This window comes from Diceros bicornis, chromosome 29, assembly GCF_020826845.1.
Source record: "Diceros bicornis minor isolate mBicDic1 chromosome 29, mDicBic1.mat.cur, whole genome shotgun sequence".
Lineage (NCBI taxonomy): Eukaryota > Metazoa > Chordata > Mammalia > Perissodactyla > Rhinocerotidae > Diceros > Diceros bicornis.
This window is the reverse complement of record NC_080768.1, coordinates 9459126-9603304: the sequence shown is the minus strand read 5'-3', so window position 1 is coordinate 9603304 and position 144179 is coordinate 9459126. Positions and strand designations below refer to the sequence as shown.

The window sequence follows — 144179 nt, the reverse complement described above, 5'->3', positions numbered from 1 at the left end:
ATAGAAGAACCAGAAGGTGGGCCGGCCCGTGGCTTAGCGGTTAAGCGCGCACACTCCGCTACTGGCGGCCTGGGTTCGGATCCCCGGCGCGCACCGACACACCGCTTCTCTAGCCTCTGCCAGCCGCGTCCCACACACAGCAACTAGAAGGATGTGCAACTATGACATACAACTATCTACTGGGGCTTTGGGGGAAAAAAAGAAAAAGGAGGAGGATTGGCAATAGATGTTAGCTCAGAGCTGGTCTTCCTCAGCAAAAAGAGGAGGATTAGCATGGATGCTAGCTCAGGGATGATCTTCCTCACAAAAAAATAATAAATTAAAAAATAAATAAATAAAGAAGAACCAGAAGGACCTACAACTAGAATATACAACTATATATTCTAGTTGGTGGGCAGCAGGGGAAGAGAGGAAGATTGGTAAGAGATGTCAGCTCAGAGCAAATCTTTCCCAGCAAAGAAAAAAATAGCTTTAGATTTTACCATAAAGAAAAAAAAACGTGTAAGACTTCAGAAGTATAATGGTTTCATTCAAATGCAAAATCCATGGTGTGGTCCTAAGAGAGAAGGATGGGAGCTGAAGAGAGATGAAATAAGTTTCATTTGAAGAGACCAAGGAACTGAAAATTAGAATGTAGTTGCTTATTTACATAAAGATTGGGATCATATAGCTAATTCAGAGTCACAGTGAAAGATGAAACTGTAAATCGGGCATGCGACATCATTAATTAATGGGGACCTCCTTAAGAAATAGTATATGGCAGTGAGAAAAAGAAATATTGCTAGATGGTGTGGGATTTACCACTGGGCAGGAGAATAATGATCTAGAACTGTGCTGTCCATTATGGTAGCCACTAGCTTCACATGGCTACTAAATACTTGAAATGTAGCTAGTCCGAATTGAGATGTGCCGTGACTGTAAAATACACATCAGCTGTTGAAGACTTTGTACAACAAAAAGGTTATAAAATGAGCATCCAGTTAATAATTTTATATTGCTTTCAGGTTGAAATGAAAATATTTTGGATATATTGGGTAAAATAAAACATATCGTTAAAATTAATTTTACCTGTTTCTTTTACTTTTTTATAAGATGGCTAAGAGAAAATCTAAAATTATCTTTGTGGCTCACATTTGTGGCTTACATTACATTTCTATGGATAAGGCTGGTCTAGGAGTTTAAGCTATTTCAGATCATCACTCTCTCCTTTCGTCCTACTGACACATGAGAAAGCCAGGGATAGTGTATTTTCATGGTTTTGATGTGGAGTCTTACTGATATAGCAAGAAACATGGAGTTATTAAAAGTCAATGAGTGCTGGCTAGGACAGAATATTGGGGATAAGCTTCAGTCTCTCTCTTTCGTAGATTCTGGGTTTGGATTGGTGTGGGATTATAAAATCAGATAGTGTAACTACAATTAACACTTTTCCACTGAACCTCGGTCTTGCTTCTCTGTCCCCAAGTAAGTTTCTACTTTAATTCTTTCTAACCTGGGAAAAGGATGTCAAGCTGGTTCATGGATCATGTTACAGATAATTTTAAATATCAATTTGAAATTCTAAATAAAAAAATAAAATTTAAATAATATATAATACTAAGTATACAGCCCACAATTAATCTGATGTAATAGAATTCATGTGCCAGATTTGGGACGTCAGCTGATTTTAAGCTGCAGCCTCCAATAAACCAGTCTTGTAAGACGACTTCCACAACTATTCATCGTGGCTCACATTCACAAAAGATAGAGCAGTGCTCCCTTTTTAATCACACAAGCTTGTTTTTTCTTTACATGTCCTTTTCCATATTAAAAACAAAAGTATGATTTCTAAAAATAATAATTTCCTAGAATATTTTTTGAAGCAGCCATCTGTTTCTTTGTGGTGACACAATTAATCTTTAGAGATAAATATTGATGAAATAAGGCATGTTAAAAATCTAAAGTGATACATAGCATCAGTCCGAGAGCAGGCCAAGGAGGAAGAGGAGCCAAAGAGAAAACAATGGTAGTGAAACAATACGAAGCTAAGGCAAAGCCTGGCCAATAACACATAATTTATTTCATCGTTGCCAGTGGTCGGCCAAATACTTGGCAATGAACTTTGTAGCAGACAGAGAAAAGAGAGAAACACAATCTGATGAAATATGCATAGTGACCGTGAGATGAGAATAAACCAGTTACTTTGGCAAACTGCGTGTTTTTGTAGTAGCGAGTCTGAAGAGAAATTCCTGCTGTGGCTCTTTAAAAAGAACATACTATGTGATATGGTTTATTGAGTCCAAAAAGGAATTTACTTTTAAAAAGTCTGTAATGGAATAGCTATATCTATGTACACACACACACACACACATTTATAGTTCCCTTAATCAACCTTTTCCTTACCCTTACCTGGCCCCACAAATAATTCTCTGATTGTCCAGTTTTCTCTATTACATATTAAAGTTGGGTCAGTCTTATCACACCTTTTCCCATTAAAAATTAACTTTCTAAACTAACTTTTCAGCACCCTGAGCTCTCTAAGTAACTAATCTGATAAAGTGACTATTTCCCGGAAGCAATAAGTGATAATGGGTTAATGTGTTACCTCTCCTGAGAACTGTACGTACCTAATGGTTTCTAGTTATATGCCAAGCCAGAGATTTTTAACTCGTTCTTTTATTTAGCAGAAACTGTTTTTCCCCCCCAAGAAAGTGTAAGTGGATCTCAAATGGACACAAAAGGAGCTGCCCAGGATGAAGGGCTGGAGAGCTGGAGTCCAGCCTGCCTTGGCTGCGCCTTTGACCTGCCACGGGGCTGCTGAGGGCTCTCAGTGGCACTAGCACTCTACAGAGTGCAATTCAACACCAGGGCCTTAAACAAAAGGGATGCCAAACCCTGTTGTAGTATCGGGGGCGTTTAAGGGCTTATCAACCCCTCAATTCTCTCCACCTAGAGAGCAGCTACTCTGCCTTTCACAAGAAGCACCCCTAACTCCCATGTTGTATAAAGTGTCTGAAAAATATAAAGTAAATGTGATCACTAGGAGATTCCATGTTGGGTAGGGGACTTAAGGATTACTGAGGGAAAGGATTGCTGCTGTATAATAGAGGCAGGGAACTCGACATCAAGGACTCGAATGATTCTCTAGACACAGTGTTTAAGAAAACAGTTAACACGGTATGAACCACCTGGCGAATCTGGTTAAAATGCGGATTCAGATCCAGTGGGTCTGGGGTGGGGTATTGGATCCCGAATTTCTAACAAGCTCCTAGGTAATGCTCAGGCTGTTGGTTGGAGGACCACCCTTTGAATAACGAGGCTCCAGAGCACCTCCTAGTAATACCTTATCTGGTGGTAAGAAGTCCATTGAAACATACTCTTACCAAAAGATCCAGCAATCATGCTCCTTGGTATTTACCCAAAGGAGCTGAAAACTTACGTCCACATAAAAACCTGCACGCCGATGTTTATAGCAGCTTTATTCATAATTGCCAAACTGGGCAGCAACTAAGATGTCTTTCAGTAGATGAATAGATAAAATAAACTTTGGTAAATCCAGACAATGGAATATTATTCAGTGCTGAAAAGAAATGAGCTATCAAGCCATGAAAAGACATGGAGGAAACTTACTAAGTAAAAGAAGCCAGTCTGAGAAGCCTACACACTGTATGATTCCAACTATATGACATTCTGGAAAAAGCAAAACTATGGAGACAACAAGAAGATCAGTGGTTACCAGGGTTTGGGGAGAGGGGGAGGATGAATAGGCAGAGCACAGAGGATTTTTAGGGCAGTGAAAATACTCTGTGTGATTTCATAATTATGGACATATGTCATTATACATTTGTCTAAACAATAAAATGTTCAACACCAGAGTGAACCTTATTGTAAACTATGGACTATGGGTGATATGATGTGTCAATGTAGGTTCATGTTGGTAAACAATGTACCATTCTGATGAGTGATGTTGATAATGGGGGAGGCTATACATGTGTGGGGGCAGCGGGAATACGGGAAATCGCTGTACCTTCCTCTCAGTTGCATTGTAAGCCTAAAAGTGCTCTAAAAAATAAAGTCTTTTTTTTAAAAAAAGAAAGTTCATTGAATACTACTGCAATCCCACACAGGCAGGGCCAAAAAGTGCTCAGATTTTGCAGGACTGAAAGTTTAGGTTATACCATCTGGTAACAAACCCTGACCAGCTGTGGTGCCACCTGAGGGCAAAGCAAACGTGAAATGAGAAGAGAAGGAGGAAGTCATAAATAATAATCATGCCTCAGAATGTGTTGCAGAAATAATGACCCATTAATTTTTTCTTGTTCTGTTATATGCCGATTTATTTTTTGACTCTATCTTGTGATTTACTATTTTTTAAGGAGGGTTATTGGTAGGTAACTTTACAACTTAGTCCTTAGTTATAAGGTATCAAGTAGTGACTGTGGCTGAAGTATAAGACGAACAATTAGAAATCAAAACCATACAACAAACTCTTAAATTTTGCAAATCGGAATTATAGATTCAATTTGACATCATCTTTAATAGAATTATACACTGGGCAGCAATCATTATAAATTGTGAGGAACAAGAAAGTCAGTGTCATCTAGTTCCCTTTTATAATAGAATGACGCACCCAGAGGGCTTGAGCAATAGTAATAAATTTAATAATTCTTGACATAACCATTCACAATAGTTATATGTCTGTGCCATACATTAATCTCTGTAAAATGGAAAAAATGTAATAAAAACTGTTTACTCCAGAACTTTCCCAAGGGTCAGATTAACTTTATGAAATATTGGGTGAAGCATTGGTAGATTTGTATATGATGTATATGCAGTCTATTCTGGAATATCTCAACGTAATAGTTTTGGATAGTTAATCCTTCGATTATTATTTTGTTTTTTGTTGTTGTTAATGCTGAGATTTTTACCTCAAGTCACTAGCAACAAAGCAGCTTTCTGAAACAAAACAGAAAAATACCTAGACCCACAGAAGGAATTCAGGGGAAAAAGGCCATAAATGTTCCCTTGTATTGATTTTGAAAATACCTTTCTCATGATCCTATTACTGAATGGTGTTAAAAAGAAAAGTCTGAGATGGTCACTGTTTATATGTTCTCTTACCTTTTAATTATTGAAAGTATCATATACATACAAAGCAAACAGAACAACATAATGACGCTCCACCGACCATTACTGTACTCAGTTTCAATAATTATAAACATTATGCCATTCTTATATCTGTACCTTGATTGATTTCCCACTTCCCACTCAATAATATTAACAATAATAATGATAATGACAATCACTTTATGGGTAAGAATAATGACTATTACTATTATTTTATAGGTCTATTTGGGATGAAAGTTACATCCATGAAAAGGCATTGAAATGGTAGCAGTAAAATTCTGACAAATGGATACAGCTCTGTAATCCAAGCCCATTAGGATATAGAACATTTCCATCTCCCCAGAAAATGTCCTGTTCCCCTTCTCAGTTACAACTCTCCCATCCCTAGGCCACTGTTCTGATTTTTCTCTATTCTATGTTGAGATTTTTTAGTTTTGCCTGGTCTAGAATTTCATATAAATGGAATCATAGACTTTATTTCTTCAAAATTATTTTACACTAGCTTCTTTCATTCAAAGAATGCCTAAGACAATCGTTCATGTTGTTCTACGTATCAGTAGTTCATTTTTAATGCTAAGTAGAATTCCATTGTATGAGTATATTACAATTTATCTATTCTCCTAATGAAAAATAATTTCCTAATTACTCCTTTAATTTCCTCTTTGACCCATGAACTATTCTGAAATGTACTTTTTTAAACTTCCAAATATTTTGGACTTTCCTACTTTTTTAGCAATCGATTGTTAATAATTTCTAATCTAATTCCATCATGGTCAAAGAACATACTCTATAAGATTTCAATCTTTGAAATTTATGTATTGAGACACTTTTTAGGCCTCAGCATATGGTCTATCTTGGTGAATCTTCCATGTTTATTTGAAAATAATTTCCATTCTGCAATTGTTGGAAATATTGGTGTGTGTGCATATACATACATACATACATATATGTGTATATATATATACACACACACATATATATATATGTATATACACACACACACACATATATATATATACATATATATATGTATGGATCTGTAGAAAGGAAGGAAAATCACCAGAATGTAGACATGTGGCCAAATATTAAAAAATAAAAAAAATGTAAACACACACATATGTATAATTTATTTTCTTAATTTCTTTCACAGACCAAGCAATAATTGAAACATATTGAGGGATTTGTAATGTGAAGAGTTGTAGCATATTTAACAAAAATAGCACAAAGAACAAATGTAAATATAACTATACCATAACAAGATTCCTTTATTTTTTGTGAAATAGTACAATATTAACACTCAGTAGATTGTGTTCATTTAAAAATACATGCCGTATACTCTAGAGCAACCACTATATATATATATATATATATATACATATATATATATATATATATATATATAGGCCAACATGATTAGTAGTGTCAATCAGGCCAAAAAGATTAGTGGTGTCATTTGCATGTTGTATATCAATAGTGACTATTTTTGTCTACTTGCTGTACCGAAAAGGTGGTGTTGGAGTCTCCAACAATAACTGTGGATTTGTCTATTTTTATTTCATCTTGTCAGTTTTTCCTTTGAATATTTTGAAGCTCTGTCATTAGGATCATATATCTTTATACCTTTTATGTTTTCCTGATGCACTGACACTTTTATCATTTTCAATGTCCCTCTTTACCTTTGGTAAAACTTGTTGTCTAGAAGTCAATTTTCCCCAATCATATAATATAGCCACTCCAGTTTTCTTATTATTAGAGTCTGCATGGCATATCTTTTTTCAATTCTAACTTTCAACCTCTTTGTGTCTTTGTAACTAAAGTACGTCTCTTATAGACAACATATAGTTGGATCTTGCTTCTTTAATCAGTCTGAAAATCTCTGCCTTCTAATTGGAGTGTTTAGTCATTTATATTTAAGTTAATTATTAATATGATTTGATTTAGGTCTGCCATTTTACTATTTATTTTCTTTTGGTTTTGGCTTTATCTGTTTTTTTTTTTTTTTTTTTGCTCCTTTGTTCTTCATTTTCTGGTTTCTTTTGGAATAATTCAATTCTTTTTTTAGTATTTCATTTTTATTTCTTTATTAGTATTTCAGTGCTCCTTTGAATTATTTTTCAAGTGGTTGCTCTAGAGTATACGGCATGTATTTTTAAATGAACACAATCTACTGAGTGTTAATATTGTACTATTTCACAAAAAATAAAGGAATCTTGTTATGGTATAGTTATATTTACATTTGTTCTTTGTGCTATTTTTGTTAAATATGCTACAACTCTTCACATTACAAATCCCTCAATATGTTTCAATTATTGCTTGGTCTGTGAAAGAAATTAAGAAAATAAATTATACATATGTGTGTTTACATTTTTTTTATTTTTTAATATTTGGCCACATGTCTACATTCTGGTGATTTTCCTTCCTTTCTACAGATCCAAGTTACTATCTGCTGTGTAATTCCCTTGCGGCCTGCCAAGCTTCTATTAGCGTTTCTTGTAGTGTAGGCCTGTTTCAGTTTGTCTTGCAAGAGTAGAGACTCCCCCAGTTTCTGTCTGATTTTGGCAACTCTCTCAGTGACTTCAAATAGTTGGAGGTTTTGAGGGAGTTAGGGAAGGGGACAAATTTTATAATCGTTATCTGCAGCTGGCTTAGTCTGACCAAGCCACTCCACCATTCTCCGAAGCTGAGATCTCCACTGTTTATATTTTAACTACTAAATGGTAGTCCTATTTATTCATTAAAGAAACACTTATTATGACTTAAAAATGTGCTAGACATTAACAAACGCGAAGCTTATTCAAGGAATTCCAAGTGATTTAATATCTTTAGAAGATAGAGCATGCTGGGGAGAGTGGAGAGCAGTCTATGGAGAAAATAGCCACGCAAACATGCATGTATTTTATCACGTAGGTGATAAGGAGCCGTTGACAGCATGTAGGCAAAAGAGGAACATAAGCAGATATGGGTTTTTGAAAGGCCAATGGTATGGATGAAGAAATTTATAGAGTAGAGCCTATGAGTAGAAAGATGGAATTCTGGAATACTCGCAGAATTCACGTGGGTTTGGAGAGGAGGAGAGGAAATCGGAGAGGCAGGAGGTAGAATTTGGGGACTGATTTGGTTATCGAAAGTAAAAGTGATTTGATGGAAGGTATTGCTCCCAAGTTTGATCATTAAAAAAAATTAACTTAAGTTCTGAGTATTTGTTTCTTCTAAGCTTTACTGATAACAACTGTCTGAACATACTAGTGCACTTCCCTGACACATATAACAAGAGCTCCTGGCATCTGCTGTGTGCAGAAGATATCAAGCGAGTAGAGACTCAGACATCTCATAAGGTCAGAAGTCCAGTATCTCTGACTTTAGGAATTATTTCCTGGAGTAGCAGTTCTTAATCATGGCTGTACATAAAGCCACTCCACCATTATCCGAGGCTGAAATCTCCACTGTTTATATTTTAACTACTAAATGGTAGTCCTATTTATTCATTAAAGAAACACTTATTGGGACTTAAAACACCTAGGGAGTTTTAAAAAATACTGATATCCAAGTCCCACCCTAGTGATTCTAATTGTTCTGGGGTTCAGTTTGGGTATTGGGGTTTTTTAAGAAGTTGTTCTCAAACCTTACTGTGCATCTGAATCACCTGGTTGGCTTGTTAAAACAAAGATTGCTGGGCCCTACTCCCAGAGTTCTGATTTAGCAGGCTTAGAGCAGGGCCTGAGAATTTGTATTGCCAATAAGTTGGGACCTGGGGACCACACTTTAAGAACTAATGTACTAGAAAGACTTGAAAGTCCCAATAGGCAGCTAAAATTAAATAATGCCATAGGTGCCATAATATTATTATTATTTATTTATTTTTAATTAATATTTTTATTGAGGTAACATTGGTTTATAACATTATACAAATTTCAGGTGTACATCATTATATTTCTATTTCTGTGTAGATTACATCATGTTCACCACCCAAAGACTAATTACAATCCATCACCGTACACATGTGTATATATATACACACACATAAAGGAATAATACTCAGGCATAAAAAAGACAAAATCATGCCATTTGTGACAACATGGAGGGACCTTGAGGGTGTTATGCTAAGTGAAATAAATCATAGAAAGACAAACACCATATGATTTCACTCATATGGGGAAGACAAACACACACATGGACAAAGAGAACACATTAGTGGTTACCAGAGGGGAAGGGCCTTGGAGGGTGCTCAAAAGGGGTAAAGAGGCATATATGTGTGGTGATGGATAAAATCTAGACTATTGGTGGTGAACACGATGCAGTCTATACAGAAACTGAAATATAATAATGTACACCTGAAATTTACACAATGTTATAAGCCAATATGACCTCAATAAAATAATTTAAAAAAAATAAAGGCCCAATAAAGATATAGAAGGATCAGCTAAATAATAATAAATTCAAGAGACCATAATGAAGAAAAAATTGAGTATAACCTCTCCAGGTGATTAAGAGAGAGTTGAGCAAACTATCTTTAAAAGAATGATACTCTAAAGGTGCTCTGACCTTCTACAGAGGGTAATTCAAAGTGAAATTTATTTTGAGATGTTGATGAATGATTAAGAAAAATGTAAGAAATAATTCTTCTCAAGGATGGTGATTAAATAAAGCTTACCAAGGTTGCTTCCGAGGGAGGGTATTTCTAGATCTTAATTCTAGAATGATTTGCATGTAGACTTTCCCCAGAATTTGCGCATATGACACCTGCATTTTCTACTTGAACTTCTGCCCATTGCTTGCTCTTTTGTTCCATCTAAATGAATGTGGGACATCAGATTATATAGGGAAAAGGAGTGAGAAGGCACAAGTTAAAAAAATAACTCAAAATTACGAAAGTCATGCCATATTTTTCTGCCAATCAATAACTTTAATGGGATTTTTTTATTCACCAGCTTGACTTTCATTTAAACTACTTTACAGACATTCAGAATTATTGCTAGTGCCTTCTTGGATTCAATCATCATTTTTAAATACTACACCAGTCTGTGAATTTCTTTCAAAATAAATGATATTTCAATAAACAATAGATTACCGTAGAAAAAATACAAGATATACTGTTATCATTCATGTACACTGTCAACTCTAAAGGACCTATTCAACACAAATAGCAAGTGATGTCATCTATAGTGTTTTATGGTGTTCTTTCAGAAGAGGCATTTCCTGTTAATTCTTTTGCAGCTTATCTCTATCCTAAAACATAATAACTATGGATTGAATCACTCTAATTTAAAAACAACTACGTATTCATACGTATGTCATTTTGTTATAATGAAATTCCTATAAACGTCTTATTGTTTTCTTTAAAACTAAAACTCTATCCATTAAAACACGGATGATTGAATGTATTCTGTCATGAACTTAAGGTTGTATTTAAAAACGAATAACCATTGGACTGACTACAAATAACTATCATTGATAAAGTAATTCATGCAGCTATAGGTGACATTTATTTCACATACTTTTTAACTCTTCTTCCTTAGTCATACCTCATCTTATTTTCCTGAGATTATTTTCTTAGTAATTGATTTTAATTTATATACTGTTAACATATTGTAAACTGATACAAATTCTCTTGGAAGAAAGTGAGAAAAACAGATGATAGACGGATAGAGGGATATCTGTCCAGATGGATGATCTGGATACAAGTAGATAAGAGAGGATGAGTTATATAAGAGACAAGGAGGAAGCAAGGAAAGAGAATGGAGAGAAGGAAAGAAGAAGAGTAGGAAGGATGAGAGGGAGGGAAAGAAGGAAAGAGGGAGGGAGAGCACAGGAAGGATGGAAGGAAAGAAGGAATTTCCATCAATAATTTTGGGTAATAAAATCTTTGGATTGGATTCAAGAAATGCCACTGAAAAATTACTGAGTTGTGTTCATAATACCTTAGTTTTTTGTTGCAAAAAATAAACAAACAACCTTGAGCAAGAACCAAAAGTAATGTATTCTTTTATGTATTATACTGCCCCTTCAATTTCAACAGATCCAAAACTTAACTTATTTTCCCTCCTTCCCTATGTTTTCCTCTGGTTCTTCTGTCTTCACTGTATCCCATATGATGTGGGGAGGAGAATAAGAAATATTTTGGAGGCAATCATATGAATTTTGAAGAACAGTGTGAACACAGGCAAATTAATATTTCTCATCCTATTCCTCATCCATAGAAAAGGGGATAAAAACCCCTCCCCTCATTGGACTGCTAGGATAAATTAAGACAATATTTATTAAAGCTCTATTTCTCTGCCTTTCATATAGTAGATGTTCAACAAATAAAAGTACTTACTCTTTTACTCATTTACTTCTCTCGTCATCAGCATATTGTTTGTTTTTTTTTTTTTTAGCATATTGTTTTTTAAGTTCAAAATTACATGATCCATTTGGTTTTGTGTCTTGCTCCCTGTCCCCTAGGCTTCTGGGAAAGAAAAAATTTATCCTCTTTCTCTACCTTCAATCTCAGTTTCTCTATCTCTCAACAGACCTTTATTCTAGCTTGAATAATGATAAAAATTCATTCTCCCAAAACACTCTTCTTATTATATCACTTCTCTGCTTAAAACCTATCAGTGAGTGATCATTGCAATCAAGGTAATAATCAAATTTACATCCAACCTCAAGTGTCTTTTCCATTTCAGCTAACTCTAATGTGCTCCCCTGATTCTGCAATTTCACCTTACATTCCTTCCATATGTATCTCCACATTTCCACGCAAATCTACCATATTTAATACTGTCCTTGTCTCTTCTCACACTGCCTCCACTCTTCAACACCTTTCCCCAGAACACGTAGAATGAAGGCTCTTCTTTCATCCTCTTGCTCTTTTAATTCTCTGCTGGTCCTTCAAGGCCTAGCTTTTGCTCCCTCCATGATCATTTCCTTTCTGGTTTCTTCCGATGTTAATTGTTACCTGTAAAATTACTAGTTTTCACTGTGCTATTGCTCATTCAGGAATTTACATAAAACTTTTTCTTTAATGAGTGTTACTACATGTTAGTGACATTACATAAACATATTATCTCAGGGAAAAAAGAGTATTTTTTATAAACAGTATATACTAATTGTAAAAAACTGTGAAATACACAAAGAACAATGCAAAAAATAAATCATTCTCCACCCTACTACCAAGAAACATTATTAACATCTTGTATTTCCTTAGTCATTTTTTCTTTGCTTGCATAGTTAACAGTTAGAATAATATTGATATAGGTATATATGAGTATGTTCTTATTTTATTTCTCATTTTATCCTGAATATTTGTCCATGAAATTCCATATTCTTTGAAAACACAATTTTAATACATACATGATATTTAGTTAGAGATGAATGTATCAAAATCTGCACTCAGTTCCCACTCTAACTACTCCTCAATTCTCTCTTCTCCTTTCTATCCACATTTTCCAAAAGCATTTTCTATATTCACTGTGTCTATTTCCTTGTTTGCCCTTCTCTTCTCAACCTACTGAAATATTACTTATACTTCGAATATTACACCAAAATATTTTAGTCAAGTCAGCAGAGTGTTCCAGTGAGTGTTCCTCAGAACTCATCTTACTTTCTTGGAAAGATATGACCTGCCAGTGGACAATTTATTTTAATACGCTCTCTTCCCTTGACCTCTGTGACAGCCGAGTCTCCTAGCCTTCCTTCTAATTCATAGGCCACTCCATATGCTCTTTTAGTCTTCCAATCCACATGCATGGTATGTCTTTCCATTTCTTTATGTCATCATGGATTTCTTTCAATAATGTCTTGTAGTTCTCATTGTACAGGTCACTCACCTCCTTGGTAAGATTTATTCCTAGGTATTTTATTCTTTTTGATGCAATTGTAAATGGTATTATCTTTTTAAGCTCTCTTTCTGTTAGTTTATTATTAGCATACAGAAATGCAACTGATTTTTGTAGATTGATTTTGTACCCTGCAACTTTGCTGCAGTTGTTGATTATTTCTAACAGTTTTCCAACAGATCCTTTAGGGTTTTCTATATATAAAATCATGTCATCTGTAAATAATGAGAGTTTCACTTCTTCGTTACCTATTTGGATTCCTTTTATTCCTTTTTCTTGCCTAATTGCTCTGGCCAAAACCTCCAGTACTATGTTGAACAGGAGTGGTGAGAGTGGGCAGCCCTGCCTCGTTCCTGTTCTCAGAGGAATGGCTTTCAGTCTTTCCCCATTGAGTACGATGTTGGCTGTGGGTTTGTCATAAATAGCCTTTATTATGTTGAGGTACTTTCCTTCTATTCCCATTTTGTTGAGAGTTTTTATCACAAATGGATGTTGTATCTTGTCAAATGCCTTATCTGCGTCTATTGAGATGACCATGTGGTTTTTATTCTTTGTTTTGTTGATGTGCTATATCACGTTGATTGATTTGCAGATGTTGAACTATCCCTGCATCCCTGGTATAAATCCCACTTGATCATGGTGTGTGATCTTTTTAATGTATTGCTGTATTCGGTTTGCCAATATTTTGTTGAGGATTTTTGCATCTATGTTCATCAGCGATATTGGCCTGTAATTTTCTTTCCTTGTATTGTCTTTGTCTGGCTTTGGTATCAGGGTGACGTTGGCCTCATAGAATGATTTAAGAAGTGTTCCATCTTCCTCTATTTTTTGGAATAGTTTGAGAAGGATCCATATGCTCTTTTATAAGCTCATCCTCCTCTTCTTGACGTTTATGATAGCATTCACCAAGGCTTGGTGCCAGACTTTTCCTTTCTCACTTAATATTTTCTCTAGAGATTATCACTTTCACTCTGAGAGCTCTAATTAGCATGCATCAATGACGCAAATTTGTACCTCCAGCCCAGGCTTCTCTTCTGGCTCTAGTCTTGTACATCAACTAAGTATTCAACATTTCCAAGTGGATGACTCACTAGTGACTGAAACTTCACAAGCCTAACATGGAACTTACAATCATCCTGCATACACCTGGTCCTATTCAGTTTTCATATTTTGCTGAATGGCACCATCATCAACCCAATGGTGAAAGCCAAAATCTGAGATTTAGCCCTAAAACTTTCTTCTTGTTCATTCCTTGCCCCATAAAACACAAAGTTCTGTAAACTTTAACTCTCTTGAATTGATCCACCTGTTTCCATTTCTACTGCCACTATCCTAGTTAAACTCACGGTCCTTTCTTGTCCAAACTATCACTACTGTATCCTGACTGTCATTTGCTCATAAACTCCTCCGTTCCATTTTCAGCACTGTAGTAAGGACATTATTTTACAAATAGAAGTCAGATGATATTATTACATTATCATGAAGTCTTATAGGGCATTAGGTGATTGGCTGAGAAATAAGTCATAAGCCATCAGATGGAAAGGTAATGAATACATGCAGCTGAAGCAAACTGAGGGTGTAATACCCCAAGTGATATGAGGGGTTCCAAAGAACCACAGTAGCCAAAGAGAGTTAGCTTCTGACATCTGCCAAGCTCAGAGAATACTGAAGGTAGACCATCAGGCCAGTAAAAGTCAAGAAATAATTTTCCTCCTTCTATCTCCTTACCCCTCTACTTTCTTTCTTTCCCTTCCCTCATACAGATTTCAAAGCATCAAAAACTATAGCTGGCAAGAAGGAGGCTGAGAAGCAGCAATGTGAAGCACCTATAATCACCCCTGCCTGCTATAGGCAGTGGGAAGGCAACAAGAACAGCAGGGAGTGGGAGAAAGCTGCAATTACTAACAAAGACAGGAATCCTTTTACAGATATCATCGCGAAACTGATTTAGAGTAATAAATCACTAAATTCAGGCTGTTTCTACATCTAGAAGGAACTGAAAGACTTTCTATTATCTAAAAATGATCAGAAAACTCATTGGGCCTGTCTTAATTTTCATGCAACTGGAGGAGGTAAGTTTAAGCATGTAGTAGTGAAAAAATAGAGTTGTTTTCTAATTACACACTATGAAGCTTTCTTGTTCAATGTACCAGTCTGAGGAAGTAACATATACAGAACTTTGTGACTGAGCAGCATGCGAGACATCAAGGACTGTGAATGTGAAGCGTGAAGTTCTAGCATCGATCTTGTGAACAATGGGGCAACCTGGAGATAGAAGCCTTGAGACGGATAGCAAAGCAGAAAGATAGATGGACTCTGTGGCCTTGATGAAAGTAAAGCCACTACATCAGCCTTGTACTTCTCACTCACAGACTCATATTACATTAAAAAAATAGATCTTTGCCATTTTTTAAGTAGACTGAATATATGTACCGGTATTCCTAGGACAATCTAGGTTTACATCTGTTGTTCAAGTGTAATTATTATTAGAGATCCCTTTACTCTCAAAAGTGTCTCTTTTTTGATAATATATAGTACACATAATAGAGATTAAAGATACATGAAACAAACACTGATACAACTACAAGAAGAAAAGGACAAATCCAGTTGGAGGTATCAATGCCCTTCTCTCAATAATTGATAAAAATGGAGACAGAAAATCAAAACGAATATAGAAGGATTGAATAACACTATGAATCAACCTGACCTAACTGACATTTACAGACAATTCCACCCCACCCTAGAAGAATATACATTCTTTTCAAGTGCATATGGAACATTTACCAAGATAAATCATATTCAGAGCCAGAAAACAAGGAGTAATAAATTTAAAAAGATTCAAGCCATACAAACTATGTTCTCTGATCACAATGTAGATTAGAAATAACAGAAAGATCTCTGGAATATCCGCAAATATTTGGAACTTACATGACACAATTATAAATAACTAATAAGTCAAAAAAGAAATCAAAAGGCAAATTAGAAAGTATTTTTCACTGAACGAAAACGAAAGCACAATGTACCAAAATCTGTGGTATGCTGCTAAAGTAGTACTTAGAAATTTATAGCACTAAAACTGTATATTATAAATGACAGAAGGTCCTAAATCAATGACATCTTGTATCTTAGGAAATTGTTAAAAAATACTTTAAATCCAAACTAAACAAAAGAAAATAATGAAGAGTAGAATCAATGAAATAAAAAACAAAAATTGAGAAAAATCAATGAAATAAAAGTTGATTCTTTGAGGAGATCAATGAAATTGATGAGCCTCTAGCCAGACTGATCAGCAAAGAGAGAGAGAGAGAGGACACAAGCTACTAACATCAGGAATGAGAGAAGTGACATTATGATAGATTCTACAAATATAAAAAGGAATAATATGAAAAATTTTATGCCAATAAATGCAACAACTTAAATGAAACGAAAGAAATCCTTGGAAGGTACAAACTACTAAACTCATTCCAGAAGAAATCAATAATCTGAATAAGCCTCTATCTATTAAAGAAACTGAACTTACAGTTAAAAATCTTACCATAAAGAAAACTTGAGATCCAAATGGCTTCAATCGTGAATTCTACCAAACATTTAAGAAAGAAATAATATCAATTCTCTATGAACTCTTGGGGTTGTTCTAGCAACAAAATGTTGGTTTAACATTCAAAAGTCAACCAATGTAATTCACTATAATAAGCAGCTAAAAAAGAAAAACCATATGATCATTTCATAAAAACTTTTGTCCTTTTGTCATATAAAGATCTTCATATAAATGTTCATATAAACTTTATAATAGCCAAAAACTAGAACAATACACATGTTTGCCAATAGGTGAATGGATAAACAAATTATGGTATATCTGTCTATACAATGGAATATTAATCAGCAACAAAAAAGAATGGACTTTACATGTACTCAATGACATGGATGAATCTCAAAATAATTATGCTGCTGAATAAAAGAGGTCAGAGCCAAAAGAGTACATACTGCATGGTTTCACTAAAATGAAATTCTAGAAAATGCAAACTTATCTATATGACAGAACACAAATGGTTGCCTGGAGATGGGGAAGCAGAGCGGAGTGACATAAGGAAACCTTGGAGGGTGATGGATATGTTCACCATTTTGATCATGGTGATTATTTCATGGATGTTATATATGTCAAAATTTATCAAATTGCATATTTTACAGATGTGCAGTTTATTGTATGTCAGTTATATCTCAAAAAAGCTGTTAAAATAATGAATGAATAAATAAATAAATAAAATTTTTTTTCAAATTCCTTGCTCACTTTTAATTAAATTTAACAAACTACTGTGCTAGATGTTACAAGGAAGACAATGATATTGAGTGAGATCTAGTCCCTATATACAGGACGGCTGGAGTTAAACATGGGGGCTATGGCAGAGGAAAACATAATTTTTATCAGACTATGATTTGGAGAGGGGATGGAGAGAGAGGATGGGAAGGAGTAGGAGGAGGAAAAGCAAAGAAAGAGAATGAGAATAACAAGAAGAAACAATGGTGCTTTGGTTAACCAGAGAAACAAGAAATTCACTCATTGATCAAACATTTACTAAGTATTTATAATATTCCAAGCACTATGCTCATCATTGAGAAAATACCCTTAAGAAGTAAGTGTACAATGAGATAACACATATTTAGATCATGAAATACACAAAAATAAAAAAGATTTATGTTATAGTGGCACAAAGGAGGAAAGAATTCATTCTTATGGATTAGAAGAGAATATTTGACTATGACCTTAAAAAAAAAGTATCTCAAGGATCATCAAGACTGGAAAGGATTGTTCCTCCTATGGAAAGAGCATGAAGAATGCCCAGAGGTGAGATAGTTTATCTGGTGTGACCAGTGAAGGAAAATGCCTCTATCAGCAGGCTGGCAAACAGGACACATGAAAGGAAAGTAATGGGAAATTAAGCTAGAAAGGTGGGGTTGGGATGATATTGTGAAAGAAACTGCAAACCACAGTAAGCAGTTTGGAATCAATTCTATAAGCACACGGATATTTAAAAACATTAGCATGATCACCAATTGTTCTAATCAATTATGAGATGGGTCACAAGTAATTTGTTAATTATAATAATTATACCACTCATGTCTGCAAATGATACACTTTAAAAAGTCAATCAAGATTTTCCCAGTAATAATATCATACTTATTAACTGGCTTTTCAATATTCTTTCTTCAGTGTGAGGGTTGGATGTACAATCACAATTGGCGAGTGATGGAATTTCAACAATCCTTGCAATCATCACAGGAAAGTGTTAAAAAAGTGAATTGTATAACGTGTATTATATCAGGAAAATTATATATGTATATATACATAGACAGAATGAGAAAAATCATTGATATAAACAATGAGATGTAAGTTCAAAATCAGGTGAAAAATTCTAGAAGGCGCTAGGAAAGAATGAATATAAGAGAGAATGAATACAACAAAAGTTAACACATGAAAATAAAGGTAAAATGTCGATATCTGTATACAAGAAGTTCTAGAAAAATACAAGGGGGAAAATAGTTTGTGTATATTATTTGAAGACATGTGACCTATAATTTCACAGAAATTACACATACAAGCATACATGAATAAATTTACAAATAAATCACTATGGACATATAATAAAATTTAATAACATCAAAGACAAAGGGAACGTTCTAAAATTTTCCAACAAGAAATGGCAGATCATCTAACAAGGAAAAGCATCATATCAACATTCTTAAGGAGACAGTAGGGGGCAGTGCTTAATCTCCTGGAAGCTGGAGCCAGACTGCTTTGAATCTAGGGTCCATCCAACACTAGCTCTAGCATTAAACAAGATATTTAACTTCTCCATAGCTCAATTTCCTCGTTTATACAATATAGATCATAATAACTTCTACGTCATAAGATTGTTTGGAGTACTAAATACATTAGACTATGAAAAAGCCATAAAAATACAGACATATAATAGACACTATACGCCTGTAAACTATTATTGTGCTCACATTTCTTAGCAGCGATATTTGTTGGAGGAATACAACGGAATAACATTTTCAAAATGCTTAAGAAAAGACAGTTGACGTTAGAATTTTATATCTATTTGAATCATCATTTAAATACAAGGGTGAAAAAACAGAAAAAATATAATAAATCTAAGGAAGAAACAAAGATTAATATATCAGACATGATATTAATAACATACAATTATATATTTATTCGTAATTATTATTCATGCTCTAGCCAAAATCTGAGACTATTAAATGTCAAGTACTATTTTAAGTTCTTTACATACATTAACTAATTTAGTAATCACACAAGCCCCATATGGCAATGAGAGGTTCACCAAAGGTCACTCAGGGTAGATCTGATAGGCAATCAGGAGTTACCTCCATAGTAAGCCTTATTTGCAAGGTCTGTAAAGGTGAGACAGATCTTAAATACAAACCATCTGTTCCTTGTTCCCTTTCTGAGTCTTTCCTCCACGAAAGCTTGTTTACAGATGTTATCTCTGAGAAGTGGTCCTCGAGTGTGGTTTCAGTGGAGGCAGAAACCTTTCTTTCTGAGGAGTTTCAATTTTGGTTACCTGTCCTGTTACGTTCTCTTCCACATAAAAAGCCAATTCGTGATTGAGTCCAACTATGGATGAAACCAAATATCTCAAAACAAAAGATTGGCACCAGCTGGTTGGCACATCTAGGGAAATGTGTGCAAAACACAGAGCTTTACTGTTTTTTTTTGGACAAATCATGCACACGTTTCTCCCAGTATTTAGGTCATAGCAAAGAATGACTAAAGATAGAGAAAGCAGTGTTCAAATTAGAGACCTTGACTTTTCACTGGTTAAGAAATAACAATCGTTGGTTAACTACCCAGAACATTAAGCCTACAATCATGAAAGAATATACCTAAGGAGAAAAAAAAAAAAAATACAGATTCAAGCAAGGCCACAGTCACCTAATTCTATTTCTATAGGTCTTGGTTGGAAGCTGGCCTTCTCCTGCAGTTGCCATCTTGACACAAAGCTTGGTGGTGGAAACTCCCTCCATCCAAAGACCATCTGCTTCTAAAGAATTCTTAAGAATTCCTAATTTTAAATCTCCTAAAGGAATGTCCATCCTGTTGTCAGTGGGTTAAACCTTGTGTCTTTAGCTGGGACACATGAATCTAGGAATTTACTTTCTCGAGTTTAACTGCTGTACTAGTGGCCAAAAGTATCAGAGAGTTCCCTTCCAATGTGGGTTCTAAGCATTTTCTTCTTTCTTTTTTTTTTTTTCCAGATGACAAAGTCTCTGCTTTTTAGATCATGTAGAGGCTACTTGGGAGAATATGAAGGAAATGCAACTCATACCCACGAGTACCCACACTCATGGTGATAAGACTGATTATATTGCATGAGTCCCTCACAGTGATTTGCCACATCTGCCCATAGCAAGGTAGAGCTCAAACTGGGGGAGAAAGATGCAACCTTAAAGGGAGACCTGTGACATGTTCTTATGGTGAGAGTCAATGAGCGCTCCCTTGAGTTTAAAAATACAATTGACTTTCTCTGCTTTTCATGAGGATGGAGAGTGATGGGGACAATAAAATTTCTGAGTAAACAGCAAGGCTTTGCAAAGTTTTCTAGTAACTATCCCAGCACAATGAGTGTCTCTTTTCCTGGAGAGATAGGTTGGAATTCCCCAGGTTGAAAACACAACGTCAAGAAACTTCTTTGCTACTGTCAGAGCTATACCTTTTCAGTAAACAAAAGTTTTGTTCCACCTTGAAAATTAGCAAATATTGACTAGGATATTCCAACTCCATAGCAAAGCATAATTGTATGAGCCCATTAGTAAGTGTTCAAAGGTACCCTTAGACTTGGGTTTTTGCCCATGCCCCATCCTTGCAGTTTTACCAGGATTAATCTGGTACAGATGAGACACGCAACCAGAGACATCCTCAGCAACCCTAATAAAATTTTCTCACCAACGTTGATAAAGAAAGTGATCCATTTGTCTTCCTCGGCATGGGTAATTTCATGTGAAACATTTGCAAGTTTCCAAGTGAAGGCTTCTGGTAACACCAAGCAGCCATTCTGAAGGTAACAGCGTTTATCCTCACGCAATGATCTTCAGTAACTCTTTTCATCCTCCAAAACAGGTGTGTGTCACAAAGAATCTTCTTCAGTAAGAATCTTTGGGAGTTTAAGGGCAAATGGGAAATTGAGTGCTTGATACTTGATTGGAGCAGCTTCATTGATTTCCCATTTCCTTTTTCCTCCTTTAGATTTGCTCATCGAGGGTTTAGAGGTCTGGCAACAGGACTATTTTCCATTCCAGTTTTTGCTTGTATATTAAATCCCCTATTTCTGACTTAAGGCCATTCAGAGAAAATGAGGAATGAGCTGTGTGGTCTTATCTGCTCCAAGATCTACACCTGAATGTTTCCTAAACGTGTTCAAGGATCTATCCCTAAAGTCGCCAACCTCTTCATCTTTTTGTTTGTTTGTTTTGGGGCATGGTCCCCCAAAATGTTGTCTAATATTTACAGTTTTTTAAAATTTCTCTGGTTTTATTTTGGGATTTGAGTTCTCAAGTCATACTCAAGGTATTCACAATGCCTTTTCCATTCAATTTTATTGCGTATGAGTTTCCCAATAACGTATAAACCAACATATAGATCTGGGAACTCTGAATTTCATGTTCCTAGAACTACTGCACATGGCTCTCTAAATTTCTGCCTACCATGCATAGCCTTTGGAAAGTATTTGAAAACCACTCTCAGCTCAGATCACGAGCAGGGCTTAAATTCCACCATAAGGGGTTTGTTGTGATCTGGTTAACTTTCAGAGCCAGTTCAGCTTTCGGAGTTTCTGGCTGGCCAGAATGAAAGAGAAGCTGCTCAGAAAGAGCGTTGGGGCAGGAGATAATAGATGGCCACAGCATGGAAGAAGAGGAATAGTAAGATAAAAGCTTGTGGGTTCGAGTTGTGATTTGGGCAGATCTAAAACAGAGAGAGTCTTTCACATTTTTCATTTGTCTCTTCCATAGAATAATTAGAGAGGCAACTGTGGAACCTGAATTTCTCTTGCAAGCTCTCTCACCAGTCAAAAAATACAGATCATCAAATGTTCGGAATTTTACTCCCTTGCCTCTCTAAGGCACTTCTCAAATGAGCAATTTTGTTTTTATGAAAAGTTTCCCAAAATGGCCACTGAAATTCTAAACTATTGTTGGTAAAATTACGCCATTTAAAAAGAGACCCACGTGTATTAGTTAGAGTGTAAGTACATATAAGAGGCAGGAACCTGGCCTGCAGGAGACACGAACTTGGGTTTAGTCTGAGACAAACTCATGACAGTCGGGTGATGGTCAATAAAATCCGTGGTGTGTTCACCTGATGGCCTGGGCTCCCCAACCTAATGGTTAGGCAGTCTCCAACAGCAAACCTAGCAAATCTGAAGTTCTTGGAAGATGGAGGGGTTAGACACGAACTTCCTGCTATCAACTACCAACAGAAAATAACGAAAAGAAGAGTCACAAAAAGCAATGTTGCTTTCCACTAGCGATACATATTTTCAAATCTGATCAAATAATCAAAAGATTCTTGAAAGGGAATCTTAGGGGACAAAATACACTTAGCATTTGATAGTTTGAGGAAAAGAAATCAGAATGAGATCTAAGGTGAGACTTACCCCATCACTGTAGGCCTCTGTGGTTCCCTTGTTTCTGAAGTGAGGGTCTGGGGCTTCAGCAGCAAGGGAGGTATCAATAGGCTCTTGGTGGGACTTCCAGGTTGTTGAACTGCCCCAAATATCACCAGAAAACTTTTTAATAAACAAAAGTTACATTTAGTAGAGCTTATTGCAGCAAGGGAGAACACCATTTTGACAGTCCTAGCAGTGTCTCAGAAGAGGTAAGTCAGAAGTGGAATAATTGTATGACTTTGGGGTCTGCACTCAGGTAGGTTAAGGTGGGTCTTTCAAAGTGGGGAGCTGAGTAGGACTGGGCGAAGTTCACGATGTACTAGTTTAGGATTGGTTGACACAGGTAAGTAAGGGTCTTAATAGGTAAACTGTTATTGATAAGCAGGCTGTTTGCCAGACTGAGATTACTGTCTTTAATATATTGATTTGTGGGCACTTCCTGAAGCAAACAGTGGATTCAATTACTGGTTTGCAATCTTATCTTTCCCAGGCTAAAATTTCCTGGAAGGAACAACTTAATCGCATTGACATAAGTGGACTATCATTTTTTCTCTGTCATATTCACAGATGGTCTTAATTCTCAAAGACTATGATTTTAATATCATAAAAAGTAGAATTTCAAATAAAAATATCAGAAGTTACAAAAGTGGACATTATACGCTAGTAAAAGGAAAATTAGATCAAAAAATATAATCATCATGAACATTTCAGACTAGCAATACAGCATCAAATTGTATAAAGTAAGTCCATATATATACACTTACGGCTGTATTTCAAATAAAACAAATAATACAGTCACCATGATACATTTTTCATAGATTTTGATTTTGTTGATTTTGCACTCTTCACACTATGCTAAGCCTCATGAGTGTGGGAAATGCCTGAGATTCTCAACGTGGTTGTCTGTTAGGATCCTGAAGTCCACGTCTTACCCCAGACCAATTAAACCAGAATCTTTGAGGGTGCACTCAAGCATGTGTGTTTTTGAAATCTCCTTTTAGTATTCCAAGTGCAATCAAAGTTGAGAATCACTGTAATAGGGAATGGTTGAAAGGAAGCCCCAGTTTCTACTTAAATCCTACCCCAGTCTTGTCCTTAGCTCTTCCCTTTATCAGTATCTGAAGACAAATATGGATAGCAAATTGATCAAATATGCATATAGCAGGAAGACAGGAAGAAGAATAATACACTGACAGCATCAACATTTTAAATCATCTCAACAAGCCGTGATGATGAACTAACTCTGAAAGGACAGAATTTAACAAAGATAAATAACAGAGCTCAGATCATGGGCACAGCGAGCCAACTTCACAAACGCAGAGTAATGTGGACGTGACTAAACAGCAGTACAACATGAAAAATTCTTGAGGAATTTAGTTGATTTTAAGTATAGCATGAGTCAACACTGTGATCTGGCTGCCAGAAAATAAACCTGATCCGAGGCTGCATCAACAAATGCCTGAAGTTTGGACAAGGAAGACCTTTCCTGCATGCTTGTTGGAACACTTTAAGTACTGAGTCATGTTCTGAGCAGTATGCTACACGAAGAACATGGAAAACAGATTATGGTTGATGAGGGAACTTGGAGCCGTCATTTAAAAAAAGTGGGGGGGGTGGATATTTAGCTGGGAGGAAAGCTGGCATATGGGAGAACATGACAGATAGTTTCAAAATATCTGAAGAACTCACATGTGGAAGTTAGATTAGATTTATTAGGTAAAGTCCAGAAGTTGAAACCAACGGATAGCTGAAAGGAAACACTTTCAGCAATGTTGACCATCATAAGGGAATGGACAGCCACACAGAGCAGAGGGCTCCCTGTCCCTGGAGGTATTTAAGCCTTCAAAGAAATGAGGGGTGAGGGGAGTTGCAGACCTTGTAGAGAGTTGAATCAGATAAGAAAGACAAGATTTTATGATCAGTGTATTTAAAAGTAGCTCGGGAGTAAAAGTGAGACTTCCCATGTTCTTCTGTACACTGTGGAAATCGCTCAGCTTGATCCTCTGCAACCTGTCCACTCTGCCCCAAGGAGCCAGACAGCCAATGCAGTTAGCACCACCACGCAGTCCCTGGGTGATTTTCCAATGGGGAAACGCAGTCACTTTTCTGCAGGTGCCACTTCCTACAACATGTTTAACACATGTCTCTCTTTATCATCCCCTTTCTCATTTAAACGTAGCTTCTTGCAGAAACTGACAGCGTGTGTCTTTACTCTCCTTGAAGATCCTGGCCCTCTTCCCCATCTGCCAGAAGCTTTGGATTCCACAGGGATCATTCGCATCCATCCCAATAGCCTGCAGTGCATTCTGAGGACTCCTGCGTTCTTGCTTCACCGGGGCACCATTAAGTTACCCAGACGAAGGGAAAGAGGGGGCCACTGCTGGTTCCAAGGTCCCAGCTGGGTCTCCGCCATAGTGATGACTTTCTCTTGGACCTTTTAGCACTCCGGGGCTATATCCCAACCTGGAGCAGGGCGCTGAGGGCCAGGCGTGCCGGGTGTAGGACAGGAGCCCGGGGGCTGCCGAGGACAAAGGCTCGGCTGCCTCGTCCCCGCTATACCTACTTTCTCCCGCTCCCACTGCCCAGCGTGGTAACGTCAGGGCCGGTCCCGCAGACCGCCGGCCCCGGGATGAACTTGCTGCTCCGGCCGCCGGCTCCGGGAGGGGAAGGGGGGGATAGGGGGAGGGGGGAGGTGGGGCGCTGGGGAGGAGGCGAGGGCCGTGGGGAGCTCGAGGGAGAGAGCTTCCGAGGGAAAGCGCGAGGGGAGGGCAGCCGGGCTCGGCACGCTCCCTCCCTCGGCCGCTTTCTCTCACATAAGCGCAGGCAGAGGGCGCATCGGCCATGCCCTGCCCCTGCGCCCGCCGCCGCCGCCGCCGCTCGCCCCGCGCGCTCTGCAGGCGCCCGCGCCGCGGAGCCCCGGCCCCGCCGCCGCCCGGCCCGCCGCCCTCCTCCCGCCCCCGGCCCCGCCGCCGCCGCCGCCGCCCGGGCCGCCCGGCTCGCTTCCCTCCGGGGAAGGGGAGGGAGGAGGGCCACGCGGGCGCTGGGGGGGTCGATCGGCGCGGGGTGTTTCGGCTTTGCCCCCCTCTTTGCAAAAAGCACCAGCAGAACCGCGCACCGAGGCGCCGGCCGCCCTCGCCTCCCCTCGCGCGCTCCGAATGCGGGGAGCTCGGATGTCCGGTTTCCTGTGAGCCTTTTACCTGACCCCGTCGCCTCTCCCGGGCACTGGCCGGGACAGCGACGCGCCAAATCGGGAGCGCCGAGCCCCGGCCCCGCTCCCGCCGCCGCCGGCTCGGCCCCGGGGGCACGGCGAGGCTCGGTGGGGAGAGGGCCGCGCAGGGAGCGCAGCCGCGCCGGGGCGCCCACCCCCGCGCCCGCCGCCGGCCCGTCCACCATGCACTTGCTGGGCTTCTGCTCTCTGGCGTGTTCCCTGCTCGCCGCTGCGCTGCTCCCGGGTCCGCGCGAGGCGCCCGCCGCCGCCTCCGCCTTCGAGTCGGGGCTCGGCTTCTCGGACACGGAGCCGGACGCGGGCGAGGCCAAGGTAGGTGCGCGATCGCGCGCTCCGGGCCGGCGCGGGGCTCCGGGCTGCGGCCGCGGGGGGACCGCGGGGGGCACTGCGGGGGGCACCGCGGGGCTCGGGTGGCTGAGGACCCAGAACCTGCGCAGAGCAAGTGTGTGCGCGCGTTCCACCTTGTGTACGTTGAATCCAAAGTTACTGAACTGAGTGTACGCTTCCCGGGAGACAAGTTTTCTTCTTTTTTTAAGAGAAAGTTGTAACTAAATAGGAAGGAAGTTAGGCGAGTGAAAGAGTCAGAGAGGTGGCCGGTGATAGCCATCACGTCACCTACTGGAGAGCAGTCCCCGCGGGTGCGCCGCGCGGGGCTTGAACCGCCGCAGGCAGCGCGGCTCCGGAGAGCCAGGGTTCATTCCCGCGCGGGGTGCCCTTTTCCTCCCCTAGCGGGTTAGTGGGACTCCAAACAGCCTCTGGGGCTTGGACGACCGGTCACCCGAGGCGTATTCTCCTGGAGCGTGCCTATTCTGCGGAGCAGCAGGCGCTGTGCGCGATTTTAGAAAAAGTGTAGAGCAATTTAGTAACGGAGCTAGAGGGCTTAAGACTTGAGCTTCTCTTGGAGAAGTTGAGGTGCAGCAGGACCTCATGGAGATCACTATCAGGCGTGACTTTCCGACTCCATAAACCCTACACTTCTGAAATTTGGTGGTAAAATACTGAAAAGTAAGGTGGGTTTTTTCTTTTGTTTTTTAAATAACAGACGTTGACCTCTTTGCCTAAAGATGTTGCCAAGATACTTTTGAGACATTCTGATTTTCTAAAAGAAGGTTTATTTGTGCCTGCTTCTCGCTTGCTCTTCTAAAGAGTATATATTTACCTGAAAAGTTCAGATCTGACAAAAGGATGGCTAGCGTGCTGAATAGAACTCTTGAACTCCTGAAGAAGTTGTATCTCGGACATGCTAGGGGAAGTCTCAGTTCGAACACTTGCAGTACCCTTGGCTGGAGCTAGACTGCCGTGCTTCATTTCAGAAGAAATGTCGGTGGTGTGTAACTGTCAACTCTGAGTTGACTTTATTGCTTAACATATACTGAATATGTAGAAATTAAATTGCCTTCCCAGTTATATTTCAAAATACATTTTAAGATTGAGAAGACTAATTTTTAAAAACCAAACTACCTTAGTATTTAAATTTGGGGAAAAAATTTTAAAATAGAATTTGTAATTCATTATAGGGGTCAAGGAAAAAAACCTTTTGAGTAAAAATGATATCTATTAGATATAGGTTAAACTTCAGAACAGAGTGCATTATGTGAATTGTGAAATAATTTTCAACACAAATACTCACCTGGGTATAACTGTTGTCATGAGAATGTCTTCCTGTCCTTAAATGCCACAAAAATGTAGCACTAGACCCACTAACACTTCCTGTAATTTGATTGCCTTGAATGTCATGATGTCTGTTCACTTTCTGTTTCTGCAAAGTCAAACTACCGAAAGTATGGCTTAGTAAGGCAACCCCTCTCTGTTGCCTGTGATAACTTACTTTAGTTTACAGTAAGAAAGTGTGAATTAGAAAGTAAAATGAGAAGGCTTTCCTGATAAGCCAAGTGCCTTTATGAGAGTTACTCACTGCTGGCTGAATCCTGGATGAAGGTGCCTGTGTGTGCGCATGCGCGCGCGTGTGTGTGTGTGTGTGTGTGTGTGTGTGTGTGTGTGTGTGTGTCTTATGTGTAGGTGTGAGTTGGAGGATAAAAGTTAATTCATTTTTAACTTTCAAAATTGCCCTCATTGATGATGTAATCAAATTTTCCCTTTGCTGTGATAATATTTATACATTTTTATTTGCTTTTCATATTTAACCATCTTTTATATTCTGTATGGTGAATATGGGTTGATATTCTGTATGCGACATGGACTCTTTTTCCACGTGATGAAACACCATTTTAAGTCTCTGGGTTCCGTAGACCACAAGGCAGTGTATTTTTCCTGCAATAAGTGTGCCCCAGTGGTTGAGTAGAGGCTTAACAGGACGTGTATTATCCATGCCTTCAGTGAAACTGCGCTGTCCTTGTCATGAAACTGCCAAGAGACATGGTCCAAAGACTCCATGTCTCTCCCTAGTGGCCCAAATGAGCATCTCAATTAGATGTAAGCCCCAGAGAGGAAATGGTTGTTAATTTTCTGTGAACTATGTAAACCCCAAGAGAGATTTCAGAAGGCAAATAGAAGTCTCCAAATGTAGATAATCCCCATTAAATGAAAATTTTTGGTACTTTACCCTTAGGAAGTATTTTTTTAATATTCAAAAAATATGAAACAGCTCACAAGCTATGAACCAAAGTTAGCCATCCAATCCTTCACCTCACCCTTCAAGTCATACAAAAAATTGAAGGTAAAATCACAAATAGAAACAAGATCTCCTTGTTCCTCGACTTATATTTGCATATTTTAGGTTCCTCTTTCTAATGATTCGTGGTTGTATGACTTCCTAAAAAAATCTTAAGTGTTTCTCTGAAGGATGTTAGTGCAAGCAAATCAACATCAGGAAAGTAAAGCTAAGTATTACCTATTATGTAATTAAAATCAACCGGGCATGATAGGGAAAAAAGAGGAAATATTTAAAATGATCATCAAACTAATGAAAACTTCACCTAGAAAAAGCACTAGATTGCTAACTACAAACATTTGCCAACATGAGGTTAGGTAGAGTTCACTCTGGTTGGTTGGGGTTGAGAAGTTTGATTTTAAGAGAAAAGTTGGTCTATGATAAAAAAAAAAAAAAAAGGAAGAATTACTTCATATCATGAAGTATTCTTATGGAACTTTTATTCCAAAAAGTGGGTTGGACTGGAAGTATAAATACCTAGACCATTATATATTTTTAGAGTATTAAACGCAAAGAGAGGGTATCTCACATTGCAAATGCCTTTTGTAAAGATTGAACTCAACAAAAGAAAGCTTAAAGATTTACAATCTTGTGTCAATTAAGTGAATAATCTAGAAGATCAAATACTATTGAATAAACAAATATAACATCTTATTTTCTGTTTTACATAAATAACTTTATTCCTACATTTACAGTTTAAATGCGAAAGAAATACATTAGCTTAATATTAACACTAATTGCTTTAATTATAATAGCTATTTTTAATTAACATAGTAAAAGCACATATGGTTTATGGTGACCATCACAAAAAACTTCCTAATAATGGCAACTAATTTGCAACATGTCAGATTTTCTTTCTCTGTCATTTATAATTCTGCGTACTTTTGTACTTGTTTTATTTTTTATTTACTGTTTAAAATTAATCAGTGGCGATGTTTTTCAAAATACCATCTGTGTGCTAACTGCATCAGAATTTCCTAGAGGTCTTTAATTTTTTTTTTTTTTCCTTACCTGAGACCAACCAAATCTCTGGACTTGGGTGTAGGAATATACATTTTTAACTAGCATCCTAAGTCATCCTCATGCACAATGACAGTTTTAGACACACTGATCTATGACGTGTAACAATGACTAATTTCATTGGTTTTATCATCTTCATAATATAATTGATGAGTTTGCAAGGTAATATATTAGGGATGGGGCATCTTAAAAGACAAGCCATTTTTCCTCTCTTCAAGGGGCTTATAACTCAGGTAGAAGAAATAAAGGCTTATGGACAAAATTACTGTGAGATATCAGGAGAAAGGGACAAAAGCATCGTCTGTGTCCTGAGGTTTCAGCGAGAGACCCTCCATGTGGCCTGTTTGGTCTGGGTGCCTTGACATAAGGCAGAACTTGTGTCGTAAGTTGGATGAGAACTTCCAGCAGACTACATTAAGCACAGGAATCCCCCTTGTGTCTTGGAGGGGATGAGAAGGCAAGTAGAACTGTTTGGCTGGAGCTGCTGGGTTATATAGGGTAACAGTGAAGACTCTTAAGTAAGAATAAGTTTGTAGAGATGGATGGGGTCACATTGTATATGGCCTGAGCCAGTTTAAGGAATTTGAACATCATGCTGTGGGTCGTGAAGTGTTATTCATGATCTGAGCACCTGAAAGACAGGTAGTAAGAAGACTATTGAAATCATTTATGGGATTGATTAGAGGTCAGAAGGACTTTTGCTAGGGGCGTGGCCTAGTTAAGAAGCAACAGTAATAGTCTAGAAGGGAAGTGATGAGTAGTCAGAGGAGAGCTGGGATGGTGGGAACAGAAGAAAGAGCTGTTACAGGGGAAGAACCCATAGATCTGGTGACTGATGAATATGAAAGATAAGGGAGTGGGAGAAATTAACCTTGCGTCAATGTTGTAATCATAGGAAAATGTTAGTCTTACTTGTAGGATTAGGACGTTTCAAAGAAGAGACAGTTTTTCATGGATCGATGACGGATGATGAAGGCATTATTCCATAAATCACTTAAGATTTTACTAGACTTAGGAATCTTTGGAGAAGCAAAATAAGTTTTACAAATTTACATCCCATTAGAGGGAAATAATGGTCTAGGATCACCAGGACTTAAGCTGTGTAATATACTTATAGTATTTAAGTGTTTGACAAGTATTATTACAATCCCTAAAGGAAAATTAACAGTATGCATATCCTATTACCCTGCATTAAAAATGCAAAAGTAAATTTTATTCAAGTGAAATAGACCATAAATGTGGTTGTAACATTCAGTTATTTACTTGCAGCCTGGTCTGTCTTTCATGTTGCAGTACCCACGCCATTTCTCTGATGTGCTTCAAATTCCCATACTCTTTGGCAGCGCCAACCACCAGTCTTTAGAAAGGAGGTTCAATATTAGGGAAGTGTGAAATGTTTGTGCAAGTGGAAACCTTTGAACTCTCTTCCTCTCTTCACCTCACTCTGCATCAATTTATGTTAGAGGCTCACAGTTTGACTCCCTAAGAACCCCTTTCTGAGAAGGGCAAAGATTGCATAACTGAAGGATTGGATTCTTGTCCCCCTTTCCCAGGTATCTGATTCTTTAATGGCAAGTCTACAGTTGTCCTGTTCCCACTTTGCCTTAGAGCATATCATTAAGTGTTTTGTCAACCTCTTGTCTTATAAGAGATTTCTGACACAACTCTGAATGATGCGGGGGATATATGGCTTTGGACATAAAAAAGCTCAATTCATCTTTCATTTTGGTTTCTACTTCTTTGTATTCTTCCTTCTGAATGGTGAACACCTGATTGGCAACCATTTGTTCACGAGACAGTTGTCATCAAAATTGCTTTATAGGGAGCAGTGAGTTACTGATCTCAGTGGCGTAGCTTTAAGACCAGTGGGTCTCTCTTCTTGCCCTTCTAAGTTGATCTGAGAAGGGTGGAGGGTGGTGGATTTGGGATATTTCTTTCTGGCCATCTGGTTCTGGGGCTCTTGAGAGGGAGGTCTGGACGTCCTTGTTATCAGCAGGGGTGCACCTGGAGGGCTGTTTCCCAGCTCTCACCGGGATCTGTTAGGACACAGGAGCTGGTGTGAGAAAAGGATGAGGGTTTTCTGTGCCCCTAGCCCTGCTGTTGTCCTTGGCAGCCATAGGTGTCTTCACAGGTTCAGATCACCCTCTAGATATTATACATACCTACATGGAGAGTAGGTGTTTACATTACAATTAGTTATATCCTCAATGTCCTGAGCACCTATAATTTTGTTTTTCACTACACCTCCATGAGATTGATGTTATTGTATTTCATTAAAGATGATGAACCTAAGACTCAAGTGATTTAACCAGGAGCGAGAATAGAACTTTTTCTTTTTAAAAAACTTTTGTAGCCTATATTTTAGAAAAGTGTGGTAATGTGTTTGAGCCTTCAGGGTTGTGAAAGACCCATAATCCATACTCCTTTCCTCCTGCAGGTTGTAGCAGCATGCAAGAAGGCAGAGATAAGTAGTACTCCGCAGTGGGGGTCCCCTTGTTGCGTTTATTTAGGTCTCAATTCCCCACAATGGAACAATCTGAAATAATCTTGGACTTTCTTCCAGAGTTTACCACATGGTGCCCCTCTGACTAAAGAGATCATAAATGGCCTACTCCATAGTAGTATTGCAAGAATGATGGAATAACTAGAGGCCTAACAAGAGTTCCTGACAATCATTAGACAATTTTTCCAAGTTGCACTAATAGAACTCCAGGGAAAGATTGTGGTCTTACCTATGCCACATGACCTTTCACGAGTAATTGGATTTGGAAAGAACAAACTTTATTGGCAGAGGCAGTATACCTCCTCTGACTTCCAAGCTTATGTTGTTTCACCATTATTCCTGGTAGATATGAATTCTATACATACTACGTAGGCCTATACTTTGTTGCAAAACACATATTTGTAAGTTCAGATTTGTGTAAGTTGTGAATTAAGGTATCATTGATTTCTCACATTAGAAAAAACAGATGTAGCAGAGAACTGTAAACAACAAGAGATGATAGTTCATTTGATTTATAATGTAATTCTAAAATTTACTGTGTAATTGTTTCTTCTGAAGTGTACTCATGTAAATTATTCAGGTGGTTCCTATCCTCAATTGATTTACTTTTATTCAGGGTTTATAGTTTAACTGTTAGAGGATAAATTGTGTTTATTTAATTTGCTTAATAAGGCATCCATTATAGAATCAAATAGGTGCCTTAACATACTTTTTGGGGCTGGCCCAGTGGTGTAGTGGTTAAATTCGGCACCTTCCACTTCAACAGCCCAGGTTCATGGGGTTCAGACCCCGGGCGCACACCTACACTGCTTATGAGCCACGCTGTGGTGGTGACCCACCTATAAAGTAGAGGAAGATTGGTATAGATGTTAGCTCAGGGCTAATCTTCCTCAGCAAAAAAGAAAAAAAAAATACCTTTGCTGGTGGATTTTTACTGTTTCCTTGTACTGATGGTGCTCTAGTGGGTTTCAAACGTTAGAAGGGATCTGTGATTCCTTTTCTAAAATTCTAAAATCCAAAAGCTCATTTTCATAAATTATTTGTTGCTATAACCCTGATCTGATCTGACTTAAAGCTATTTAGTCTTTATGTTTCCTCTGTTTGAATATTTCTAAACTTCATTGAAGAAATAGTAATGTATTTATTTATGAGATGCTCCCATAGTCCCTGCTTGGTGAGGGGACGGTGGGGGGGAGGTGAATATTCAAATGTAAATGCACTGGGTTTCCTGAAAATTCTGGGGTCTGAAGTTCATACAGTCCCAAGGGCATATGGTAAGAGATTGGATTATAGAGCTGTTCTTTTCCAAAGTCCTTCCTCAGCCACCTGATTGCCCCAGTGACTCAAGAAGAAGGCTGTGGGGACACGGTTAACTCCATTTCCCCCATTAGTACCAGGTGTATGTACTTTTTACTCCAAATTCTCATATTTAAGTCTACTTCAACTCAGGGGCATTTTATTTAATTCTCACTAGCGGCAGCTTCAGTTCTAAGCAGGAAATTACAATGCAGTGAGTGATGCAAAAAATGTAGAGTGAGCGATTCCCGTCTAGAACAAGTACATAATCTCTTTCGAGAAACAAAAATACCAGAAATGAGTTAAAGTATAAATGCAGACAGTATAAGAGATTTTGTAAGAGTCTCCTGATTTACCAGAAGTTGTTGGCTAGGCTTCTGGGGGTCACATGGGCAGACATGGGAAAGGTGGAATGATGTTACGTCAGCTGGGGAAAACGAGGAGATGCTGGTTACAGAATCTAGGGAGGGAGGACTATTTCAGATACTGAAGTGTGAGAGCAAAGTGCAAAGGTCATAATGTCAGTGCAGCCGGGTATTTGGGGAACTGGGAGTAGACCCCTATGGCTGAAGACCCAGAGCTTTCAGGGAAGCAGAGGGGAATATTGTGGAAAGTGTAAGAGACTGAAGAGCAGAACCTGAGTTTTGAGTTTGGGTTGAAAGCAACAGGAGCCACTGAAAGATTCTTCAATGATTTGCTAAGAGTCGGACTTTAAGGAGCCTAATCTGGCATCGTTGTGCAGAAGTGTCTAAAAAAGTGGATTAGAAGCTGGTCAAAAGCTTCCCAGAGGTCATTCTCAACTGCAGGCTTCCTTGGAGTGTCTGGCAGCGACTGCTGTCTCATTGCCTCGGTCACCATATATGGTGTTTGAACTCTTCCCGATGCTCCTGATTTCTGATGATGATGGTGATGACCACTTAGACCTATGTAAACACCCATCACTGTCCTATATGGAAACATTTATAAAATATGTTAATAACAGACATGTTTGCTATTATGAGTCGCATTCCAAACATAGCAATCAGTGTAAACAGTGGTCATGCTTAGATACACACACACACACACACACACACACACTCACCTCTTAATGGTTCTTCAAACTGCCAACCATGGCTTATATATTCTTTCTTGCCTAGCTAAATAGTTTTAGACAATCCATTGAAAGAGAATATTTAAAAAAATCAGAGTGTATGAGATTAGATTCTCCATAGTTTAAACAGTTATTTGTAGGTCAGCTGGCAATTAAAAAAAGAGAGAGAGAGAGAGAGAACTGTAAAGTGAACCTAGCAATTCATTCTTTTTAAAATCTGCTTACAAGTATTCCTGCTAGGAGTAAGACTAGAAAGGGAGGCAGAAATGAGCTATCAAATAAATACTATAATTACCTTGTAGTGGCTGTTATAAAATTTTTAAAAAATATGGCAGAAAAATTTACTCAAACGCAAACTCAAAAGACACCTATTAGAAAATGGACATGCTAAAAGGGGAAATATTGAGAGGTGCAGCCCTATATAAATAACAGGACTTCAGAGTTTAGAAGGCAGACTTCTCAACAAGTTCAGCCTCAACAGTGTCCTTGTTTGGACAGGTGGGGAGGAGACACGGATTTTGGAGTAGATCAGCAAGATGTGGTTTGCGATTTTCATACTTGTAAAGGTTCTAATTAGTCATTTATTTGGTAATTTATTTTACCTTAAAATGTGGTCCCCACATTACCATTTCCTCCACCTTTTATGCAATAATAATGCATGCAATTATAAGTGGTGAAGGCTGGAAACAAAGCTGCTCTTTTCCTGACCGCAGAACCCACACACTGCTTTATACTTGCTACGATATTACCTAGAAGAACTCGCTGTCTATGTTTCTGCTTGTTTCAGTCACATAACTGTCACTTGCTTCAGTGAGGTAGCTGTTTAGATAGACAGGTGGTGCAGTGGATAAGAGCACAGGCTCTAGAACATGACTTTCAGTCTTTGCATCCAGGATGTGTGAATTCACATCCTGCCTATGGCACTTACTACCTGTGTGACCTTGGACAAGTCACTTAACTTCTCTGTGCTTCCTTGTAGGTAAAATGAAGAAAATAATTATTTTTAAAATCAATGATAATTTAAAAATTAAATAATATTTAATAATTTAATATTTAATGTATTGATTATATTTTTATTTATTAATATTCATATAATACAATTAAATACAATAAATGATTATTTATTAATAATTAAATAAAATTTGACAATTAAATAAAAAATAACCTCATAAAGTTATTTTGAGGAATAAAGAATTTATATGTATATCCCTTAGAACCATGACTGGCACTTAGTAAGCAGTCTGTGCATTTTGGTTAGAAAGGTAGGCTACATCATCAGAAAATTATTGTAGACATAAGCACTATGCCCTAGGCATGTGAAGTAACTGTGGTATTCTTCAGGGTGATTCTCCAGCACCTTCCACCTAGTTTATTCCATGTTTTTTTTATTGTAAGCTTACTGAAAATTTTTCTGATTTCTAAACTATGGGAACAAGATGTAACATTGATGTTTGATTTTGAGACAGTTGGGGGGAAATCCAGGGTGTTTAATCATTCAGTGTACAGAGGCTGTGTGCTGTAGTTCTGCTCATGAAATGTCTCCATCTCTCCTGTGTGCCTGGGTTTGTATCTGTCCCTGAGGGTGACAACCCTGGCCATAGACAACCAAGTCAAGGAGTAGGAGATGATGGTCACCCCCCAAAATGCTCCATACTTAAGGCATTGGGTAAAAAGGACACAGCATTTTTATAACGTCATATAATTTCACATAAACTCTTGTGAATACTTTCAAAGCTTAAACACTTTCCAGGTTAAATCTCTATTAAAGAAAGAAGTTAATATTGCTACTTGAATATGTAAACATCTCAAGTCTTTATATTACTAATTGGCGCAGCAGAAATATAAATATGCATTCTGAATTTGCAGTGAAATTATTGAGAATATCTAAAAGATTAAAAATATGCTTTCACTGAATAAAATATAAAGAAAATGTAATGGTAGAGTGTTATATGCAAGCCTTAAACTTGTGTAAATTTGTTTGGAAAAATGTGATTACACTGCTCCTTTGAGGCACTCTTCCAGAATGGCAACCAGCAAAGTCTGTCTGTCTGTGCTGTCATTGAGATGAATCATGGAGTAAATACTTCCTTTCTCCTAGGGTAAGTCTGGTTTACTTAAGTGCCCTAATTTGCTCACAGTAGTTGATTTTGTTGATGGTTCTATTTGCCTGTTGCCAGACAGTCAGTAAACACTATGAATTTCTTGGTGTTAGACACTTAATAGTGATGGTGGAGCATTGGAGGTGTGTGAGCAGACAGGAAGAGGACATTCAAAATAAGTGGTGGACACACTGCCCAGCTCCTCAAGAGCTAACAACATATATTTTATTCAATAATATCTTGAAAGGAATCACTTCCTTAGTATTCCAATACAGGTGTTGGTTGGAGTATTTTAGGAACTTGTGATCAGATACCATATTTCTAAACAGAGAATTTTTCTTTTCTTTTCTTTTTTTTTGTGAAGAAGATTAGCCCTGAGCTAACATCTGACGCCTAATCCTCCTCTTTTTGTTGGGGAAGATTGTCCCTGTGCTAACATCCGTGCCCATCTTCCTCCACTTTATATGGGACACCCCACAGCATGGCTTGACAATCGGTGCATTGGTGCGTGCCCGGGATCCGAACCTGCGAACCCCGGGCCACCGAAGCGGAGTGTGCGCACTTAACCGCTACGCCACTGGGCCAGCCCCTAAACAGAGAATTTTTTCCAGACTGAATCTGGAACAAAGGATTGAACACTAAATAGATACTCAGCCAATATGTAAATGAATAAAGAATGAGATAATACATTATTTACACAAATCTATACATATCCATATACATTATCCATACAAATCTATATGCAGATACTGGTATGATCTTCTTTTAAAGTGATTTTCATACTTTTATTTCAGGATTAGATCTATATGTAATTATATAAAATAAAGATTTATATTTAAATGCTGTTATATTTCAGCAGTTATAGTTTTCAAATTTAAATTTTAATGTAAAGTAATTTTCTTCACAGTAATGTTTCATTTTCATACTAATTTCTTTTTCTAACAAAAGTGCTGTGCTTATTTTGGGGGAGTCAGAAACGGGATTAAAATAACATGGCTTATTTAATATTCTTTTATATGTAGAGGAAATGTTCATGAAATCAATAATACTTTTACTTCTAACTGTCTAAAATGCTTGAAAAGGATCAAAAATTTACAAAAAACAAAGAGCAGACTTGGACATTGTGGCTGTTGGGGAAGATTCTCAAATATGTGCTTGGTGCCCCTCGGAGAGAGGCCACAGTTCTTCCCTCCTGGGAACTGGCTGGGAGTATGGCAAGCTGACGGCTTATCGCCTCCTCAGCCAGCTAGTGTTCAAAGGTTTAATGCCTTTCTCTGGAATGGCAAAAATAATTGCCTTACTTAAAAGATGTGTTGGTAATGGCCCTGTAACCTTTCCTCAAGAAAATAGTATATTTTCTCTTTTCTTTGTTTGCGCTTAAATGGAGTCTTTTCTTCCCCTCTGTGTCTACTCCCCGGAACAAAGAGTGGATAAATTTGACAAATTAAATCAGACTGAAATCTTACAGAAAATTGTCTTCATTTTCTTTTAACTGGAGCGACCACACAGCCGCCATGAAGCCTCTGATTGAATTCTGATAATCTGTGTAAGGGACTCATTTCTTCTTACTCAGAGTTCCCTGGAAGTAGCGGTTAATATCAAATACCAGATGTGTCACTGTTTCCAACCACTGTGGTTCATTTTACTACAATGTCATTGCCTATGTGGAATATTCTTAATTCTTTCTTTTTGTTTGTGTCTGTTGTGTGTAGTTTGTCCTTTTTAAAGTCCTCTTCCAAGTTTATGTTTTGGAAAATGGAACACTTATTTAGAGTCATGTTTGTCTATAGGTTGTGACATTTATGACGTACCTAAAAAACAAACTAATCCTTTTGTGTCAGAGCCAGATTTTACTTTGGGCATGCTAGTGATTCATTGTTTGTTCTCTTTGAATCCTAGGTCTTTCTTTTAATTTTGGTGTCCATCCATGACAAATTAGAATTTTATCAATGCGTGAGTCATGACCATTACGCTTAAAATTGGGTAATTTGACGCTGCTTTAGAAATACAGAGTAAGCAAATAATGATGTCATAAATTTTAGTGCAAAGGATATTTTTTCCTCCTAAACATCGGTAGCAATGAGGCCTGCTCTGTGGGAGACCAATGCTGTTTTACTTTAGAAAAACATACCTCTGTGTCGTGGCCACAGGAACATAGCATGGTTATATTACTGTAAGATGTCATACCATGACATGTAAGTTAATGAATTAAAGGTGAAAATATTTCAAATCGATGGTACCTTTTTGTGTCATGTTTACTTGACAGTGCAGGTTCTTCTGGAATCTTAAACTGTGGACAAGTCACACTAAGGACCCTGAAGCTTCCTCTAGCACAGAAAACCTGAAATTCAGATTTTATCTTCGTATGCTAATTTTGTAAATTAAAGATGCTCTTGAGTTTGGCACATATGCCTGATTTGTCTCAGATATTAGCTTTATCCTTCTTAGGGCTAGGCATGGGTTTCCTCCTCCCAGGCCTGACTTAGACTCATATAAATTTGACTTTCTGTTCAAAAATTCAAATGGTAACTTATAAACTAAGATATTTTTGTGCTAAAATTAAATCTGTGATATTCAGATGAGCTATATTCTACACCATATGCATTGTGTGTTGCACATGAGTATTAAATTCTTGTTTAGTGAACGGGTTATAGATGAGTTAGTAGATATCTCTGTAAAATGCTAGGCAGTCAGTTGCCATTAGTCTGAACTTGAAAGCATTCCAGTTAAATATGTATGTGTTTAAAACCCTTCAATTTGTAATAAAATGTCACCAAGATATCATAAACATGAATTTTAATACGTGTTACTATGGATTTCATTTTAAACTAATAGTACATGAGTCTCTGAAGCTGCATGATTTCACCAGTAGTATGTTGGAACGTTGTTTTCTATCCATATTTAAGTTCAGTCTTTTCCAGAGCAGTTTCTGGTTTTCTAAGCCTATTATAATTTTAGTTAATTAAATCCAAAGGGAGCCATTTTTTTTCTATGTGGGTGCTCTGCTTTCCCTCAGACATGAGCTGGTCCAGTCCTACGTGCAGTAGGAAAAACATGCAGTAATTCCAGGACCATGGACTTCCTTGAAGCTTAGAAAGACTCCTGATTTAGAGATTAATGTTTCACTCCAAAGCAAAGTATCCCACTTGATTGTGCCCCTGGGTGCTGATAGATGTGGACACTCTTTTATAAACCAGAATTTCAGACACATGTTACATACTATTCTTTATAAGTGACGTATTCTTTTCTTTCCCTTTATTGCATCTTTTTACTCTAGTATAATATTTTTGCAGTTAAACATTTTTAAACACATTTCAAACAACTTTTGCTCATTACTAAATAACTATGTCCACCATTGCCAGAAATTATTCATTGTTTATACCACCTTGTACTACAATATATAAATTTCATCCTGTAAAGAATATTAACGTTTATACTGAGATTAGATTTTCTTAGAGTATATTTAAATTTAAATTCTTTTGGAAAATCAAGTTCCACAGTCTCTGATGTCTTTTCATCTCAATGCACCTTGCCACTGTTTTGATGCATAAATGATGCTTTTGTATTACGAAGGCTTTGATTTTAATGTAATATTAGCTGGTTTATGGCTTTATAAACTTAGTACATATACTGCATCCATACAGAGTATACACTATATGTGTGTGGTATGTGCATTTAGTGTGAAGAACCAGAATTTTTTCCAAACTCTCATCTGTTCTTTCCCCCTTCCTTCCTTCCTTCCTTCCTTCCTTCCTTCCTTCCTTCCTTCCTTCCTTCCTTCCTTCCTTCCTTCCCCCCTTCCTCCCCCCGTCCCCCCTCCCTCCCTCCCTTCCTTTTTTCTTTCTTTCTTTGTGGTGCGAAAGGAAGTCATTCTTTGGCAACATGTATAAATTATAATAATTTTGTCAAACTGATTCCTTCCATTGCTGCGATTTCAAATCAGAAATTTTTAGGAGATATATACAGAATTTTTGAGGACAGAAAGAATATTTGAAAATGAGACACTCAGGAAATTGAGAAGGTAAGTTCCTATGTGTGTACAACAGAGGCTGTCTGGGATCAGAGCAAATATTTTGCAGCAGGGGGTTGAAGCATGGTTACAGTACATCTGGGTCATGTTTAGTGATCAAAACTTGACTTCTCTTCAATTGGGATGGTAATTAAGAGATGAATAGTGTTCATAATGGCCCTTATAAGTCTTTAGTTGTTCAACGAAATAACTTGCTGTGAGGGCCAGATGATTTAGTCAAGATTATTTAATTAGGAAATTCCTACTTGAATCAACATTTGATTATAATAGATGTCATAATGCTAAATAATTTGAGATTGTTGGAGAAAGAATACTTTCTTTTATTTAGGGCATCTTAAGGAACAGTTTTCCATCCAGTATCATGCTTTTCTAGGAGAGGATTCTATTTAATTATTTGCTTTTTCCTAAATATGTTTTTTCTTTACTTTTGGCATTGTCTTTCTTACTTCCAATTATAATTTTGAGCAGATATCAGTAGAAATTCTTTGTAACTTCCAGCATGGTTTGGTCATCAAAGCTCACCAGTGCATATCTATTCCATGAGAAAACTGAGTTGGCCACAACTAGACTATCAACACGTGAAGTCATATTGTTGTTTTGTTCCTATTTATGTATTTTTCTGATTAAAGTTCAATATTTTGGTGATTATAATTGTGGGCAAAATAAAAAAGTCTATTTATTTTTAACTACAAACAGAAAAGGTACCAAGTTCTCAGATTTGAAGAATTATTTAGAATTTGATTATAACTTCAAGCAGAATAAGATAAAGCACTAGATTTCTAGACATATTATGACTATAAAATAGATACCTTACATCTACTAGGAGTGACTTTTGTATCTGTATCTGTCACTTTATAACATTTATCAATTTGTTCACCAAGTAGCTATTACCTTCTGTGTGCCCGTGTTTAAGGTATTAAATAAAGTCTGAGGAAAACAATTCTATAAAATGTCAAGACGTAAAGTGTTTTATATATTTAAAAGTTTCATATATATAATAGTGACTCATTTTTTTATCGGACGCAAAGATAGACAGGAACTTAGACTTAAGTAAAATGTAACAATTAATTATCTAGGCCAATGAAAAAGCCATTACAAAGTCCATGCAGCGGTTTTAAAATTCAGTGATTTTAAAACATCTCTTGTCCAGTAATACCAAAGTATCAAAGTATGAAATTTTTTTTTTTTGAGGAAGATTCACCCTGAATCTTCCTAACACCTGTGCCAGCTTTCCTCTAGTTTGTATGTGGGTCACCTCCACAGCATGGCCACCGATGAGTGGTGTAGGTCCCTGCCTGGAAACCAAACCTGGGCCGCTGAAGCGGAGCATGCCAAATTCAACCACCAGGCTATAGGGCTGGCCCCTGAAATATTTTTTAATGAAATGAACAACATTAATGGGATTATCCATAATTTAAAACATTAATTAAAGATAATATAATAACTATAAAAAGCAATACTTTATGAAACTTTTATAACTTAAATCCAAGTTGATCTTCTTTTGTGTGTGTGTGTGAGGAAGATCAGCCCTGTGCTAACATCTGCCAATCCTCCTCCTTTTTTTGCTGAGGAAGACTGGCCCTGGGCTAACATCCGTGCCCATCTTCCTCTATTTTATATGGGATGCCGCCACAGCATGGCTTGCCAAGCAGTGCGACGGTGAGCGCCCGGGGCCCTAACCGGCGAACCACGGGCCGCCGCAGCGGAGCGCGCGCATTTAACAGCTTGTGCCGCCGGGCCAGCCCCCTGATCATTTTGATATATACAAAAAGACAAAACCAAACAAAAATTAAACAAAACCCAAGACTTGTGTGATTGTTAATAATTTTCTATTTTTGCCATAATCGTTGGGTCATGGCATCATATTTTACTTAATGAAAGACAGCCCTGGAGCTGGGGGTTGGACTGCTGGTTGGTGCTCAGGGTCAGGCAGAGATGACTCCTCTCTGACCTTACATGTTCCCCTGTCCTTCTTGCTGGGGCTTTTGTAAGGCTGGTCTGCAGGTGGCCTTGGTAACACCTGTGAGATACCACAGGGCACAGAAGAGCTGCTATTTTTCTCATTGAAGACCTGATCACGTGTTGTGTATCATGCCTTGGCTCTGCTGGTTCCTATTCATTTTCTTAGTGTAATTAAAAAAGTTAATTGGAAATTTTAAATGTAGTTGGGGCCAAATAGTGTTTGAGGTCTCATGTACTCAGTTAAAAAAAAATAACTTATTTCCCAGCTTTCTTTGCAGCTAGCGTTGCCATAGGATAGTTCTGGCCAATGAAATATAAGACGAAATCTCACAGGGATTATGGGAAAACTTCTGCTTTTCTGATAAGGCACTCCATTCTTCCTGTTTTATTTTCTTCCCTGGAAATCAGAAAATCCCTTATAATTAAAAAAATTACTTTATTTTTATCAAAATAACACTTATGTGTTATTTTTATAATTTTTATAATTATAGTGTGAGCTCATGACTAGGGAGTGACTTTCTAAATTTGCCCTATGTCCTTAATCTGTTGCCCCTGGAGTTAAAATAATTTGTATCTTATATCCAGCATTCCTCGCCCTGCTGATGGATTCTTTTAAAGTGTTATGTTTATATTTTGTAAATACTTTAAGAAGCCTTATTCAGTAGCCACATTTCAAATAAATAAAAGTTCTGTCTATTAGGAAGGGTATAGTTGTCCTCTCTTGCTGTTAAAAGTATTAATAGCCTGGGAGTGACCTCTGACCAACTCTAATTGTTTGGAAAATGGTAATTAGAGAGAATTCTCCTAGGATTTAGAGAGAAAGTTGGATGAGAAATCTCAGAACTCACAGGAAAAAATGTGCAAACAAGAAAATATTTTCATATCTTCATTCAGATTAATGAATAATTAAACACCTGGACTATTCAAATATGGTGTTTGATTCTAGGCTTTTGCAAGCCTGAATCTTTCATCAGAACATCAAGATGGGAAATTGGGAAAAAATGATAATTTAAATTTCAAACAGCTGGGAATACAGTACACGGCATATACGCCTATCTCCTCATCTGTCAACAAGTGCTTACAGATGCCACATGAACTGTTTTAACTGCAATTATAAAACGCAATGGAATGTTTAGAGGTGATTCCAAAAACGTGATTGGCTAACACACAGAGTACACATTCCTAAGAAATGCTCTGTCCAACACAGATTTTAAATGTCTACAGTCCCTTCTATCCTGATGAGGAGTTTCAGGTTAACATTTGGGGAAAAAATTCACCAGCAAATAATAAATAAGAGATATATGACCTTAGTTTAAGTTATTTTTTCTAATAATAGTTTATTTATAAACAACACATTTCTATTTCGGTTAGATGTTTTTTCTTAGTGGTAAAATTTTGGAGCTGGAGCCCACAGGCCACGCTGTAGTAATCTGGAATGTTTAAAGATTTTATACTTGACAAGCCTTCTCCCGGAAGATTCGTTGCTTCCCCTTGGAGCTGTGGGTTTATTAGTCTCCACTCCGGGATAAGTGTCCTAAATTCACTTCTGTCACGTTATTTCCCATCTCGTGGGTTGTTAAATGGTCTCTCAGTGAGCGGTATTCCTACAGTGCACTTCTATGCTCAAAGCTCTTCCACCATATCAGTTATTAAAATCTAATCAATCTCGGTTCTTGTCTGAGACTGTACCAGTTGATGTCTAGGCTCTTCTTATCTGACAGTCTAGAGAATACAAATCAAGACATGTCAAGTGCAGGAAGCAACATTAAAGAAAGCACGTGTCCTAATGTATTCCTTCAAGACATAATCTGCACCATAAAGTATATTTTTACTTACTGAGTTTATATAGGGAGATCATTTTTATCTCTAGAATTGGCTGTATTTTTCCATTTCTTGATTCTTTGAGAGTTAAATTTTCGGTTTCATAGTCTTCTGTTTTACATGCCATAGCCATTTTATATACGCAAAGGTAATTTTTTGCCACAAAAATAAACATTCAACAAGCTCTGCACGTGTAGACTACTTGGCATTGCTAAATACAGTTACTGAGTCACAAGTAGAAGTGATTCTTTGATTTTGGCTTCCAAAGATATTGACTACATATTACTTTCTATCATACTTAGAACCTAACACCCATAAAGTTAATTTTCACGATTATTGCTGAGTTTAATCACTCAAAATATCAACCAAAATTTTCATTTATTATTGTGCAATTTCATTCTATTAAAAATACTACACTAAATTATATATTAAGTAGTCCTATAACACAAATTATTCAAGAATTGCGAGTAATGACATGTCATAAATCAACTATAATATATGTTACTGATTTTACTTTTATTTTCTTTTTTCCTAGCAATGTGCTGGGAACAAGTGAACTCCACATACATAGTATACACACTTGTCATTTATTCGATATTCTAAAGAAATGAGGTTGTCTTTGTAAGTGAATTTTCTGGGTTCTTGAAAATTAGCATTTTTAAGTATAGTAACTCAAAATTTTATTGTATTGATTAAAATATGTTTAACATAACCTCATCTTAATGACTCAGCTATAATTAAAACAAGAATTACTGCTACTTCCCATTGCCCTTCATGCTGCCATTATTCACCACCTCCGCTATTTACAGTTGCCTTTGCACTTCTTAAAAATTTGCTTTTATTCTTCCGTTTTTTGTTTCTTTCCCCTAAGGCTTCTCCTATACTTCTGTTTTTGATGCTAGGGAGATGTTTTTTGTTTTTGTTATTGTTTTTTGTAGCTGTGGCCACACTATGAAAGAATTTTATTTCAGCCTTGGGCGATCTCACCAACGGCTTTGAGAGTATCAGTAAAAATGGGATTTGGCTGTTTGTGACAAAAATCTAGCTGCAGTGGCTGAAGTAAATCTGAGTTTATTTTTCTCCCTGGTGGGCAGTTAAGGGCCGGGGGCAACATGGAGCTCCATTAGGCCATCAACGTCCCAGATTTCCATGCTTTTCTCCTGTCATGATTACAACAAGGCTGATTCCTCTCCAACATTGTCTGATTTCAAGGAAGGAAGAATAAGGAGACAGGATGCTGGTGCCTTGACAGGAAAGCAACAGCCTTCTCAGAAATCCCACATAGATTTGCACTTACCCTTATTGGACAGAACTGCCTTTTGGCCATCTCTAGCTGCAAGAGAAGCTGAGAAATAACGTACATGCAACTTCAAACAGTATTGGAACTCTCTTTCTATGGAAGAAAAGGAGAATGGATTTTGAGTAGCAGTGTTTGTAATGTGTCGATATGATTTTTAGACTTTTTTTCCTCCAAAATTTCTCTTTTTTTTTTTCATACTTGCAACCTTGGTGCATTCCTTGTATACTCATCTGAAAGATTAATGGTTTAAGTACAGTAATATGAATGTTACTACATACAACCTTTTGACAGCCCAAAAGATTTAAAATCGAGTTTGGAGAGACAGTTTTTGTATGAAACATTTGTAGAACATGAGAACTTAAACTTGCTAATTTTATTGTATCGAAAGTAAATGCAGGTACAGAGAAGGGAGAAACTTGGGAAAGCTAGTGATCTTGAAAAATATTCAAGTAATATGCCTTATGGGCAACTATCGTATATGCTGATGTTTCAAAGTGGTCCATATTAGAATTTAATTATTTGATTTCAAGCATTGATTCTTGTTTTTTAAAATTTCCTTGAGAGAAGTAAATTTTGCATGTTTATTGGTTATTTGCACTTTTCATTTGAATGAAAGATGAGAGTGTGTTGTATTAGGGCAGAGGGAGAGAAGGAATGGCTATTCTGTGGGTACCTCGGAAGTCACGTCAGAACCGGCTACTCTGGATGGTATAGGGGCAGTGGAGAGATGCTCATCATATGGAAAAACAAGATTATGTAACAGGCCTTATGTGCACCAGCTGCAATAGAATTCTCATAGCTTTTATTGAATTCTATATCCTGATCACTTTAAACCAGCTCAAGAGAGTGACTGTTGCTAAAATGGGAGCTCTGTTATTTTTCAGGGGCAGTGGTCCAGAGGACACTCTAATAGAAATAGATAATTTCAAAGTTGAAAATATGTTGTATACTATTTTTATTCTCTGTTTGGAAAGTCTGCATCAAGACTTTATTCCATTCTGCTTTCTTAGGGAAATACCCTATTCAGGTCACTGGAAATAACATGTCAGGTTTGAAAAGAGGCTTCATATCTAGTCAAATAAACCTGCTAAATATATTTAGAAAATTATTCTAGTGATTAATATCTTAAACTGTTTCCACAATAACAATGTTGGTAATATTAAGATTTACCCTTTTGCATTGGAAGTGACTTGTGAAGTCTGAAAGAGACTTTATGGGAAGCCTGATATACTTGCTAATATCTTTAGAAAAGATTTTTACTAACGTAAAGATTTTTTTTTAAAAAAACATAGCCTATGTATTTTAAGCAGTAATACTGAGTGAAGTCATTAGATAGCTGGGGAGGTAAGTTAACCTGGTTTTTGTTAATTTAACTTTTCTGAATAGTTTCAGTTTAATAGGAAAAGAGGAATAAGTTCCAGCTACAATTGCAAGTTTGACTATTTCACCTAATTGAATTCTGCTTCTTAGAACTACTGTTTTCAAGATGGTATTTAACTATCACATATTTTTTAAGTTGTCTGAAAACTTCTAATAGATATTTCTTCGTAAGCCTTGTAGGAATATGTTTTATTGATTTTTTCAGTACCGGTACCAGGAAATAGTATTTTCACGGAGTACAGGGGCCCAGATTTGATTTCCAGATAATTCGTGTGTGTCTTCTTTAATCCTTCTGTTTTATTTTATTGTTACAGAGCATAAGGTAGTTGAAACAGCATGGACTTTGGGGTCAAAACTGGTTTTGAATTTAACACTGCACCTTAGGAGCTGTATGATCTTAACGCTTCTCAGTCAGTTTCTCAACTGTAAATTGGGGGAAATAGTGTATACTTACAGCATTGTAAGAGAATTAATTTAAAGCCCTGTCTCATGTTAGCTACCGATAAAGCATTAGTTCCTCTCCAGGGCCTGTCAAAATCATGAACCCCTCAGTGTGATTCACACTCTTGCCTTCAAAGTCCTTAATTGAGGTTTTGTGATCAAAGGCCCACAGAAGGAATAAAGTTCATCTAAGTATCCATTTATTAATGTAATATCTGCTAGCTAAATAATTAAATATTAACTAAATATAAATAACGTATTGCTCTTTTCAAGACAGCAGTGACCTCCGTGTTGCTAAAGCCTGTGTACAATTGTCAGAACTCCTTGTCCTGTGTTCTTTTATGTGATGGTCACTCAGATGAGGCCACAAGAGGAGTCACAAGAGAGGCTCAAGAAAACAAAGTCCATTATACTCACAGGAAGGGGTCACCACATGCCACGCAGGGTCACGGGGGGGGGGTGTTGGTGAGGAGGCAGAAAGCAGGAGCAAGGGGAAAGCTGAGACTAGAGCCTTTATTGGGGTTTCCTAGGGAAAGGCAAGGCAGGGCAGGGTGAACAGTTGAGGATGGGCTAGTGTGAATAAATTTGGTGGGCTCTAAGCTAGAGGGGTGGTCCCTAGTTGCTTGGTACCTGGCCTTGGGCAGATTAAGGCAGAGGAATATTGCCTCCTGGGGTGTCTGGGTCAGATAGAGGATGTCTGGCCCTGGATTGGTTAGTCTGTATATCAAAGGCTGCCAGCTGAGCTCTTTGCTATCTCTGAGAATTGGCCAGCCGCAGAGGAGCATTCTCTCCCCAGCAGAAAAGTTCGTTAATTTTAAGATGTCAAATCATCATAATATACAGAAAATAAAAAATATATATATTACCTCCTGTTACTTGACTTAGCAGCATTTGCAGCAGTTGCTCGTTCATTTTCCTTGATATACTGCTCCCTGCACCAGTCTTCGCTGCCTCACTGGTTGCTCTGTCTTGTCCTCCACTGCTGGCTGTTCTTCTTCCTGAATTTTTAGTATTAAGGTGCCCAGGGCTCTACCCGCTGTTCTCTGTTCTTTCTGATATCCATTCACTCTCCTGATGATGCAACCCAGTCCCCTGGCTCTAAATATCCCCGAATTTATGTTTTTAGTCCAGATCTCTCTTCTGAACTTGAGTTCTCTTTTCAACTCCCTATTTGACATCTCCACTCAGATAGCTAATAGACATTTCAAATTTAACATATTCAGAAATTGAACTTCCGATCTCCTCCACCCCTGATCAGATTTGCTCTGTCCACTGCCTTCCCTGCCTCAGTCAGTGGCAACAAATTGCTTTAAGTTGGTCAAGACAAAATCCATGGAGTTGTCTTTGGCTTAGTTCTTTCCTGCCCCTTGTCCAAATTCATCAGGGAATCCAGTCCTCCTGGCTAAGCCTTCAAAGTGGATCCACAACCTAACCACTTCTTACCATGTCTACTGCTGCCTCTGATCTGGGCCACCGTTGTCTCTCACCTGGATCACAGCACTGGTCTGTTCACTGGCCTGTCTGATTCTACCCTTAACCCCCTCATAGAGTATTCTAACAGAGCAGACAGAGTGATCCTTTTAGAATGTAAGTCACGTTACAGCCCTCTCCTATTTAAGGCCCTAGAATAGCCCCCTATTCACGGAGTAAAAGCCAGAAGCTCTACAGAGGAATAGCAATCAGGATTCTGGTCTGTTTTACAGAGATGTGGGTGTTCAGGAAGCACCCAGGGGCTAGCAGCAGAGGGAAACTCTGACCACCTTAGTCCTGCAGGGGCAAGGCTAGGGAATGGAGTTATTAGTCCTGGAAATTGCTGGACGCCGTGGCAGAGGGGCTGCCCAACAGGATCTGGAGCTGTGGAAGGCACACACTTTCATCTCTGTGGTGAGGCAGGGAGAGACTGAAGAGAATAGCTGTCCCAACTCGCTTTTCGTTCATTTCCTAGTCAAACACTTGATATTGTCAGACTTTTCCATTTTAGCTATTCTGGTGGTTATGTAATGGTATTTCATTGTGGGTTTATTTTGCCTTTCCATGGTGACTAATGAGGTTGGACACCTTTTTTATATATTTTGCCCAGCTGGAAATTTTCTTTTGTAAAATGGCCGTTCTGATGTTTTGCTCATTTTTCTTTTGGTTTTTGTTTTTCAGTTGATTTTTAATCTGATATTTAATTGATTTGTTTACATGATTTGGATGCTAGACTTTGGTAAGATATATACATTGCAAATATCTTCTTCCATCTCCTCCTTGTTTTTTTTTTTTTTTTTCCTTTTTTTTAATGGATGGAGTTTTAAAATTTTAATGTAGAGTGATTTTTCCTCTTTTTCCTTTATGGTTAAGGCTTTTTATATCTTGTTTAAGAATTCTTTGTCTACTCAATGTCGTGAAGGTAGTCTTCAAGAGGCTTTATTGTTTTACCTTTTACATTTAGATTTATAATCAACCTGGAATTGATATTTCTATAGGGAGGAGAGGATGAATCAGGATTAATTTTTTCCCATTTGGACATCTATTTGTCTCAGCATCTTTTCCCACTGCTCTGCAGTGTTACCCTTGCCATAAATGATATCTCTATACACATAAGTTCCTTTCTGGACTGTCTGTTTTATTATTTTATTCTATTTATCTTGCATCAGTATCACACTGTCCTAAATTCTATAGTTGCATAGAAAGACTTGATACATGGCACAGATACTTCCACTTGGTTCTTCTTTACTATTGCCTGGGCTATATATGTTGGGATTGCATTGAATCTAAAGATCTATTTGGAGAAAACTGGCATATTAGCAACATTGAACCTTCTATTTAGGCCTTTTGAAATTTCACTCAATTATATAAAACCTTTTCAAGTTTTCCTTTGTGTGTAGAGACCTTGCACATCTTCCTTATCAGTACCTAGATATTTGACATTTTTGAAGCTATTGTGAAGGGTATTTGTCTTTGCATTTCATTTTCTAACTTCTTGCTGGTTATTATATTCCAGGTTGGCATTTATTTTCTTTCTGTATTTTATAATTTTTTTCTGTCATCTTCTGATTTTCATTGTTTTCACTGTCAATCTTATTATTACTCCTTTGAACAAGAAATGATTTTCATTGTTGGTTTTTAAGGTTTTCTGTCTTTGGATTTCCGTAGTTCTGTTACACTTTTAGGTGTAGCTTCTTTTGTATTTAATCTGCTTGGAGTTGATAGCAAGTCTTGAATCTGTAGCTTGATAATTTTTATTATTTTGGAAAACTCTAGACAATTATTTCTTCAATATTTCTTCTGCCCTGTAGTCTCTATCCTGCAACTGAATGTTTTTTAGACCTCATCCCTGCCTCCTTTATGTCTCTGTGTCACTTTTCTATATTGTCTGTGTCTTTTATGCTCTTTGTCTAGTTTCCTCTGGATGTTTACCAACCTGTCTTCCAGTTCACTAATCTTCTCTTTTACCCTATCTAATGCTATTAATCCAATCTATTGAGATCTATTTTCAGTTATTACATTTTGCAATTCTCAAATTTCTGTTTGTTGGGTTTTTTAATAAATTCCATCCTCATCTTGCTTTCTGTTTTCTTAAATATACTAGTCACAGTATTTTACTGTACCTGTTTCAATATCTGGCTCCTCTATAGTTTTATTTTTATTGTCTTTTTTCCTAGTTGTTTTTTTCTTAGTCTTATTTTTAAGTATAGTGGAAAAATTTTGCTTGAGTGCCTCACATTCTATATGAAAAATTATAACTGTGAGAATTATGCTGTTTTCTTCCAGAGAGGGTTTACTGTATCCTCTGATAGTCAGCTAAGATGGAGGCAGATCAGTGCTATCAGAATGTGACATGGCTAGAAGCCGCTCTGCAATCTTTGTATGGGTCAGTCTGCTCTGGTTCACCCACATTTCTAGGGAGTTGTCATTCAGGAGATCCATTTGAGATCCTACAGACTGATGCAATCTTTCCTCCTTGGCAGGTCCTGAACTCCAATTTTGGTATTCTCAGCACTATGATGCTGCTGAAAACATCCTTGTACTTTTCAGATTTTTACTTGGCTACTTGGCCACTTGCCTTGGACAGTTTTAAAATTTGGCCAATGCCTCCAGAGGAAAACTGTAAGTGTCAGACCTGTTTCTCTTGTCTTACCTTCTCTCCAGGATCTGAGCCTCTCAAATCTTGACTGCTTCTGCAGCCCCAAAGTTCAGTACTTTGTTTCTCCAGCTGATAGAACGCCGGAAGGCTCACTTTTTTCTTTTTTTTTTTTACCTCTTTATTGTTCTTTGCCTGAATCCTCAGCCTCTTACCCCTCCAAGGACTGCCACATTACCCAAGGGAAAAAGTAGCCCTCAAAATATCAGCTCACTTTCCTGAGTTTTTTTTTCCTACCCAAGATCTTGGCCATTAAAGCCTTGGTTGCCTCTTCAGTTATATCTTCAAAGAGATGTTTGTTGTTTCTAATTTTATCTCGTATTTTCTAGTTCTCAGAAGGAGCATTGTTTTGTCACAAGCTACTCCATCATGGTTAGAAGTAGAATTCACCAAATAAGCATCTTAATAATTGTAGTGAGGTTAGTATGGTTTAGTGACTAAGGAAACAAAGTTTTTGGATAGGCCCATGGTTTACATTCCACTAACTGTGTTTGAGATACTTATCCATCGAAAGCTCAGTTTTATCTGTAATCAGAAAATCAGACCTTTTCCATAAGAATTTTGTGAGGATTAATTGGAAAAATGCACATAAAGAATTTATTACAATAGCTATCACATAGTAGATTTAATAAATGTGCTAAAATAATAAGAAACATTTTGAAACCTTTAAGGTTAAATCATGCATTTCTGAAATTAGAAATTAGTTTGGTTTACTCCCAATAGGTTAATATTTACTAACTCATTTGAAGACAATTCTATGAAATATTGATTACATTTGAAAGAGTATTTATAATGTGTATTTAAGATTTATAACAATAAAACGACTGCTAGTGTACCACCTACTCAAGTTAAAAATAGAATAGTACCAGTTCCTTTGAGTTTTAAACATATGCATTCGTTGCATTTGAACTTTATGTAATTGGAATGATGTCATATGGATTCCTTTCCAATTTGCTTTGTTCAGTTAACAAGTCTCTGTGATTCATCCATGCTGATATTTAGGAATGTAGTTCCTTCATTTTCCCTCATTTTTCAATGCAGTGAGATTATGTTGTAAAAATATCCCCCAAGTATCTATTTTCCTATGAATGGAAATGGTGTGTTTTCTAATTTTTCACCTTGGGCTCTTTTTCCTTGGGACTGTATTTGAGTGAATTGAAGATGAGTTTCTCTAGAGCAAATCTGTTTGTTATGTTAGGTACCTGCAGATACTATGAATACAGACCATTTTCAAAGGCATCTTTGGCTTAAGACTGCTAGAACTGCACAGGTAGATTATTTTAGAACACAGACCAGGGTGAGAGCTTTCTTGTGGTGATGCCACAAAGAGGAGATTTCTTCCCTCCTTTCACCCAGACCAATTGTTGAGATGGCACATTTCCTTGCTGTCTCCTATGGATGTGAGTTTTTTCCAGTTCACCCATGTATTGAGAGGACACTGTAGATTTTGGGGATTCTGGCTTAAAATAGAATTTCTATTATATTTCCCACTCTAAGAGAGTTCTGGGCTTTGTCTCTTGTGACACAATCAATTTCAAAGCTCAAGTTCAGCAGCCAAAGTACCTGTTCCCAGGATGAGTATGACTTGAGTGCTTGCTTAGTCTCTGATTTTCCTCTTTCACTTCATTTTTGGCCTCCGAGGAATCTTTACTTTCTTATTATCTCTTCACTGTATATGGAGACACACACACACACACATGTGCATACAGGTATATGTATGTATGTAGATAGAGGGAGGGAGGGATGGATGGATGGATGGATGGATGCATGCATGCATGCATGGATAGACAGATAGATAGATAGATAGATAGATAGATAGATAGATAGATGCACTTTTTCAGAAAGAATCTCTTCTACCAAACTGTTAGAAACAGAAGTAACTAATTCATGTTGTTATAAGAGATTTAGGATTGTCCTTAAAACCTGATGACTTGAAGGACGTGTGTTCTGAGTCTGCATCTGACATCAACTACAGTGATGCCAGCTGCACAGCCGTGAGCATCTTTAGTCATAGGTACAGGACGAAATAAATAGAAGGTTTCATTTTTCTCCCTGACCTTGGCTGGCACAAACGCATGGGAAATTGCTTGGTCATAGTGAGGAAATTTATTCTAAATAAAACTAATAAACAGGTCAGAGACAGCTGGGCTTACTCCCCATTGCTTTCTTAACTTTCTCTCTCTCTGACTGGAGTTTCTTACCAGGCTGACTTCTTCCAGCTCTGGTTGAACTCTAGTACACTCTGTCATTCCACTTTATACTCCATACCTTTCTCTCTCCCCTTTGAGACCTCTATCTGCCTGTAACAAGCCTGCAAGCACTTCCCTTTCTCTTATTTTTGTGTCCCATAAGATATAATTAGCATAAGTGGTAAGTATATGTCTATTTTTCTGGTGTTACCTGGGCATGTATATAAAGTGCATAGAGAAGCTGGCTGACAAAGACAGAGACTACGCGTGTGCACACACACATTAATTTATTGTTGTCCTTGATGCAATATTCTACATCACAAATTCCTATAATCTTGATAAGTCTGTGACATAGTTATTTTTTAATTTTTTTAGAGAGCACCTATAAAAACTATGTATTTGCTCCCCAGTAAACTCACATGTGCATATAGTCACTAAAGAGTTTATGAAATATCAGCTCTTTTTATATTCACTGATATTAGGTTAAAGATACTGATAACTAGAATGTTCACTGATATTCAAGCAAAAGGTATAGCAGGAAGAGGTAAATATATTTGCTTACCAATTGTATTATTTAATTTCCTAGCAATTTTAGGACAAGTCTATAGAAGATCAGTCATCCACACTGTTTAGTTTATTTTTTTCAAAAATCGTCACTTGTTTTTTTGTTAGATGAGTAGCAGGAAAATACAGAACTTTTTCACTTTAGGGAACAAATCACCTGGGATCCCTGACCTTGCTCATTGGGACAAACTTCTTTATACTGACTTTGAGTGATTTTCCCATGTGCAAAACAACTGTTGCTGGTACCATGAGTGATAATAAGCTTAGAGGACATCCCAGCTGAAATTGATACCACTTGGAGCTGCCTCAATATGGTGTTTGTTCAATTCTTTAAAATATAATCCTTTGTTTTGGAATCAGCAGATTATTAATGAATGGTGTATTTCTGTGGAATAAATAGGACTTTTTCAATCCTCATGCATGGGAAAAAATTGGCCAGAGAAAGAACTAATTCTTTCTTCCATGTTTCACAGAGCAGGCTTAGGTTGTATAAAAAAAGTTCTGGAGTAGACTTGTGAGGGGGAGTGTTGGGTAAGAAAAGGAAGCATAAAAGCTTGTTATGGAGTAAACTTCGTGTTACGTTTCCTTCTTACCTGCTACTCTGGGGAGTCTTCAGTCAGCTGGCTGATAAATATTTATTAATAGGAAGACAGCATAGCCTAAAAACATCTGAAGACATTTTAGTTGGTGTTAATTGAGTCCCATCAAGCCCACCAACCACTAAAAGATGATTTTGCCTGGAGAAATTTTTTATTCTTTGAGGGTAGCTATTAGAGAAAAACCTATTGCTTAGTAACCTAGTTGAAATGTACATGTAAAATTCAATTAAAAATAGCGTTTAAAATTCAATTAAAAATAGCATTTATTTTGAATTGTTTTGTCTAAATAGAGAAAATATATAAGATCTTTGTAGGTAATTTTTAAAAAGCAGAAATATATTAAAATAATAATCTGTAACATTACCATCAGAGCTTACCATGCTTGCTCCATATTTTCCTAAGCTATATTCAGAGAAAATAAAATCGTACTTAAAATATTATTTCATAGCCCACTTTTCAAATATAATATTCTCTATTTTTCATATTCTGAACTATTCCTTAAGAATATGATTTTAATGACTGCATTATCTCATTTCTACTTATTTGTTTTGTGTCCTCCTTGCTGTTAACTATTTTCATTTTTCTGCGTAATACTTGTTTCTTTACAAATTTTCTGTAGTAATTAGGAAAGTATACCTTCTTCAATGATGTTAATATTTACCTCTAAGTTTTGAAAAATATCTTAATCAAGTTTATTCTAACAATCTTAATAATTAAATTTCTCTCACTGGCAAATGAGATGTAGACATATAAAACCTTCTCTGCATCTTTCCTCTCCAAAAAGCATGTTCAGTTTTGGTGCTGTAACTGGAGAATCAAGACTTAGATTATTTTAATTAAATTATTATAGTTTACATCTTAGATCTTCTTCATGAAAAATTGAATATTTTTTTTTTGAGGAAGATTGGCCCTGCGCTAACATCTGTTGCCAATCTTCCTCTTTTTTCTTTTTTCTCTCCAAAGCCGCAGTACATAGTTGTGTGTCATAGTTGTAGAGTTATAGCTCTTCTACGTGGGATGCCGCCTCAGCATGGCTTCATGAGCAGTGAGTAGGTGCGCACCCAGGATCCGAACCAGCGAACCCCAGGCTGGCGATGCGGAACACGCAAGCTTAACTGCTATGCCACTGGGCCAGCCCCTGAATAAGGTTTTTAACCACATTGCACATGTATTTCATGCTTATATAATTTACGTTACATGTAATTCACGTGCAATTTACTTGTAAATGCATTTTACAACCATATTGTACATCTGTTTACAACCACATGACGTTTAGACTCAATTCTCTGTGAAATGATTTCTGAGCTCACTATCAATTATTTTATAAGTTCTTTATTTTGATTCATTTTTGAGTCAGCTCAATGATGTCTTTGAAACAAATGTTAAGAAAAAAATGTAGGAATATATGGATTATATTTTTGAATCCTTAAACATGTGAGGATATTATTTCATTCTCTTTTATTCACACATTAATGGCAAAATAACTTGCTATAGAATTCATAGCACACAATATCCTCCACTTCACCCTCCCTCCACAACAACAAATTATAAACCTTCTCTAATTGCTTTTTGACATTTATGTTATGGAAGAGAAATCTAAATATAGACTTTTAACTGTGTAATTATTCTATTTCCAGGTTTTTGGGGGGATGTTTTTAATTATTTTTATTTGTTTATTTATTATGGAAAACTCTTCTTGTACTTGGAGTTTAAATGTTTCATGGGGATAAATTTATATGTTATTCAGTTCTCATAAATTTTGACTGGTGCTCAGATTAGTAATAAGTGAACATTCTGCTGTAAGCTTTCATGAACTTTGAATTATTGTTAATATTATGATTATCTGTAGTATTAGTTCCTTAAATGATGCTTCTTCTCTAGCTCCTCTTATTTTCTATGGAATTTCTATCATTCATATTAATTCTCCTGGAATTGCTTTTAATATTTCTATTTTTTCTTACTATTTTTATAATTTTACCCTTTTCCTCTGAATTCTGAAAGAATTTGCAAGGCTTATCTTTTACCTCACTGATTTTTTTCACAGAGTGCCTCTTTACCAATTTTGAATTAAGTGTTCCAATACTTATCCCAATGTGGACTTCTCTCATTTGTGAGTTTTTATTTATTTATTTATTTATTTTGGCCCTTTTTTGTGGGATATAGTGTGGAATTTTGAAAATCGCTTGTGTTGTGCAGTAGTTTTATAAAAAGTCATTTATCAAATTTTCACAGTGAATTCTTTGAAACTGTTATATTCTTTCACAGCTGATAATTTTTCTCTGATCCTCATCCTTATAAATGAATGAAAATTACCCCATAATAGAAGTCGAGTTGGATTTTGTTAGAGGATTTGTGAATTCTTGTTAGATAGAACATTTTATATCCAAAATATAGCTAAAAGAGTTTTGAGTTTTTTCAGCTTTCTGTCCCTTGTTTTATGCAATTAAAACTCCCTTTTTCTATATTTTCATCCAAAGAGAATCTTGGAGGAATGGAGTTAGAAATATGCACTCAAGTCACCACTTATATATGCTTTCTGTAATATTTTAAAGCAAAAATAAAATAAAGCGTAAAAAACAGATATCAATATGTATGAACTGTTTCAGTATGCTTCACTCATTTTTAAATGATGTTCAAAATAGCCTAATGCTTAGATTTTTCTGCAAGTAAGTACCTTTTTTCCCCCCAGTCTCCTAAATGAATTGGCTCAACCCAAAAAATGCCACGCCTAAAAAGTCTTTCCAAAGAGAAGCCTGTTAAGTTTAATTTCTGAATACAAATTGAGGAAAATTTATTCTGACAATTCTAAATTTCAATAAACAGTATAGTTGAGTTTTTACTTTGGTCAGATGTTATCTTAGCCCCTTGTGTGTTTATGATTTTTACTACTCAGTTTTGGCTTTTTGCTGGTTTTTTCTTTTAGGAAAGTAGATAATTTTCATGACAATGAAAATTGTCCTTATAGAGGGAGTGTCTTAGCTTTTCAGAAAACCTCCTAGTCCTTTCAGTAGGAGACTCTCCTAGTGCATTTAAAATGCAACTCAGTGCCAGTAGACTTAAAGATGAGTGATCTTGGCTCTGCTGTCAGTGGGCTTGGATGGCCCAGTGGGATGAACTCACGAAGGCTGGAATAGTGCCCCCAAATGCCAGCAAATTCTAAACACATGGAAGAAACCAGGGGTCTGTTCTAGGAATGGCCATGTGGTATTATGAGTGCAGAAAAACCCTAGAACCTGAGCATCTAAGGAGAGAAGAGATTGGCAGGTTGCATATAAATAAAGTCTGGTATTTGAATGCAATGTGGGGCGAGAGGTGGACATCATGGAAAGGTTTCAGACTTTGGATACAAGACATAACTACAGCCACTATTAACTAGGGTTTGAAGAGGAGCCCATTTTCTGGGGACAAGTTATCCCAGAACAAAAAAAAGTGGCAAGTTCAGAATGGTGTCTGTTTGAGAAGCTGCTTACTAATGTACCTTATATCCTCCATCCATGGCTCAAGATTGATAACCACATTTAATTCAACTTTAGTCAGCAAGAGGGAGGTTTTCCAGCACCAGCTGCCAAGAGTAAAAGGATGTGCATGTCCTAGCACTAGAAGGTGTCTGGTATGATTGATGCTTGGTACGTGTTCATCTAAATATGACTTTATTTTACTACTGGGAAATAAAATCCCTTTATAACCCTTAACATTTCCTATTTAGTTATGTAGGCGTGGATTGTAACTGGTGCTCAGAAAAAAAAAATGTCTTGATAATGAATAATTGTTCTATCCATATACTTATTTTCACTGCCTATTAGCATACGCTCTCCGTTTTTTCTTCATTTCACCAGTCTACATTTAAATTCTCTTGTCTATCCACCAAGCCTTATCATCCAGCTGCCATTTACTGAGTGCTTAATATGTGCCAGGCATTGACTGAGATGCTTTTGGAGTAATTTATATAATGAATCTAGGAAAAATCCTGGATTTTTCTTTTTACCTCATTGTCTAAACCTCCAGCAACCTCTCAGCAAGTGAAGGTTCTTCTCTTTCTCTAAAATGTGTCCCAAATCCATCTACTTCACTACATTTCAACTGCTACCTTTCTAACTTAAACTGTCAACATCCTTTGCAGCAATGATTGCAATAGAACCAGATTGTCCTGTTTCCACTCTTTATACCCTTTGAATCTAATCTACCCATGGCAGCCAGAGTGTGTTTTCAAAATTGTAAATGAGATAATATCATTCCTCAATCTCAACCCACCAATGGCTTCCTCCCATCACATTTAGACTAAAGTCCAAACTCCTTCCTATAAAAAAGACCTGTCACCATCTGGGCCCTGAGTTTGACTTCATCCCTGCTACGCTATGCCACACCTTCTCTTTTCAAAAGACTACATCCCCTTTTGTTTGTCTACCATTTAAACACATTCTTTCCGTAGAGCTGGGAATGTTCTTCCCTAGACGAGCATGGCTGGCTCCTTTATTGTGTTGAGGTTCCACCTTCAATACCAAATCTTTAGGTACCGGTCCTTAACTATCTATTCTAAAGTAGTCACCCAGTTTCTATCATGATCTTCAGTTTATTGTCATCACCACTTCGTTTTCTTTTTTATTTATTGTTTTATTTCTTAATTGATACTATCTCTCTACTAGAAACTCCAGGGGCTTTGGAGTGTTTTCTTTATAACTGAATGCCCAGAACCTAGAATAATGTCTGATATTCAAAATATGTTTATATGCATTTAGTACATTTTATTAAATAAGAAAATATTATCTCATAATTTTCAGAATATCCTTATAAGTTTAATTCTGCTTTTGTCATTTAACAGATTAAAAAAATCAAGGATTTGGTGGATAAGTACCTTTCCAAGGGTTATCCAGTGAGTTCAGTGGCAGAGTTAGAATCTGGACTCAGAGCTGTCAGACGTTAGAATTTCATCTGTAGACTGGAACCTCCTCACAACTGTATTGTGTCCCAGTGTGCCAAATTATTCTATGAAGTTGCAGTATCAAAGAACGTAGCTACAAAATAATCTTTGGGGGCTGACCCCATGGCGTACTGGTTAAGTTCAGCACACTCTGCTTTGGCGGCCCAGGTTCACAAGTTTGGATCCTGGGCGCAGACCTATACCACTTGTCAGCCATGCTGTGGCAGCAACCCACATGCAAAATAGAGGAAGATTGGCACAGATGTTAGCTCAGGGCAAATCTTCCTCAAGCAAAAAAAGGAGGAAGATTGGCAACAGATGTTAGCTTAGGGCAAATATTCCTCAGTGAAGAAAAAAAAATCTTTGGCACAAGAATATAGTATTTATACAATAAATCATGTATAAATTAACCGGATACATAATACATCTGTTTAGATGAATTACCAACCTAAAAATATCAGACTGGCCATACAGTAATACAGTAATACATTCCTCATAGAGATATGAACTTATTGGTTAGGTATGAATAAGTGTGTATCAATGGGATCACGTTATTTCTGACTGTCTTAATTTGAGTTTCCCTAGAAGTAGACATGGAGATGTGGATTTGAGGCAAGGAGTTTATTTGGGAGATAATCCCAGGGTACACTGGTAACGATGAGATGAGACAAGATAGGAGAGGACCCCATAAATAGTACATTATCAAGCAAGCCACCACTGTGTGTATCTGGAGTTTATTTCCGCTGGGGAACTCTGGGAATCATTGTAGAACGTGCACCTCAGAGTTATCCCAACTGAGAGACAAGGGAGCTGGGCTATTTATATTTGTGCACTCTCTCTTGTTAATCTTTGGCTGAGGGCTTCTCTGGGCAGCATAATTCCCGCCATGTCCTGACTGCCGTAAGTGGGCAGAATGAGTTCTGCAGTCAGAGCAAGCACCCAGCAATAAAACACAGATGCAGATGAAGTTGGATTATTGATTACTGAAATAGGACATGGAAATATAGGCATGGTATTAACAGAGTCTTCTAAACTACCCATATGCATATGGTGATTTATATGCATTTGTGCATGTATACATCTGTATGAATTCGGACCAACAGATGAAAAGTAGCTAAGTGAAAACTATAAAATATAGGAATTACTTAGATATAATAGTAGAGACAGAATATACAGATAATGTTCTAAGTAAATTGGTTTCTCTCTGAATGTATATGTTGGTGTAGACCATGTGACAGTCTGTATTTTAGGAATTGTAGGTATACTTGAGAAAGCTATATATTTATGTTGTATATAACAGTCCTCCTTAGGGCAAGATATCAGTAGATATCCTAACAAACTTTTCTCTATTTCCCTATGTATTTATCCACTCCCATCCCTCACTGATTTAAATGCATAGTTTTTGGATTACTCAAACCTACCTGTGGTAGGCAGAATAATGGCCCCCAAAGATGTCCACATCCTAATCCATGGAACTTGTGAATATGTTACCTTACATGGCAGAGGGGATTTTGCAGATATGATTCAGTTAAGGATCTGGAGATGAGAAGATTATTATCCTGGATTATCTGAGTGGGCCCAGTGTCATCACAAGAGCCCTTGTATGTGAAATAAGGAGGTAGGAGAGTCAGATTCAGAGTGATGTGGTATGAAAAAGACTCACTGGCCATTGCTGGCTTTGAAGATGGAATGGGAGCGTGAGCCAAGGAATGTGGGCAGCTTCTGGACGCTGGAAAAGGCAAGAAAATGGGTTCTCTTCTAGAGCTTCCATAAAGGAACACAGACCTGCCAACACCCTGATTTTAGCCCAGTGAGAACCACTCTGGACTTCTTACCCCTAGACCTATGAAATAATACACATGCATTGTTTTAAGCAACTAAGTTTGTGGTAATTTACTCCAGCAACAATAGGAAACTAATATGCTACCTAATCAGACATGTAGATGTTTTTGTCACCTTGAGTAAAAAAAATGTCGACTTGCATTTTAAAAATTATAGTAACTTTAAAATGTGTGTGTGTGTGTATGTGTGTGTATAGTGCTAAATGCTGTGTTTTAAACTTTGGAAAGAATTTGGAATTTGAGAAAGCAGAGCTGGGTTGGAATTCTGCCTAATTACTCTCTGTTTCATCTCAGTTAATGTTTAATTTCTCTTAGCTTTATCATCTGGAATGTAGTGACAGTAATAATATTCTTGCTTCTCTTAGGAGTTTGTTGTAAGAACCAATTTAGATAATCCACATGAAAGTACATTCTAGACTACAAATAGTACATGCAGTCTTATTTGGCTTCGTTAGCAAATGGTAGTGCCAAAGAGTTAATCTCAGAAATCAAAAATTCAAAAGATGTAAATTAAGCCACATAATTCTAATCAATTTATAGATCCCTTACTGTTTCTGAATCAAATTAGCACATATGTTATATTTACAATGAACAAGCCATAACTCTTAGTTAAAAGATTGACTTATTACTGAGAGTGAAAAACGTCATTGTTATTTTTCTGTCATACATTTTTAAATTGCATCTTTCTATCCCTTAATTAGAAATATTGATTTTAAAACAGCTCATTTATTGGGGAATAAAAACTTTTCAGTGGACTATTGGATATTGGACTTCGGAGGAGTTATAAAACTGTGTTCTGACTTGAGCTTTTCTAAAACTTTGGCAAAATAGTGTTCCGTGTCTTCCCTTGCATCTGTCTTAATATTAGCAACAATTCTTCGGGGCACAGAAAAGAACAAACTGTCTCTGGTGAAAGGGTTGTCCTAGCAGCCAGTGACCAAAAGAGCTGCCTACTGAACAGATTTGTAGCCATCCTCCAGGCTGCCAGGGCCTCAGAGGTGAGGAATCCATGCAGCTAATTAATTCCATAAGGTGTGGTTGCTGCCTTCTCTCTTGCTAAGCCCTAGACATAAAGTGTTGGTGCTCAGGTGTTTTATCCTGGAGGCTATGCATCATTCTCCCCTGCCGTTTGCTGCCCCCACCAAAAATAAGCCCAAGGCAAAACAATAATAAACAACTTGCTGTTACTGTTTGATTTTTAGACAGCACAACCTTCAAACAGCCCTTAAGAATGCCACGGCTGCCACCTATCATTTAGTATTTCAGCAGGATCATGCTGGAGGGGGAAGCGAGAGTCAGGGAAGGCCAGGGTGTGTCGAGATTTCTCCTTCTTACGGATTTTAGTTCATTGCTGTCAATGCCAATGAGCTGTTTTGGACCTGTTTCCATGCATTTAGTTCCTGCCCTCCATCAATGAGTTGTAACGTAACCCTTTCATTGAATAAACTATATGCCATGCGCGGTGGTTTTGGTCCTGAACATAACATCAGACCATAAGTGTTATTGTTCTCACTTCACAAAGGAGGAACCTGAGACTTCTAAGTCCCCAATCCAGCTAGTAAGTGGCATAGCCGGTGGAAGTCGAAGCTCTTTTGCTGTCTCGCCTCCCTTTTTATTAGCTGAGTTCCAATTCTTCTGTGAGAAAGTCATGTTTCTTAGTTATGTGTGAGAAGCACCCTTTTTGGTTATATAAAATGTGCACCTTTACATCTTACATGGAAGACTTTTATGAGAGGATGTCCTCATCTTTGCAAGACTATTGACCAATAGACTAAAGACTCAGAAGTTTCCATTTTAATAGTGAGTCGAAGGGACGATGCTCTTTGTAATTCATCTGTTCCTATCTAAATGACTTTATGCTGTCATAAAGTGATGGAGTGAAGGGGAAGATGATTTTTTGTTGGCAGTGTCATTAGTATCTTTAGAGCCAGAAGATCTTGTCTCTGTTACACTCAGATTATGGAAAGTCAGGAGGCCATTACAAGTACCACTGTGAGCTATGTAAAAGCCACACCACCACAGAGGACGGTTTACTCCTCGGGCCTCTATTTTCTCTATAAATTGTGCCCTCTATTTTTCGGGCACCTTACAGGAATCTGGACAGTCTGTCTGATATTTCCCACTTGTCCAGTGCTTTAAAATTTCAAAGAACTTCTTTGTTAATTGTGTGGAGGCCTCCAATTTAATACCGAGGATACTGAAGTAGCCGTTCCAGGAAAGATCCAGTCCAAGAGTTTTAACACAATTTAATGGAAATTTTCAAAAAATAACATTATTATATTCAATGATAATTTTGTATCAAACTTTACAGAATGTAAGTTAATCTATACTTATGCCGTTTATCTAGTACCTAAATATCCAGACACTGTACTAATTGCTTTTCCACATTTAATTCACAAACCACCCAAATATATAGATATTATTGTTCTCATCTTATAGTTGAAGGTTAGGTAACAGGCCCAAGTGTAGTAGATTTTATAGCGTGCCGCTTTGTAAAGCTTGAATTTGGATGCAGGTCTTCATTTATTCTAGAACCGTGCTCTATCTACAATGCCTTTTTGCTTTGTTATTTATTATAGTAAAGTAATTATTTGTCACCTCAACAGTTATCTCAAAGCTGTTTTTAAAACACATAAAATCTCTTATTTTAAAACGAATTTTATGTATGTATCATGTAACACTGTGACCCATTTGAGATCCATACAAAACCAATCTAGAGCAGTCTTAGTATAATCTCAAATTTCTGGGATTTTTGGTTCACATATTAAATGCCTCAATACATATATAAAAAGCCTTTGCCAATCCCCAAAAAATTGTTTTGTTTTGTTTTGTTTTGTGAGGGAGATCAGCCCTGAGCTAACATCCGATGCCAATCCTCCTCTTTTTGCCGAGGAAAATTGGCCCTGGGCTCACATCCGTGCCCATCTTCTCTTACTTTCTATGGGACGCCGCCACAGCATGGCTTGACAAGCAGTGCGTCGGTGCGCGCCCGGGATCCCCATCTGTGAACCCTCGGGCCCCCGCGGCGGAGCACAGGCACTTAACCGCTGCACCACTGGGCCGGCCCTAAGAAATTGTTTTAATACTTAAAAAAGTATAGGCTAAATTCAAGGTATATGTAAGCAAAGTAAGTATTGTTTGGTCTGAGTGCGCTTCTCACTCCCTCCCTCCTGGCCCTCATTTCATCCTCTCTCCTTATAAACTGCTTAATAAAGCAGAACTAGATTGTTATTTGCAGGGTGTATGTCACAAGTCCAATCTTTCCTACTGACCCAGAGTTTGCAGTCACATTCTTTTCTTTTTTTTGGCTGAGGAAGATTCGCCCTGAGCTAACATCTGTGCCAATCTTCCTCTATTTTGTATGTGGATCACCACCACAGCATGGCCCCCGACGAGTGGTGTAGGTCTGCACCTGGAAGCTGAAACCAGGCCGCCGAAGCAGATCACACCAAACTTAACCACAAGGCCACGCCAGCCCAGCAGTCACATTCTTTATAGTTTTTGGATGAAGACTGATTGTGATATTTCTTTAAAAAAATAGTGGGTTTGTTTTTATCTAATTTATTTCTGCCTTTATTTTTACTGTTATCAATTATTCAAAATAAGATTGGCATCATTATTTATGTATAAATGATTCAAATCTGTGTATTTTAATACAGCGCCCTAGTAAAGAAGAATATATTCAGTTCATAGCTTCAATTTGTATCCATCTTGATTAGTTTTTAGGTGCATCTCATTTCCCTGTGCTTCCATTTCCAAAGCTTATATAACCACGCTGTTAAATTTTATATATGATAACACAAGATACAATCCCAGGATATATTTTCATGATGACAAAGCTTTGAATTATGAACTGGGAACCGTGAAACAGAAGCATCTCAGTTATTCAGCATGCATGGTCATGCAGCATGATGCACAGTCAGATGATGTGTTGATCTCCCCGTCTAACATATTCTTAAAGTGCATGTCTCCGTGGGATCTAGACGCTGAAGCAATAAGTAAATTTCTGCATCTGGTTAATAAATGAAGCAAACAAAAGTTTATCAACATCTGGCGTCCGCCTTACTTTAGCGACTTTATATGAATAACTGATGCATGGTGACCTTTGATAATTTTTGTGGTTCGGAATTTCAATAGTGGTTTAGTATTGTTTGTGTGCTATTGTGAATTTTAACATCGTAACCAACTTCCTCTTTGTCACGTTACTGATAGTAGAAGTTACAGCATCAACCAACCAAAGTCTATGTAGCTTTTTATCACATGTCCTAACTTGCACAACTTTCCAAAATATAATCCCCAAGAGAGAAAACAAGTCAATAAAATATAAGAATTATGAGGAGGAGTGGGAGATTTTCAAAAGCATATTATTCGGCAAGTAACAGAAACTGACTCTTATTAACTGCCAACCTAAAAGAGATTTTTTTCCTTAGTAAAACTGAGGCTGTTATAGTGCAGAGAACCAAGTAAAAACTGTTTAGCTAAGACTCTGGAAGTTTCCTGGCTGGTCCTGGATCTCAGCAGTAAAATTTTATGTCTTTCTCTCTGACATATTTACAGTCAGGTTGTTCAATTCCAAACACCATCCCCCTGTGCATTTGCTTTATAAGTTTGGTAAACTTATTGGCCTAGCATGGGTTAATTCTCTCTAGGCACAGAGCAGAAGAGTAGCACACACTTAGCTGGGGGAGGGACATTATTTTTGTGAGCCAAAGAGGCATGCTGCTTGTCTCGTTTATATAAATGGTGAAAAAACTAGTTACTAATAAATAGAAAATGTCCTATGGTATCATCTTCTGGTATTAATATTTTCTATACCATCTCTGGCCAGGCATCTTCCATACCATCCCTCACAGTTACTTTGTTTCTGTATGATGTTGACCTTGCTGCCTTACATTACGTTAATGGAAAGCCCTAGATCTTAGAAAATTATTTCTCAGAATGAGCCAAAAATTTACCTTTGTACACTGGTTCTAGCTCTGTCCCCTGAGTAACAGAAAACAAGTCTTCTACATGTCAACACAATAACTATTTGCAAAAAGATATATCTTCCTTTGAATTTATATTTCCCATGCTACATATCTCGAGCACTCTTAACAGCACTTATACAGCCTGACTTTCAGTATTATTACTGTCAATGTTGTCCTCGTCTGCATCATTCTCTTCTGTCTTAAAATGAGGTACCTACCATTGAGCACAGTGCTTCATCTGTGGTCTGCCCAGGACAGACCCAAGATGGCCCCAAGGCGGCGTTAGCGGGACATCACATTTTCGGCTTGTGATGAACTTGTCAATATCCAAAATATCCGGACTTTTACATGAGCTATTAGGCCAGGATGTTTGCTGCGCTATCTGAGGACATGGTCTAACATGATGGTTCCTGGAATTAGATCTGGCTATTTCTGTCAGCAGACAATGGAGAAGACAGACAACCCCCCCGTTCCTGGCAGGTTCAGAATGAACACACTGTACAGGGCATGCTGTTGAAAGAGGGGTCCAGAGATCCGAATCATGTAGTGCTTATTCACTGATGAAGAACTAATAAATTAGTATCTATAGGAGGTAGACTCAGGAGATTATATTTTTAACAAAAATAAAATATACTATGTTTACTTCTTAACAAAAGCATTAGAATCACTGATAGAGTAAGGGTGGAAGCCGTGGATGTTCAAGGTAGTGATTAGCAACTGTGTGACTCAAAGGAATTGATAAAGCTTCCCAAGGGCCTCAAGGAAAAGATGACATTTAGAAATCCCCAAGGAGAAGTGGCTGGTGTTTGACTCAGGGCTATGTGTCTTTAAAACCTTGGTCCTGGTTTTTTTTTTTTTTTACAAGAGTCTATATATCTTCCCACTAGCTGGGCTGGAAGGAAAGCTAGTTTTCAGGGGATTGATTCAGAAGAAAGGGTAAGACTGGCACCCAGTTATCAAGGCTGCACTAGCACTGGGGATTATAAAATTATGAAATTTAGGGATTTCTAGAATTATATAGAAATAGTGGAATAGAGTGCAAGTAAGTCAGGCTATGAAATCATAGGAGGATGAACTTGAATCTTGTCTTCTCTGCTTACGGGCTATGTACCCTTTGTGAGTTACTTCTCTAAGCCTCAGTTTCCTCATCTATAAAATAAGGTTAATATTATCTACCTTGAAGTATTGTTATAGGAGAAGTAATAATGCTAGCACAGAGTCTTGTCATCAACAACAATAGAAATATTAATAATGGTTACTGTTATAATAAGCTTATACTTGTTATTATCTTCCTCCTCATCAACAAGTTTATCATCATCATCATGTGAGTATTACCAACACAGGGGGATAGAGATGCTGAAATCTCTTCCGCTGAACATCATATTCGATCCCAAGGCCCTGCACAGAGGCCTTTGTCTTACTGAACTTTGTATGGAGGCCCATTACACTGCCTTGCACTTGCACCCTAAGTCGTAAGGGGAATAGAGAGTTACTTTTTCACTGAGAAAAGGACCTTGATATTTTATAAGGAAATGTTAGCCCGAAGCACTTTAAGAAAATAGGATATTTATTTCTTCTTAAGTTGTGTATATTCTACCCTGGATTCTCTAGACGTTCTGAGCTTTCTCAGTGTGTCTTGTCACTGTAAAGCCTCACTCATCAGATTCCATTCACAATAAATTAAGTACATTTATAAAGTAGAGGCTGGTCTTGTACAATTTCGTTCACTAAAATAGCTCTATATCCAGTGACTTTATGGTCAGATGGAGTCAGCCAATTCACAGTTCACATTTTCAACATACAGTGATTTTTCTTTCTTAGGATGGTTTAGTACATTCAAATTTTATTAACGCCCTAAACATGAAAAGTTTTGAGTCAGGTAGTGACTTTGAGAATGGATAACTAATCTTTTGAAATAGAGTAACCAAGGTTTCTGGAAACTGTGGCTATTTTTTCCTTTCTGGTGGTGCCCAGCAGTTTTGGAAATAAAAATTTTTATAAGTTTGTGTGGATTTAAGTATAAGGTGAAGATTTAGAGTCATAGGTCAGAAACAGTATTTGTTCTGCATTTATATTGCCTTGGTATTAGGAAGAGTTTAGAAAGGTGTTGTTTACTTAGCTTGCAATGAAAATGTTTTAAAATCACTAAATATATTATTAAATGCCTACACATAACTGTCATTCATATGAATAAACAATAGAAGGAGAAATATAAAATAACATTCCGTTGCCGCTAGAAAGATCTTACCAGGTATTCTCAACCCTGAAGTATTATATTTATATATAGAAAACTATAATATATGTTATATAATTTATATATTATATAATTGTAATATATATTGCTTTATATATTATTTTATACATATATGATTTGTATATTATATAAAATTTATATATAATAAATACATAATTGTGCATGATATATCCTATTTCTAGTCTATTGCCATTATAAAGCTTTCAATCATTCATCTTTATTTTATGATTTTTATTGTGCACTTTTTTATTGGATATCATTTTAATTCTTTTTAGTAAGCAGGGCATATCAACTGCCTACATAACACTTTATTATAGATTTTCTTGTCCCAAATATTTTCAGCATTTTCATTTTATTAGTATGAAAATAGATACTTTGAAAACCAGCCCTTACTGTCTGCTCTGTCCTTGGTCCTTTGAATTCACATGGCCTTCCCAGAGACAGGAAGGAGAGAATGTACAATGAGAATGGGCAGCAGTGCTCAACCTGGATTGCCAGTCCTTTGTTGAATATATCTGGCTTTCAGCATCTGATCTTTCCCCTTTCCTTGATCCGACACCCATGTGGGTTGTCTGTGGTTAGCCGACCTCGGTTGCTTTGGTATCAGCCTTATTGCTATCTCAAGTTAGAAGACATTCTCCACCTGCCATCTCCAGCACCTGGCCAGTTCTTCCCAAATAAATATTTGTTGGAATAAATTTAATTTTTGTCCTTTCACATCATTATGGACAAGACTTACACCACTAATCATGGAAGAATATGAACAGAATTGATTGAGAGTAGAGTGGTTTTTAGAATTTAACAACTTAGAAATTAGTGCCAACAAAATGCACGAAGATGGTGATATGCACTTATGGAACACGTTGAGCATTTTAATCTTCAAAACAACCCTGAAGATAGTTATTATGAAACATTTAAACATAATAAAACTGACACTCAAAATGATTATTAATAATTATTTGAAGGTAAATCAAAAAGTAAGTAGAAGAACTAGGATTTGAACCAAGGTCTAGCTGATCCCAAACTCATGATCTTCCCTTAAGCCATGCACTTAAAGTCTGTGAAGAAAGAGAAGAAGAAAAAGAAGGAACTCTTAACTAAACAAAAGACTTCATTTAATTCAACATCATTTGTAGTTTTTCTTCCTAAATATGGTTACATGCCAAGAAAAAGCATAATGATCACTGTAATTCACCTTTCCTTTCCCTCATGTGGATCTTGGGTATAGTCCAGAATTCTTTTTTCTAGGGAACAATCAGTAGCAGTTGCACCAAACATTTCACTTTAAAATACACGTTGAATGATTTTTCAAGTAAAGGTTACACTTTGTCTTATTTATTATTCACAGCATAGTGTGTTTTAGGATGTATGGGACACTGCATACTCTATTAGTTTAAAATTAGGATCTAGGGGTCTTAAGATATCACAGACACAGCATAATTCAGTGGCGATTTGGCAGATTCCCAATTGTTATGATACTGAAGATAACCATACCAGATAAATCAAGCCCCAAAGTAGACTCTGGCTTGGATTTCTCACATTTTAATGTGCCTAAAGAGTGTCCCAATATAATCTTCAACAATATTGATTGTCCATTTGGCAGAGCCCTGGGCACTAAAGTGATTTATATAAACTAAGTTATTACCCCAACAATCCAATCAGCTGGAACTAGCATAAGCATTTTCTTTCTGTTTTTTTCTATTAAAAATGTTTCCATGCTACTGTGTTAGGATTTAAGTCAAGCAAACACAACCTTCCCCGTGTTCTATAACTTTCCAATTTACTATAAGATGATGATTTTACATGAAGACAAATCATGGAAGTGGAGCTTTTGGTTTAAAAATGAGTAACTTAGACTCTACCATGCAGCAGAAAAGGTCTAATACATAAGAGATATTGGACAGTGACATTGATAAATTAAGAATGTAAAGCTAAATATTTGTCCTTTAGCTTCCTTTTTTTTTTTTGGTTTCTCTCAAATTCAGGGAGTTCTCATAGACCTCGTTAATTAATGGATTAATAACTTTATACAACAAACATTTATTGAGTACCTACTATTTATTCCTTTATTCATTTCAGTTAGTAAATATTAATTGAGCTCCTACTATATGTAAAGAACTGTTTAAGATGCAATGAGAAAAAACGACCTAAACTTGGAGCAAATAAGAAGTTTTCTTTTGCTTAAGACATTTTTGGAATACTTGCTTCAGAAAATGTCTCCATGAGCTGTGGCAGTTTTCCTTCTGAATAATCTAAATGATGCCAAATATAATAACAGCCAAAGTCCATTTGGAGCCAAGTCTGGTAAATAATGTGAGTATTCCAATTATTAGGGAAGGCTGATTTTGATCAGAGTGTCTGTATGACTGTACAAGGATGAGACAATTTTTTATTTTGTGTTCTCAAAACAATTTCCAACCTGTGGTTTTGGTGTGTTCCTAGCCCTTTTCACAGCCTCTAAAGACAAAACCCCCAAACAACTTATAAGCAGAGAAACTCTGATCCTAGCCTGAGGTTCACTGACATTTTCCTGTACTAGATGCTCTAGATTAAGGTTGAGGTTGATTTCTTTGAGGACCAGGCTTGCCATCATCAAGCTACAAGCAAATAGTGCAGTGCCATAAATCAGTGTGGAAACTATGAAGTCACCATGTAATTTAAATGTGGTATTTACCAAAACTTCCATGTCTGATTTGTTTTGATAAGGTGATCCACAAAGTGACTTTAAACTCTAGAAAATTTGATTTCCAGTACATGCTGAAGCACTTTGGCACAGAGCAGTCTTTGTGCAAAATCTCTCCATCACAAGTTACTAAAATTGCAAAACATAGCCTCACATTAGCCTGGCATCTAGATTCAAAAGCTTCAACCCATTACTTATCTTGTTTTATTTCTTAAAAGGATTCAAAACCTTTCTCTCATGATTTCAGGCTGTAGTTTATTTTCATCTTTTGCTTGGGTCTAATCTTCTGTCAAGTGGACATTAGAGAGACTTTTGTTCAGTTTATTATCGTTCTCATAACCAATAAACTTTTATTCAGCAATTAAAGAATGTGGAACAATATCTCTCAAAGTTTGCAAAACATATTCTGCTTATTTTCTGCTTTCTGCATCTGCAGCTTATAAAGATATATAAATATATTTTTAACTAAATTTGGTCATTATATATTATGGGAATCATGGATTATTTTTAAATAGTCGCTAAAGAATAAAAAATATAAATAAATTATGAAGAATTGATGTGATTTTCCAAGGAGCATTTTTTTGGGAAAAAAACAACGGTATCCTATAAAAGGTTTATAACTAGACTATCTTTATGATTATTTTGTTCAGAACACTAACTTATATTGTTATTTGGGGACTTTTTTATCAAGTGAAGAAAGGTATTTCAAGTAACTTTTAATTATGACCATTACATGAACTATATGAACACTAAAAGACGTGAATTATTTTTTATAAACATTGAATAATTTTTGGATTAATTTTTATCTCATTGATTTTAGAAACATCTCAAATTTAACGTTTCTATGTTAAATTAATAATTATAGAATATTTTCAAACTTATTTTAGAATATTTCCCTCCTTGTTTAATTAATGAATTTTATAGTAGTTTACATTTCTTTTTCAATGTTGGTTTACATGTTGTTTTAGGGTGTTTATTAATTAATGTGACAAGGTGGGTGGTCTTTTAATTAATATTACCACACAGGTTTATAAATAGTGCATGTTTTGTATACCATTTTAAAACTTATGCACTAATACGTTAGATATTTTGTTTAAGAATAGTTTTAGAAAAACAATTGTTATCATTTGTTGAACTAGAAGGATCATTTTAAAATGTATGCTTAAAAATAAAATGAGTTCTGCTTCACTGTGTAGCTCATTGATAAATATTTAGTCTATAGTTTTCTTCTATCTCTGTGTGTTTAGCTAAGAATTGTTTTTAATTTGGTGAACAGTACCTTATTTAGGAGTATGAAAATGTTGAAGCAATTATGAAATACTTAACAATTTATAGAAGAAGAAATATTTAAAAAATCACTACAAGAGATATTCTTATTGAAGTGAATATTTATAGCCAAGATAGAGTCTTTTATTCCTTATATGTGTATAAATTTGACTTTAAAATGCATACTTCTCTTGGAGCCTCAGAGGAAATACTTTCACATTTATGCAGTGTTCACTATGTATACCAATAATTATACTGAATTCTGTACACATATCATCTCTCTTAATCATCACAACAAGTCGTCAGGCAGGTGCGTTTATTATATCCTCTTTACAGTAGAAGTAATTGAGGCTCAAAGAGACTAAATAATGTATATGCAGCTGAGTTTTCACCTCTGAGGCTAGATCAAAAAACTAGGCTCTTAACTTCTATGTTGAGTGCATAGACAGACTAAAATAGTTATTTAAAGTTATTAATCAAGAGAAAACACCACAAAATTTAACTGTAGGATAATTCTATAAAATATTGTCACTTTATTATGAAAGCTTGCTTGAACTATGGGTGAACTTGAACAAACAGTGAAATTCAAAGCTATCATTGTCCAAAAGCATGCAGCCTTTTATTTTTGTATTAGTGATTTAGGTGTAAATTATTCCAATGTTTTCCTTCTTATTCAAGAAATAATTTTCAGGCCTAGAGCCCTTACAGAATTCTCTGCTTACAAAAATTAAGGCATGAGCCTCCATTGAAGAGATGATGCTCCAAGGTGGAGAGGATGCTTTTGCTCTAGCAGGAAACAATGGATGTATCCATTTTTGAATGAAAATACATCTATCTCAGTTAACATCAATTAGTTCCAAAGCCTTTGCTATTTTAGATATTTTAGAAGGCTATTTAAATGGTCCAATTTACATAAGATAGGTTTTAAAAGATTACGAGAAAGGATTTTACATACCTCACTGAATCAATTTCATAGTCCTTTCAGACAGTAATTTTGAAAATGATCAAATGGCAGACACCTCTCTGAAGCAATAGACATGATGTTACTTGGTCCAGTGTCCCCTTGCAGGCCAATGTTAGGTCCTCCAAGATTAAACCTTGCAGTGTTCTATTCAGAGTGCCATCGTTCAGAAGCCTGCATTTGCAAGCTCTTAAATGTGATGTTTCGTAATCTCTTTCTCCATTGAACTCTTCCTACATGCCAAAATAGGCAAAGATAAGAATTTAGTTTCTGGGAAGATTTCCTCCAAGAGCCTCTGTCCAGAACACCCAGTGCTGAAAAAAGAAAAGGTAGTGGTGGTATATATCTACTAATAGTTTGTTTCTTTTTCTTTTCTTTCCTGTTTTGTAATGTGTGAGGAATAGAACTGGGTCAAAGACCTATGAGTCAGAATTCTATCTTTTTATATGCAAAAGGTGGGCAAATTTGCACTGTTCTGAATAATAAATGTTATTTTAGACTGTCAAAATTTTAATTGTTAAAGTAAAAACACACACTCACTAATCTTACCATGGTGAAGTAACAAGAAGCAAAGCAATCTTATATTTAATCCTAAAAGTGTGGGTAAAAGTGCTGGATGAAAGAGAATGATGTTGGAAAAATATCTGAAGGAATATAAAGAATGGAAGACAAATTTTCATTTGTACCAGAAAGACTAGTTTTGAGAAATATTAGTAGAACTTGGGGATTTAAAAGGTGTATTTGAATCTCTTTATAGTTAGTAAGTGATGTAGGAATGAGCTCCAAGAGAAGAGAGAACTGTATACTGCAAGAAAAAAAGATTTCCAATAGATTGAGAACAAACAGCAAAATTCTATGACAGAGGAATCCACTGGAAATACTTTCTTTCAAAGCAAGAAATAGCCCCTTCAACAGCTGTGGATCACATCTTTAGCAAAATCAGAAATAGTTGTCTTGCTGATCATTTAAAATAAAAAGAAAAAATTGAATGTTTTCAAATTATATTTATTAAATTTCTACTTTCATACAGTCATAAAATTATCATTGTCCTTAATATTTTCTTAAAATTATTATTACAAAACCACATACATAGAAGTTTGGTGAACATTTCTCCACAGCCATTTCAGAAATGAAATCTGAAATTTTGCATGTGAGTTATAATTTATAATGAATATGTATATATACATATGCATATACACGCGAACATATTCATTTTAAACATTTTCTTTTCAAACACTTTTACACTCTTTTAGGATTCTCCCACTCAACTTTTGCTATTTTTAGCAGTTTCTTATAGTCTACAAATTCTGTTCACTCAATTTTCCCAAAAGCAATTAGTCAATGCTGACTTTATATTAGGCTTTGATAACCCATAAAAGTGGTTATTTTTAGTTAAAAAGTACAAATATTGTTTTAGAAATTCTTGCATACTTTTTCTCTTGTCTAACATAAAAATGTGATAATTCCTTCTATTTCTTGAACACTTTTAGTGGACTAGACTCAGTGCCAAATGCTTATTCTTTATAACTCATTTATTACAATAACTGTTAAATGTGTTTTTAATTATAAAGTATTTGCTAAAATTACAAATGATAATATAGCAGACCACCATGTAGATTCCACCTAAACTTGGTTTTCTTATTCAATTTTTTATTTACTGCACTTTGCATCTGTCTATAAAAACATAAAACAACAGAACAACTTTTTACACAGAGAGTAAAATTAGTATATTTTTAATGGAAAAACTGAGACCCAGAGAATATTAGTAACTCTTCCAAAGTTGCTGAGCTAATAACTAACTTGACCCCAGATTACCACTTTTCTCAAGTTCTTCAACATAATACCGTATTGCTCTCAACTTAAAGATAAGATCACACCATTTGAAAAGAAAAAAAAAAAAACAGATATTTCATATAGTCCTGTGTATACCAGGAAATTTATTTCTAGAAAAAAGTTAAATTATATTTTTAACTTAAAATGTCTTTTTGCTGAACAGATTGATACTGTTAAGTGTGTGTTTCCCCTTTAAATTGACCTTTTAGTTTCTATTGGTGTAAATATTTAGATGAAATTTAAAATTGTATTTAGCCTTCGGTTCATATATATTTCAATTTTAGTTAGATTTAAGATTCATTCTTTTTAATTAAGGTGTAATTACATGCAGAGAAATTCACCCTTTATAGTGAGTTTTGACAAATTCTGTACATTTATGTAACCACTACCACAGTCAAGATATAGAATAGTTCAGGGGCTGGCCCGGCGGCACAGTGGTTAAGTGTGCGCGTTCCACTTCGTGGCCTACAGTTCGCTGGTTCGGATCCCCGGCGTGTACTGACGCACCACTTGTCAAGCCATGCTGTGGTGGCCTCCATATAAAGCAGAGGAAGATGGGCATGGATGTTAGCCCAGGGCCAGTCTTCCTCAGCAAAAAAGAAGAGGATTGGGGGCCGGCCCCGTGGCTTAGCGGTTAAGTGCGTGCGCTCCGCTACTGGCGGCCGGGGTTCAGATGCCGGCGTGCACCGATGCCCCGCTTCTCCGGCCATGCTGAGGCCGCCTCCCACATACAACAACTAGAAGAATGTGCAACTATGACATACAGCTATCTACTGGGGCTTTGGGGAAAAAAAAAAAAAAGGAGAGGATTGGCAATAGATGTTAGCTCAGAGCCAGTCTTCCTCAGCAAAAAGAGGAGGATTAGCACGGATGTTAGCTCAGCGCTGTTCTTCCTCACAAAAAAAAAAAAAAGAAGAGGATTGGCATTGGATGTTAGCTCAGAGCTGATCTTCCTCACCAAAAAAAAAAAAGGTATAGAATAGTTCAAACATCACCTCTCCAAAAATAATTTCTTAGTGCCACTTCGAGGTCAACCTTTTCTCCATCTCCAGCCTTTAGCAACCACTGCTCAGTTACCTGCCTATAGATTTGCCTATTCCAGAATGTTATATAGAGAGAAGCATACTGTATGTAGACTTGAGTCTGATTTCTTTTACTCATTATAAAGCATTTGAGGTTTACCCATAGTGTTGCAAATATCTGTACTTTGTTCCTTTTTATTGCTGTATAATATTTCATTGTATGGATGTATCATAATATTTATACCCTCATCTGAGGAAATCTCACCCACGCACGGCTTCATTTTCCAACTAGATGTGTATACAACTCTGTTTTTCCATTTACAGGATAGGCTTCACCTGATCAGTAGACTCATATATCCTCCTGTCACCTCAGAATTTCCACATGGATGTCTTAAATGCTTTCCAAGTCACATGTCCAAAATAAATTATTATTTGCCCCCAGCCAAGGATGGTCCTCCCATACTGTTTTCCATTCATCCTTTGTCACTCACGCCAGAAACTTTGTATTCCCATGGACATTTTCCTCTCCCTCGCTGTGCAAATATAAACCAAATATCCTACATTTTATCCCCCAATAGCCTTCAAATTTGTTTACCAATCTCCATGTCCACAAACAGAATAGTTTTTCTCACACAAGGAGGACTCAGCATGCACTTGTTGGAAATGATGACTACAATTGCCCCACATTAAAAGAGTCCATAATCAAGAGCCAATATATGAATTTCAAAACATTGCTTAAATAGCTGAAGAAAAATTCAAGCTGAAATTAATATGTAAACGTGTCCTTGAACAATGGGTACCCTTTTGATGGATGACAAGAGGAAAGAAGTAATTTGAGGAGAAACAAAGCTTGTAGGAAGAAGCGAGTGGACAATGAAAATCATTTGACTGCACAAATTCATGTTGGGGAGTAGGGGAGAGAAGTTGTTTAAAAAGCTGGATCTGAATTATGAGGATATTAAAACTTTTCCACTGTAGTGCAATTACATACGCTAAAATATTGGGTTATGCATTTCAACCAAATTATTGAATGATTGAAAATTTAATAATTTTTAATTAAATGATACATGAGAATAGTTAACAGTAACATAGCATCACAGGGCTACTGATGACAAAACTGTCCCCTGCAGATTCTTTCCTATCCCTAAGTCCTGTGCTCCAGAGACAACCTCTTTCAAGTCTTTAATGGTTGCTATGGACAGTTACTGCCACATTATATTTTAGATTCTCTTTCTTGATTTTTTTGCATTTAAATTCTTTTTTTTTAGAGAAAATGTATATATTTTTTATTTTTTGTGTGTGCTTTGACATTTTTTATTTAAAATTGCTCAATATAACTATTTTAATTTTTTTTTCTCTCCACATCCTCATCAACAATTTTTTGTTTGTTTGTTTATTGTGGTAACATTGGTTTATAACATTGTACCCCTGTGTTCATTGCAGCGTTATTCACAATAGCCAAGACTTGGAAGCAACCTAAGTGCCCATCAAGGGATGAATGGATAAAGAAGATGTGGTATATATACACAATGGAATACTACTCAGCCATAAGAAACGATGAAATCCAGCCATTTGTGACAACATGGATGGACATTGAGGGTATTAGGCAAAGTGAAATAAGTCAGAGGGAGAAGGTCAAATACCATATGATCTCACCCATTAAGTAGTAGATAATAACAATAACAAACAAACGCATAGAGACAGAGATTGGAGTGATGGTTACCAGAGGGGAAGTGAGTAGAGAGGAGGGCAAAAGGGATAATCAGACACATGTGTGTGGTAATGGATTGTAATTAGTATTTGGGTGGTGAACATGAGAACATGATGTAATCCATGCAGGAATAGAAGTATAATGATGTACACCTGAAATTTGTACAATGCATTTAAATTCTGTCTGTTGGTTTGTTATTATGGATTAGGATCTGGCCTGTGTCCCTCTTTTAATTCCCCTTTTATCCCCCCACCCTGTTCTCCTCTGCCTCCTGCCCAGCCCATATACACACTTCCCATCCATCCATCATCTTAAAGGATGTACAGTATATCTGAATTTGGGGGTTAAAATATATTCGTTGTTTATTTTATCATGACACTGGGGGTATTATTTACTTTTGAGTTACTTTTATTCTTGTACAAGTTTTTGGAGGTTTTGGAGAACTAATAACTATTTATGTTTATTTGCTTATCCCTACTAAAAATTTTCCCCAGATTTTCCAAAATAATTGTAAAACTCCACTAAAAATTGGTAACAAGACATAATACTTAATCATTCCATTTTTTTCCTTTTTCTCTCCTGGAGACCTCTATCTCTCTGCCACCAACAGCGACTAGGTATTTTCAAGTTCTGTGTACAGCTCATTTCTTTCCAGTATCAGAGCGTTAATTTTTAGAGTTGTCTTTCTTTCTCTTTCCTAGCTTATTCCCTCATTTTGTTGAAGAATGTCATTTTAACAGCTTTATTGAAGTATAATTTACATACCATAAAATTTACTCGCTGTGAGTGGAAACGATTTATAGGTATACAACAATCACCATGATTCAGTTGTATAATATCTTTACCACACCAAAAAGTTCTCTTGTGTTCCATCATGCAGTCAATCCCTGCTCCCACCCCCAGGCTCAGGCAATCACCAATCTGTGTTCATTTTCTATAGTTTGGCATTTTCCAAAATTACTTATAAATGAAATTATATAGCACATAGTTTTGAGTGTCTGGTTTTTTTCACTTAGCATAATATTTTTGATGTTCATCCATGTTGTGGTATGTATCAGTAGTTTATTCCTTTTAATTGCTGAATCGTATTCCATTGGATCGATATAACACATTTTACTTATTCATTTACCTGGATGATGGATTCTCAAAGTTTTTTCCAGTTTTGGGCTATTATGACTAATGTGACTATGAAGATTCACATATAGGTCTTTGTGTGGACATTTCACCAGCAGTGGAATTACTGGGCTATAAGTGTATGTTTAATTTTTTAAGAAATTGTCAAACTAGCTTTCAAAATAGTATATATTTTACATTTGTGTGAACAATATATGGGGGTTGCAATTTCTCCACATTCTCACCATTACTTGGTATTGTTATTCTTTTGGATGACAGCTATTCTAGTGGGTGTGTAATGATAATCTGTGGCTTAATTTGCATAATTTGCCTCAATAACTAATGATGTTGAGCATCTTTTCATGTGCCTATTAGCCATTTGAATATCTTTTTGGGTGAAATAAGTATTCAAATCTTTTGCTTCCCCCATTTTTAAACTTGGGCTGTTTTTGTTTGTATTTATTTGGAAAAGTTCTTCATGTATTCTGCATACAAGTCCTTTATCAGATGTATGAGTTGCAAACATTTTATCCCCATTTTTGACTTGTCTTTTAATATTTTTAATGGTGTCTTTGGAAGAACAAAAATTTCAATTTTGATGAAGCCCAATCTTTCATTTTATCTTTTATAAATTGTGCTTTTGATGTTGTGTCTAAGAAATCGTTGCCTAATCCAAGGTCACAAAAATGAAACTACATTTTGTTCTAAAAGTTTTATAGTTTTAACTCTTACATTTTGGTATATGATCTATTTTGTGTTATTTTATGAGTATGGTGAGAACTAAGTGTCTAAGTGGTTTTGTTTTGTTTTTTGGTTGTTGTCTTGTTTTGTTTTTGTTTTTGCAGCTGATTAACTGATTGTCCTAGCACCATCTATTGAGTAGACTATCCTTTCCTCATTTATTTTCCTTGGCACTTTCCTCAAAAACCTTTTGACTGCCAATATAGGTGTTTTTTGTTTGTTGGTTTTTGGATTCTGTATTCTGATCTGTCAGTCTATTCTTAAGCCAGTATCACACTGTTTTGATTACTGTAGCTTTAGAGAAAGTTTGAGACCTGATAATATGAGTCCTCAAACTTTTGTTCTGCTTTTCAAAATTAAATTAGCTATTCTGAATTCTTTGCACACATTTTAAGATCAGCTTGAAATTTCTACCAGAAAATTTTTTCTGGGGTTTTGATAGGGAGTGCATTAAATTTATAGATCAATGTGGGGAAATTGTCAACTTAATAATATTGAGTATTCCAATTGATGAACAGGGTAGGTCTCTTCATTTATTTAGATTTTCTTTAATTCCTCTTAGCAAAGTTTTGTAGTTTTCAGAGTACAGTAAATTTATTCCCAAGTCATGTATTCTTTTCGGTACTGCCGTGAATGAAATTGTTTTCTTGATTTCTTTTTGTGATTTTTCATTGCCAGTATATAGAAATGCAATTGATTTTTGCATATTGGTCTTATATCTGATGACCTTGCCATAAACTCATTTATTAGTTCTAGTAAAAATTGTTTTTGTAAATTCCTTGGAATTTTCTACATGCAGGCTCATGTAGTCCATGAAAAAAGACAACGGTACTTCTTTCCAATCTGGATGCCTTTAATTAATTAATTTGCATTATTGAACTAGCTGTAGCCTCCATGTTGGATTAAAGTGGTACAAGTGGACTTCCTTGCTTTGTTCCATATCACAAGGGGAAATGATTCCATCTTTCATCAAGTATGATATTAGCTGGGTTTCCATACATGCCCTTTATTAGGTTGAAGAAGTTCCATTGTATTTCTAGTTTACTGAGGGTTTTTATTAGGAATGAATATTGGGTTTTGTCAAACACTTGTTCTGTGCTTTTTCGTTTGGTGAGGAAGATTGGCCCTGAGCTAACACTTGTTGCCAACCTTCCTCTTTTTGCTTGAGGAAGATGGTCCCTGAGCTAATATCCATGCCAATCTTCCTCTACTTTTATATGGGACACCGCCACAGCATGGCTTGATGAGTGGTGTGTAGGTCCGTGACCGGGATCCAAACCTGCGAGCTCCGGGCTGCTGAAGTGGAGTGCGTGAACTTAACCACTGCACCACACCACTGGACCAGCCCCAACTTTTTCTGTGCTTTTATTCAGATGCTCATGTGATATTTTTCTTTATTCTATTAATATGATATATTAACTGATTTTCAGGCATTAAAGCAAACCTTATATTTCCAAATACCACTTTTTCATGATATATAGTCCCTTTTTATGTGTTGCTGGATTTGTTTTGCTGTTTTGTTAAGAAATTTTCTGCCTCTATGTTTCTAAGAAACATATCCCTTTAAGAAATTGTTTTGTCTGCATGTGTTTGTCTGATTTTTTTGTGTGTGTGTGAGGAATATCAGCCCTGATCTAACATCCATGCTAATCCTCCTCTTTTTGCTGAGCAAGACCGGCTCTGAGCTACCATCCACTGCCAATCCTCCTCCTTTTTTTCCCTCAAAGCCCCAGTAGATAGTTGTATGTCATAGTTGCACATCCTTCTAGTTGCTGTATGTGGGATGCGGCCTCAGCATGGCCGAAGGAGCGGTGTGTTGGTGCACGCCTGGGATCTGAACCCGGGCCGCCAGTAGCGGAGCATGCGCACTTAACCACTAAGCCACGGGGCCAGCCCTGTCTGATTTTGATATCAGTAGTAATGGCCTCATCAAATAAGGTGGGACAGGTTTTTGTCCCACTCTATTTTTTCAAATTGTTTATATAGGATTGGTATTATTTCTTCTGCTGTTCTTGTTTCATCAGTACAATGTCTTTTATAATATCGATGAGGATATTATAGGGTTTTTTAAAAAAAAAGTCTTCTGTTTCCTATATTTTCTCTGTTTTTGTTAAATTCCATTTGTTTGTTTTCTCTTTCTTTTACATTGGAGATTTCCATCAAATTTCTTATCGTCCTTTGTTGCTCTTAATGTTTATATTTAAGGCTGAGTCACTAAAAATATCCGTAGAAGCTCCCTCTGCCTGGGAGAGCTAGTCAACTGACAGGCTTCAACAGAGAGTGAGTAGATAGACATCTGATGTGTTTTTCCATGAGGGGAAACATCTCTGTAAGCAACTAATTATCTTTTCCCTGTGGCCACACAGACTCTCCAGAGAAAAAGCATTCTGTTGCTTTGAGGGCTGGTGTGTGTGCTGGGGTGAGGGAGTGACTGTTGAGAGAGTGTAAATCTGGCTGACAGTCATCACGGGACCAAGCAAGGCAAGGGCCCTGAGGATTTACTATTCTCTGTGTAGGCGTTCGCCTTATGCCTTCCTTTTTTCAGTAAGTCTTGTCCCTGCTCTGTGCTGGACCTAGCGACCCTGAGTTTGGAGCCTCTCTCCTTCAGCTTCTCCGTGGAATGAGCCTCTACGGTCAAGCTAGGATTGGGAAGATGTAGATGCTTGGCTGGATGGAGGTGGGAAATAGAGGCTCTGAGGGCCAAATTGGTCTTTAAGTAAACTTGACCCATCTCCCCATTTTTATCTGTCTCTTCCCCTTCCTTCTGCATAGTACCTGTGAGTAAATATATCTGTGGATCTGAAGCATAAACTGACTTGCTTCTTCTAGCCATTCCCAGCTACAAACACGTGGTTTTCAGCTCTGTCTTCTCAGATAATACCTCTCTTGAGTTTCCATCCTAAAAAATAGATCAATATCTTTCATCTGACACTTTCTCCTCTCCTGTTTTTTTCATCTTTATGGTTATAATACATTGCCCCGTTTTTTCTAAAGTTCTGGGAGGGAGCAGAGCTATAGACCTGCTTGGAATCTGCCAAATTTAACTAGAAGTTGAAAGATTAATTTTCCATATATGATTGACTTAATTTTAGCTCTGATGCCAGTAAATATTATTAATAAACTGACAAAGTGTGTGTAGAAACTTTAGTTCTCTAGGAACAAGTAAAACCAAGTAGATGAAAAGCTTTTATACTACTTCATTATATATTTGATTTGTCATGACCCATGACTGCTGTTACTCATTAACTGATGTTGGAATTAACACATTAGAAAAAAGTTATTTCAGTGATGTGTTATCATCACAAGGTGAATGATATGCAAATTAAATAATTAATCCTCTCTGATACTGAACTCATGGTCCTTACCCCCAATTTTCTAATGACTTTGTCGTTGTTGATTTTGCTTTTTGATTTGGTACGTTTTTGCTGTAGCACCTGTATCCCTGTATCCTCTTCACCTTTATTTTGTAGTGTGGCAGGAGTTCCATTCTGATGAAATGGGGATAGTTGTAAACTACTATTATTTTTCTTAGCTGATAAGAGGGTAGAGCCAGGCAGGGTAAGTGACAGTCCAGTAAGGCTCTGCACACGGGAGATATAGAGGATGAATGGTAAAAGCAGGATGATTCTCCCGGGTCTTGGACTTTACATTCCAGAGTGTGAGGAAAAGACAGTAAATCAATGACAGCCTTATAGAGCTCTGTGATCTATTTGATAACCTTTATATAGCATGGGGGAAACAAGGAGCTAGAGGGATAAAGTTTCAGTTGCAACATAACTACGTTTCCTGTTCATGCCAATAACTATTGACTTAAGAATGCATTTCTAAGGCCATATGCTTTAATTTACCTTGTATTACATAAAGAAAGAAAAATGCAGTTGTTTTAAAGTTTCCACTTAAAATATAAAATGAATGGGATCCTCATTACTACAATTTCTGTTAATTAATATTTGCATGAATAAACACTTTTTTTGTTATTTTTTATGAGGTCTCTTTGGATCAGGCTTTCTTTGTATCTTTCTTTCTTGTATTCTATTTTTGAAAGATAAGATTTTTAAACTTTTCCTAAGAGCTGACTGTCCATATTTGATTTTTACGTGAAAATAAAATAGAGAAAATATTCCGATTAAAGGGATGTGAGCTTCCTATGTTTACCATCTGCCAATGACTAAAGCTGGTCCAAGAGTTTGAATATTAACATGATGAAATAATTGGTTAAAATACAAATATTATGTTGTTTTTTCAATGTTATTTTTAAAAAGAAAATTGTGTTTATTTTCTTATTTCTTGTTTCAGACTAAACAGAGAACAACTTCCTAAATGAAACTTTAGTCATCTTAAGAAAACAAATATATCATCATCAATAATTACTTTTGGGCAGTTTTAATAAGATTTGAGTTAAATTACTTTCAAATATTTTTCCCATGTTTCCATTTTGTTTTAGGAATGCATTATTTATGGAATTATTCCATGACATACAAAAGGACAGGAAACTGCTTGTACCTGTCCTGCCCTCACATTTATTCCTTCACTGAATACCACGTGCAGATACGCTACAAAAGAGGGTATACAGTAGGCAACAAAAGAGGCATGTAGGGGGGTAGAGAAGACTAAATAAGATACTGTTTACAATGATTGAAATGATGCGAAGGGAACAAATAAGGTGCTAAAATAGATTCTGTGAATCTGGTGATTTAGTTACGGTGGAGAGAAAGCTGCAACAATTATGTGGCATTTCAGTTGAAACTGTAATGCAGAGAAAGTACCAGCCGTGTTTAGTGCCAGGACAATATAATTCTAGGAAAGGGAACAGATTTTTCTAAGGTTTTCAGCTGGAAGAAAGCTTGGAGTTTTGGAGATACCAAAGTTCTTTGAGTGAGGGCGGGAATGGTGTGAGATGAAATTGGAGCGTTAACAGGAGCCAGATCATTCGGGGCCTCAGAGTGGGTGGGTGGATTTTGCTTGAGTTCTAATGGTGAGCCACTGAAGCAGATTAAATGGGTGGGTGGCATCATTCAATGAGTGTTTATCAAGGCTTCTTCTGATTTGTGTCTGGAGAGTCAATAGGAGGGGTCAATAGAGCAGGTGAGAAGATTGATTATGAAAATAATGCAGTCAAATCAGGCAGGAGATATTGGTGGCTCCTTATACTAGGAGCTTAGCAGTGGACATGGAGAAAAATTGCTGTATTTTACAGGTAAGATTATTAGTACTTGCTGCTAGACTATATTTAGGAGTAAGGGAAAGAGAGCTAATGAGTGTAATTCCTAGACTTTTGCATGAGCAGTAGGTTAGTAGGGTTTAATGAAGTGGGAAAAACTGGGGAGGAAATGAATTTGGAAAGGAAATTCATAAATTCCATTTTAGACATGCGAAGAATGAGATCTTGAGAAATCTAACGGCAGAAGCCTTTGAGGAAAAGTTTGGTCTGGTCTGGATACACACATTCAAGTCCTCACACTCAGATTGTTTTTGCAGGGTCGGGAATGGGTGAGGCTACCCAGAAAGGAGTATAAGAGGAATGTGAAGGAAACTATTGCTGAGCTCTAAGAACTCGAACATTTGGGATTATGTATAAGAGAAGACAGCAAAGGTTACTGATACTAATAGCCACTAAGAGAGAAGGAATAGCAGAAGAGCATGGTCCCAGGGAGACGAGGAGCATGTGATTTTGATGGAATAACAGCAGAGTTGTCTACAGGACGGAGGTGGGGTATGACGGGGCAGAGAAGAGCTCACACAGAAGTTGTGAGGGTGTAGTTCCAGTGGAGTCATGGGCCAGAAACCAAGTTGGAGTGCTGACACGTGCCTGAAAATGAGGAATAGCACAGATATAGACAGCACTTTCAAAAACTGCAGCCATGAAGGAGAGCGGAAAAATAGCAGAAGCTCGGTGGGGGCATGGACTTAGGGTTTTCTTCTGCTTGTTGATGTTTTTCTGTTTGTATTTGTATTTTAAATTTGGGAGAGCAGCAGGTTCATATGCTAATAGGAACACCACATTTGAGAGAGAGAGATGCTAAAGAGAGGGCAGTAACCCAAGGAGTAAAACGTTGCCACTGCAAGAACAGGAAGGATGGAAGAACCTGCCGAGTTACTGGCTTTGGAGAGAATGAGGAGAAACATTTTATTAGTTTTCTCAAAAAGAGGAAGAAAGATTGGGAGATTGCATGTATATAAGTGAGTTTCTGTTCAACGTCTCTTTTCTTTATGAAGGCTGAGGCAGGTGTGTCCACTGAATGTGGGAAGGAGGATGGAAGTTGGTGGAGATGGTTTGAAATGAGTATGGGAATAAATTGGCATAGAATAAATGAACTGGTGGGGAGCATTCTTAAAGAAAAAATTATTCTGACACTTGGTCAAATGCCCAGGACTTTCTTCAGGTCCAAATTCTTCAGGACTTTCTGAGGTTGAGCAAAGTTGTTCCTAAAGTAAGCAGTTATGGGTCTAGGAGTACGTAGCTTGATAAGGGAGTATTTTTGGTTTCACCAAAGCTGAGTAAGTGATACCGCCCTCAGAAAAACTTTCCAAATCCTGAACAGTGATTTAGATAAGGCGATATTCGTTCCTCATTTCTCTGGCTTGCTTATTTAATGAGTGTGTATCTTCAGATATCCAAACACCCACCACACACACACACACACACACACACACCCACACACATACACACCCCTTCCAAAACCCAAGTGCCATTGTGGTCCCAAATCAGTACCATAGAAAACAAGTAAATGAATAAATGAATTTATAAATAAAAGCATATATAGAATTTATATTTTTGCTACTTTGAAGTAAATTCTTAAGTAGGTTTTAGTTATAAAGAGAAATTTAATAGCTCAAGGGTTAGGAAAAATGAAAAATGGAAAGTGTGTTTTCAGACACAGTACTTCTGCTTAAATAATTCAACTTTGTTTTACTCAGCATTGTTTCATAGCAACAAATTCTTCTCTCTGTCACTTTAGTAAATAATCTGGAATCCTTTAGACACAGAAGGGCATACGACAAGAAGTTCATCTGGAATTAATTGCAATTTACAAAACAAGTATGCCTGAAAATTAGCAAATTCTTTGGGAAAAAACAAATTTAAGGATCTCATAATTAATATTTTCAGCTCTCAAAATAAACATACAATTTCTTTCATGTAAACTCGATGAAAGGAGAGACTTTGCTTACAAATAGCGTGCACAGAACAGTCTTTGGCACGTCGTAGTCATTCAGTAAAAGTCATAAAATCGTAAAATTTTCCCTCCTTTGCTGCTTATTTAAAATATTAGAGACAGGTGACTGTCTAGTGTACCAGCCTTCTTCCTACACGCTTTACAAACATTATCTTATTACGCACACACAACAGCTTTGCAAGGGACATTTTATCATCTACATTTTATAAATGGGGAACCATAGGCTTGAGGGTGTTATTAATTTCATCATTTTCTACACCTATTAAACACTTACTGTAAACAAGCACTGGGCTATTTACATACCTTATTTCAAAGCAGCTCATTTGATTGTTATAGAAGTCCTCATATTTCCTATGGGGAAATGAGCCTCAAAGGTCACACCCATAGTAAGTGGGGAAGCTGAGATTTAAACAGAGGTATATCTGTGCCCTAAACACGTACTCTTAGCATTAAGTTGTACCATCCGTGTGTGGTTCTCCAAACTGTAATCTCTCCTAGAAAACTCAGAATTCAGTTAGACATTTTGTTAGAAACATCTCTCCATGTGTGCATTATGTGATTTTAAGTAATGTGTACGTATGATTGGGCAAATTGAGATTTCACAAAGAACACAGGTTTTAAAGTGAATAAGAGTTAATATTAAAGTATGCTTTGAGAATTGAACCTTTTATGTAGTTTAATAAATATCCTTTAATATAAATATTACCCACATGTTTACTGCTGTTACCACCACTACTACTATTACTACCTATAGCTATCATTGAGTACCTAATGTATACAAGACAGTCGGCTATGTATTGGACTAATATTATTTAATGCCATCAAGTCCCTCAAGTTTGTTGCAAAAACCATACTTGAAATTAGTCTTAGAAGAGGAAGGAAGTGAAATTGCAAAAAAAATTTTGTACATCATATAATATTAAAATTTGAGGCATGACAAGTATAAACCGAATAACGTGCTTAACGTCAAGATGAATTATAAAGCTGTTGAGGTGTGGTAGTGGCATAAGGGTAGACAGAAAGATCAATGGAACAAATCCAAAACTCCAGAAGCAGACCCAACAGAGTCATGTGATTCGCAGCCGAGGATCGGTGCAGTGCCGTGATGAAAGTGTAGGCTTTTCAATAAATGGTTCTGGATCAATTAGACATGAGGCAAAATAGAATCTTGACCTCTTCCTCCCAGTATACTCAAAAATCAATTCTAAGTTAATTGTAGGTCCAAATGTGAAACGTAAATAATAAAGATTCCAGAAGATAAGATAGGATAATTTTTTCATGACTTTGTGGTGGGTAAAGATGGTTAAAAGAATACACCAAAAGCCCTAAGCATAAAGAAAAAATCAGACATCGTTAATAGTAAGAACTTTAATTTATCAAAAAACACCATTGAGAGAGTGAAAATACAAGTTTCGTAGTGAAAGAAGATGTTTACAATACACATATTCTACAAAGAACTTATATCCAGAATACATTAAGAACTCTTATAAATCAGTAACAAAGAAGACAGCCAACAGAAATGAATAAAAAGTGCTTTTAATTGGCACTTCTTAAAAGAGGGTAACTCAGTGTCCACATAACATAAAAGAGTGATCAATGTCATTAGTCATCCAGGGACTACACATTAAAACCACAGTGAAGCGTTATCACACACCCATCGGAATGGCTAAAATTAAAAAAACAGCACTACTAGTTGTTGGCAAAGTTATGGAGCCATTGGACTCATATATGCAGCCCTCAGGCGTGTAAATTGGTACAATTACTTTGGAAAATGATTTGGCCCTATCTATAAAGCTAAGTATATGCATATTGCATGAACCATCAATTCTGTTTCTAGTTATATACTGCCCAAATATTCATACTGTGTCCCTAAAAAGACATGTAGAGCATAACTAGATGAATGAATTGCAGTAGTTCATACAGTGGAAAACGGGACAGCGATGACACCAGTTGCTTCACACAACACAGATCAATGTCACAAACATGAGGTTGAGGAAAAGAACTCAACACAAAATATTATATGCTGTAGCATACCATTTATGGAAAATGTGAAAATGAGTAAAACCTAATTATGTTGGTAGAAGTCAGAAATGAGAAACATAACAAAATGATAACATTTAGTAGAGAATTATAACTGAGAAGAACAAAGAAAGTGTTTGGAATGTGATGCATTCTCTGTGTCTTGATCTGGGCATGATGACAAGGATTTGTTAAATTTGTAAAAATTCATCAAACTGTGTCCTTATGTCTTATTCACTTTTCTATGTGAATATTATGCATTAATTAAAGATTTTTTAAAAGCTATATTAATATTATGTCCACTATTAAATAGTATTAATATAAATTGGTCTTTAGAATCTCAAAGAAGAAATATTACTAAAAAGAAATATTATAAAAACCCATTACATTTTTTAATTTCAAAATAATTTTATGAATAAGCATTTTTGAAAAAATATGTGAAAATTTATTTTTGAAGTTAATTGAATCTTCAGCGAAAATTTCCAAGCAATCAAAGGAAAATAATGATGAAACATTTTGAATTTACTTTCTGAGGAAGACTGTGTCTAAACTGCTACATTCCCTTTTTGTCATGAAACAGAGGAACGCTGTTGAGAATGTAAAGCCTATGTAAAGAGAAAAATGATGTTACCCTTGCCAATAAATAAATCTCCCTAAGAAAGTTACAGTTACTAAGTCCAGCTGCTGGTGGTATTTTAGATCCATTCATTCACTCATTCTGATGTCTCTAGGGATTTTACAAGGTGAAATTCATGCAAACTTTCAACCTTCTGCCTGTTCTTAAGAGGCTAATAAATGACAAAGCCCACTCTTACTCAGCTGCTGTTTCCCAGCAGCAACCCTATTGACAGGTTGGCCTGGATAATTCTTTTTTCTGGGGAACGGTCCTGTGCATTGTGGAATGTTTAGCAGTGTTCTTGGCTTCTGCTTACTGTGGCCAGTAGCATCAACCCCACAGTTCTGAAACCAAAAGTGCCTGCAGACATTGCCAAATGACCCTGGGGTAGGGGGGGATCATCCCTGGTTGGGAGCCACTGCTCTGCAATATGTGTATTGGAATATTCGAGTAATAAGTTGAAGTTCCTCGGCATTTCCTTGGTAGTCGGTAAACGCACTCGTTATTTTTTGCTTCTCCTACCTGTTGCTATTTTTGCAATCATATCCAGAAAAAGGTTGGCATTAATATTTCTGGGATTGTTTTGTCATTCTACAAAGAAGGGAAGTCAATTTCACTCGAGAATAAGAGGCAAGCAGGTGGTTTTCAGTGTTGGGTGCAAGAAATCAGTGTGCATAGGGTATCTTGTGCATTGTGTTCATTATACAGATATGACTGTCTACTTTATCATTAGATTAGAAAGTCATCTCAAAAATAACAATTGAAAATGAATATTTAAGATATTTTCAAAGAGTCTATTTAACTTAGTTTTTTTTGCTGAGGAAGACCGGCCCTGAACTAACATCTGTGCCAATCTTCCTCTACTTTGTATGTGGGTTGCTGCCACAGCATGGCTGATGAGTGGTGTAGGTCCATGCCCGGGATCTGAACCCACGAACCCAGGCCACCAAAGCAGAGTGCACTGAACTTTAACTACTATGCCACTAACTTAGATTTTGATGAAATAAATATTTGATTTTTTATTTAATTCATATATGTGATAAATTAAAAAAGTAACTTTTTCAAAAATAAATAATTGATGCTATCAATAAGAGATATAAAATGAGTCCATTCTTTATTATGGCATTATTTTCAAAATTTACAATAAAATATTTCAGAGGATTAGGCAAAAATTAAATTAACTTCCAATTAAAAACTTCCAATATTAAACTAAAATTTAAATATCTACTTCCAGGGTTACCTATCTGTGGCACATCAGGTTGGTGTAGACATGGATGATGGGTGACTCGTGGGTGAAAGAATCCTGACTCTGACACCTTCACTGAAACATTAGGTAACATGATTTGCTAAGGTTATGTAAAGCATTTACAAATTTCTATTCCTTAGAAGGATGCCAGTTGATTTTCCATATTTATTTATGATTCTTTACCAAGGAGTGACTTTAAAAGTGAATTTTATAACTATGTGTTGGATGATTTTTCAAATCTAAAACCCTCTCCATTCTGCCACCTAGCCCAGATTTTTCTTGAGAAAGATATTTTTAAATAATTAGAATATAATTTTAAAATTTATGAATTTGCCTAGCATGGAAGGTTAGCTAAAGGAAACAGAATGACCCAGAGCTCATCTGTCATATAAATGCCATTCTTAAGTAAGAAGGAATGAATAAGCAAGTTCCTTTGCTATTTTGGGGGAAGAATAAGTTCAGCAACCACTTATTCTAATGGTTGTATCTGACTCCGTTTTCAAAGAATAAAGAAAGAAAACTCCAAGGTATTGTAGAGTTATCAACCCTGATAACTGTCTTATGATAAATTGACTCCTACTGGTAATTTGGTTTCTGAGGACAAAGAGATGATGTATATGATGGATAATAACAAAAATATTTCCTTTTAAATCTTTTTAGTCAGTTTCTTATCTTAATAACTGACAATTTTGACCAAGTAATCCTCCCTTTGCTTTATCTTATGAAATCATCCATGACAATGTACATTTTTTTCAAATATAAAATATTACTTGAGCCAGACTTTTAAAGATAGCATATGGACAGTTTAAGAAAAGTATAAACATCGTTTATTTCCCAGTTTGAACATTAAGTTATTTTCCTCCCTGTCTTAAAACATAGAGATATTGGACAACTTAAGCAGATTTGCCTATGACTTTTTTGGCCAATTCATGAAAATACAGTAGTGTGAGCAAACCTTTCTTTGGTGGACTCTTGCCCATTCTTTCTATTCTGATTATTAGTATTTGATGAGTATATGCTTTTAGGTGAAAGAAAAGTTTCCATAATTTCAAGTAAATGCATTTCCCCATGAATTTTCTACCCCATAGAATTATTAAATGACTGCCAAATTTATATACAGCATAGCAATTAACTGAAGATTGTTGTTTGAAGGGACTGTTGACATTGGGTTTGTAGGTTTTTGAAAAGGTAATTTCCACTCATTGGCAAATCTAGGACCATGGCTAACATTAACCCTAGATGACTACCACTTCCCGCTTATCACTGACTCTCTGGGTTATCACAGTTCTTGAGAGGAAGGACAAGGTACGTGCACTTATGCATTCTCCCTAACAGGCATCTGAACAACCCCTAGTCAATGCAGGGAAGCAAGAGGAACGCTAGTTTTTGCAAGCTGTGTGTGTAAAATGTAAAGTCAATTAGGGATCACTGTTGGTGCCACCCAGTGTTCACTTCATATTATGATTCTTCATAACTAAGGAGAATTACAGAGCTCAGGTGAAACCCCAAAGCTCTTTCTCATCATATAACCTCCTAGAATCAGAGATCTTGCTTCATCTTTTCTTGTTAGAGTAAGAAGGGAATGTGTTTTAGGTATATGAATTATCAAGGAAGGGCTTTATTCCTGATTGTGGTTCCCTGCCTTCGACATTGCACACTCAGCTTTGACTTCTGTAACATCTCAAAATCTTCCACTGAATGTCACATAGGTTGCTGTTCGCAAATGCATACATGCTAGAGTTACATAAAATTAATTACTGGAACCTCCTAATTGGTCCCTCTAAGGTAGAATGCAGCATTAGATTCATTTTTAGGTTACTTGAGGCTTTTTTATTGCAGTTGAATATCCATTTGTAAGACACTTTCTATTTTAAGACATACCAAATCACTTTGGGGAATAAAAGGAATATATTAACATTCAAGACAATGACCTCAACGTTCTGGAAAACATTGGTGAACATCAAGACTCAAGAAAGCATTGAGAAAGAACCTGACTTCTACTTGAAAGATTTTGGTGTGTTCCTGGTTCAGAACTCATTCTGGGTTACTGGGACCTCTTCAAATTCTTCAGAAGTAGAATATGAATGTGAATGTGCCATGGTTAGCTGGTAGTATCTATTCGCAAGATTATGGTCTTCTCCAGATTCACAGAAGGGCCCTATCACTTAGCTGGCAATGCTTAATTCCTACTCGGCTGCTCATTTAGAACAAAAGTGCAGAAGACAGATCTAAAGAAATACTGTCCCAGAAGTGGTACAGTACTCCAGTTACAGTTCAAACTTGTCTAAAAATTTCAATTTGTCTAAAAATTCATCTCCCTGAAGATGTCATAAGGACAAGTAATCCAAAGATTGCTGACTACAAGATTTATAATATACTTCTATATTAAATGTCTATTTGAACCATCACAATAACTCTATGAGGAAGATATCATTCCCATTTTACAGAGTCAAACGAGGTTCAAAGAAATGAAATCTACTCCAAGTTACTCAAAGTCTCTAGCCAAGATGGAACTTTGGATCTTTTGATACTAAAGCTTGTTTTTCCACCACACAAATCTAATGATCAAAGTCTAGTGTGAATAAGTAAATTGCTCAGTATCAAGCTACTTTTATACCATTTTGTCTGTGACAGCTTCTGCTTTTGCCCATGGTTGTTATAAATTAAATAATATATCAAAGGCAAGCTCTATGCAGAAATAAGAACAGTAAAGTAAATGAAAGGCAGAAATGAGTGCTAATACCATGGCTTCCCAATATGCTGAGAGATGATTGCTTTTAAAATTTTATTCTGATAATAAAAAGTTATATATCTTCATTATTTAAAATTTAAAATACAGAAATATATAAAGAACATAATAATTACCTTAATCTTGCAATTTGGAGAAGATAACTTTTTTTCTGCTGCATATCTTTTAAGACAATATATACACATGCATGCGATCTATCTATATATAAATTTTGTTTTGTGAAAAGATTGTACTGTATATATGAACATTGTGTGTGTGTCTATACTGTGTATAAATCGTGTACTCTATTTTTTCATAGACTATATTATGAACCTCTTTTCATGTCTAAATTACACATCTATAGCATCATCTTTTAGTGCCATTACTTTACTTTCTGTGCTAATTTCTGTTTGTAGTGTAAATTATTTAAGCAATTCTTTATTATTGTCTGTTTAGATTGTTTTTTATGCTCAATGTTATAGACAACCTCATGATGAATTTGTACATATATCTGGCATAATTGTATTATCACATCTGTTGGTTAGGAAATTTAATTCCAATGTGAGTTTTCTGTCTAAAATGGAGCCTATTTTTAAGGTCCTTCAACTTGAAATGGCACATTTTCTTTGAATAGCTGTAGAAATTTGTACTCCCACCAGGATCACAGGAATTATAGTTTCCTTCACTTTCGTCGTCACCGAATATATATTATTTATTCTTTGTGAATATTCACTTCAAGTTCTTTGCCCATTTTTCTGTTGAAGTAGCTGTCTATTTTTTTCTCACTACTATGTTCATGTAATATTTTAAGAATATGAGTTCTTTTCCATCTGTCATGTATATTTCAAATGGTTTCCTACTTTATTGTTTCCTTTTTATTTTGTTTACGGTGTTTTCTACCATACAGAGAGTTCACTTTTTATTTTTATATTCCCCTTTAGAAAGGCCTTTTTTCAGCCTAAGAGTATAACTATAACTTTTATTTCCTCCTAGTATGTTTTTTTCATATTTTCTCTATCCTGAATTGTATGCTTATATTTTTCTCCTGTTGACCTATTGGGTAACAGTGTTTTCTCTTATAGATATAATTATTGTTAGAATTATTTTCCATTTCTAAATTTTAAAGTACAAAAGTCATTTGCCTTAAAACTTCAAATACTACTTAATTGAAAGTCCCTCCTCACCACTATCCTTTTCTTAACAGTGTGGTGTGCGTCTTTCATTGTGTCATATGACACTGCTGTATTGTGTAACAGCTCCTCTTGGCAGAGGGAACACCCATGCCTGTTCTGGAAATGGGAGATACGCGTGATCAGCTTAGGTCATGACCTGACTTTAATTCCGGTTGAGTTATAGGGAAAAGAATCCTGGGGACCCACCATCACACAGTCCCATGTTGCTCCTGTGTTCAAGGGCTGTTCAGGGAAGCAGAGGCAAACAAAAACCCATCTGTGACGTTTCCCTTGAGGTAGCAGTGACCACAAGTTTAGCCCTGTGCTATCATCATCCTTCTCTCCAGGAGTCATCCCCTTAGACTCTGGAACACTTCTGATTCTTGAATTTTGTGTCATATGTGAGATTTTCCTGAGACAAATATTTCATCAACATTTAATTGTGGGAAGCTGTATGAGGACATTGTGTCACTTTCATTTAAGCTAAGATCTCCTCTCCATCCCTGCCCTGCATCTATTCAGTGGAATTCTATTTTGTGTAGCTCTATGGCATATCAAGAATCATCCTGTAGATTCCAGAAAGTAATGGATTAATATCCATATTTTTATAACATAGACCCAAAGAGATTGAGTGATATGCTCAATTCACACAATAAATGAACAAAGGGGAAACCCCAAAATTTATAGCCATTATTATTATCCAATAGGAAGGAACATATTTCATAATCTGTTGACTAGGAGGCTCTATAATAAATAAGAAAACCATATTAGATTATATTTCTCATAATGTAGTACAAAAATCACCTACATTAGAATAACTTGGATTATTAAAAATAGTGGTGAAAAGACTTTCAATTAAAGAGTATTTTGATTTTTAAAGCAAAATATACTAATTTTGTACTTCAAAAATTAGAAAAGGAAAACTATAACTTGTTAGACTGGAGACTCTTGATCTCTATCCAAGACGCCTGGTGGGGGATGTGGGGGCAGTCCCCTGAGTTTTTAACAGCTCTCCCATTGATTTCTCTGCACACTAAACTTTGAGAACCCAAGTCTAAAGTATTTACTAATATATTTAGACTTTAAAGCTGAGATAATCATGACAATATAAAATAAAAATTTGATATATTTCGCTTTTCAGATAGATAAACAATGTCCCATTTTGCCATAATTTCAAAGTATAATTTGGAAGAAAAATTGTATTTCTTCTTAGGTATGGTAACTACTTGAATATAACTTGAAATGTTCTACTTAATTCAAAACACTAATATAGACAGTTAACTATTTCTAAGCAGAATTAATGTTCTCTGAATTATTTCATGTCTTTTTCATAGCAGAATAAATCTTGATGATCAAATTTTGAGGGAGGTCCTACCAAAATATAAACCTTATATGTGATGCTGTTGCTTAAATCCCATTCTTCATGTGATTATGTATTCTAAAACAGCTTCCATAAAACTAAGATTCCTAATTTCAAGCATTCTGCTTAATTATATTTTATTGATACTGATAACTAAAAATGAAGCAAAGCATTAGGGTGGATTTCAATTTAATTTTCTTTATATTGGAGGGTAATACAAGCTTAAATAAATTTTCAAACTTATAAATTAGCCAATTATATAAAACAACTATAAATAAGACAACCTACATCAGAAATTATTTTTAAAATTATATCTCACAAAATTTTTGTCTTAAAAACCAAATATAGGGGGCTGGCCCGGTGGACAAGTGATTAAGTGCGTGCGCTCCGCTGGGGCAGCCCAGGGTTCGCCGGTTTGGATCCCGATCGCGCACCGACGCACTGCTTCTTAAACCATGCTGTGGCGGCGTCCCATATAAAGTGGGGGAAGATGGGCACGGATGTTAGCCCAGAGCCAGTCTTCCTCAGCAAAAAAGAGGAGGATTGGCATCGAATGTTAGCTCAGGCCTGGTCTTCCTCACACACACACACACACACACACACACAAAATACGTGTATATATATATATACACACACACATATTTTACATTCTCATTGTGGTATTGAATTGCACTTTAATTGTGGTATTGATTCAAATTAAAATATGAATATAATTTTACCAAGAAAATTTAAGTAATTCAGGGATAACGAATACTATTTTTAATAGGGATCTAGCATATATAACATTAACCTTGGTTTTTTAGTGCATCTGTTTCCAAATCCCTTAATCTGATAAGTAATTGATCTTGCGTATTTCTTTGACAGGCTTATGCAGGCAGAGATCTGGAGGAGCAATTACGAGCGGTGTCCAGTGTAGATGAACTCATGACTGTGCTCTACCCAGAATACTGGAAAATGTACAAGTGTCAATTAAGGAAAGGAGGCTGGCAACACAATAAAGAGCAGTCCAACGTCGATACAAGGACAGAAGAGACTATAAAATTTGCTGCAGCACATTATAATGCAGAGATCTTGAGAAGTAAGTACAGGGAAAAAATATATATAATCAGCTATGTGCATCCACCCAGTAAAATTTACCAGCCTGGTCCCTTGATTTCAGCATTTGTACCAATGAATACCTTTAGGACAGAAAGGAAAGAAAATAGAAATTAAAGAATTATTTTCAAAATACAGCATTTTATGATTTCACTGTGAGTGGTTAAGTGATTTCCTGAAATATAACAATAGAGAGATGCGTGCATCTCAACACACGGTAATTTTTTTTGATTGAGGTGATATTGCATTGCAAAATTTTTAAAACACATAGATGTCTTTTAGACACTATGTTGGTTAAATCATTTAAACATTCTGTATCTTACAAAATAATTGCACATAAATTTTCTTTCTGATTTGGACTTAGAAATGCTTAATTTCTAAATCACCCAAAATCATCTTTTCAAATACTCCTTGTTGCCTTGTTGCTTCTTAGGTGACTGGCTTGAGAGCTGGACTTTTGTAAAGCTGCTGAGAGATCTAGCCAAGAGAGTCACAGAAATCATGATGTTGCATAAAATGGCATGGTAGAAATTGGTGGACTACTTTTAAAAAATAACTCCCTTCCATTGCTAGATATTAATAGCTATGAAGGTTTGAGATTGCACATTACTTTGAGAACAAAAGCAAAAAAACACAATGGCTTCATGGTGGAAAAACCAATAATTTGTCTTTTTTTCCCAAAAATATTATTTTAGGGGAAATATTGGAAAATTAACTAGAACATTTAAGAAGTACATCATTTGTAATGCAGTATTTAAAGAGTCAGCAGTGCTATAGATAAACTACTAACTCATTGGAAACAGAATTCCACGAGAGAGCATGAAAGGAATGAAAATTAGACTTTCCAGAAAAAAAACTTAGTTCAGGATACTTGTCCCATTTGATATAAAATATCCTTGCATTTCAAGTAGCTAGCACCATGACATTACTCTAAGTTGGCAAATAGCCTACCTGAAAATGATTTTTGAATTGAGTCCAAAACCATAGCCATCTTTTTGTTTACATCTCAGTTTAAAAAGAAAAATTAAATCGTGTTGTTTATATTTGCTTTGAGATTACAAAAATAGTACATCCTTATAGCAAATGAGCATGACTGTCTCTCTGCAGGTCTTGTAAGCATCTATATATTAAGTTTTCATTTTCTTAAGTGAAAGAAACCAAATATAATGCTATAGAATGTTGGTGTAATTTTAAGAAGGCATAATCCTAATTCAGCTTGTTACATGACAGTTGAAATGAGTTTTATAAGTGTCCTTAGCTGCTCTGTTAAATATTATATCGTATTCCAATTCGCAGGGCAAGTTAGGATCGTGTCAACTATTTCTTTAAGGTTATATATTATACTTAAATCTGAAAATCTGAAATCCAGTGTGAGTGTCTTCCAACTGCTGTGGGCTCTTCCCCTTGGTGGCTTCTGTGTAACTTATGGCCTTCCCTGTGACTCGACAGGTATTGATAATGAGTGGAGAAAGACTCAATGCATGCCACGTGAGGTGTGTATAGATGTGGGGAAGGAGTTTGGAGCAGCCACAAACACCTTCTTTAAACCTCCATGTGTGTCCGTCTACAGATGTGGGGGCTGCTGCAACAGTGAGGGGCTACAGTGCATGAACACCAGCACAAGCTACCTCAGCAAGACGGTAGGTGTTTCCGCTCTGCCCGGGAGCCTCTCATTCAGAATTCTTAACTTTGGGAGTAGTTTGCTTAAACTCGGGTCCCTTTAAAGTAACTTAGTTCAATTCAGAGTTGCTTATATTTTCTTTAGGGAATGAAGTTAATTGTTCAATATTTTGTGGTTTTGATGATATAATATCATAAAGAAAATATTTGATGCTTTACAAATAGTGTTCATATACTGGTATCAAAGCCAAGAGAAGAAAATAATAAATATACATATGAATGCATGTGTAAGTATATACACATACACACATTTGTTGATCTTGAAGGATAAACCTTTTCATTTGGCAATAAATTACTTTTAAATGGTTAAGTCTTCTGATTATAGAGATACAACACAAATTACATACTCAAAATGTATAATTACATGTATATGGTCTGTGAAACAGTGGCGTAGTATTGAAATAAGCCGTCACACTGAACATACTCATTGTGTTCATTTAGAAAGCAAAGGAAATATCCTGACACTAAATCTCAAATATTTTGAATAACCTATAAAGTCCCGTCACATTAGATGTTAAGCTTCTAATAAATAACCAAGAAACTTCTCTTGAGGTTCAGTTTGGATCCGGGATTTTCAGAGCAGACGCACAAACCTGTGTTGTAGGTCTTCCACGGAAGAGGAGACTGGCTATCAGAGGGCACGTTTGTGTGTTGATGATAACCACAGAGTGTTGTTTAAAATGCTGTGTGCCACTGGCCTCTGCACAGGAATGTTTGGAGAAGCCCAATGATGAGGGCTGGGCTGATACAACTGTGGTTGCTCAAAAGTCTTTTCCAGTTTATTTTGAGAGTTGCAATAGCATAGGTAATCTGGTGCATTCAGAACCGTACTTTGACCTTTAGAATGATCAATGAGATTTTTTTAAAATGTGATGTTAGATTTGATTTGTATCATGTGCGATGACAGCAAATTAACATTTTTAATTATATAATGGTATATTTAGGACACATAGAATGAAAGTTTCATTTCATACAAACTTTAGCTGATCTACATGGTTCCCACTAATAAAATCTACTCTTATTTTAAAATAATTAAGTGGAAATGAAAGTTAAGATTACTACCTCAGTTCCTTCAACTGCGTTTTCCCTTCTGGTTGAAAATTTCTAAAATTTTTATTGTAATGATCATTTGATCTCTGAGTCTGGAGACACTGTCCTGTTATACAATCGAAATAGCTATTTCTTTATATGGCTCATATGTGAGGGAACAAGCTATTTCAGAGACTGAAATAAGACTTGCAAGAGGAAATGAAAAATAAATTATAAACCTGTATTTTCTATTCAGCTTGCCTCTGCCTAACCCTAAAGGTTAAAAAAAATTAAAAAGTGATCATTTGGGGTCTTTCATCATTCCTATTATTATCACAGTTAGTTAAGCATAGCCAGAAGTAGTTTATGCTCTGTTATTTCCTATAAGTACAGCAAAATAACATAAGGTTCATTCTAGCATGTGTTAGCAAGAAGAACAGTATGACTTCAAATATATTCATGCATTTAGAAACATTCTCAGTGGAATATATGTTTGTGGATTATGTGATAGCATTTCAGTGCTTGACAAAATTCTAATATTTTAATGGAATAATGATAATTGTAACATTAGGACACAGCAAAACTTCTCTTTTATTCATTCCCCCTTCCCCTTGAATTTTTATCAAACACTGAGAATTTGTTAGCTAAGAAATTATAGATTTATATTGTATACTATTCTGAATAAAATAATTCTAATTTCACAGGTTTTATTGGATATTATGTGTTTATCCTGAAGTAAACCATCTTTTTCAAAAATCTTTTAGTAAGTGTTAGAACTAAATACCTTTTTTTAATCAAATAGAAATACTTATGCCAGTAGGATATTCTCCAAAAAGTAGCATTTCTTTTAAAAAGATATTAATATTAAAAATGTTACTGCTTTTATATTCAAGCCAAACTCCATAAAAGGATTTTGGTATACTGAATCTCTTGAACAAATGTCATTTTTTAAAAAGAGAAAATAAATATGGGTGATTTAGGAATTAAAATGTATTTTTTGGAATACATTTAATAGTGTATATTTGAAAGCAATATGATCTGGGTCCTAGATCACACTGTTTATTATTATGGTGTTTGATTTAAATCAAATATCAATTTAGTTGATCTTCGAAAGGTCTAGATATACCAATTGCGTTTTCCAAAGAATAAAGGGCTATATCTTTTTAAAAAATGGAATGACATGAGATAGACTTAAAAGATAGATTTTGAAGAATTATTTTATCAAATAAAACAAAATATATCTATTAAGAGCTCATTATTTATCATTTGAAAATACCTGATTGTATTTAGTTGTTAGATGAAATTTTATTTTCAAAGTACTCATATTGTAAAGATGGAGAGTTAAATAATAACCACTATAGTGTGGAGATTTTCTTGTTTGTTTATTTCTTGAAATTCCCATTTTTTTATAGTTACTTTATTTTCCTGGTGAAAATCAGTTGCCAGTTGACAATATTGAAAACTATTTTTCATTACTAATTTCTTCCACAAATTCTTCTGTTATGCCTGAAGTTAATATAGAGGAAATGTTTTAAAATGAATCTTCTTTTAAAAATGTCTCAAGCTTTATAGGGTAATCTTGATTCAATATTACTTTAATATTTATATTAAAGATTTCAAAATATATCTTCTTTAGATACTGATGCCCAAATGTTTTGTATAATAGCTCCTCAGACAAGCTTTTTCTTCCCAGCACCAAACTCACCACCACCAACAGCAACACTGTAAAAATCACCCTGGTCTTCTAGGTTTACCACTCCCATTGCATGACTTCATCTCTAGGCAGAAACATAAGGATGGCTTTTGATGTCTCCCTTCTCTTTTCACATATCCAGTCTGTCATCATATCAGATGTTAATTTTATCCCCCAAGTCTCTTGAGTCCCCATGTCTACCACCATCACTGTACTCCAGGATACTTTTGATGTTCTTTCCAACTAATGAGATAACATCCTCTCTGCTCCCCCTACTTCTATATCCCCCATTGCTAATCTAGTCTGTAAATTGCCCCTAAGCATGATGTTTTTGAAAACACAAGTCTGAGTTTGTCAGTCTCTAGCATAAAGGCCTTTCAATGATTTCCCATTGCTCCTAGAATAAGACCAAAATCTCTATCACAGCCTCGGATGTTTGCCTCTGCCTTCCTCCACAGCATCATCTACCGTAACTGTCCCCTGACTTAGCTTTTCGTGCTTCCGATGCTCTAGACCTCCTTCAATTCCTGGGGACCTCCGTGCTCCTTCTGCCCCAGAGCCTTTGCACACACCTCTAAGTCATCCTGGCCTTCTAGTCTCCTCTTTGCTGAGGTACTAGTCCTTCAGATCTTAATTCAAGTGTCATGTGGCTCAAGGAAGTCCTTGGGGAAATTTTTCTGAGCTCCTTGATTAGAGCCACTATTTCTTTTAAATGCTTTATAGTTTCCCATATTTTCTTTCATAACACTTACTATAGCTTATAATCATATAGTTTATAATAATATAGCTACTATTATCAGATTAATGTCTACCTCCTCCATAAAGGCAGAAATATGTCTGTTTTGTTCATTAATTACCCACGTGCATACCACAGAGTTAGTGCATAGCCCCTTTTAGAACCACGTAAAAACTATCAATCCTCTCCCTGGAAAAAATGAAAATATAGACACATCCACAGCATTTTCCCCCATGGTTTCAGGGCGTTAGTTCCCTTACCCAAGTCCTTATCTGTTGAACCAGATTTTAAAACTACTGCCTTGAAGATTAATAAGAATAAAATAGTTGATTAACTCACCTGTGTAATTTTTAACTGAACGGATCCTTTTGCCTAAAAAAAATGTATGTATGCTATAAATTTTAGCTCAACCTTTTAAAAATATCTGTTTCTTTAATAAATAGGGAACATTCTCCGGTTTTTCCCCACTCATAGTTAATACGAGCAAAATTCAACATTCTATTCCTCTTACTATCAGTTTAGTAAGTACGTGCTCACTTTACATATGTGCCAAATAGATAACACGTGTACGTTAGGTAAATCTGAACTTGGAAAACAGAAGATCGGGACATTGTTAGTAAGCAAAATACAGACATTTCCTCTTCAGTTAACCATTAGTGGTTTTTCTGTGACCACTGCATATTTATTCCCTACATTGGTCTAATTAGATCCCATATTCACCTAATTGGTATCAGAGTGGAAGTATTTATTCAAGGGTAAGTATGTGTGCACAATAGCCTGCAAACTGCTCTGCCAAGTTGGAGGCTGAAGAGGGGTTTAGGCTTTAGAAACTATCAGGTGTCAGGGCTAAGAAGAGCATTAACAGCTAAGTTTAAGGTATGTGTAGGTGAAATAGAATTTGGTCCAGTATCCTCAGTACTTAAACATCAAATATGAATTTTTTTTCTGTAAGAAAATTAAGTCTACTTAGATCATATGGAATCAGTTCTTGCTGTATTCATTTCCTTTCACCTCCAGGCTTCAAAGAATTGGGGATTACTTTTAGAATAGGTGTATGATGTTGATATTATTAATTTTACCTGCTTCCTCCCAATCATCTTCTCACATGAAATGTCAGGGTTTACCTATAAAATTTTTGAAGTCTGTCTGGTTTCTTGTTGTTGTTTTCAAGTTTTGTTTTGATCCTTTTTGATAGGCTTGGTACTTGCAATAATCACAATTCTTATAAATTCTGATCTGCAAAGCAGTAGTGTTTTTAAATGTATATATCATTATAACAGCAGAGTGGTTTTCATTTTAGCATTTCAATTTTTTTAAGAATTTTTATTTCAATTTTTTAAACATTTGAAGATTTTTGGAATTAAAAATTTGAAGTTAATTGAAAATGAGGTACTTGGTCCTCAGGGTCCTGCCCCAAGACACCTTTTCTGAGTCCACACACTTCTCAGGTTTCTTCATCTTTCTCTTTGCTCTTCTTGGTGATTACTCTCAAATCTTTATCTCCAGCTCAGACTTCTCTCATGGTTTCCATACCACCCACTCAACCTTGTGACTTGGCTTTCCCTCAGAAGTTCAAAGTCTGTCTATATCACACTGGAGTTATAACCTACTCCCCCAACCCCACCTCACCCTCACAAATAACAAGTAAATAAATCTTGTTCTTTTTCCAGTATTCTCATAGCAAATGACACCATTCATCTAGTTGGTCAATTCAAGTTATTCTTCCTTTCACTAAAAGCCCAGTGAATAATTCCTGTTAAATCTACCTTCCAGACATCTCTAGAATCATCCAGTGTCTTCGTTCTGCTGATCCACCCTGATGTACGTCACATTCATCATCACCTGGACCAGCCTCATAACTGGTCTCATACCTCCATTCTTAGTTCCGTCCAGTCCGTTTGCCACATTATAGCAGTGAGTTTTTTCTTTTCCAAATGATATATCAGATACTGCTCAAAACTCTTGAGTAACATTGCATTATTGAAACTAAGGCAGCATTCGGCTAGTGTATTGATAAGCTGGTCTTTTCTAATTGGCTTGCTCAAGTTAGCATCTGTTGTGATTGGTTGATGCCAATGTTCTAAGTTGTTAAATATTTTGAATGGCACTCCTCTTTAGGTTAGGTCTTTTAACATGGTTTACTGGGCCCTCCATGATCTGGCTGCTACCTAAATCTGCAGCCTCAGTTGTCACTGCTCTTTCCCTCAAATACTACTTTCCACAAGTACCCAACTTCTTTTACTCCTTAAACTATGGCAATATCTCTTACCTCTAAGTCATTACAATACTGTACGCTGTGTTTGAAACATCTCCTTTCACCCAATCCCCATATCCCCACTTATCTAGCTAATTTCTGCTCAATCTTAGGACTAGACCTAAATGTCACTTCCATGACAGCCTGTTATATGCTCTGATAGCATCCTTTATTGCCCATATTTTAGCATTATTACCTTATCTGTCAGATTGTTTTATTCCCTAGGCTCTGAACTCCATGAAAGCAAAGATTGTGTTTGGTTATTCCCCTGGGGCATAGCATAGTAGTTGGCACATAGTAAACAGTAGGCACTAAATAGAAGAAATAGAACTATAATGGTGTACACCTGAAATTTGTACAATGTTATAAACCAATGTTACTGCAATAAACAAAAAATAAAAATAAAAAAATTTAAAACAAATAAAAAACTAAAAACAACAACAAAAAAGAAGGAATACTTAAATAAAAGGAACAGATTTGGGGTCAAAGGTAGAGTTTTGAATATGCTGATTTTGAAGAATCTGAGTGGTATTTAGGTGGAGACACCAGAAGAAGATTGGGTTTATAATTCTAGAATTCTACAGTGATGACTGGATCTTTAGCTGTAGGTTTGGGAGAAAACAGCATATCAGTAAATGTTGTTTGAAGCCCTGGTGTGGTTGTTACTACTTAGAGAATTCATGTATCAGGAGAGAAGAAGGAAAGCCAATATTCAATTGTTGATAGTCCCATCCATTTCTCCCTTTGATTTTGTAATATCATGGCCTTATCCCCCCCGAATATCATGCCTTTATCCCACCCACTCAGATTTTTTTAATAGTAAAAGGAATAATTTTAATTTAAATTCAATTAAGCAAGTATGGGGTGCTTCACACTCTGCCGTATAATGGGTATACAGTGATGTGTGGTCCTTGCACTAATGGAGCTTACAATTTAGCAAGGAAAATCTGCATTTATCAAGTAATGAAAAGTCGTCTAAGTGTTGTGAAAGAGAAGTGCAAAGATTTGTGGAAACACCTATCAAGGAGGTTTACAAACCAAGGGAGAGCAAGGCATGCAACTCATGTAGGCGATGTTTTCATTTGTGGTTAACATTTTTACTAATATTGTGGCTTGTAAAATCTTGTGCTTAAGTAACACCTTTTCTGAGTTTATTTATTTTATTATATTTTCCATGTAGTATAAATGGGAGCATGTGATGACTTCTTTCAAACATAAAAGGAAGTTTCTTACTGCTATATTTTCTGAAGGGAAAAAAAGAGTTTTTGTTTGGTTAAAGGAGTTCCAGACACATCTTTTAGCAAGAAAAGTCACTGATTAGAATCATATAAATTGTGAGGACAATATACCTTAAGTGATATAAAACCCAAGATTTTATAGAAACTTCATAGACATTTTTTTATGGGGCTCCATGAAGGGCAGGTTATCAGAATGTGTGAGAAAACCAGCCACTAGCTGAAAAGTAAAACCATATGCACTGAGCATTCCAGTGTGAACGCCTCGATAGCAACTGCTTCAAAGTCCTCCGTGACTGCTATCGGAGTGACTGTGAAAAGTTAAGCAGATTGGATGTCTTTTTGACCTTTTCTGTAAACATATGCTTTATGTATAGTTTCTTATGAGAACTTGTATACTTAAGAACTATAACCAACAAGTAGAAAGTGAATTTTGCAGAATGTAAATTATTTGATGACCAAAATGGCAGCAGAAGAAAGTTATCTGCTTTCCAGCCAAACATTTGGATTAAAAAATTATTTAAATGTTAGTATTTCCTTTATAGAGTTTCACTGAAAATAGAAATGAAAAAAGAAGAACTACTAAATCCATGAGACTTACCTGGAAATCTTGGGCTTAGCGTTGAAGAAACTCTAGCCTCTTGGCTGTGTTCATTAAAGCCGATGAGAGAAGCCAGCACAGTCTGGAGCAAGGTCTCCTCTGGCTTGTTCTGATTTACAGGAACAGCATTATTTAAAATCCTATGTTGCCATCTTAAAAGGAAACAGCTATTGTTTTTTATTATTTTATAAAGAAATAATATAAGCATGTATATTAGCAAAAGCATTCCAGATTATATGTGAGTTAAACTGAGAGTTACATAAAATTTTCTTTTACAGCAAAACTTATTTAAACCTAAGTAAAATGTGCAACTATGGAATGAAACTTAGAGGTATTACTTTGCACTGCAGACAGAGATGGTTCTTCCCTCAATTGAACAAGACACTGTAGTCTGAAAGTTAAATTTATTACATTCATATGTATTCAACAAGTGAAATGTGATTTGTTTTGAATCTTTAGCTAATTAATATTTGGCAAGCACAGTTGTTGGAAATCAGGTTTTATCCAGATGTGGAAAAACTCTACACCCATAACCAGTTTATCAGAAGTTTCTTTAAGAATAACATTTGCCTGGGGCTGGCCCCATGGCTTAGCGGTTAAGTGCGCACGCTCCGCTACTGGCGGCCCCGGGTTCGGATCCCGGGCGCGCACCGACGCACCACTTCTCTGGCCATGCTGGGGCCGCGTCCCACATACAGCAGCTAGAAGAATGTGCAACTATGACATGCAGCTATCTACTGGCACTTTGGGGAAAAGAAAGAAGGAGGAGGATTGGCAATAGATGTTAGCTCAGAGCCGGTCTTCCTCAGCAAAAAGAGGAGGATTAGCACGGATGTTAGCTCAGGGCTGATCTTCCTCACAAAAAAAAAAGAAGAAGAATAACATTTGCCTTAAGAAAAAAATTAATGTGTCTATTAAAAGTACCACTTTTTTCCAACTCAAGGTAGTGATCATGTCCACAAATTTTATTCAGTATTTCTAAAACTCCTGAATTGGGGTTTTTATTTCATAGTAGCACTGTATATACATTTTATGTATAACAATATGTTAAAGTTAATTCAGTACTGCATGTAAATCTGTTAGGATCTGCCATCTCATTTTCTTTCCTGACCCAGTTTAAGTTCCATAGGCCCTTGATAATTTGGCTGTGTGGCTGGTATACTCAGTTGAAATGTTACCAATGAACCCTCAATTTTCACCTTTTCCTACTTTTAAGGATTATTTCTTTAAGTGTTGTGTAGTTTTTCTGTCTGATTTTCTAGTTATTAATCATGTTCTCCGGGGGCTACAGATTGTTTCTGTGCTTAATTAATGGACTCAAGGTTGGAGTATTTAAATTAAATGTAGTAGTAAGATATTATGCTCTGAAGAGAAGCTGGTTATATTTTTGGGTATAAAGATGTTGTAAAATAATGCGTTTTTTTGTTCATATATGAATTCACACAAACATTCCCTTAGAATTTAGTACTAAACTACAATCTAGGATCTCAGTAAGGAAGTTCTACACCTTTTTCTTGAATAGCCTGAAAGATAAGTAGAAATAGGAATTGTTGCTTTACAACTGTTGCTATGCTGGTGTAAACAACCTATTGTTTCAAAATGTGGCTTTATTTGAAGTCCATTCTTGTTGGTGAGAATTGACTATTAAATACTCTTATTACAGAATTCCAGTAGATAACAACTGGGAACCTCTCAGTTTTAAATGCTGGCCGTTTCCCCTTGTTTATTACAGTTTTACAGAATACACAACAGATTTTTTTTTCAATTTCCAACCTTATTTAAATGCTCTCGTTATAGAAGTCCTTTTGATCTTTTCCAAAACCAGCAACTCTTTTAATTGCCATATACTACTAGCATAGTATAGCGTCAGGCTCCTCTATGAATTTTATTATTACTTAGATACTAAATTACATACAAGCTAGTATCATCTATTATTCAACAACAGTTCACTTTATAGTATAAAACTATTTTAGGAAAATCATCATGTTCAAAGTATCAAACTATAATTGTCATCGTTATCAATTAGTATTTACTAGGTACACATATATATATGGAGTTATTAGCTAATGGTGAACATAATACTTAAATTTTGCATTCTGTGAGCTTAAATCCAGAATAGAAATTCCTATTGTGCACACATTAAAGCCCCAAAACAATCTGACAATAGTATTAGGATTCTTATTTTATTAAAATATAAAGAATCTATTTATTGTTTCAAACACTGATGTGTTTGGATAGACCTTGACTCTTTTGAGAGAAAATATGCAGTCACTGTGTTGGTTCAGATCTTTATATAATGGCAAGCACAGATTTCATAAGAGTTAAACTGCAGGTTCTTGCTCACTAGTAATGTTTGTGGTAAACTGTTTGATATTTAAAAAATTCTAACGTAATATCATAAAGTTTTTTCTAATTCATTCTCATGGTTGGTTTTGCTTACCATGAGTTGCATAGAGGCAAGAGTCATTGATTGATGACTGTTATCTTGAGAGTCTAGCAAGGTGCTTGGCACTTGGTATCTTACAGGTTCTCAATAAATAGTTATTGAAAACTAAACAAGTAAAGATTTTAAACAAATAAAAAAAATTGAAATTCCTCTAACAAAGATTCAACTCAATTTTGAAGAAGAAGAATCCAAACAATATTACTATGAAATCACCACCATTATTATCCCTATTTTATAGATAGCGAAATGGAGACTAAGAGAAGTCAGATAATTTTTCCAAGTCACAGTTGTAGTAAATTGCAGATACAGAACTCTAATTAATGTCCATCTGTTTTCAAGGCTAAGCTCTTGGTTGTTCTTATATCTCTAGTAGAGAAGGGAAGTTGCCAGTTATTTGAAATATATTTATTTAATTTGAGAGAGGAACATATAATGTGATTCTAATTATTAATATTTTTTTCAGTTCATAAAAGTTTTTGAGCACGTGCTATCTGATTATGAAAGAAGTTCTATGGACATTCTTAGTAATATAGGGATTAAATATAGCTATACAAAATTCACAAATTCATCTGTAAAAAAGAAAGTGGAACTTATTATACTTTTAAAAAGGTATTAGAAACCTTATTTAATCATTTTAAATGAAAAGAAATGTCAATCAGTATACACACTTAAGACTAGTGCATAATGAAACTGGAAAATGAAAGAGGCCCCTTCGTTGTCTGACATGAGTGAGTATAAGTATGATGATATCTTAATGCACACACACATGGCACCTCTCGGTAGATGTTCCTAATTTTTCTGAAGTGGACAGATGAATAAAACTCAATTATCAAGAATCTTCCTACTTTGAATATTGGTCAAAGGCATCTTTCTCGGGACCCTTAAAATTTTCCACACTGACACAGTCAATTAGTGAATTAAGAAAACTACCTAAAAAACTCAGGTCAAAATTTGGAGAAGGAAGATGTGTTTCAAGAGAAGAAAAGCCTGTTTTATTTTAATTTTTCAGCCTATTTATTCCTTTTGATCAAATTAACTGAATTCAGCCTGCCAATTGCCTACTTAGACTTAAGCAAGAGAAATGAAACACCAAAAGTAAAATTTAGTGTCCCTTTATGTAATTTGTTAAACTAGAAGTAGATTTTTCTCTCAAACTATACTGTAGTTTTAATGCTTATGAAAGTCTTCAACTTCAGGAAAAAACAGTTCTCTAAACAGTGATTTTTTTTTTAGCATCTGTTTTCCTGTCCCTTTATCCTTTAGTCAGTGTCTTCATCAACACAAATCTCTTCCAGCCTTTGAAAGCGTAGAGCCAGGCTTATTTTTCCAGGAAGATGCTTTCTTAATGTGCATTTAACTGATTTCCGTCTCACTAGAACATTCTTCAAAGCCCCAGTTCCTGAAGACACACTTGGTGTACTTATGGGTGGGTCCTGATTGTGGCCGTTGTCCCCCCAGGGATGGCTGAAGTCTATCCGTGATCACTGAGAACGCTCACTGTGATCTCTTTCCCTTTGGGAAACATGCCAGGGTGAAATCTGGAAGGGCGGCAGTCGTTGAGAGCAGGAACGATGCTGCTGAGGTGTAGGAGTGGGAAAGCATCATTAACTCTTCTACAATAGCTGTTATCTCAAACAGTGCCTTATCCTTCACTCTCAGGCTGTGTTCTGCCTTGTGTCACTTGAGACTGTGCCAAATCCTGCGATGATTCCATGCGTTCTGTGAGCAAAAATGTTCCTTATGGCCTGAGCCATCTGAGCCCTTTCGCTCCAGTCATATGGAGCGTCTCTTCTTGTCTCTGCATTCCCACTGCTGCTCCTGCCCTATAGCCCCTGCTCTGCCAATCCTTAGAACCACTCCTGGTACCCAGCATCTTCCTTCAATCCTTGTCATGCTGGATTTCCCTGAGACATTTGGCTCTGTGACCACACACACCATTTTGAATCTTTCCTGTCTTTCTTTGGCTTCTATGGCTTAACGATAGTGCCACCTGATTCTCCTTCTTCACATCATACTTCTTCCCAGACATAGTTACTATATCAGTTGCCTTTTTTCACCCTTTAAATGTTCCTGTTCCCAGGTTTTATTATTAGACATTTTCTCTGTTCATTCAGAATTATCTCACCAAGCAATCTCATCAATGCCCGAGACTTCAGTTGCAACTTTAATATTGATGACTTTTAAATGGCTCTCCAAAGCTCAGGCACATGTATCTAACTGCCTCTTAGACATAAATCTTAGGCTTTTGTGAACCGACCTGTCCATCTTCCTACCATTTCCACTATTACAGAGTTTAAATAAGTAATTATAGATCATAAAAATTAGATAAGCAATTTATTAAAAATTAAATAAGAAATTTATTAAAAATTGCTTGTTTTCTAAACCACTTTAGATTTCTTCTATGATGCTTGTTCTTAATGTAGGGTCCAGAGATGTCATGAGAAATAGAATAACTAGCATATGTAGACACTGAAAAAATTCTCTCTCTCAAAATAGTTATACATAGTGTGAAGGATTTCTGCCAATGTGACATTTCACCTAATAAAAAGTTTCATCCAGACTGCATAAACAAATGTCTTTTTAGAGAAGAAACTGGTCAAATTCATAATACTGGGATACATTGAGGTCATGTGTTGAGGTTATCTATATAGAATAGACAGTATTCTGGAGAATACCTAGAATCTTGAGAATATATGCAAATAATATCTATAATAATCTATAATCACATCTATATAGGAATCAATATGCATGTCACATTCACATACGTTAGCTTATATAATTTTTATTACAATCCTCTGAAGTAATGGGTCAAATGTTATCCTCAGTTTACTGATGTTTAAAGAAATATACGGCTTAGAGAAGTTAAATGACTTTTCCAAGTTCACACAAACTTATAAGTGGGGTTGCTAATAAAAGTGCCCTGTGTGGGTATGATCCTGTGCCCCTTCCTCCTAAGGCACTTATGCTAAGAAAGTAGCTGAATTTTTAAATGAATGTATAATGAATACATTTCAAATGAAGAAAATGTGCCTTTTATAATTTAGATATTTCTGTATTTCATTCTTCAAAGTTTATTTCAATAAATCTCCCTGTAGGTATGGACAAAATTGGCAACTAATTCTATTCCCTAACTGTTTTTGATGATCTTCAACTGTTGGCATGAAGTTACAGCAAGGGTTCATATCACAAGGCCCTGGAGCATGGCATCTTTCTTAGCACTGCTCCAATTGGCATAAGGGCACCAGCTAACAGGTGGTTCAACTGTAGTTAAATTACTACAGACTGATCTTAACAGCAGGTAATGGCCAGGATTTCACTTTTACCATTGTTACTGATAATAACTTAGATTTTAAGAACCTTAGGAATTTAAATAAACTTAGTTTTTCCCAATCACTAATTTATTTGTATATTCAATTTAAAACATTGTTTTTGGAGAAGGAAGAGGAGAACTGAAGTTCTCCATAAATAAGGCAGTCAGAACGAGACTTTAAATTTTGAGACTCTAATCCACAATCATGTAAAATGTCCTACCTTATTTTAAGCTTATTATTTTCATAATGCCTTTGTCAAAGTAGCAGAAACAAAGCTTCATCTATTAAGTATTGAATGTGTTTTTTTTTTAATTTTAAACATAAATTCATAAGGGGTGTCAGATAAATGTAAGACTACTTTGAGATAGAAATTAATTTGGAATGAAAATCAATTTTATATCTATGTATTTCATGTCTGTGTATTCAGTTTACTTAAAATAGGACTTCACCAAACGTTTCTATGTTGTGTGGCCAATAGCTTTGCTCCTACGTCACAAAGATATTTATATCTGTGCCACTTTTTAAACCCATGGAATAATGTAGGACTCTGAAACACTTCTTTTTCTTTGAACACATTGATATGCCACATCTCTGCTCTGTATTCATTAGTTGGTTATCAAAATTCTTTATAATGATGACATGAGATAAGCATATGGACTATTACTCTGATAAAGGATACTGGTCAGAAGCAAAACAGTTTTTACGTTTTAATCATAAAAATGTAAGCATCCTGCATATGTCATGCAGTGCTACCTAATCATAAAGAGGTAATCTCACTCTTTTTGGACTCCATAAAAATGCTTCACAGCATCAATATAATTGTTTCTTCTTTTTGTCCCTTCTTTGTAGTTGTTTGAAATTACAGTGCCTCTCTCTCAAGGCCCCAAACCAGTGACAGTCAGTTTTGCCAATCACACCTCCTGCCGATGCATGTCTAAACTGGACGTTTACAGACAAGTCCATTCCATTATTAGACGTTCGCTGCCAGCAGCACCACCACAGTGAGTATGAATTAAAACTATTTTGTTCTGCATCCTCTACTAATACAAAATTATTCCCAAGTAAACACAGTTCATTAAAAGAATTTTTGTGAACTTTGCTATCATATGCTTTGCATCAAATATAAAAGAAGACAAATTTGATAGTGCACCATAAAAATAAAATTAAACTGAACCAGGGAAGTTCTTTTTTTTTTTTGGTGAGAAAGATTGTCCCTGAGCTAACATCTGTTGCCAATCTTCCTCTTTTTGCTTGAGGAAGATTGGCCCTATGCTAACGTCTGTGCCATTCTTCCTCTATTTTGTGTGTGGGACGCCACCACGGCATGGCTTGATGAGCGATGTGTAGATCTGTGCCTGAGATCCAAACCTGCGAATCCTGGGCTGCCGAAGTGGAACATACAAGCTTAACCACTACGCAACCGGGCTGACCTCTAGGGAAGCCCATTTTATAGACAAAGTTGTTCACAATTAAGTATTTCTATGGAATAACATACATTCCACCAATATTCTTATTATCTACTTTCATACATACTACAATATTCATACATACTAATTTAGCCGACTTGATATAACGTTCATGAAATCAGGTGTGCCAACTCATAAATGATGTTAAAGCTAAAAACATTTAAGCCTTGATAAGATTTTTGGTCCAAAGCAAAAGTAAATATAAATAAATAATTTTACATCTATTGGCATTCAATTGCCTTTCTTCAATCTCAATTATTTTTTCTCTCTCTATTTTTTATTTCAGCAAGGATTGAATATTGAAATATTGATTAATTACTTGAAACAATTTTCTCTTACTATAACTTCAAATTAACATTCAAGGTGACATTTGTTATTCAAATTTCCTTCCCATCCTATATTTTAGTTCGGTAAATGGCAGCATATGCTTCATTTGATCATATAGAAGGACCTGGGTAGAGCATCAAGATTGACTCTCTGAATAGTTTATAGTGAATCATTCTGCATTGTCATCTGAGATCTAGGAATTTTCTGCTTTCTGCCCCAAAATGAGGATGCAGCTCTTTGTTCTTAGGATTTCCAGTGCATATGGAATGTGCATATGAATAAAACTTTCCTAACTTCAACATTTGTAAGAAAAGTATAAATAAATTGAGGGGCAACATACATATTACAAACTTTTTTTTAAAACCTTGCATTCTAGGGGAGCTGACAATAGATGTGATAGGCTGATAGCAGCTTTGCCCATTGAATCTCTTTGTGCTGCTTTACTTAGTGTGGCAGATCAGAGGCCTTATCCTTCTCGAGACAATTTAGGGCAAACTCAAGGATAGCCTAATTTGAGTGACAGAGATCTGTCCCCCTTGACAAGAGAAAGAAAAGATCTCACAGGCATCTGTGAATAAATTCCTGCTGATACAAGAGGAGGCAATACACCTGAAGTTGTTGTAGATGTGGTTTCATTCATGCAGCCCTGAGGGTTCTCGTCCCATTTCTCAGCCTGTCTCCTTGGGCAACTCATCCATTCTAACCACTTCAATCATTATCTCCGTGCTGATGGTTTCCAAAATTACAGTTCAAGATCTGACCATATTATTGACTTGTAATGTTTTATCTAAATCTGTCTTATATTGCTGTTTATAATTATATTAAATATAATAGGTACAAAGTCAAAGATTTGTTAAATCTCTTTATTTACTTTTGCATTATTCATAGCCATGTTCTCTCATATTCTTTGAGGGCTTGAAATCACACAATTGCTTCTTTTCATTATGTCGTAACCAAACACTATTGATTATTTTGGGGAGAGAGGGGAGATATCTGCTCCAGCCTAAACTTATATTTCATTTCCATCACGGCCATTCTCATCCTCTTCACTCTGCATGGATTTCTGATTGAATGCAGTGGTGTCAATGCTAGTTTTCTTGTATCAAATTTTTCTCCAACTGTGTATAATGTCACAAGTTAAGCTGTAAAAGGCATCATTTCATTCATCTGACCAGAAACTGTCAGTGACTTCCAACTGCTCAAAGAATTGAGTACACGTTTCTTCCCTCCCTATTTTGGTTTGCGTCCCATTGTTCACCAAGTCTGGGTTTCACAGTGTCTGATTCCCTAAATACCAACCTCATTTCCTGCTCTGTATCTTGTTTCCCTCCTGCCCCTGGCCTATAATAAATTCCCTTTCTTTTCCTGCCTTTCCTGCCAGGTAAGCCCTGTCTACCTCTCAGAGTTCAGGTAGAAGTCTTTCTCCTGCATCTGTCTTGTCCAAATACCACAGTCACCTTCACTTCTTCAATACCCATACCAGTGACTGCGTTTCCTTTGTCCTTGCGTGGATTTATAGGGCTCTGTAAATGTGGCCTGTGAAACTGGATTGTGAGTGTATTTCAGGTCGGTTTATATCCTCCACAGTATCCAGCTATAACCTTAGAAATAATTGAGCTGTTACTGTGCTTTCAGCCTTTACAAGCATTGTCTCATTTAACCCTCACAAAAATCACCTATGAAGTTGGCAGTAGTGTTAGCCTTATTTTATTAAGGAAGCAAAGCTGAGGGCCAAACAATATGCTGCACCAATCAGCAAACGCTTGTTCAATAAAATAACTTATTTATCTGTATGTATGTCACAGCATTTGCATGTTTTCATTGTTATTTATTCATATGACTACTATACTATACACTGTTTGAGGTCAAGAAGACACAAACAGAGCAAAAAGAGGCAGATCTGAACATGCACTCAGGTCTGCCAGCAATCAGCTGTTTAAGATGGGGTGTTTCCTGTCTCTGAACCTGAGTTTGCTTATATATAAAATGTAAAGATGTAAAGATAATGGAATGAAATACTTGTGCAGTGCTTAGCACAGTATCTGACATCTGAGAGTCCTTAAAGGGCAGATTTATTATTATCATTAAGTTTCACATGAAGTCTGATTCATCTCCTTGCCCTGAGTTTTTCAGTGTTTTTTACCACTATCTACAATGAGAAATGTATTTTGCATTCCAGGCCAGTATACACATAAGTGTGTGTGTGTAATATCCATATATATGTACATATAATATGTATATAGTAAATATATAAAGTAGATAACTATATAACTTTACAAGTAGTTATATATTCATATATAACTATAAAAGTAAAACAAAGTATTATTTTAAAATATTTTCCTTTATCATGATGCTACTCAACCTTTTTTTCGTTATCACCCCCCTAAAGATCCTTATATAGATGTTTTTTCCTGATGACCTCTCCCATGAAATTTTAATACCACAGACCTATTTATGTACCATATGTATATCTGGGGTTTATACATAAAAAAGGAAGTAGAAAGCTTTCTTTTTTATTCAGTGTAGGATTAAAAATGACAAAATAAAATTTTTATAGTTACAAGTTAAATAAAAAACGCAAAAGCTATTAACATGGAACATAACTTTATAACTATTTCCTATTAACATTTAAGGTAATCTATTTACTTATGTAAAGAGTAATATATCAAATTACATATGGAAAGCAGCAATTGATATAAATATATAACAATACAAATATAATAATTTTTAAATGTTCAAAATAATCATTTTTCCAGCAAAAGTAAAGTAATTTTAAAATAAAATTTCTTTAAGATTTTTGAGAGAACTTAACTTTCTTGAATTTTAGCTTCATATGAGAAAACAATGTTTCACCTATATAGCTACTGGATATTCTTTTAGCTAGTATCAACATTTTTTGTTCTCAGCATTGGACATACTAATGGTTTGAATACCTTTTGTAGAATTAAATAATAACATAAATATAAACTCTTTTTATTTAATTCTCAAAGCTCAAATCACATGCAAAAGCACCAGAAATCCAGCATAAGCGATAGCCACAAGGCACCAATGGCAGCCCGTAGGCGCACAGAGGCATCTCTCACTGTGTGACTGAGATCGAGCAATTGGTCAAGAGCAAGTCCTCCAGTCACAGCCATTTATTCACTATAATTTTATAGCATTTATCTTGCATGCACTTTGGATATCTTCCAATGCCATTGCTGCTCGTGTGATAGCCAATAAAACCCAATGGCAATTAAATATTAACGAATAAGATTTTGTTGTGTTTTGGAGGGCCAAAAACCATTGTAAGATCTAAGATTCCTCCCCCCAATACCCAGGTTTGCCCCCCTTACAGATGATATTGTTCGCATTGTGAATCCATACCTCCTTCCACGTGATGCTCTCAGATAATTTGTTTCTATTCTGTTTCTCTTTTTTTAAATGTTGGTCTCAACCTCTTGCGAACTGTGACCCACAATTTAATTTAAAAACTACCATAATGATAATGTAGATATGACAAATAATAGCTATGTTATAAAACCATTTCTTTTGTTAAAAGTTAAGAGGAACAGCAACCATAATGGCCAAAATTAAAAAGACTCACAAAACCAAGTGTTGGAGAGGATGTGCAGGTGGAACTCGCATGTATCACGGATGGGATTGTAAAATGATACAACCACTTTGCAAAACATTTTGGCAGATTCTTATGAACTTAAATATACACTTAACATGTGATCCATAACTTCCCTTTCTAAGTATTTATCCAAGAGAAATAAAAACATATTTTGACACGATAACTTGTACACAAATGTTTATATAAACTTTATTAGCCAATAACTGGAAACAACTCCAATTTCCATCAAAGATGAATGGATAAACAAATTGTAGTAGATCTATACAGTAGAACATTACTGAGCAATATAAAAAGAATGAACTGTTGGTACACATAATAACATGAATAGATCTCAAAAGCATTAAGCTGAGTAAAGAAGCCAGACTAAAAAGAATACATACTATATGATTCAATTTACATGAAACCCTAGAAAAAACAAGCATAATCTAGATTAAGAGAAAGCAATTCAGTAGAATTGCCTGAAGATGCGGGTGGTGGGGATTGCCTCGGAAGGAGCAGGGGGAACATTTCGGGTGGCAGAAATGTTCTACATTTCGATTGCAGTCATAGTTACATGGGCGCGTAAATTTGTAAAAAAGACAATTAATTTAAAATAGGAGCATTTCAATGTACGCATATTATTCCTCAATTTGATTTTTGAAAAGCCAAGAGAAAAAGACCCCTTTTATTAACTATAATTTTGAAATTAGTTTAGGTTTAAAATGGTAGATTTCTTAAAATCTTTATGGTAACGCTTTAAGTCAAATCTGTAAGATTCTTATGATTCTTTAGGGGGAAGGGCTTCCCAGCACTCCTTTATGTAGAGTTTGAAATTTCATCAAAACGCTCGAGTTATCCCAGTTCTCCTCCATCTCCTGCTGCTCTCATCATCAGCAGGATAAAGACAAGGAATGCCTTTTTCAAATGCATGGCATTATGTTTACATTATTACAAAGCTAGATAAGTAGCAGACAATTTGTTTTATATTACTTATGCAGTGCAATTCAGTAATTAGAGGAATCATTCGTAAAATGAGTCATTCATAAAATAATTGTTGAGTCTCTGAAATGGACAAAGAATGTTTCTAGAAACTGTGAGAGAGGACAAAATAAGCTTGGCAGCCTCTGACCTCGGAGCACTCATGGTCAAGGAGGGATGACACATGTTATATTGATATTGTTAATTTATTTTACTAAATATTACCATGCAGCAGGCATCCGCCGTACATTGTCCCATGCTCCTACTAGTCCTGCCGGGTTGCTGCATTGATGATGCGCATCACAGCACAGGGTTTATGAGTGTGCACACTGCAGGCAGCTTCTCAGTTGGAAAATTCATTCTCTGCTAACTAGCTCCTTGAGTTTTGCTAAGTTCTGTAAATTTTTTGTGACTCACTTTCCTCATCTAAAAAACGAAATATAAATTAAGATATTATATATAACATACTACAGTGTAACATTTATAGCCTAATCCTCACAATTTAATAACATTATACTATATTATATATTAATCTAATATTGTATAATAGCGTAATAGAGTAATAATATAATGATGATATCAACACCTAACTCATAGGGCTGTAGTGATGTTTCAAATCAGTAATCCATGTTAAATATTAGCACAGTGCCTGACACACAGTAAGTGTTCAATAAATGTTCACTGCTATTTTTACTAACATTTTACAAATGAGAAAATTGAGTCTTAGAAATGTTAATTAGCATGTAAAAAGCTAAAGCACTGAAAAAAAAAGTGCCAGAAAGAGATACAAATTCAAGGCTTTCTCTTAATCCCATGCTTTCCCCCAATAGTGTAGAGCATTTCTAGTATTTACCAAAAATGCCTTCAAGTCTTAATCTCAGCAGCACCAAAATACGTCATAAATTCCAGAGGGAGGAGAGATTATCGCTAGCAGAAATGATTAGGTGTCAATATTCATATTGATGTTCTCACAGATTATTCTCTTTCTTTCCCATTATTTCTTCTTAAATTTTCCTTCAATTTGAAAACTTCATGATTTTCTGTGGTCCCTTTAGTGGAGACTCTCTTTTTATGTAGGGAACCATTTCTGATTAAGAAGTGATGCCCTCGATTTTTCTACTTGATAGAAGTAGTGTTTATTCACTCATGAGATATTTACATTGAGTCTTCTAGGGAGACTTTACTAGGAACTGTAGAATATTTAAAAAGTGGATAATATAATTCCTTAACTAAAGCAACTCATGTACCAGAGAACAAATAAACACAGATATATGTACTATAATAAGTACATAAAACACTATGCTATGCTTCATTCAGTCATTCAACGGACAGTTATTGTGTGCCTACTAGGTACAACTATTGTGCTAGTCTGTAGAAAGAGAAAGATAAATAGGATCACTACTCTAAAGAAATCCCATAAACAAGTCAGACATGTAAACATGGGACTGAAATTGGTGTGGTAGAGGAAGTATGCTGGACGCATGACTACAGTCAAGTGTGAGATGGAGAGAAGCTACATGAGTCCAGAGGGGTAAATAGAATTGCATCTGCCATGCCAAGGACAGACTTCAGGTCTCTCAGGAACCACCAAAAGATGCATGCAGGGTGTGATATTTACATATTATATTATAGAAAGAACAGCCTAGTGGCAATGTGGTAGGTGGATTAAGGAGCATAAGAAGAAGTGGAAAAACTAGAGAGGAAGCTTCTGAACTAATCCAATACAGAAAGAAGAAGGGTGGAACCGAGGCAGTGGAAACGGGGATGGAAAGAAGAGAGGTGGGAAGACATTGGACATACAAGAAAGCATATGACTTGGGAGCTGTATGTGTGGGATAACAGGGAGATATTGAGGATGAAACTACATGGATGAGATACAGAAAGACAGGGGATGCCTTTCACAGGGAGAAAGGGTTTGAAAAGGAGAATTTGGTTTTGACATGTGTAGTTTGAGTATTTGTAATATCTGTAAGAAGTCAAAGTGAAACGTCCGGTGGACAGTTGGATCTGTAGCTGAGGGGACACTAGGATGGGCATGCTCCTTTGATAGCTACCAGCATACAGTTGGTGGTTAGAGCAATTGGAAGACGTGAACCCAACCAAGGAAAATACAGGAAATAAGAAGAGAAGAGGAGCAGCAGATGAAACCAGGGGGAATATCAATATTTAAGAAGCTGTTGGAGAAACAATTGCCTGTGCATGAGACTGAGAAAGAGCAGTTAGAAAAATTAGCGCTAAAAACTGGGAGAAAAAGGTATTACAAAAGCCAACAAGAGTTCAAGGAAAGAGGAAGTGGTAAGATGATCAAATACTAGAAGAAGCTCGAGAATGACTAGGACTGACTCCCTCAGTTGAAGGACATGACATAGAGATAACACATTTATTTATTAATAACCTCTCATGCACTAGGCACAGAGGGAGAGTGAGAGTGAGAGTGTGGTTTGAGAAAAAGGGAGAGAAAGGAGAGTAAGAGAGAAATTCCCACTTACATATGAAATCCAATCAGAGGGATTAAGTAACGTTCCCCAACATCACACAGCTAAAGAAGTAGCAGGGCAGAGATTCAAACTAAATTTGGAGCCAATCTATTCCTCTGAGGGTGCAGTCATTACTGCATTTGTAATTTCTTTAAATTAAAAAAAAAAAAACTTCAAACATATAATAAAGGACAAAAAATAACCCCAGAAAATGACATATCCCTCCACCCCAACTTGAAATTTAACAAATACTTTATCACATTCATTTAAGATACAATCCAAAGACCCAGTCACCATTCTTCATCCTCCATGCCCAGAGGTAACCACCACTTTGAAATTGTATTATTCTCATTCACACTTTTCTATTTTTGTGGCATATAGATGTATTAACATACCACAAGAGATTGTATAGTACAGCTGTGAGTTTTTTAAATTCTTATGTTAAAACGGTAACATTAGTTTTTCTCTCAACAGTATGTTTTAGAGATGTGATCATATTGATGTCTGTAGGCCTATTCATTAAATAGCTGTATAATATTCCATTGTATCTATAATTAAATAAATAAATAAATATTTTGTGCCTAGTCTAATGACAATATACTATAGGGAAGGTGATATACTACGCATTAGGAAGAGAGTCAAATCAAAGGAGAGAGATGTCACATTTGAGAGAAAAATGCCTTGAGGTTGATTTTACCCCGTGGTCTATTTATTGGTTAATTAATTGGTTATCATTGACAATATCCCTAAAAAATAGGAGATTAAATTAAAAAGGCAGTGGTAAGGCTGTGCTCTGAAGCTCCGAGCACCAGCCTAGGGAGTTTCACTTTTCTGTGGAGGTATTGGGGTAGCAGAGGGAATTTTTGGGTAGAGGAATGAAAAGACGATGTTGAGCATAGCCAAGGTACCTTGAATTTTTTTAATGGATAATAAAAATAGAGGATATGTATTATTTCAGCCTGACAAAGAGGCTATATCAGTCTTTGGGGGAGGGTCATGTTGTGATCAGAAAGAGAAAAAGGAAAGGTAAAAAAAGATGAGAAAATGGATAAATCTAGCCAGAAGGCTAATTTCTGTTTTTATTTGTTCACTATTTTTTATTTCCTTTACTGTTTATTTCCTTTATGGTAAAATGTCAACATTGTTTACTAAAACACTAAATAAAGCATATTTGCTTCTAAGAAGTTAGTTTTTCAGGCCTATTAAGGAAAATTTCATTCATGTGAAACCTCATCTCTTCTCCAAGGAACAGAGCGGATCTGTAGCCCCTGCAAACTTTGATTTAGAACTTGATGCTCAGTGTCTTTGGACTGGTAATCTATAACAGATCCTCAGTCCAAATCTTAGAAGCTTGAATATCCATGAGTTTTTCTTTTTACCATCTTAATTTTTCATTCTTTCACTTTAAATTTCAAGATTATACATTGTTGCTTTACCAAAAATAGAGATAAACAGAGTAGTGTGATAAATTTAATAAACTGTATTGGAACAGAAATGCAGAGATAATATATCTGCCAATTAAATCGGGACATAGTCTTGCACAAGTTGATCAGAAACTTCTTTTTCCAGCATTTTAAGACATGTATGTTTATTCTGCCCTGAAAATATCCTCTTTGCAAGTTCAAAAACCCTTATGTTCATATGAAGTTATTTTTGAAATCTTAATTCATACATCTGTTCATCCTCTTTTTTACAAAACTCATTATCTAAATATCATCTAACACCTTCAAATGAGCTCCTGTTGATATGAAGGGATTTACTGACGGAACCTCAGGTACGAGATTCTAGACCCTGAAGCATATTTTTTTCTAAAAGGAAGCTAACTATGCTATATAGTGTGCCTGCCTTTGGACTGTGGATTCTGTCTTCTAAAAGATAATAACTGAAGGCACAGCATTCCTGTGGTGTGCTGATTCACTGGTAGAAATTGCAGCAAAATGTATATGGCCAAGAAGATTCCATCCGCACATTCTCCACACTGAGGTTGTGTTTGTAATGTTACCCAGAGGTGGCAGCTATTAGATCAGAGATTTTGTGAAGCTTAATGTCAAGTTCAACCAAAACACATTGATGATTATTTTTAATAAATGTCCATATTGTTAGACCAAATCTGCCAGTCATTCTCTAAAAATTTTTAATAGACTTTCTTTTTTTTAGCAGTTTTAGGTTTACAGAAAAACTGAGCAGAAAATACAGAGTTCCCATATACCCTCTCACCCTCATGCCCTATTATTGACACCTTGCATTAGAGTGGTGCATTTGTTACAACTGATGAACCAGTGTTGATACATTACTAACTAAAATCCATGGTTTACATTGGGATCTTTTTGTTGTACATTGTATGGATTTTGACAGATGTATAATGACATGTATCCACATGTATTATCTAGTATCATAGAGAATGTTTCATGGGCCCTCAAATCCCCTGTGCTCCACCTATTCAGGCCTGCCTCCTTCCCCCAACCCCTGGCATCAACCTGTCATTTTGATGTCATATGAACACCCTAATGCCTTTTTCTTTTCTGTTAATGAAGTGTGGCTGTGATGAGATAACACCACCAGTGGCTGTTGTTGAAGGACATGTTTACTGAATTACTGTTACTTACCTTTATTGATTCTCTGTTCTAATTCTCTTAGTTCCAATTAAATATAGAAATAAAAACTGACAAGCTGATCAATAACAGTAACTACTAGATTTTCATTGTTTCAACCTGCCATGCTTCTCTCAACCTTGTATATACAAGCAAATCCAAAAAACAGGGAGAGGGGAACACAGGCTTTTAGACTTATCCTACCCTCCTCCTTTGCTGCTATGCCCAGTTCTGGTAGTCATCCAACTCAAAAACAAGCAGTCCTGTCCTCGGCCAGCCAATTGGTGACCACACATTGTGACTTGTGTTTTATATCCAAGGCTCATACAGTGGCTGAACTTTTATATATGGCAGATTACTGCTTTAAAACAATCATTTATATTCACACAAAAAGTGAAAGATTAGATTTATAAGCCCGCTTTTTTATATTAATGCAACTATTTTATTAGCCTTTCAATTATTAAATCTCAAAAAATTGTTAAAACCATGGGATTTTCATTAATCAGTCCTAATTACCATCTATTCCTTTTATGTCCTAACAAACCCCAACTCCATCTACCATTCTTCCAGTCAGTAGACTAATGGAACATAAGCAAAGAGTAGCATAAACAGACATAAGTACAAATTAGTATGAAATCAATGAAAATCAATACAAGGGAAGGTAAGTATATGGATTTTATCTAGATATATTTCTGTTAAACATGTTCCTTTTTATTTTAGACAATTTATATAGAGCCTTAAAATGAATATAATTCTGATTTCTGTTCATAGTACTGAAGAAGTTACTTAATAACATTGAATATAAAGGCCATTTTTATGTAACCACTTTCCATTCGATATTAACCACTCTTGCAAAAATATAAGCAAATCAGTATCTGTGTAGATAGTCAAGTGTATTCAAGGGGCATGCATGATGAACTCAAGATGAACACAACAATGCAAAGACTTTTGGAATAAAACTGTTGAAACATTTTACCCAGGGTTCTATGGCTCTGATAATGAAAGAACGTAGCTGCCCTTTCAGCTGCTATTCCAACAGCAATCTGGAGCAAAAAGGGTCTGGACTGATATTCTCCCATTATATAAACACAGGTTTGAGTGATGCTAATCGTAGTGGGAGAAGTTCAGGTGACGTCAACAGTTGGCATTTAGGAAATCAAAACCCTGTTTTGATGTTTATCAAAATTATTAATGTGGTTGGAGTTCCCCTTATTTGATTTCTCCATGGGATACAGAGCGTGTTATTGGATATCGCATGGAATGATAGGAAGACGCTCGGCAGGAGCCTGTGAGAGCTCGTAGTGTGTGCTTGCAGATAACGTTACTGCATCACGTTCCACATGTAACAAGACTTAGCATAGCATAGCTATTTGAAGACCACGACTGTGGACTATAGGTGCCACATGGTCGGTAGAATTCTAATCTGTTGGGTTGTTGTGAAGATACCTTATTAAAAGAGCTGCCAATGCGAGTAACTGATTAACAGCACAGTTCATCTCCATAGAAAGAATTTGCTTTTTCAAAAAGTCATTGAGTGCCAAAAGTTGAATTTGTTTTCAGTTAAGGTTGGCATTCATTTTGAATGATCTATGAAATATTTTAAGAGATATTTAGTAAGGTAGATCAATGGTAGTTTAATATAAACCAAGATGCAGTTAATTTTTTTTCCATTAGAAATACATTACAAAGATTATAGTTCTTCAGAAAAGAATAACATTCCAGCTCAGTTCTAACTAATGCCAAACAAAAGCTCGTAGTGTGTCTAGTTCCTAGAATATGGATTTGAGGAGTCAGGGAATTTCCGAGTATATAAAAACTCCAGTGCCAAAAAGTAGACAAGATGCAAGGATCCAAAAAATAGTATGCACAAAGTAGCCTACCACAATGTTCAAAGTAGAAGAGCTAGTAATTATTACCCAATATGTAGAATTCAATAGAACAGAACATATTTGGAGCATATTAATTCTTTCAAATTTCAAAAGAGAGATAAATGGCAAAATAAGATTGATTTTAATCATTAAATCTGTTGTTCTGTAACACATATACCCTTCAAATTTTGTCCTCTGGTTTTAACTAGCAAAAAGCAATAGCTACCAAACCAGTCCAGTGAAGTTTTGAAAGAATTAATGAAATCATTCTTAGAAAAGCATCTTTATCTTTTATACAAGTTATAAGCAAGATTGTGGTTGTGTTTGTGTGTATGTGGGGGTGGGAAAGGAAAAATAGGGAAGTTTATTTACATATGATTCTCAAAATAGATCTGCTTTACAAATAATTGCACAATCTTCTGCTTTGCTTTGCAGACAAAATGTGTCTTTGAATCAATATGTTTTATAAATACAGTATACAAAATTACTAATTTATAAAATTTTTAAATATGCTTATGCATGTTAATATTCATTACTTGAGAAATTTCAATAGGGTACAAATGTTTTAGAGATTAAAATATGTAGGAGATAAGTACATTGTGCTACATTTTCTATCCACCATGAAAACATTTCCTTTCATTCCAACATAACAATATTTTGGAAATTGTGCCTCCTATTTTTTTCACATGAGAAGCTTTAAATGCTAAGAATTTCTACTTACTTGTAGAGAAGGAAACTTCATTTGATAATTATGAAAATGCATTCTACCCAAATATATGTTTCTTTAATTAAATGGTATCTAGCAGGATTTCAAATTTCAACCTTGAAATATGTGTTAACATCGATGAGTAGTGGTTTCTTATTTTTGAGAAATCTTCTAATGTCATATTTTTCTAGAAATTTAAGTTAAGTTTTAAGAATATTAGAAATTAAAATATTTAGCTCACTTTGAGAAAACCATAATTAGTCGGTAATATAAAGTTTATGTTGGCATAAAACTTTCAGGTACAACATAATTAAAAGTGTTACTCTGAAGACCACATTTTTATTCAACATGAATGTGCAAAAGCTACTGAGTTAGTGTAGCCAGATTATATGAAATCATTATTTAATTCTATAAAACTAGAGATTTTGTTATTTTGTATGACATTTCCAGAAATATATTCCTAAATTTGTTCCTACATTTGTTTCTACACACAGTCCATACTTTTGAATTTGTATTTTTGAAGATGTTGAAATATTAGAAAGAAAACTCTATGCAGAAATAGAAGTATAATGATGTACACCTGAAATTTATACAATGTTATAAACCAATGTGACTGCAATAAACAAAAAATTTAAAAAAAAGAAGAAGAAAGAAAACTCTATATTTTTCCTCACTACATGATCAGAAATTGTTTTCTTTTCATGCCTATTTAAGATGAATAATTTTGTATACGTATTTAAACTTAAGCACAGACACATTAACGCATATTCTTGCAGTTGAAAATCTCATTGTTCACCAATCTCACTTAGGCTAGTGATGGAGATTATTCTTGATACATCTTTGTACCATTTAAAAAGCTTAGACATGTGTTTTGTCAGCTGGAAGAACATTGGCTCAGGTAACGGCAGTCTAAACCGCTTGTTGGCAAAATGAAAGCTGCCTTTCTGCTGTGACCACCACACACTGTGCCCACCTGACACCAACGTGAGAGTGTATTACTAAACCACATATAGGTCAGCATTGAGGCAAGGTAGCCAAAATGGATTTGCCTTCATTTATAGGAGGGTGGTATGAGTTTCATTCAGCCAGGATTAATTGTATTACTGTTCTATAACTAAACACAAGTGCATCTTATTTGTTGGAAGGACACTAAAGTTTTGGATAGGAGATAAATTAAAAAGCGATGACATTATTTTGGAAAATTGATAAATACTGTCTAAATTTTATGTGGAACAATGTATATTCATGATTAACCAAGAAAATAATGACAAAAATATGTAATGAGTAGAGACTTGCTCTTGGAAATACCTAAAATTATTAGGAAGATATAATGTTCTCTAAGAAATACTGTTAAGTGAAGAAGCAAGATTTAGAATAGTATGTAAGGGATGCTATCCTCTGTGTAACAGAATAAGAGAAAATATATACCTACATACATACATATTTTCTTTTATTTGCAAAAAGAAACACTGAAGACATAAACCAAAAGCTAAGAAAAGGAACAGCAGTGCTGTGGATATGTATCAGAATGAACTTCTCTGAATATACATTTTCTCATAATTTTAACTCTGATAATTACATGAATGTTTTATATTTTTAAAAGACAAAATTAAAAAGAAAAAAACATATAGTGTCTGCAGAATAAAACAAATATGTTAATATAATAAATATATTTAAGATTGTTAGAAACCAAGATTTTAATGGAAGTTATTAGTTTGAAGTCAAAATAAATTTCAAACCCCAGTAATGTTAAATGGGATTTGAAAACAGCACTATGAACTGTTTTTCTTTTTCCTAAAAATATGTACAGATATCTTTTGCTTAAGATAATTTATTTCCAAAAATATAAATTGCAAGCATATTTTTGATTGTTTTAAATGGGAAAAATTATAAAGCATTGTAGGTAAAACCCAAACAAAACTAATTTTCTATGAAGTAATTTAAAGACAATAATACCTGTAGAAAAGTAACATACTCTCTTTATAGGATCTAAAATGCTCAAACATTGTTTCCTTGATCATCTGGCAATTATTATGGTTATTAACACGTGGTTGCCTTCTACCTGGTAACATGGACTGTTTGCATGTTGTATGAGAAATTATTAGCTTACTATATGATATAGCAAATAACATACAGCAATCAAAAACTTGTTGAAAAACCAAAAATAAAATAAATTCAAGAAAGTTCCCGTAATAGACTTTTTCCCCAAGCTAAAGGAGATATGACCCTGAAGAAAGTTAGGAAGTGGGGAGGCGGAGGATAAAGTGGTCCTCGCCGTTGGCAAATGGTGATGGCCTGGATATAGGTCAAGGGGCGGTTTTAGGCAAACTATCACATTGAAAGGAAAGAATAGAGATTCTCTGTGTCTTGGAGCTGCTCTAGAGACTGCTGGACAGGAAAGTTCTAATAAATCCTCAGAAGTTGTGGTCAAGATGAAGGAAGAAATGGTTACAAAATGCAGTTGCGCTTATGCTTCTGTTCAAAAATTCCTCCCCGTGGTGCTCTAAGAGACATCGGGCTATTTTTAAAAGAAAGGTGTTTTGTGCATCATCACACTGAGTACGACTCTGTGGAACTTTTCTTAGCGACATCCGAAGCACAAGGCCTGTTTGTTAACACTCTGGGCACTTTTTAAGATGTCTACACGTGATTGTTATGCTCTACCAATTTGGAATGTAACTCAACACTCTTCCATCACTTAATGTTGTTTACAAGACTGTATTGAATGTGAAGGGTGTAAGTAAATATTTCCCTACACCAACATCAGCTGAAAAATGAGGTGGTGAGAGGTTTCTATATATTCTGTAAGTTACGGATATTAAAATCCAAGAATCCTAATGGGTAAACATTAACTAGGGAGATGTTCTATGGGATACACCTGCATTTTCTGCAGTTTCTGCCCATGAAAAGGTCTAGAAGTAATGTAATCTGATGGTGCTGAACACACCTAATCCTAAATGGAAAATACCATTTTCCGACAAAGAGAATTAGGGACCCTTGAAGGAATGGCTGATTCTGGGTGTGGAGGAGAAAATGGGCAAAATGAGCTTGTGACATCCGTTCATCCCAGAGGGCCGAGAAGCTGTCAAACTAAAGGGGTCATGTCCTACAGGTGCCAATGTGAAGGGGTCCCAGTTAGGCAACGGTGGGACAATTGGAGTGTCAAAGGAGCAGCAGGTGTAGTGGATTGAAGCCCATATGTAGATAATTTTTACTAAAACAAATGAGATGGAAGGAAGGAAAAACTAGAACAAGAACAACAGACATGGTCTTTGATACCTTTCTAGTGGAGTGTAGAGTGGGAATTTTGTATTATGGACACTTTACAGTTATGGGCATCTGTGCTTCAGAAATAAGTCAGTAAAGGTACGTGTTTAAGGATATTTCCAGTAGAATTGTTTGAAAAAGCCAAAAATGGGAAGCAACTTTAATAGCTACTAATAGGAGATTAATAAAATAAATAGTAGTACGTACTACGTGGACCAGACTATGGTGCAGCCACTAAAAATAATGGAGCAGAACTTTATGAAATGACATATAAAGATGTTCATAATATATTGTTTAGTGGAAAAAGTAATTTTCAGAGTAATATAAAAGGCTTTATCTCATTTTTGCAAAAACTAAAACAATATATGATTATACAAATAAATGTATTTATCTTAAAAAGATAAAAGTCTAGATGGTCTAAGACCATATCACTAACAGTGGTCACCTTGGGAATTAGAATTTGACAGCACCCTTGTGTGGGTGTAGTTTGAGAGGGAATTTTCATGTTTCATTTCATATATTCTTACATTATTTTAAAGCTTTTTTACAAGCATGTATTAATACATATGTAAGAAAAGAGATAATCCCTTCTTTGTACCAGTTATACTATTGCTTAACCTGTTTGTCTCTCTCAAAGGTGCCAGGCTGCAAACAAGACCTGCCCCACAAATTATATGTGGGATAATCACCTCTGCAGATGCCTGGCTCAGCAAGATTTTATTTTTTCCTCTGATGCTGGAGATGGTAAGCACAGTGATGTTTAAAAGACTAAATGCCAAGGGTCTCTATTTTGATTAACAAATATTTTAATATTAAAATCACGTGTACCATATTCGAGTCATCATCCTTTGAAATAAGTTACAACAAAATATCATATTGATATTATTTTGAACTTCTTTGGAAAGGAAGATACTCATATTTGTGTACAACCCTTTAATGAAAATCATAAAAAGGAAGATGCTTTTAATTGTTTCATATCACACTCAGAGCCAAGTAGGGTACAATAACGATATTCTGACCATGTTTGTCTACACTCTACAGACGGATTCCATGACATCTGTGGACCCAACAAGGAGCTGGATGAAGAGACCTGTCAATGTGTCTGCAAAGCGGGGCTCCGACCTTCCAGCTGTGGACCCCACAAAGAACTAGACAGAAACTCATGCCAGTGTGTCTGTAAAAACAAACTTTTCCCCAACTCATGTGGGGCCAACAGGGAATTTGATGAAAACACGTGCCAATGTGTATGTAAAAGGACCTGCCCACGACATCAACCCCTTAACCCTGGGAAATGTGCCTGTGAATGTACAGAAAATGCACAAAAATGCCTCTTAAAAGGAAAGAAGTTTCAACATCAAACATGCAGGTAAGCAATCTTCATAAATAGTATTTATTTCTCTTACTGGAAATAGTTTTCTCAACCAAAATAGCAGTTGCTTGTTAGAATGAGACCAGTAAGTTCTAGAAGACGAATTCTGATATTTTTCAACCAATGCTAAACTTTCGTGAGACTGTGTTTGCTCGCAAAAAGCAAGACAGGAACCCTGGGAACCAAAACAAGTTCCAGGCTGAGAATGCACTCTAAATCCTTGTCCTAGAGGCTGAGGAAGTGGTGCTCAACACGAGTTGGAAGGCAGATGAGTAGGACAGTCACGTGTGGAGCATATTCAAAATACACCAGGCAATGCACTCCTGCCCCTACCCAAAATTATGATGCCATCTGATGGAATTTAGGACAACTAAGTGCAGAAAATTTTGTGCAAAATTTAAAAAGGATAGGATAGTACCATTTACTATAGACTTGTATCTAGAAATGAAAATATCTAAGCTAAGTAGTTAATGGAATTAGGGAAATTAATATGCTGTTAAAGGTTACTCCAAGACTTAGTCCTGAAACCTTGATTTTGCTCTCTTCTTCACCAAGAAACAAATGAGGCTGTTGGACTCAAATACTTTCAGTGTTAATCCCTGAACTTCTTCCGCTATAGTCTAAGAATAAGGTGGTCTACTGTTTAAGCCAGATCTGTGCTTTTGACATTTCCTCCCACTTTCCTTCAACATCGCGCCACCAGTCATGCCTTCTCTCTTCCATACCTTTAATGTCTCCAACTCTATTATCCTTTCCCTTCGATTTATAAAAGTTCCCAAATTTCTTCTATTTTTTTAGCATCTTAACTGTGTTGCTGAGTGTCCATTAGCAACCAAGCTCTGTCCTTCTCTGCAAAGTTGCTCCAAGAACAGGCATTTGGTGTTTGTGTTGATCTCTTTCATCTCTCATTTACTCAACCAACTGCCATGTGGTTTATGCCTAGAAATCCATGATAGAGTTCTGTTTAAGGTAACAGGAGACTCTTAACTGCCAAATCCAATTTGGTCTTTATGTAATTTGTCCTTTCTGCAGCCTTTCTTTAAGCTCTCCTCTCTTTTTTTGGCTGACAACATTGGACCTTCCTGGTCGTCCTTTAGTTTTCAGACCATTTGTTCTTCGTCACCTTCAGTGGGTGCTCTTCCTCCACCCGCTCGTCAAAGATGATGATAATGCCCTTTTCAACAATGATTATTCACATGACTTAAAACTTATATTTCATTCATTTACAATTTAGTGTCCTCGTTACTGTCCTTCATTACTTTTTTCCTCCATAAATAGTGTCCTTCTTTTTGATTCTCAAGAGATTTGTCCTCCCATTTCCATTTATATTTCTGATGATCCATCCACACTAACTTTTTAGCTACTGCATGAGGAAACTTCAGTGCATCTAGGTATCTCATTGATGACATTTTTTTCTTGCATTATTTCTGAATACCTTAAAAGAATCCTTTTGTTTCCTCTTTAGGACATTTTGAGCAATAACTGTATTCCAATTTGATGTGTACATTCCTACTCTAATTATGAAAAGGATATTTCAAAAATGCAGAATATAGATACTAAATCTTATTAAAGATCATTAAACCATTTTGTATATTAAATCCTTCTGAGTGAATCTAGTATATATTGAAAAACCTGAAATTTTTATGTTTACATAAGACTAACCAGCCATCATATTTTTCTACAGAATTCATATATTAAATTAGTAGAAAGATTTCTATCATCATATTTCTCCTAACAGCATACATTGTTTCATAAATGCTTTCTATTTACTGAAACTCTCCCTGTATTCATTTTTCTGGGTGCATAATTTCAGGTTTTATGTATATATTGAAGCAAAAAAAAGAGAATTTAATATTTTGAAAGTATGTATATTCCTCATTTTCTCTTAATATTTATTCCAAATGTATGGTAGGCAAAGTATATATTCTTTGGTCCACTGCCTTAATCATCAGCTTTCATTGATCATTGAGAATTGTATCTTTTTAGTAAAACAGTACCAGTGGTCTTATATTAATGCATTTGTATTTAGAAGTAAAAACAATAATATTTTAACTAGATATGCTTTCCTTTCTAGAGCAACAGAAATGAAATTTCAAAATCACATTGGTAGTTTTTCTGTAGTGCACTTCGATTTCCATGTCAGGTCACCTTGCATTTTCCCATGTACCCCCATTCACATCCCCATATGTTAGGCATATTCATGCTCCAGAAAGTTCTTCACAGATACCTCTCATTCATTGAAGCAACAGGGCTGCTGATGTTATTGGCTTTCTGGTCATTTGTCCTTTCACCACTACTAGAAACTGGAAGTCTAGGCTAGGAGGAGAGGGACCCCCCCAACCCCCCGCCACAGTGAGTATTGTCCCTCTCCCTCCCTTCCCCTAGACCTCACTGGTTTCACGTGGAGCCCAGGTGGAGAAGGAGAGTGAGTCACCATCATGCAGTCAGCTGCCTGCCCAGCAGAGAAAAAGAGGGAGGGTGGGGCTCCTCACTGAAGACCACAGTCCTGCCAAAATGGCTGGGTTTAATCACTTCAACGTCTGGGTTCCATACAAGTTCCAGACTCTTGTGAATTCTGCCATGCTTATATGATCACACTACATCGGCAGACCTTAAATATTCCTGTTGAAAATTTCTGTTTTATATTACTTTCATCCACAAAGCAGAGAGCACTTCAAAAGAACTAACGTTTATGACATCTCCTTCTCCCGTGTGTTATATCAGCAAGCAAGACTGTTTTTTAGGCTTTTCCATTCCTCTTAAATTTTGTAATTCTAAGCACAAACTTTAACAATGTATAAACCTGAGAACAATTTTGTGACAAAATGAGCAACCTTGTTCTAATTTGAAGTTTAGCAAAACACAAAGGTAACGTTTGTAGCATAATGAATTCATCACCTTGATCTTTAACAAAAGTGTGTTCCTCTTCGTTTTCCTAGTTGTTACAGAAGACCATGTACAAATCGACTGAAGCATTGCGAGCAGGGATTTTCATTCAGTGAAGAAGTCTGTCGCTGTGTCCCTTCATATTGGAAAATATCACATATGAACTAAGATTGTACTATTTTTCAGCGTGTCATTTTTCTATCATGGAAAACTATGTTGCCACGTTAGAACTGTCTTTGAACAGAGAGACCTTTGTGGAACCATGGCTAACAAAGACAAAGTCAATGTTTCCTAAACCACGTGGACAACTTGACAGAAATGGAGTGGAGCGTGTCTGCAAAAAACCTTTCAAAGACTGGTTTTCTCCCAATGACCAAACAGCCGAGGTTTTTGTCTTGTGATTAAAAAAAAAAAAATGACTATATAATTTATTTCCACTAAAAATATTGTTTCTGCCTTCATTTTTATAGCAATAACAATTGGTAAAGCTCACTGTGATCAATATTTTTATATCATGCAAAATATGTTTAAAATAAAATGAAAATTGTATTATAAGCTGGTAAGTTCAGTCCGTTACCATCTTACACAATATGCACAACTTGATATTATGAAAACATTCATCTCCCCCTGCCCTTTTTCTCTAACAAGATGTCAGATGTCGATTGCTACAAAAAAAGTGTGATCCTATAAAAGCAGTTTCAGATAGATAACAGTTGCTGTTACATTTTATTTCAATTCATCTCTTAATGTATTTAATGATTACAAACATTTTAGCACAGGATACTTCTGAATTTATAACCAAATGAATCAGTATAGAACATATCATCTTACAAGATATTCTGCTTAGCATTTCCATGGCATTGAAAGTTATTCAGTGCACTGGGAGCATTCGTCTCTTTACTTGGTATAATAGCCCTCAGAATGTATTAAAATGCCTTTAAAAAAGAATCTTTTCCAAATAGTTAATTTCTTCTGACCAGCTAAAATACTTTTTGTGAGCTTAAATGCTCCTAATCTAACATGTATAAAATAAACTGGAAATAACATTTAAATGCTCATATATGTTAAAAAGGGAACATTTCAGTCACATAATTGAAGTGCTTGTTTTATTTTTAAAAAGGCATCACACTAAAGTACTTTTCTCTGGGAACAAATGTTTTGCTTGCATAAATACAATCAAATAACTGTTTTCTTGTTGACAGAGAATTGATTATTTGCCTGTATGACAGAGCTACTAGCAAATACAGAAAAATAATTAGTCCTGAAAGGAGAAAAAAATTCTATAGAGTTGTGTAATAAGTCTCTTAAAGCTTGCAAATTTAATATAACAAAATCATTTTTAAATGGTATGTGAATACTCAGTACAACACAAAATATTATATGTTTTGCTATAAAATAATTTGTTTCCTTCAAAAATATTTAATTAGAAGGTTGATGCCCTAAAAGTATCCTGAGTGTTTTCAATACTGACTTTTAAAACAATGTTACATGCAACGTTTACTGAGTTCCAATTAAGTGCTCTGCACAACCTTAACATGTAGTTCACAAAGTAAGATTTTTCATGTCTTGGGGGAAAAAAGTATCTTCTGAAATTCTCTCATTACATATTTACGGACCATCTTCCTGTTTTTTAGTAAAGCTGACTCTGAAGCCTTTAGGCAGAAAATATATGCATTGTACATTCTGTGTACCAGCTAAGGTCTGGGTAATTTTCAAACTTGAGAACAGCAAAATAAATAAATAAATAAATAAATAAGACAAAAGTAAAAGATAAATAAATTTGACAACAGCTACAGTTTTATCAAAATTTCTCCAAGAGAACAAATTCAGGGATGACTGCAAAAGGAAAAGTGGAATCAAAATAAATAACATCTTTCCATGTGATGGAGAGGCACGATTCCCAGTGCATAATGGTCACCATCTATGAAATCCAGCTAAGATTCAATTCAATCATTGTTCACCACATTTGAGCCATGAAGGTAAGCAAACAAACATTAGGTAAACTGTTGTGTTCATCTGGTCAATCAGTTTTAGTTTTGATACTTTTAAAATATATTAATTTTTTAGCTAATTTAGGAAAAAATCTATTCCAAGTTTCTAACAAGCCCCCAAAGCCATGTAAAGAATATTAGAACCTGATACAACGACTGTTAGAAATTATCAGCTTAAAAAAAATCCAAACTATGTGTTGACAATTAGTTTCTCAGAATATATGAGTAAGCCAAAAAAATCACTAGACCAAAAATTAAAGCATGAAGCATGCCAGAAAAATAGCATTTAATTTGTCCCTGGAGATGTAATAATTTTGATCAAAAGCGAGAGTAACATGGACCAAGGCAATACATTGCCAAAGGTACTTGCAAACGATTTTATGTGGACCATAAAAATCTTACTTCACTACACTAAAATAACTAAAATAACTGAGATTTTGTGGTACCAGTTAAGAAGATGGACCAGAGATAATGCTACATAATAAAATTTAGCAACTATGATTCAGCAAAAAGCTAAAAACTACAGTGACAATGTTCACAAACTCTGCAAGAGTCTTGAGATACCATTCCACTCAATCTAAAGGATAAAGATGAGAAAACACTGGAAGCTTGCAGCAACAGTTAATATACCCAAATCTTGGAAAGTTTATAAACAGAATTTTATGTCTAGAAACCTAATACTGTAAACTCAGTTTAAAAGACACAAGGAAAAAAATATTTTGGTGAGCAATGGAATAAGAATTAGCTTCCAGATTTTCTTCTTTTTTGGAAAGGAGTTTTGACATTTGCTAACTGCCTGAGTAAAACAGATTCCATTACTAAAATTTCTAAAAATAACCTTTGGCCTTCACATCCATACTATTCAAAACAGAAGTTTGAGTGGTAACTGTAAGGTACATTCATTGGCATACCCAAAGTAGGCTTCTTTAAAGAAGGGGAAAAGGTCACACATTTACCTCCATGCAGTCGAGGCGCTCTCTGGGGCTACCCCGCTCTGAAGGAATTTTACTCAATAAGTGAGAGAAAAAAAGCAGACACACAGGTGAGAGGGTTCATGTTACAGCAGTTGTAGCATATTGCCAAAGTTGATGAAACTCCTTACATGGTTAAGTTCCCGTGATCACCTGCCTAGGAAGTGCTGAAGCGAAGGGCCGAGCAGAGGTCTCTCAGCCCACACATTATCCACATTACTACGCTGTCCCCCAAGATCTGAGCTTTCGTTAGCAGATTTTTCAAAGGATGCTTTCTAGGGACATTACCTTTTGAACTGAAAATGAGAATGACATAAAAATAACATTTCACTCTGCTACAGTAGAAGAGAGAGCATTGACATGTCTGATTTTTATATAGATGAATTCTAGAAAGTTCTAAATACATCCAATTATTGTATTTTAAAATGCATATAGTATGCCCAGAGAAATTTTTAAGGAAGTCAATGACACATACTTTATAAAGTAGTTACTAGTTTATCTGTTCATGTTTGAGTTCTTAGTTTATTGGATATTTTTTAAGTGAGGAATAACCGTTACCTTGTGGAGGTGTAAATGGGGGTCGATGGTTTGAAAAATATTTTAAAACCAATGTTTCACATGCTCTTTTCTCTCTGTTCCATAGCCACAACTCATTGCTTAAGAAAGCATACTGTAACAAACAGAAGGAACACTGGATTGGGAATTATAAAGCAGATTTTTAATGTTGACTTTTCTGCTGTGTCACTGAGCAAATCACCAAAACGCTCTGAGTCTCAATTTCTTAATCTGTGAAAGGAGTGAGTTGAATTAAAATTGTGTATCAAGTCCCACCTCTGAAGTTACAAAGTTTGTTACTAAACTAAATACAGAGGGGAGAAAAAAAAACACAGAACATTTTTAAGAACTTCAGGGAAGCCACATTCTTGAGATTAGAGATTCCATTAAGAGGAAATATTAATCTGTTAAAAATGTTTCATGTCAGAAATTATAAATGAAAAATCTGTCTCCCTTAAAAGTCTACTTCTTAAATTCTAACGAATTTAGATAGCTCAAAGCATTGAAATCCTGTCAAAGGTGGTCCCACATGGAGACTGGAAAATTTCTTTCAACTGTTGGAAAAAGTAAATATTGTGAAAAAACAAAACCAAGCAACTTTCACAAGAAAGCAAACTTCTCATGCACTGCTTCCAAACCTCAATCCGACGCACATATATTGTATTTCATCCAGGCAAGGCCGTTGAAGCAAAAATTAACTTTTAATGCTGTTACCATGTGGCGTTCTGATAGGATTTGGTTAGGTATGGGGCCTGCCCCATCAGGATCTGGCATCTACATATTATAAGTACAGAGGTCAAAATGCTTTATGCTGCCTATGAACACACTCACCAGGGCTGATTATTTATCAGGCTTGATGAGACACGGCTGTCCACACAGACAGCGATAACTGTTGCAATTTGACAGAAATGATTGTGAGACACCAATAAAAACTTCTTCTAAATCCACTAAATAATGACTAGTTGGATAAGAAAGAATTCGAAATTGTCTCAATCAGAAATACTTAATTTTATAAATAAAATTTATAAATATTTTTAAAAGGAGAAAAAAATTTTCATTTATATTCAACACACTACTTTATAACAATATTGGTAATGTGTTGTTAAATGTGGAATTTTTTAATCATTTAAGACAGCTGCATATATTCTTAATCTTTTTAAAAATTAATTTTCCTTGTATTCAAATGTATATATTTAAATCCAGCAGAAATTCTTTTTTGAGAATATTGTTACATCTCCAAAAATATACCTATGTAGCCGACATGTTCATTCAGAGTAAAAACAATCTTTTCTTCAGTACAATGTCCATGGAGACTTCACTGAGCCCTTCCTAATGTGTAACCAATAATCCTCTAATATGTCCCATTCTTTATACTTCATATTTCCTTTCTGTGACAGTTTATTTTTTTCAAGGCACTATCTTTTTCTCTTTATCTCCTACTCATCTTCAACAATGACCTTTAACTGCTGATTTTTTCTTTCCTTATTCCCATCCTCTGATATTTCTACTCCATGATATTGTTGGCAATTGCTGCTCAATGATATGTTATCACAGAAAGGAGAAAGCATAGAGCAGTCAGGTAGGACTCAGGTAAGTCAGACCAAACACTCCCAGCTTCCTCTCATTCTGTCCCAGGCTTTGGACTGACAGACTGATATCCATTTTAAGACAGTGTCTCTTAATTTTGTTGATATTTCTGAAGCTCATGTTCATCATAGAGCACAGAGTAAATAAAGGATCATACACTAGCATTTGGAATTGCATTTGAAATTGCTAACAAGCGGGAGGAAATAGGCAGGGAGGAAGGAAATGAAGAAAAGGTGGAATCAGGAAGGAAAGACAGGAAAAAAAATGAGAAAGGGTCAGAAATGGAAATAAGAGAGAAAAAGCAAGCACAAGAGAATTTTAAGAAAACAGTGAAGATGTCTCATGCCCTGTGAGGCCAGGGACAGGGAAGGGGTGGTAAATTCCTGAAATACATAGGAATAAATTCTCCATTTGCAAACAAGAATGGCAAAGGCGAAATTATATTGTCCGTTGAGCAGCTCTGGAATTGGATTGTGGTATTTACTAAGTAAATGCGATAAATACCATGATGATTATCTGAAACTGTCAACAGTAAACGTCCGAAGTCAAACACTAAAAGATATTTGGCATGAAATAACTTCAATCTTTCCTTGTGCACATGGACACTCTGAATGCCGCATCGTTCACAATCATTCATATAACGGTGAATTGCTTTTAAGAAGGTCCTAGGGAAACGAAAGAATTTCTTCTTCTCTGGATTTGAAGCAGATGTTTTTTGCATGCGATTTCAGATCACATGAGAATCTTATTGTAACTTTTTTGTTTTTCTAACAAGTTATAGGGCTGGTTTGCCCTGTGTGTGAGAAATTTCAGGCTCTGTTCTCCCTTTCGCACTTGGGGGGCCATCACAATTCCCCTTACAGGACCACAGGAGGAGAAGTCTTCCTGCATCTGTATCATGTGGGTACGCACATTCTCTGTGTTCTGGGGAATCTCAGGCTTCAACAGGCTGAAGAGGTATTGGAGTTTGCAGACTTACCTTGAACAATCGAGTCTCTTCTCTGCGTCTGAGATAATTCCAGGAATTTGAGTTAGATCTAGGAGGAGTTTTGAGCAATCATAGGAGTCAACCTCTCACTTTTACAAATAAAGCATCTATAACCCTAAACTGTTAAAGATTTCTCTTGAGACAGGCTTTGGAGTGGTAAAATCCATATGAAAACACAAGGCAAATAATTGTTAGTGTAATCTTCTTTTCACTTCTAGGGTGATAATCAATGTGTATTCCACAGAGTCCTAGGCTGGGCACCAGACCTCCACTGCTCATTTGACCAGAGCAGGCCTGCTTTTATCTGTTTTATGTCAAGATATTGGGGGGGGGGTTATTTTTTATAAAGGCCCTTTGCAAATTCATTTTTCAAATTACTGCTCTAAAATATGACGTTTACCTTATTGAATTACTTTTTACAACCTCTTGGTCTCTGCCAAAACCATCGTCTCCCATAGGTGCAGCCATGGCTGAAGTTGTGCCAAAATCCTGTAGCATTGAAGTCCCTCTCCCCGACCAGGGAATCAACATGCTGCTGACACCAAGCAAGGTCACTGTGCTGTCCTCGGGAGAGGGAAAGAGTTCTTAACCGCATGCAAAGTGCCCCAGCATAAATGATGCTGAAATCAGAGAAGTTATGGGAAAACCCATGTAGGTTTTAATTCAGTTACAGCCTTGACCAAAGCACAAACAGAACTCAACATCAGCTGGGCTGGAGCATCCTCTGGGCTGGATTTATAACCAACCGCTCCCCTTCAGCCACGAGGCATTATTCTTGGACCAAATTCATAAGCCTTGATTCTCTCGTCCTTACGAAGAGTTGTTTTACCAAGGACTTTGAATCTGCAAACAAACAGAAGCCTCCCTCATCTAGACATGCCTAATTTTTGTCAGAAGGCTGGTAGGAAGTAAGCTCATTTTAAACACACTTTGCCCTGTCTTCATCTGGTCAGCTGCCGTAACAGAATCCCACAAATATTTATTTTCTCACAGTTCTGGAGGCTAAAGTCTAAGATCAAGGTGCTATCAGGTTTGGTTTCTGGTGAGACCTCTCTTCCTTGTAGACAGCCACCCTTGGCCACTTCTCACTGTGTCCTCACATGGCCTTTCCTCCACGCACGTGTGGAGGGAATGAGATCTCTTGATGTCCCCTCCTCTACTTATAAGGACACCAGCCCTATCGGATCAGAGCCCCACCATCATGACCTCATTTAAACTTAATTACCTCCCTAAAGGTCCCATCTCCAAATGCAGTCACATTGAGGCTTAGGGCTTCGAATTATAAATTTGGAGGAGACACGATTCAGCCCATAGCAGCCCCTCTTTATGTGCCAATTTTAATTGGCAAGAAAGATTTGAATATGAATCAAACATTTTGAGACCAAAGAAAGTATTTCAAGGCAGAGTACCTAAATAGTGTTGGGTGCTGGTGTGAGAGAATAGTAAACAAGATCTGCAGAAAGAATAATGAATACAAGAACTTTCAAGTTACACCTGAAACTCCACCTAAGAGAGTTAGTTGAAAAATAGCCTAACTGAGCTGTAAGTAAAAATGATGAAATACTTGTATATACAAGCTAGATTGTGCTCCCAACTTGGATCTTAAATTTATTTGCCTATATCATTGGAACGTCAAGATTCCTCACATTGTAATGAGTTTATATTGAACAACTGTCTGGCTACTTTCGTACATTAACAATACTGTTATTAAAGTTGGCAGAAGGAACTCCGGAAAAAGCTGTGGCAATCTAGAAATGACTTTCCAAGCAAAAGATACAAGCTGATGACCCCATTCAGCACTGGAATTCTATCTGTGATCAGGAATCAAAGCCACAGTTCTTGATTTCAAAGAGAAGTTCTTTAATTCTTGGTTGTTGGTTGCAAAATTGGCAAATATATTTATGTTTAGAATTGTACTTGATCCATAATAAGCCCTCGATAGGTAATTTCTATAATCTTTGGTTGTTTCAAATGCCAAGTCCTCTTTATAACCAAGATGAAAGTTCCAGAAATTCAGCCTCATTTACAAATTTTAACAAAGTTCAGAGAGAGCAAAAACGAGAAAATGTCAGTGTGCAGCCAAATATCAAATTTTTGAATCTCAATTTATCACCACTTATGACTATAGGGAAGAATGTTGTAATACATTCTGGAATTCAATCATACTTTTTGTCAAATTAGGTCATGAAACTTTGTACTTTAAATATATCAATCCCACCACTTTGCCCTTTATATGTAGAAAGGCACACAAAGACTGGAGGCTAGCTATGAAAGATCAGGATAAATATTCTGAGAATGAGGGGCCGTTTTAACTTAAAAAAAAATTTCTTTGTAAAAAATACAGACAGAAAGAAAAAGGAAATAAATGTAAAAAAAATAATCTAAAAGCATCAGAATATGAATGACATCAGATTGGAAATAAACTTTGTATTCAAATTTCTACATGATTAAGAATTACTCAGATCATTTTGGTAGGAATTTCCTTCATTTTTAATAAAAAGCACTTTATTCATAAATCTTAGAAATTCAGTGTAAATCAGCACTTGTCAAACACTAACAATAAGAAAATTCTTACTGCATTTTTTAAAGGCAACATGATCTGGAAAATGTCACTGAGCAATGCATAATGTTCTTGGGTTTCTAACTGAACAAAGGCGGCAACGCTTTGCCCTTAATATATAACTTGCTTATAAGATTAGATGTAACCTACTGCACAGCTGTTGGAGAAAAAAGATACCATAACTCAGAAATAGCTATGTTGGGAATTCTCATTCATTTCTAGCAGATTTGAATTTAATTTTTCACTCCCCCTCCTCAAGAAAAATTAAATTTATAGAGATCTACTGAAATCTGGAGTACCTTTTCTAAAAGATGAACACCAGAAGGCTCAGTCGATGTGGTTCAAAGCATAGTTTGTTAAAAAGGGTTAAAGGTTAAGGTGTAGAATTGTGAAAGCTTGGAGGAGGGGAGGTAATAATTTAAAAATAAAAATATAAAAATTTCCAGACCAAAGACTATGTGCATATATAATTTAAAATTCTAACAGGGAAATTAAAGGAAAACAGGACTCTACCTCTGTTAAAAGATATAAACCATCCTCCATATATTACAAATCCCAAGAAAGCCTAAATGCTATTAACAAAATTCAACTTTCAGGTGATACTTTTATTTTACTGTAACCATATAATACTCTTCTATAATGACTGACTCTGCACACATTAGGGAAATAAGCTGCTCTTTTTTGTGTGTGTGTGTGTGAGGAAGATCAGCCCTGAGCTAACATCTGATGCCAATCCTCCTGTTTTTTTTGCTGAGGAAGACTGGCCCTGGGCTAACATCCGTGCCCATCTTCCTCTACTTTATATGTGATGCCGCCACAGCATGGCCTGACAAGCCATGCGTCGGTGTGCGCCCGGGATCCAAACCGGCGAACCCCAGGCCACCACAGCAGACCATGCACACCTACCCGCTTGCGCCCACCGGGCCGGCCCCTGAAATAAGCGGGTCTTGAAACAAAACGCTCATCCATACGAATTTTGATTAGGCAATTACAAAAACCTTGCAGACTACATTTCAAAGTTTGGAGTTGGCTGGATATCCAAAATTCTAAGTGATCTTATCATTTTGGAAAAATACCTACATGTAGGAATAATAGTATTTTTAAACTATGTTTAAATAATTCCCAAGCAGTCAGTTACACATATCTCATTCTGTTGACATGAGATGCAAAAAAGAACAGATTGACCAAAATCAGCTATTCTGATAGAAGTTCATTTGGTGAAGTAGGAAGAACACAGTTTGAATCCTGACTCTCTTCCAAAGTTGTAGGACCATTTGCCCTCTAAGCCTCATTTCCTTAATCTGCCTTGACATGGGTATTGCTGTACAGGGTCAATGCAACAGTGTATATAAAGGCCATCACAGA

The 144179-nt window shown here is 36.1% G+C and overlaps 1 protein-coding gene across 1 annotated transcript; it reads left to right on the top strand.

Annotated features, from left to right (window-relative positions):
- Nucleotides 1-25641: 25641 nt before the first annotated feature.
- VEGFC (vascular endothelial growth factor C) lies at nucleotides 25642-134706 on the top strand. Its single transcript, XM_058525390.1, has 7 exons — nucleotides 25642-26147; nucleotides 97417-97630; nucleotides 99097-99287; nucleotides 113482-113633; nucleotides 130545-130651; nucleotides 130949-131273; nucleotides 134216-134706. Exons 1-7 carry the CDS (start codon nucleotides 26001-26003, stop codon nucleotides 134328-134330), a joined length of 1251 nt encoding a protein of 416 aa, XP_058381373.1. The 5' UTR covers nucleotides 25642-26000; the 3' UTR covers nucleotides 134331-134706.
- The last annotated feature ends 9473 nt before the right edge of the window (nucleotides 134707-144179 follow it).

What these genes read in the sequence shown, in the direction of transcription:
- VEGFC (XM_058525390.1), top strand. Translation starts at nt 26,001, where the DNA reads ATGCACTTGCTGGGCTTCTGCTCTCTGGCGTGTTCCCTGCTCGCCGCT. An exon ending in CGGACGCGGGCGAGGCCAAG is followed by an intron (nt 26,148 to 97,416) that starts GTAGGTGCGCGA and finishes TTTCTTTGACAG; the next exon opens with GCTTATGCAGGCAGAGATCT. An exon ending in TAATGCAGAGATCTTGAGAA is followed by an intron (nt 97,631 to 99,096) that starts GTAAGTACAGGG and finishes GTGACTCGACAG; the next exon opens with GTATTGATAATGAGTGGAGA.